The 106,497-nt window shown below is 40.1% G+C and overlaps 5 protein-coding genes and 1 pseudogene across 5 annotated transcripts; 3 read left to right on the forward strand and 3 right to left on the reverse strand.

Annotated features, from left to right (window-relative positions):
- Positions 1-2,873: 2,873 nt before the first annotated feature.
- Positions 2,874-17,155, reverse strand: unm_sa1261 (un-named sa1261). The gene is made up of 4 exons (XM_057347023.1): positions 16,942-17,155; positions 11,354-11,579; positions 6,741-6,943; positions 2,874-5,861 (listed from the first exon to the last, which is right to left on the reverse strand). The coding sequence occupies exons 2-4, from the start codon at positions 11,523-11,525 to the stop codon at positions 5,010-5,012; spliced, it is 1,227 nt and encodes a 408-aa protein (XP_057203006.1). The 5' UTR covers positions 11,526-11,579; positions 16,942-17,155; the 3' UTR covers positions 2,874-5,009.
- Positions 17,156-25,993: 8,838 nt separating this feature from the next.
- On the reverse strand, positions 25,994-40,520 carry LOC130561755 (splicing factor U2AF 65 kDa subunit-like; annotated as a pseudogene).
- Positions 40,521-41,478: 958 nt separating this feature from the next.
- Positions 41,479-45,659, forward strand: dhrs7ca (dehydrogenase/reductase (SDR family) member 7Ca). Its single transcript, XM_057346523.1, has 8 exons — positions 41,479-41,622; positions 42,622-42,678; positions 42,755-42,911; positions 43,450-43,562; positions 43,950-44,160; positions 44,247-44,339; positions 44,569-44,712; positions 45,032-45,659. Exons 2-8 carry the CDS (start codon positions 42,658-42,660, stop codon positions 45,241-45,243), a joined length of 951 nt encoding a protein of 316 aa, XP_057202506.1. The 5' UTR covers positions 41,479-41,622; positions 42,622-42,657; the 3' UTR covers positions 45,244-45,659.
- A 303-nt stretch (positions 45,660-45,962) lies between these two features.
- On the forward strand, positions 45,963-47,292 carry im:6904045 (protein NATD1). Its single transcript, XM_057346922.1, has 3 exons — positions 45,963-46,135; positions 46,336-46,445; positions 46,524-47,292. Exons 1-3 carry the CDS (start codon positions 45,967-45,969, stop codon positions 46,638-46,640), a joined length of 396 nt encoding a protein of 131 aa, XP_057202905.1. The 5' UTR covers positions 45,963-45,966; the 3' UTR covers positions 46,641-47,292.
- A 1,587-nt stretch (positions 47,293-48,879) lies between these two features.
- LOC130562226 (C-type lectin domain family 17, member A-like) lies at positions 48,880-53,079 on the forward strand. Its single transcript, XM_057347117.1, has 7 exons — positions 48,880-48,923; positions 49,026-49,095; positions 49,623-49,658; positions 50,454-50,548; positions 50,728-50,856; positions 50,943-51,051; positions 52,795-53,079. Exons 2-7 carry the CDS (start codon positions 49,038-49,040, stop codon positions 52,863-52,865), a joined length of 498 nt encoding a protein of 165 aa, XP_057203100.1. The 5' UTR covers positions 48,880-48,923; positions 49,026-49,037; the 3' UTR covers positions 52,866-53,079.
- An 11,975-nt stretch (positions 53,080-65,054) lies between these two features.
- On the reverse strand, positions 65,055-66,139 carry LOC130561774 (G-protein coupled receptor 183-A-like). Its single transcript, XM_057346346.1, has one exon. The coding sequence runs from the start codon at positions 66,003-66,005 to the stop codon at positions 65,055-65,057; it is 951 nt and encodes a 316-aa protein (XP_057202329.1). The 5' UTR covers positions 66,006-66,139.
- Between the last annotated feature and the right edge of the window lie 40,358 nt (positions 66,140-106,497).

The following is a 106,497-nucleotide window of genomic DNA, read 5'->3' on the forward strand; positions in this document are numbered from 1 at the left end:
CTTTAACTTGATTTCATAAGCTCTCTCATCCCTGCATTCATTCTCACATTAACTCATATCTGGTCATGGAGACCCAGAGTACTGCAGATTTTATGTCTTTCCTATCTGACACATTTAGCTGAACAGGCAACACAATCTTATGGCAATAGTGTGCTGCCATGTTGATTCCTAAATGAGTCTGTGAAGGTAAAATTCCAGAACGTGCACTGTCTGTAAGCATATTGTTTTGTACCGGGATGCCGGTTAAAACACAGAAAATATACATTGTGTGTGAAATTATGAAAATTATTTAACAGAAATCGAATCCTGCATATGTTTACGTTCTCTATGCAAAGATTTAGTTAATAATTAACATGCACTGTAAAAATGATTTGTTGTTTTAACTTTTTTTTTTTTACTTTAAGCCACAATATGGAAGAATTTTGTTATGAAATATCCAAAAATCACTTGCACAGTGTGATATATTTCATGCAGTTGTGCACTTACATTATCCCAAATGTTCCCAATAATGTGCAAATCCAGAGAAATTCCTATTTATAATAATGGCCCGTCCCTTGTCTCCCTTGTATTTGTCGCAAATCAGTGACTTAATATCCGCTGCTCCGCACTACCCTCAGTTTCCGGTTGTAGAAACTACGGCAACATGCAAATGCGGAAGTGGTTATACAGCATGTGGGACGCAGCATCTGTTGTTCTGTTATTATGGATCACGATTGCTCGTTGGCGAGTAAAGGAAACCCAAAAAAGTGTAAACGTTTCGAAAGTGCGCCATCTAGCGGTCCAAATATTCCATATTGTGGCTTTAATTCAACTTAAAAATATTAGTTATTAGTTAACATAACAATTTTACATCAAATTCATGTAATAACTAATATTTTAATTTTAAGGCAGCTTATTTTTTTTAAGTTGAAACAACAGATCAATTTTATAGCACCTTATCATGATGTTTTACACATCCAAGGCCTTTGATATTGGTTAAAGGTTTTGTCCCATGTTTTCGTGATTCTTTTCTGGTCATTTGTCAAATAAATGCAATTTTAAGATTGTGGAGATGAGATTTTGGACTAAATTGTTATAGAATGTTTTCTTGTTTTTATCTGTTTGTCAGTTATGCATTTGTTTCTCAAAAATGCCCATTGAGAGTTGGAAAGTATATGTGGGTGATATATAATATGATTCTTACCAACAAATGATCAGGGATAACTTGGAACAAGGCTTTTAGGATGCTTTATATCTTATTATTTCTGTATTATTTCATTTTTATAGTTAATTAAAGAGTTCGTCACCGGGGACAGCTCGTTCATCATAAATAGTGTAAAAGAGAAGAACATGAATTTTCTTCTGACAGCATGTTCTTTTGTGTTCAGTGGACAGTTATGTGGGTTTGAAACAACATGAGTAAATGATGATAGTCATTTTTGGAAGAAACTCAGAGGTTCAGAAGTACTTGTGTTGGTTAAAGCGACAACGAGCAACTTTTTGAACTTAAAATAATGTCTCTAAAATTATTTAAGTGGTAGGTCAACTTTTAACTGGATGAATTTTACTGCTGTTGCTACCTGAGCAGCCTCCTATCGGCTGAAATTGCACTTGTAACTTTAGTGTTCGGGCCGGTACAAGCCCCGCCTATCCCCTGCTTTACGGCATATGTCACATTTTACTCGTAGCCTGGGAGAAGTTAGCCAACAGCAGAGCTAACAGTAAGACGAAACTATCCAAAACATCACCATGGCAGAGCCAGCCAAAAAAACCAAAGAGGGTTTTGTCGGAGGAAGCAAAGAAAAGAAAGCGAGAGAGTGATCGGACACGAGGCCGGTCACGAATCAATATCGGACGGGCTTACACTTGGTGGCGCGGGCAGCAAGAGGCAATGGGTTGCCAAACGGATGGAGACCTAGCAGTCCTGCTCCTGGATTTGTAAGTGTTATTTGTACCTTTTTTGTTACTGTCCTGTACTTTTGAACGTATTTGTTATTAGTCTGTGTCATTGGCGCAACACCGGTTCACACTAGCTGAGAGATAATATAGAGATAAATAGCAGGGCAATGTTGGCTTGCTCACCGGGAGACTGCATTTATTCATTTAATTATTTATTAGATATTATTTATTAGAATGATCTTGCTTGGTCTAAACACCATGCACTGTGCTGTGTTTTACCTCTCTGTGATTTTCTTATTTTCTCCTGTAAAGCTGCTTTGGAACAATGCACATTGTGAAAAGTGCTATATAAATAAAATTGAATTGAAATAATATATGGTTGCCGGTGTTGATAGCTAGCATGTTGTCGTGTCTCGTCATGAATGTGTGTAGTGCTTGTAAATGAAGACTAAACAACCACAATAAATGTGTTGTGGTAAAAAGTAGCAGATTCTTTAGTTCAGACCAATAAACCACGTGAATGTTGAACAGTTCAGTCGTTGAGTAGGCTAATGTTGTCGTTATATATATGTACATGCTATGCGCTGTCCGCCGGGTCCATCGGCTGCCAGCGGGAAATCTTTGCGACAGTTTTTACGACACTGTAAACAGACAATTCCGCTTATCAACCACGTGGGGCAACAGTGAGCAGAAGTTGCTCGTTGTCGCTTTAATTTTTGATACAATACATTAGATATTCATCTAATTTAGATTCATTCGTGTAAGCTGTAGCAAGCCAGGGGTCATCAAGTGTCTTTGTACTGGGACCAGGAAGATACTAGTGACACCAAATCTTATCATTAAAATATTATTTTTATACCCAGAATCCTACTTCTGAACAATATACTAATGGCTCTAATATGAAAAACCTGTGAAATATGACCAATAAGAGAATCAAACGTGGAACAAATGTGCAAAGCAGCCAGTAAAATGCAATAGAAACAACACATGTAGCATTCAAAACTTTATTTCTACAATGTTTCTCCAGAGCAATATTGATTCATGCAACTTTTTTTCTGGAAAACACAACACACATTTTTTCTTTGCTTTGTCCACTTGAAGAAAGATTTTCATTGTTTCTTCATTCATTTCTGCAGAGTTAATATGTCTCTTTGTGTAACGCTGAACGTGAACCACGAGTTATTGTCTCTTCAGTAAGTTACGTACTGTTTGTCTGCAACATGAGATCCAGCAGATGAGCTATGTAAAAGCGACTGTTGCCTCCATTGTTGACATGTTGACTGTTTTTGACTACACTGAGAATTATATCAAATTGTACAAACTTGTGCTACTTTACAATATTACCACACAATAATTGTCACAACTCTAAAAAGTAGCATAGATACCATCTGCTTTATCATAAGTCTTGTTACATCCATGCCAACTTCAAGTGCACTTTTAAGCAATTGTCTGCACCATTTTCTGCTTCCCAATAACACAAGAACCAAACTATTCAAGAATTAAATTAAATTATTTTGCTACCTTCCTTTAAACAAACAGTAGAAGATTGAACAAATCTCAAAATTTCATAAAAGGTCATAAAAAATTTGGATGTAATTAAAGGCCCAAACAAAGGGATCTTGTGCAGATTTACTGGAGGAACCATCACTGTCTGGTCCAGTGCAGCACTTTCTTTAGACTTTCAATTTCTTTAGTTTTGGAAGATATCAACATGACATTTTCATTTATCTGCAAATCCACAAATTCGCCACATCTCAACTGAGCAATAAACTTGGTATATTAAAGTCAACATGGAATGCTCAACCCATTTGACTTTCATTACGTGATGCATTTTCAACAGTGAAACAGGGTCCGCAATGAGAGAAAAAACGTTGGAGTTGATTGGATCATAAAAAGGTCATGAAATCATTTTAAAATTACAATGAAGAAAATTTGGAGTAATGTGCACTGATACGTCGTGTGGCGTAAGACCAGGAATGTATATTAGCAAAGTAAATATGGTGAATTTTTACGTCAACATGACACAGTGACTGGTATACCTGAGAAATCTCCAAACTATGTCACCAAGACATCTGTTAAAGAGCAACATCTGGAAAGGACTATAATTTAAGAGTATCTAATAAACATCTTGATTTGGAGTGGATTAGTCTAAATTTTAGCCAAATCCTAGTCCAGTTGCAAACAGGAACATCTCAGTGATGATACAAATGAGCAAACACTCAAAATATGACAACTTATCTTTAAAATGAACACATACTGTAGACGTGTCTTACTGTACTTCTTATCAACACACAATGACAGAATGGTTTTTGAACTGTGCTTCTGGGAGCCATCATGATGAAATCGCTCTCATATTTAGCGCTACAACCACCTGCAAAGAGCTTTTTTCAAAGAGACACAGATGAGAGAATGATATGCATCTAGCATTCGAAACATACTAACAGTCCTTCTGGAATAAGGTGACGTGGTTTGGTTTTGTGAGTTTTGACAATGCAAAAGTTTTCTGCGAATGATAATTCCTTACAATGCTACAATATAAAATAAATAACAAAAAGTTCAGGGGTACGGGATAAAATAAATAACACAACACACTTGTCAAGTAACACAAGCTTCCAATTTCATATCCACTGACCATATGGATACACAAGCACAAAAAATACCAACACAGTTCACACTGCTTTCAAAACTGATCTCTACGTAAATTATTTTACACTATTTTATTGGCAAATAAATTAGCTGTTGCACATCTTAAAAACGTCCCTTGTTTTTGAAATCCCTTCCGGAGTTTAATCATTTTTGAGGAAACCTTCATACCACCTTCAACATATTGCTTGCTGTTTTCACAGAAGAGGTTGCTTTCCTAATTCCTAAGACTGATTTATTGTGGAAATAAAGTAGCCAAGACACAATCCGCAGACCTCAGCGATTGTCCTAGACATTTCCTCAGAAACACTCATCAACAGTTTCAACTCCACTGGGATGCTCCTGGAGCACTTGTGCCGAACACCAGCTACATCCTTTTTCTGATGCATTCGCTCCTAAAGGACTTGAGTACTTACTATCCTCACAAGTCCTTACTATCATCTAGTCATCCCAAGTATATGTGCAAGATAGATTAATGTCAGTGGCCTCTACACACATATTTCAATTGGCGTCGTAACTAGGATGCGACCACTGTTGCCGTTGTTGTCTCGGGACACACGCTCATAGCCGCCAGTGGAGGAAGGAGGGCTGTTTGTGGATGTTGAAGAGTAGTGCGCTGTCACCGGCTCCACGACGATACCCCCTTTAGCTACCCCGCAGACTGGCGACAAGCTCTGCTGCTTTAAACGGTCCACCAACTCGTCTTCTTCTGAGAATGAGGAGCTGAGCTCAGCCTGACGGCCATTCATTATCGTGCCGCTGTTGCCGTTGCTGCAGGAGGGATGAGGCATGTTTCCGTTTCCATCAAGCATCCAGCAGTGGTTAAAGTAGCTAAAGACCTCCTTGACTGAGCATCTGCGATCCTGCTCGATGGACAAAAGCCGCCGGAACATGCGAAGCGCATCATCCGTGAAACGCCGCCACTGTGACGGCACGGTGCTCGTCTGTCTCCGCCTTTGCTGCCAGCGCTCAAACTCCTCATAAAAGCCATCGGACGGCAATGCCTTTTCCCAGGGGAAGTTGCCGGTCAGCATGCAGAAAAGAAGCACACCGAAGGCCCAGACATCAGTGCTGTAGTCCACACACAGACCCTCTTGGCGACTGGGGTCGCACAGTTCTGGCGCCGTGTACGGGATGGTTCCGCTGACCCGCTTCACCAGTGAACCAGCACGCCGCGTCATACCAAAGTCTGACAGTTTTACCTTTCGGCACTCTTTGTCAAAGATAAGGACGTTCTCTGGCTTTATGTCACGGTGTACCAGCTTTTTGCAGTGCAGGTAATCCAATGCAATTGCCACCTGGTGCACACAACGTTTGGCCACGCTCTCAGGCAGACCAACCTACGTAGGAGAGAGGAAAGAATGTGAAATTAGATGCTAAACCAAACTTGCCCTGGTGTTACATAATGGACGTTATAAAAATTCACACAGACAGTCAAATCTGAAGCATTAAAAGCCCCCGCAGCAGAAAACCTGATCACAGCAACACGTTTGCAGGGAACATAAAGTCCTCAATAATATCCATGTGACACTAAGAATTGTCAAATGACAACTGTGAATTTCATTTTTAGCTGTGAACATTACAGTCAGAAGACTGTAAAAAGCTTCACAGAGATACAAAGTATTATTAGTACGTTAAGACAAGCATCCCTTAATATTGCTTACACTCAGGGCTAGAACATGCAGTTCACAGCTTAATGTAGCTATTGTGTGCCGTTACCTATTTCAATACAATTTCATAGCAATTTGTAGCTATTTAAGATTGTATGAATTTGTGCTATATGAACAGTGATGCTTAGGAATAAGGGTGAGGTTTTGTATGAGTCACATTGTACACATTTATTTATCAGAAACATTATGCTTATTCAGAAGCAGCATGGCGGTAAATTCTGCAAGTACCATTAAAATGGTTTAAAAACATTTTAATAAATACTATTAATCTCAATTCAAAAACTTTCTTCCATGTATGATTTAAAAAAATTATCAAAGGCACCCTTAGAAAAATGACCATTGTTTTTAGTACAGCAAAATGTATTACCATTTGCTTTTGCATACCATAGTTTTACTACAACATTTCATGGTTAAAATATAGTTAGTGTGATGAGACAATAGTAAACTTGTGGTAACTATGATTTTATAACAAATAAAACCAAGCCCTTGGTGTATCCACCATAAAATAGTTGAGCAGGTGTCAGTAAGAAAGAAAGCTCTTGTTCTCACCTGGGGAGGAATGATGTCGAAGAGATCACCTGCCAGCGCGTGCTCTTGAGCGAAGATGTAGTATTCGTCCGTTTCAAAGAATATGCCAAACATGTTGATGATGAAAGGACAGGGTGACAGGTAGAGTGAGATGCTGTACTCCCGAAGAAAACTCTTCAGCTTGGTAGTTTTTTTCCTCAGGAATTTTAGGGCCATTTTTGTGCCTGAGATGAACGGAGAGATAGAGGTCAACACCGCCTGACATTTAAAACATTATTCTGCTGCGGAGACAGAATTAACAGCCTGCTTGTCAAATCTGAACATGCTGTTGAAATGTCATGACAAGACAATGTTCCAGTCAGGTGACGTATTAATGATGGAACAGCTCTGTTTGGCTAAGAAATTAAAAGAAAGTTCAAGAATATTCAGAACAAATCTTTTTTTCCATTTATTAATAATGTAAAAACTTTTTTGCTCATTGAATTATGAGTTTGTATTACATCTTGTATTAGAGCTTTCTAGTAGCTGTGCAGTTTGGTTTATTACTATTCTGTGCAAGTGTTTCAGAATCTACAAATGTGAGAAGAAAGATTTGAGTTTACAACAGTTCCATTATTTATTGCCATTTTGTGCATTCAGTGCATTTAGAAGAACACAAGGGTATGAATTATGACTGATTTTGCATTTTTGGATGAATTACTACTTTAGAGTGTTTCAGTGAACATTCTGTATTTTGTATCTACAATAACAAGTTGATGAATAATTTATAGTGCAAAATAAAGTGAATAAAAAACATACTATGCTTTATCTATACTGTTTTATACTAATTTAATTATACTTTAATTCTACTTTTTTCACATTTCAATTTTGCATCCTGTTTGTTTCCTTAAAAACCACATTCGACTGGAGGATTCTCTCAGTGACCCACAGTGCACTGTAAATAACAACTAGTAAGATTTACTTAATTTTTTTTTAAATTTGCACAAAGTAAATTTTACTCAAGAAATTGTGTGCAAAACTTGACACAAAAAATAAGTAAAATTTACTTTAAAAAACTGTCAAACTTGTGCAAATTGAAACAAAAAAAATTAGATAAATCCTATAGTTGTATTTGCAGTGTGCTTTCACCTCTCATCTCCTCTCATTGGGACCGCTAATGTAATACCATTGCACCAAGGACACTCACATCTTAAATTTGCAAAAATTCACCACTAAAGTCTGCATCGTGTTAGCAGCATCTGCAAAGCATTCGCAAGGAAATCCAACAGCAAGAGGAACCCCCGCCCCCAGCTTTTTTATTACATAACACAAAAGTCATAGATCACAAAAGCAGCCTGTTCTCTGAGAAAAAGCCATCAAAAGATGCCATCAAAAGGTCAAACTGACAGCGCACCTGCTCAGGCAGATGATGAACAGACTGGGACTGGGGGGAACCCAGTGGGCATTTTAACATTATCATTTACAATTTATTACTAAAAAGGTCGAACTCAACCTAACATTAATTACATCATGTTAATACTGAAAAGTGCCAGATTTTCAGTGTGTAACATTAAAGACACCATGAAATTATTTGAAATGTTATGTTTTTATGGACAAATCAACTTTTATTTGAAATTAACCTATAGCCTTTGGTTGCATTATAGTCGTGAAAACCATAGTGAGTTGCAGATGGTAATATGCTGAATTTCATACAAAACTTCAAGAAGTAATAGTTTAAAACTTTCTGTTAAGAAAAGTGCAACAGAATGCCACTTTTGACTTTAAATTGAATGCATTGAGGTCATTCATTTGGACAATGACAATTTTATAGGCCGCACAACTTCTCATCGATATTTTCCTGACAGAGAAAATGTAAATAAACAAGCTAATAAATACTAAAACATTGAAATGTTTTATTAAACTCTAAAAGAAAACACTGAAAGAAGTACACCTGAAACAGAGTTGAATCACTCATGTTACTTGTAAACAAATTTTGATCCATTTTGAAATGTTGCCAAGTGAAAGCGATTTGAACAAGCTGTAACCTTCCGGTCTCTCTCGTGAAACCATCACGGAAGTGACTTAAACTGCAATTCATCGACTGGCCGCTAGAGACTGGAGACTTTTTTTATAACTCATCAGTTTAACTTATATTCAGCCTTGAAATTCTGCATAATTAAGGGCGTGGCCACTTGAGTGACAAGTGGTTTCAGCAACCAGGCACCTCAGCTCCAACCATGTCTCTTTGCCCATTTTCACGCACTGCTAAGATGGCGACGGCCGGCTTCTTTCACTTTAGGCTTCAAAAAAGCTCCTCAGAAACCTACGGGTGACGTCACGGACACTATGTCCATGTTTTATACAGTCTATGGATTTGAACCAGAAAAATGCAACATTGTAACAATTTAATGCCTCTTTCAGTACAAAGCCAACAGTATACAGGTCTGAAACCACCCTATCATTCAGTTTTGACATCTACTGTCATTTTGACATTCACATTCAATGACACTTAGATAAGTGTTTCCACATGCAGTATATCATGAATCCATCAAAACGACATTTTTTAAAGCAGAATAATCCAATGAAAACTGTTCTCTTCCTCCGCTACTCTACACTACTTCATATTCTGGCTCGTAAACACATTCTTGCTTTGAAAGACACCTCGTAATTTACATGCGATATCTGTCAGGTGCTGGACCAGATATTCTGATGTAAATGTTAGGATGGCATATGAAATGGGTTCTGCTGAGGCAAGCGGGACTGTGATTCCTGGAACTGCCTCCACAGTGCACTGCAGCGCCCATCCTGTGAGGACGGCCGGTACTTCATGTGAATAATAAATGAGGTGTAGAGTAATGGAGATTTGGATGACAGATGGTATGTTTGCATCTCTTTGAAAACGGGGGATGCACGAGCCAAACAGGGGCGGGGAGGTGCACTTTAGGCTGGAGAACACTAATACTCAGAAATCAGATTTTATGGATATACTGGATAAAGCTAAAATATTGTAGCAGAGAAAGAAGTGCATAATGTGATAAACAAAATAATTGATGTTAATGTCCCTTTTGAAACAAAGTTTTTTTTACTACATTTATATCCTAATGATCTTAAATCGAGAGAATATATTTTTATTTCTATGTGTATTTTGCAAGCTAAACGCCTTTCTCCACTTCATTGGAAAAAGCTACAAGCACCAAAAATACAGAGATGGTACTAAATATGTTAATGGAGATAATATTATTAAAGGAAAATATAAAGCTTTTGAAGACGCTTGGAACCCCTTTATATATTTTATAGAAAATGAGAATGAAGACATATTCACTGGGATAATGGAAGTTATGTAAGAATATGTATAATTTGCGTCCTGTAATAGGAGGCCTTTAAGATATGTGGTTTTTCTATATTTTATTATTTTTAATTTTATTATTATTTTTTGTTTGTTTGATGATTGAAATTATGGGAATGCTGTTTGTTATAATTTATTTATATAAGTTATGTTTGTTTAAAAAAAGCAATAAACATATTCAAAAAATATATATACAGTATATACTATATTGTAGCAGAGAGCATGGACCAAATTTCACCTATAGGCTTTCCTAAGTACCAAGTAATGCAATATGTGATGTCAAGCTCCCTGTTTCTCCTGTTAATGATGCTGATTTCCAAAACCGGGGGCACATGATAGTATTAGCTGTTTCACTCTTGTTTTTGCTGTGCTGGATTTGTCATTAATGTACTGTATTGATATATTTATCTTTTTGTATTTACCCCTCAAAGCTTATATGCTCAGACGGGCACATGTTTGTCTGCTGTGACTACATTGCAGATAGGAAGAACATTCAAAGGCAATTCAATCAGAGACAGCAGCTATGAGATGTGCTGCATACTATAAAAGTGTGATGAGATGCATGCAAAGCTGCAATTATACATACTGTATGTTATACTGCCGTTTGGAGTTTGGAAAAGAAACACACCGACCCAACAAACTGGCAAAAGGACACGAGCTACAATAATCCTTTGAAAATATGACAGAGGTCTCAAAAATGATGTATGATTTGGAGTGACGGATAAACACAAACATTCTTTGTCAGTTTAAATGTAAAAACATTGATATGGCCTACAGTGTGTTTCCACTGTAATATGTACATTATATCTTATATGTTTGAAATTAACACTCGCTAACCCATCGTCGGTTTTGGTAGGTTACTTATCACTGCTGTGCTTCTGAAACCTCGTACCCCCATATTTCATGTTTTTTATTTTTGGCCACAAATCATCATTATTAGTAACCCTGGGATTTGAAAATATCTACCCTGCTGAAAAACCTGCATATGCTGCATATTCAAAGCCTTTGAATGTAGTGTCACTCGCAACAAATAATGGCACGCTTTGCATTAAAGCAATAGCGAAAACTCACTATCTGTTTTGGTGAAAGAAATATAATAGTGATAGAGAAAGGGAGGAGATACAGGATGACTGTCCTTTTTGAATATGAAATACAGATTTTAAAATAAATATATTTATATGTGACTTTTTGTATTATAAGTAGCAGAAGAATGGCCAATAACCTAAAAATGTGGTAGCCAATTTTGCTGGTGAGCGAAAAAGTCAATTTCAAACTCTGATCTTATGGTTTTCCATTCTACTCTACCTACCTCTGATCTTGTGGACGACAAGGTCAACCTTGCCGTAGGTGCCTTTGCCGAGCTCCCTGATGACCTCATAGTATTTATTGATGTCCAGCTTCTCCAGGTTCTGGGCCGTGATGAGCTGCAGCTCATCCAGGATGTCAACAGAGGAACGGGACATGTGAGGGGAGGAGCTCATTATTCCAGAAGGGCGGGGCCAGTGACCACAAGGAAAACGTGACGATTAAGAAATCTGAAAGAAGAAAACGGATCAAATGTGTGATTCTTGTATTTAGATAACGTATACAGTATACTTTATATATTTGATATATTCTTATATCATCTGCATCTCACTGATCTTATTCTATTCTGTGGAGCTCTTTTCATGTGTTTAACATTACATGCTGTATCCGAAATGAGAACAAAAGATCAGAGAGCAAAGACCCGGATCAAACCCCTTTTGAAACATTATAATGAACACAGCTCTATAAAGCTATTCTGCACAACAAAACCACCTCCAAAGGTGTCAGAAGACACTCTTTATGTGTTGCATAACAACACTTCACTATTGGTTCAGCAGATGAACTGGAAATCCTAGCTTTGGTAACCTTCATAATACAAACAAACAAACAAAAAAAATAGCTTTGCATGCATTTAACTCCAAAACATCTGTGTGTGTGTGGCAAAACAATGAATGTAGCAGTGCGCAAATGAATTCACGGCAAATAAGAACACTGTCGGGTATTAAGTTTCATTACAGCCAGCTGAAGGAATGCTCAGTGGAGTCTGTGCTAATACAACAGACTGATAATTCTGAATGACTGAATGTATTTCACAGTCCTGATGGCACCTTAGTCCTGCCAGTGCTCATCAATAGAGAAGAACGATGTTAGTACTTCCTGTCCATCCACACCATCTGTGAAGATCTGGAAATGTGCGTGTGTCAGACAGACAGAGGGAGACAGAGAGAGAGAGAGAGAGACAGAGCATAGAGCTTCAGAAAACCTTGTTGTTTGGCTACTCATCAAACACTTTGGACCCCCTTATGTGAACACCGATCTAGCTTCTGAAAGACACACACACACCCTCACATACACAGCAGATGAAAGGGGAAGTGTGTCAGGTAATTAGGAAGTCCTGACATGAGAGGCTACATTAACAAAGCAGCAGACAAGGGCCGTTCAGATGCCAAATATGGTCAGTTTCATACACAAACCAGACAACTATACCAAAGTGACAAGACGAGTGCTGTCTGCTGACATGCTGTATGTCACTGGTTTTGTTCTAACCAGTGTTCAAGCTGTCAGTCTCTCGTGCTATAAAAAAGACAAAAATATGAATATATGCTGTATGGTAGTTAACTGGGACATACCCATAGTGTTTGGGTCGAGGGAATACATGACAACGTTTTTCTCAACTCAGAGGATGAAAGATTATGTTTGTAGCTCTCACTTGTTTAAGTAAGGGATAATGTACAGGCAGCCTGTTGTGGTCACAGATGTTATATTTCGTGATAACAGCCGGCTGCTTGTACACTATCCCGCTTATTACACGGCTGCTTGCCACGTAAGAAAAAACTGGACATGAAATGTGAATTTGAAATATTTTATTAGCTCGTTTTTACTGAATGCAGACCTTCCGCGAGGAAAAGCCGTTTACTTTCAGTTTTAAGGTAGGAAACGACGTTCAAATGTCACGAACAGGCAATTTGGTTCAATCATTTGTAAATATAATGTCATATATGTTATTAAAATACATATTTATAGTTAATTTGTCAAAATAGCCTGTCAAAATGATTCGCTGCATACCGTGTGTTAATAGTTTTGAGCATGTTATCTGGGAATAACGAACCTGCAAATGTCGAGAATGGCCAATCAGAATCAAGCATTCCAACGAGCCGTGTTATAAGCAAGAACAATGTTTTGATTTTGCCAACATAATTATGAGCAGTGGCTGGATGTCTTTGCAGTGGACATACACAGAACAGCCCACACAGTTTCTCCTCTCTTGAGTAAATGTGCCATCGTCTACCACAGCTTGCTTCATGCATCTCTCCGTTACAAATGTGCTGAGCCTGGTGCTTGTGATGACCTCTTCCTTATCTTCTCTTGACTGTTTATTTCTCTGGCTCTCCTCCGCCGACATCTAAGGGGAAAGCAGTTCTGCCGGAGGATGTAATGGTTCTGACTAGCAAAATCTTGCGTTTAGCCATTTAAAGGGGTCATATGGCACGAATATGTGGTTTTCTGTGTCTTTGGTGTGTTATAAGTTGCCCATGCATGTATTAGACACGTAAAATTGCAAAAATGTACGTGTCGAAACAAAAGATGCATTCTATCTAAAAGCGAATGCTCACCCAGACCTGCCTGAAACGCCTCGTGTAACCACACCCCCACAAATCTACGTCAGTTCGTGGTATGATTTGTCTAAGACCGGCCAAATGTATAAGCAAGTAAGGTGGTGTACCTGTCAGTACAATTGCTTTAGAACCAGATGTTCCAAATATGGTAAGAGGCGTTACATTTCCATCACACGCTTGCAGTATTCGTCCAATCACTACGCACTAGTTAACTGGCCAATCATAGCACACCTCGCTTATCAGAGCAATGAGCTTTGTAAAAAATCAGCGCGTTTCAGAGAGGCGGGACAAAGAGGAGATACAAACATGCACAGTATGTGGAAAATACAGCGTTTTTATTACTTTAAATGGTGTATACACATTGCATTACATCTAAAACAAACCATAATATTCCATTTAGCCGTGTCATATGACCCCTTTAAAGGTAATAATCGTTTGAAACAGCTTAATCAATGCTGGATGGACACTTGTAGCCGGCACACTTCACATTCTGACCATAAATACTGCTGTAATTTCTTTTAGAAGTGAGCACTTTATAATATTTAGAGCTAATATTTAAGTACGCTGGAAATAGGCTGAACATCTAGTTTCTATATATAGGGGCTTACGGACCGCAGGAACAATTTCGTAGAACCTTTTTAGAGGAACACTTTAGCTCCTTCTCAGAGGCAGGGTCTGAACCAGCAGGATAGGAACAATCCCAGACATAAGCAGACGCTGATTGGCCGAACTTCTGTTGTTTCGCTGTTTGTTGTGGTTCGACGGACGCGCGTGAATGACATTGCTGTCGACCGGCTTACGTCACTAAATAGTTCCTTTTGCCGGTGCGAATACGATCGGAGAAGTATCCTGAGAGAAAACTTAGTTCACAAACATCAGTCCTCTTTACTCATTCTGGAACTTTGTTCCTGAGCTTATCCGGTCAGAAAGCGTCTTATATAAAGGGTGTGAAAATGTTAAAATAAATGAGTGATAAACACTTAACAATGAATATGGTAGAGTTGTACGGTACTGATTACATTTTTTATAAAGTAATTTGTAACTGTACCGGAATACATTTTTTAAGTAACCCTCCCAACCCTGTCCATGACCTCTACAAGTGTCTGGTAAAACAACAGTTACTTTTGATTGGTATTAAGTAGAACACGTGTCAAATGTGAGATGTTGTTTTATACATCAGCACACATAGCCTAAAGATGCATTTTATTGACACTGAAACTGAAAATAGTCTCAAGACCTTTTGTACTTTCGCAAAACCTTTTGCCATCAGTCTCTGTAATGAAGAGGATTTGTCTCACCCCCAAAACAGAACAAGGAAGGGCTCAAAACAAGATTGAAATGGCCATTAGCGCTACGGTGTGGTCATCAGTGGATAAAGGTGAGATTTATAAGCCTGTCCAATGAGTTTGCAGCACAAATCCCATTACGATCAATCAAAGCACCAACCATGTGTACTAGGAGGCATGCAGGGGAAGTGCACAACATCAACACAGACTCTTATTCATTGTGTTACCCAATCGAAATTGATCAGATTTCCTTACTGAATACAATGTTATTGATAACCCATAGCCAAAAACCTGTTTTTTCCCATTGTTTGAGGATATTGTTTTAGGTAATGTGGTTGATTTAATGCAAATGTCAAAGAAATAAAGGGAGGAGGGCATACAACAGTAAATAGAAGAGGTGGGATGCACAAAGATGCCCTTCGATGTCCATGTCCTGGTCAAAATGCCACCTCAGAAGTGAATGCTAGCGGTTCATTAATTGACCTTTATTTGTTTCCCTAAACTGGCCCGTGAATGCCATTTCATGTATACTGCATATTCCGCTACAGTCCCCTAATACTTAACAATGAACATAAAATGTTGTTCTACCTCTGACTTTTAGTCAGTCTAAAACTGTGCACTTTACAAGCGGATGCTTTACTGTGTTCTGTGACTCTAGTGAGCTTTCTGAGACAGTAGTGAAAGTCCCATAAGCCCTGTTAATGCTGGTCTATTTGTCGGTTCTGTTCGACACAACACTCGCAGGGCTGTGAAGCACATCAAAGCCAGGGCGTTTGACTTGTCTTTGCATTTTGTGTGCACGCTTGGAGGCAGATCAGCAGAGAGACGCACAGCTCGAGCTTCTACCCTCGTCCACAACTCAACCCTCTGGCAAGACCACACAGGCAAATCACTAAGTGAGTAAGATCAAATTGACCCTAATTATAGTTTAATCAATGCATTTGTGTTTGTTACTTCAAATAAAACATATTTCTATAAGTAATATTTGAATACTGCTTTACCAAATCTCATCAATCCGTCCTATCCAAGCAACTGGCTTTATTTTGATCATGTGAGTTACATCAGATTTTCACAATCCAATCGATTTCAAAGCTGTATAGTTTAAGTTTACGTTTTGTTTATGTGACTTTAAGAGTTTGCAAATGCAAATGCAAATGCAAATGCAAATGAGGCATGTGCAATACAAGGTAAAGCCAGTTCTATGCAATGGCGAACTAACACAATTTAACAGTTGCACACATTCTTATTTCGAACACTGTACAATTAAACATCAATGAACATTTTTATTTTACTGAAACACATAATTCTGACATATTTCACTTGAATTATTCCATATCACATACAACATTATACGTATCTGCTCGCTATTAACCCCTACTCACATAAACACTGTTTGCTTTCAAGCTCTCAAGACACATCCTGTCAAGTACACAACACTAACTGTTGTATCATTCAATATAACAGGTACATACATAGTGATTCACCGTGGGTTTGTTTGTGTGCGCATGTGGGTATCTTTGTGACATTTGACTGCATGTAACTGTGACTTATAAATGAAAACCTACATTAATTACATTAATTTCATTTCTTTCTGTCTAACACCTGCCCAGATATGTGTGTGTGTGTGTGTGTGTGTTTGACTGCCTATTGTTCTTCAGTGGATTGCCTCCTCCTATGCAGATTACATAGTGATGGGCTCAGCTGCAATGAGACCTTTGTCAATAACACGTACAGGAATTGCATTCTGCTGTTTGTGTGCATGCATTACACAATGCAATGTACCGTTATAATGCACATAACAAAATATAATGCATATAAAGATTAGAAGTACTCGTTTGTTTAGAGTAAGACATGTAAAGTGCATGTAAATGTGTTATTCTTATTTGCATCAGTGCATGGCAAACGATGAAATACATTATAGCATCAATTTATACATGTGTTTCTTACAATCAAAATGAAATGTTTCCTACCTTTCAAGACGCAAGAGATGCGCAGACCCCCGCTGTCATGCCGATAAATTACCTGGACATCTTGAGCAATAACTGTATTTGTATCTTGCGTTTCTGTTATTTTATTACATAAAATGATTGATTTTTAACCGGTCGCACACCATCATCTAACGCATCCGACTGAGCGACCACTGCAGCCCTGTTGTGTTTTGTCTCTCCGCTGCTGGTGGATGTAGGTAATGACAGCGCTGGCCCAGCCCACCGGACTAATCAACCAATCGGAGAACACACTGCGACTGCATGGGCAAGCCCACTGGGTCATTCGTCCAATCAGAGTACAGAATAAGACAGCGCTGAACTAATCTATCGCCTCAAACACCAATCGGCGAGCAGTGCGGTGGAGCGCTGGATTCAGTACATTTTGTCTCCGTACAGATTTCTCACAGCGTGTCTCGAGTTGGCTCCTGTTGGGGAGCACGAGAGAGGTGCAGGACTGACAAATTAAACGATGGAAAACCGTTGTAGTGTACGGATTTTTTAACATTGTGATTACAGGTCTGAAAACAATGTAAATACGTAAATAAGAAATTAAAACGTTTAAATTCTAAATTAACAATTTGTATAAATTAGAAACTGTATAGTGAATATTCATCCTGTTAAACGCAGATAGGTACTATGATGACGCGTGTCTCTATAGTTTACACCATTCGTTTAATGGCTATATATTTTTTGCATTCTGTTTTTCCAACAAAGATTATCCTGACTGTTACAGTTTATTATTAAAGTAAAAATAAAACAGTCAATCTGTCTGCTAACATGTGGCATTTGCCATATTGAGATTATTATGGATACTCTCTTATCTATATAGTAGGCCTACTTCATTTATGATACTAAAATCCATGATTCCTAAAAACGGTAACAAAATATCACACCATTATTTTCACCAAAATGGGCCAATATAAAATTACAAAAATAAAACACACGATGACCTGCACCACCCTGACATTTAGGAAAAGCGGTCTGTCCTGAGAACTTTCTGGTACCGAAGAACTATCAGAAAATGTGATATTTCTGTTTGGAGCGAAGAATTCACCTAAATAAAAAACAATATCTTGAAATAGATGTTTGAAGCCAATATACAAAATCCTAACACAAAACATTTGTGTAACTAAAAACATTATAGTTACTGAGATAACTACATACCACATTACCAACAACATCTCCTCAACAGCTAGCTCCATGTGTAAACATACGTCTGACCTGTTCCTCTGTTTATTTGATTGATGTAAGTATAGCTTGACACACAAAGATTATGTGTCAAGTGTCATCCACTCCACCTTCTTCATACACACTCTGAACTGATAGGCCTATTAAAGCAAATTACGAGTTTTAGATTACTCAATAAAGAAAGCATACGGTTATCAAAGACAAAGCTTTGACATCTGAAATTAAGCACAGTGTTAGTTTTATTGATTTGTATTGCATGGCCATGAAGGAGATTGCTATAATGGCTTCGACAGAATGATTCTTATTTGTCTTGCAGCACTTAGCTATGTACTTAAATAACAGAAAACAACAAAACCATGACGTTATGGTTTGAAGTATGAAGCATGAAGTCTAGGACCTTCAATCCAACAATATTTACATGCCATTTATGAGTAGATTTACCTGAAAGAACTGATAAAAAAACAGCACAAAAAACTTAATTTAAGTAGAAATGAGTGGAAATGTGATCGAGACTTAAAGTGGACTGATGCTTCTAGACATTGCACAGTGCCAACCAATCTGGAACTGGTGATTTTTTTGGTGTTTTGTGAACAGGCAGATAACAGGGAACAGACTGTGGGAGGTCTGTGGGTGTACTGGCTCACATGAAAGGATGAAGACTGCATGCGTCTCTGTGCACATTCAATCAATACACACATGTAGCTCACATAATATGATATAGTCCATATTGTAGCATAGCTTTGGCTAAATGATGCAGGACTGAGAATGAACAAAAATCAATTCAACTTTTCAGAGGGAAAAATAAAAGTACAGTATACTTGAACTGATAGCTTATTTACGTCAAATGCATGACACTGTTGGATTAACTAAACTGTAAATTGAAAAGTAACTCCACTTCTTCTTCCAGCAGCTTTCACCAACGTATTATAAAATTACTATTTTACCTTAAAGGAGAAAATTATGAAAGCTTTAAACTATGGGTTTGAAACCAACCTACAAATCCACAGCTATGCAGTTTCACATTTACTGAAAGTCTTTTTTATTGTAAGTCTGTTATTATAACTAAGCAACCGATGGGTTCTGTCCTCTGTTTACCCAGATGGTTTTAACAAGCTTTTTCCAGAGACCATGCAGTAGTTTACCATAGAAGAATATTTGTTTCCAATTGTTGGAAATGGCTTTCATTACAATTGCATTATCGATGTGGCCTTTTAGACAGCGCAAATAAATTCCTCCAAAAATCTTTTAATGACCTCCCCAAGGCTCACTGCTCAGAACCTTACCTGCGTAACACCTGTAGCCATGGTGAGTCCGGAGTCACACACCGGCTCGTGCTGTTCGTACAAACAAAACGTGCTTTGGGAGCTCGCTCAACAAATCTCAGGGTTTCAGAGCGCTCGGATAGAGCGTCAGCCCATTGTCAGTTTTCCATTGGGAGATTCTGCTTAGAATGATGCAGCTTGTTAAATCACCTGTAAATGGGAACGTGACATGTCAACGTGCCATGGCTTGAAAAGTCATTGGATTTGCTCTTAAATCAGAGAAGGTCGTCTTGATGGCCTGTAAGTGTGCACTGTGTAGCTGTCACGTGGAGAGCGAGGTGAATGCACCATGACAAGATGGCATTGTTTAAAACACTTCAGAATCAATACGGTATTGTGCGTTTCAAAAAGATCCCAGACCGGTCTTTTATTCTTCATCATCTACAGTACATCTAAACATGCACTTTGAGTTTCCTTAAAGTCACCTTGAAATCAAACCTGACGACTCTTATTTTAACAATGCAATATTGAATGTTTTGATAATTATTTATCAGTGCTTATTGTCTGAATACACGATTCTGATTGGCTGGAAGGTGTGCATTAAAATCATTTAATGCACGGGTAGTTCCAGTCAGTTTGATCAATATTTGAAACTAACTGACAAAAAAAAGTTATTTTCACCCATCTGATCAAAAATGACACTGTAAACATCAATAACAGCTTTAATGGCAAATGACCATGGTATAAGCGGGATAATCCACATCTAGCCGTACATTACAGGATTTTAATGCATAAAGTGGAGGCCAAGAACCATGCAACGCAAAGCCTAATAAAAGGTTTAGCACTTATTTTTCACTATCTTCCAAAGCTCTATAGGAAAAATCCATAGGTTTTTACAAATACGTCATCCCTGCAGCAGTCTGTTTGGTGAAGAAATTACACACATCACTAAATGTTTAGAAAAGAGTCAGGAACCTTAAAGAGGATCCTTTGACTGTCATTTGAATGAATGATTATTAATGTGCTCATCGTGCGAGTCACTGGCTTTGACAGCCCATCCCAGAGCATCCCTGTCACACTAGTGTAACTCACTCCCTTCAAGGTGTCAGGACCAATCTCTCAAAATCCCTAACAGTTTATGACTGCATTCCTGATCTGTGAGACTTTCCATTGTGGCGTGTTCCAGTTTCACTGATCATCACATCTCTCAATGTCGCTCCCTCGTGTTCTCATGGTGAATAGATGCTTATAAAAAGCCGCACTGTGGGTTTCTCACTGCTGTTGTTTCCTGCCAGTGATAGATCTGATGAAGATAAATAATGTTACATAATTGTGCTTGGCAAATAAGCGTTCGCATTGTAGAGGGACACCCTGGGAGGGATTCAGACGGCCAGTATCTCGACTGTTATTTTGGGAGCTGTGATGCTGGCAGTCTGTTATTTGGCGCCCAGCAACAATGGAATCCAACACAGTAAGACGCTGTCTCCTCTCAGGCCCATGGGTTGAGAAACAGTCCCCAGATAACATCTATTCCCAACGGGATCAACCTTCACAACTTAACAGCCAAAGAACAATCAACATTCACAGTAGTGGAGCTACTTCCACTGAAAACAAAAGCCTGATAATAGCTTTGGGTAATAGTGACACCCCACCCATACAGAGCACAGGGGTCATGGCTGGGAAACGGTGCCATTTGTGCCTGAAAATCTGGATTTTTTTCATGTGACACTTTAAAGTGATACTTCACCCAAAAATGAAAATTCTGTCATCATTTACTCTCCTTCGAGTTGTTCCAAATCTGTATGAATTTCTTTGTTCTGATGAACACAGAGAAAGATATTTGGAAGAATGCTTATAATCAAACAGATCTCAACCCCCATTGAGACCCATAGTAGGAAAAATTACTTCATCTTTTTTTTGTTCTGTTGAACACAAAAGAAGACATTTTGAAGAATGTAGGACAGCGAACAGTTCTGGGGCACTTTTGACTACCATTGTTTTTTTCCTACTATGGGAGTCAATGGGGGGCAAAATCTGTCTGGTTATAAGCATTCTTCCAAATATCTTTCTCTGTGTTCAGTAGAACAAAGAAATTTATACAGATTTAGAACAACTCGAGGGTGAAGTATCCCTTTAAGGGATCCCACCTTAAACCTAGAAAGTAGTAATCAACAGCCCTTATGGAAATGAACTATGACTTAACCATGTTGGTTTAATTTCTAGTAAAGCCGTAGTAGCCATACATTTATCATGGTCTTACTATAGTTACCATATAGTACGGTGACTTCCCTGACCTTGGCGCACTTACTTCATATCTTACTTCAGTTGTTAAAGATCTTGGTTTCCACCTTGATAACAGTCTCAAACTAGGAAAGCAAATGAATACAATAGTCAGTACCAGCTTAGCCAAAGTCAACCCTTTCTTGAGCAGGGGAAGTTTGGAAACCGTTATTCACGCTTTTATTTCTACACGACTCGACTATTGTAACTCCTTGTATGCGGGGTTACCTCTTTCCTCCATCTCCCGCCTTCAAATGGTACAAAATGCTGCTGCCCGCCTACTCACGGGTAGCCGCAATCGAGAGCATATAGTATCACACCAATTTTACGCTCATTGCACTGGCTCCCAGTGCGTTACAGAATAAATTACAAAATCCTGTTCTTTGTCTATAAAGCTCTTAACAACTTAGCTCCCAGGTATTTCTCCGATTTACTCACCACCTACAATCCGGATAGGTCACTTAGATCCAAGATGGACTGCTTCTGCGAATACCACAATCTCGCCTGAAACGTAGGGAAGACAGAGCCTTCGCAGTAGCTGGTCCTAAGCTGTGGAACAGCCTGCCATTACCCGTAAGGACTGCCCTAGGCCCTAGCCCAATTCAAATCCAAGTTAAAAACGCATTTCTTTTCTTGTGCTTTTAATTCTTTGTAATGTACATGTGTTTTATGTGTTTTATTTTTTAATTTTTCTTCTTTCTACTCTTGTACAGCACTTCGGTCAACCAAGGTTGAACTGAAATGTGCTATAGAAATAAAGTGAAATTGAATTGAATATAATATATATTTTAATCAGGATAATTGTCATTAAACTATGGTAAAACAGATGAAAGAAACGTTTTTACTGTAGTACAACAAATCTTCATAAAGGAATATCTCCAATATTCAAATAGGGATTTTTTTGTATAATTGTTGATGGCTAAATACAACAAATTTGGACTTCATTATACTTGAATAAATAATACAGTTGATGTAAACCACACAACATATGTGACCCTGGACGACAAAACCTTAAGGGTCAATTTTTCGAAATTGAGGTTTTTACATCATCTGAAAGCTGAAGAAATAAGCTTTCTATTGATATATGGTTTGTTAGGATAGGACACTATTTGGCGGAACAACAACTATTTACAAAGCTGGAATCTGAGGGTGCAAAAAAATCTAAATATTGAGAAAATAGCCTTTGAAGTTGTTAATCTGAGGCACTGTAGCAGACCATCCACTCACAAAAATAAAGTTTTTATACATATACAGTAGGAAATTTATAAAATATCTTCATGGAACATGGTCTTTACTTAATATCCTAATGATTTTTGGCAAAAAGAAAAATCGTTAATTTTTACCCATACCATGTATTTTTGCCGATTACTAAAAATGTTCCTGTGCTACTTGTTTTGTTGTCCAGGGTCACATATATAAAAAATGACCAATTTCTCCTTCAAAACATGTTTTGTGCCAACTGTCTTATTCAAAATGTTTTATGGATTGAAGATAAATGTGAAAATAAGTAATACCAGCCTTAGCTAGCACGTAGCATTGCACTGCACCACATTATTTACAGTCAGTATTGTTGTGCTTTGTGCCAAGATCAATAATGTTTCTGTAACAAAATTTATCACTATGATTTCTTTCCATAAGAAAGCTGAACAGTATTGATCTTGACAAGAGCATTATAAGGGTAAACTTTATGAAATATTGACATTGACTGTAAGAAAAATCTATTTTGTTTCAACCAAAGTTTTTGAAAAAAAGTTCAGTTTTATTGTGTCACAGAACAATGGGATTGAACAAAAACAACTAGAAACAATGACCAAAGCCTATATTTAATGTTAACAATAGTGCACATCAAGTCCTGTACTAGGCTGGCTCGACTGTTGGGGGGGAGAGATGGGTGGTGGGGGGGTTCAATTACATATTCTGGTAGTGTCATGATTCTCGGGTGAGGTGAGACAAGGAGAGAGGACCCAAACGCAGACAGCGGGTAAGGGGTTAAACAAGACTTTTAATAAATAATAAAACACACAAAACAAAAACCCACGAGGGAGTAAAACAACAGTATAATAAGAACAAAGACTAACTACACTAAACAAGACTAAAATAACATCTACAACATATTACACAAGACTAAGCTACATTTAACAGGACAAGACCTCACCCACACGAAACACGACAGTGTACAATGATCCGACACAAGACAGAGAACACAGTGGCATTAAATAAGGGGACAAATCAAAGGGGAACAGGTGTGGGGCATGAACTAATTAACAACCAATAACGAGGGATACAAAAGGGCGGGAACACAGACAAGGACCAGAGAGAGTATCGAAGGCCGAAAGGGTCAAAATGACTCTCTCCACACATAACAAGGGATCCTGCCGTGATTCTGCCACAAGATCAAGAAAGACATGACAAGATGAGGCAGAATCACGTCAGGTAGGGCAGATATATAATAAAAGTTCATTCCATGTGTAATTTTGACATTTGTTTGCGATTAAATTGACAGATCATTTTTTAATAGATTATACAAATAAGTATTTAGCAAGTTTATTTCCTAAAATTAAAACTTTGAAAACTTTCCTGTCCATTGAAATCAAATAAAATATTGATCAAAAAATTATTGGAAAAACTTCACTAAAGGAAAAGTTGAAATGTTGACTGAAGTGAGTTTAAAGCACTTAAATTATAATAATAAACAAAACCAATAAATCATAAAATGACAAAAGCATGGACCAAAATTGCTAAAACTTTAACTAAAAATAACACAAAAAATAAAAGCTAATTTAAAATATTAATAAAACTAAATAAAACTAAAATCACAACTATAATAACTCTGGTATTTAGTAAGTATTTAATAATAAGTATTTCATTTCTAATTATTTTAATTGTCAGATGGATATATTGGGGGCCAAATCTGGGGGGGAATGCCCTCATAGACCCAGCCCTGGTACACATTGATGCAGCTCTAAAAAAAACTACAACACTACTGTATATTTACAATATATTTGTCAAACCGATTTTCATTAGATCAGTATGCCGATACACAATCTAATTTCCCAAGAACAGAGCTCTTTCATGTCACTGAATGGGATGATCAAATCTATGGCATACAGTGTATGAACTGCAATAATAAGACAGCACAGACAAAGGCACCTGAAGGCAGTTCTGTCACATGTGAGGCGAGGAGGTTACTCTTGAAAATGAAATCTGGCAGCACTTCAATCTACAGCTTCTTCCTTGTGCCGAATCCACGGACAGCACAGGAGGGATGGAACTGTGGGAGGAGCCATCCTCCAATGCATTTTTCTTTAGTCAAGTGTGTGAGATTTATCCTCACGTGTCGAGCCAAACACACTTTCTGGCACGTGAGAGGAAGGAAAGACGTGCTGCTAGTAACCTATTAAATTCAATACCTTCACTCTGAGGGCACCACTAGTTTGAGAGATCATTAAAACAGTATCTGGCTGTCATTCAAAGCACATTTCTTTAAACCATAAGCACAGGGTGCGGGTCGACATCACAAAATTTGCAAAAAGCAGATTTGTAAAATATTTTCTGGATGTCTTAGAAATGTATTTGGAATACAACAGTATGAGCTTTTTGTGTAGGAATGATTGAGTGTCCCGGTCTGGAAGGAATTCAGCAAGTTTGGCATCTCAAAAGTTCTCTCAATGTTTCAGAAAATCTCTGAATTTTTCAGTTAATGAAGAGAGAAATGAGTGCAGTAGAAAGGATGCTCAGCTCACGGTGACATGAAGGTAGAGACAACAGGCCGATGGGTTAGTGACAGCAGAACAACATTAGAATGAGTATTTGCAGTTGCCGTTTGAATTAATATAGATGGATCACAAGTCCAGTTCTTCATATAGCTGACCTTTTTTATAGTATTTTAAAGTTGGCTGCATATTTGAGGTGTCAGGACAAAAGAAGGGAAAAATATGAATTGCATTAAACAGAATTACTGCTTTGTCACCACATATTTTCACAGCAGACAGCAAGTGTTTCCTGTTGATATTTTCATTCGTCCACGACAGAGAAAAGGTTATTAAAATGTTATTTCTTGTGACATGTTTTGGAAGAAAGTCTTTCTGCAGTTTCTGCCAAATGTCTAAAATTAGGTACAGTATAAGCAGCTGTCCAAATTGTCCCATTTTCTTATAGAGAATCAACATTTGACATATCAGCAGAACATTCCTGTATCCTGTTGTTCATTGAAATGCATTTATTGATATTTAACTGTATACAGAAAGAAAACACATTTACAGTATGTGCAGCATTAATATCTCTTAGAATGCAACAAAGTGTTTATTGATAAATGTCAATTAGTCAAGAACATGTCCGGGGCAAAAAAAACCCATTAAATGACAAATTATATTTTGTCTGGAAAATGTCCTGTTCTCATGCCTCATTAATTATGAATATTACAATTCAATAATAAAAATCATCTTCAAATACTAAAAAAGGCAAATCTGAGAATGATCATTTGCTGTAGGATAATTACTGTTCAAAACATATAAAAATGGGAAGAAAACATATTGGATTGAACTTGAAAATGTATTATTCATAAATATTAATCAATAATTTTCTGTTGAATTTGGGGTGATATGAGACCCAGTCAAGTTTACAGGATATTCACCTTTATGGAAAAATAGTAACAAACTATCAACCATATGATGTAGAAGCCTTGTTTCTAATGATGTTTTATGTTATTTCATATCAAATATGAAAAAAAAACATGATCATTATCGTGAATTTATTTGGCCACGATAACTATGTGGTGAAAATGTGATATTTTGACAGCCCTGGTGTGAACGACTATTAAAATGGGAGAGAGGAGAGTGACTGATGTCTTGACACTTTGTTGTGTTGCCCAGTGTTAGCACTTTTTCCACATATAATGAAGCTTTTATCCTAAAAATGTCTACTTTTTTTGGTGTGAATAATGAAAAGAAATGAAGTAGAAAATAATATTTTTGCAGATGGTGCAAAGAGCACATTTAATGTCTCTCGCCTCAGAACTCATGTCTGTGATACATGTCGGGATCACAGTATTTTGTGACGACCACACGGTTGGCAAACTGGAGTCCTTGTCAGTGCCTTCATGGCCTTCTGGAATTCTGCAGCAGACACGTACTTCACGAAAATCTGCAACAGAGAGAAACTACAGATTAAAAAAGGATATATGGTCGGCTTGAAACCAACTAGACAGCAGTTTATAAGATGTGTTTACCTCACAACAAATATTCTGCCATTGTTTACACACCCTGATGTCATTCCAAACCCACATCTCAAATCAAACAAATATACACACACAAACACACTAAATATAAATAAAACACATTTTCTCTCATCTCTCCCGCTATAGTGACTGACCTTGCCACAGTCCGGCACCTCAACACCATCAACAGGCCTCGGGATCTCAATAGGCCGCATGGTGCCGTACTTGCAGCACTCCTCAGGGATGTCCTCCAGGATCTCCTCATAGTCGTCATCATCCAGAAGCTCTTCCGGCATGACCATGTTCAGCAGCCACAACACCTCCGTAGGCAAACATCTGCAGGCCTGGGACCTGAAGCGTGACCGGGGTCTCTACAACAGCGGCCTAAACAGAGAAGAAGCACTGCACCTGATATCTTAAAACATCTGAAGTTATGTAACTATGCCATTATGGCAAGACCATTAGTGACAAGGACTGTTGTTTCAGCACCACTCTGTAGTTAAGATGCATGCTGAAGGACGGGCACTTACAGGATTGCCATTCTTGGCGCCCACACTTGCCCGCTGGACGATGAGCTTTTTATCGCCGAGCTGCATTCCATTTAAACCAGCCACCGCCTAAATGCAACAGCACAGTGAATATCTAAAAACTATTTCATAAAACATCCAGTTTTCAATAGATTCTCATTTCTGCAATACTTATTACAATTAATATTACAAATTAAGAATATTATCCTTTATGATTTCGACTCAGTTAATGTTGTGTGATGTTATTCGTGCATTACCTAAAAATGATAAATGTATGGGTTATAAGATGTTGGGTTCCTCTGATATTTGAATACTGACCTGGGGTGCGTTTACCAAAAGCATCGTTAGCCAACTATGGTCGCAAGTTCCGTCGTTTCAACATAGTTCAACGATTTAAGTGTTTCCCAAAACCATCATTCCAACGATCAATCACAAGCAGCATCGCAAAGTTGCGTGGTTGGAACTACAGGTCCAGAGCTGTGGTTAGAAGCATCGTTCCTTATTATTATGACATGTAGACTAAAGCTCAGTTTATACTCGTGCGTAGGACCTACACCGTAGCCTACGCAGAGTCGCGTACCCTGCGCCGTAGCCTGACGCGCACCTCTCCAAAAATGTAACAACGCGTCAACTCAAGGTGGTCTACGTGGACCGCAAGCGCTGTGATTGGTCTGTTTGAACCCCTCCCTCAGGTAAAAAAACTCTGCGATAGCGTCATGTTTACTTAAATGCATTTCCGAATGAATTATTTAAGTAAATAGTTTGTTCTTCTGTATTTAACATCTCACGCTGCAACAAAAGTGACTGTTTACTTGCCGCTATCACTGCTAATGCTTCTCAAACGAGCTGCTTCTATTCGGCTCTTGTCTTGGTTACACAAGCAACACGTGCGTGGACATTGGCACCTAGTGGTCATGGCCTGTTGACGCGGACAACGACGCAGAAGTATAAATTAAAACCGACACATAGTCTACGGCGTAGGTCCAACGCACTGCAACAAAACCGCTGCATCTCGCTTATGAAATATGATGTATATAGTCAGTATGGATTAAATCTTCAGCAAATGTAAAACTGTGATATTGATCTTGTAATTATTGGACCTATGGTATGTTTATTAAGTATATACTGTATATTAATGTTTCATGTACTAGTGTAGTTTCATCTAGTTTCCCCCCTTAAAGCCGGCTCACACCAAGGACGATAATAACTATAAAGATACCTAACCTGATCATCCTTGATGTAATATGGTAGACCTCCGATGAAGAGTTTATGAGGGGAGTCTGGCACTTCTGTAGACACAACATCTGAAAAACAAAGACGTTACACAAGCTCACACTCACATGCTATCAAATATAATAAACACAAACACAAAAGAAGATATTTTGAAATTTCAAAAGGGGTCACTGTTGTTTACTCAGTTGTAATATGATTGAAACTAGGTAAAAAACCAACAGAACATTGACCTGGAACATGAAAAGCGGGTTGCTCAGAGATGCCTGGCAGAGGACGGTAGTCATGAGGACGTCTGATCTTCAGCAACTGTCCTTGAAAGATGATGCCGTCAAAAACCATGGCTTGAGTGTTTTCATCCACAGAGCGAAACTGAGAAAGAAGGAATACTTCAGAGGAATCCAGTCTCACGATGAAAAAGTTGCAAAAAAATGCAGTTTTTAAATGTTTTTTTCTCATGAGAATGAATATTCAATGCAAATATGAGATAATTTAATACATTGAAATTCCATTTCTATGAAAGGATTTACAGGGACAAAAATGGATACTTGGAGACAGAAATTTTAACTTCTGGGTTTTTCAGTTGCATACAGACATATGTAATTGTTGGTTGACGTAATGGTTGGTTGATGGTGGTATATGTCCCACCTCTCCTGCACTGTGATTGGATGGCTTAGTAAAAGATAACAAAGTTCCAAAGTTGAACATTTTTCAGCTCTTGGTGACCGGACAAAAACATCTTTGTTCGAAAGTATGTGTGTTTTTGGTGAATTAAACCCCTTTGCATTTCTACGGCAATGCTCTACCAATAAACTAAAGGAACACAATTGGTGTTTTCCTTTAAAGCTTTTAATTTTTTTCAATTACACTTTGTAGCAAAATTCTGTTTATTTAACACAATAATGCACTGGCTTTGAAATTTTTGAATGACAATATGATCGCAGGGTAGTGATGTGACATTTGAACCGAGGCTTCGGAGCTTGTGTCGAGCAAAAATGGGCATGCCAGATGAAGCCTCGATTCGAAGCTTGTGTTGTTAAAGGAGAAATCACGGGACCATCATGACAAACGAAGCTTCACTTTCTGCTCAGTCAAGTGCGCTTTTCGCTTTGCGTGTCAGAACGTTCGAAGCCCAGAGCTTTTTTTAATTAATCTAAATTTCATCTGCTGGTTGCTTCATCTGACGGAGATTCTTACAGAAGCGTCTGCTATATGTTTTATTAACCAACAGATGGCACTGTTTTCGACACTCTCGAAGCTTTGAATCTTATCTCGAAACAGGGGAAAAGTCCGGTGCTTCATTTGAGGCTTCATTTCCCATCATTATCGCAGGATCTATTTGTCACGATCGGTGTCAAGATGAAGAACCCAAGAGCAGGCGGCAGGTACAAAAACTCAAACTTTATTTAACCAAACAAAAGACCCACGATGGGGTAAAACGAGAACTGAACAAATATGAACTCGAAAACAAAGACTTCCCACTAGGGGGCAAAACCAAGAGAAAACAGGATTAACTAAATTTGACACTTTTCAGGAACACAGACAAGACTAGGGGCACTTGAATCAGGACACGAGGTAAGTATGGTCAAGACTAAGCAAACAACCAAACAAAACGAAACAGCACAGGACAGCAAACACAAGGGCACTAAATAGGGGAGCTAACAAGGGATAATTACACTAGGCAGGTGGAAGGGATAATTACAGGCGGGAAGCTAGACGAGGAAACACCAGTCCAGTGTATTACACCCTGCATGGCTTTGTACTGCATTGGAGTGATGTGCTCAAAGCCTGGAGGAGGAACATCTCAATATTTGACACCTTTTTCTTTCTTGATCGGCGTGGAGAATAGCTGAGAAAATAAATAAAAACGAGAACATGACGAAAGTGCCAACAATGTTATTAAAAGATCAGTGTAGTAGACATGTGCTTCACATTTTAAAGTTGAACAGGAAGCACACATCAGTCACCTGTGTTTTTAATGATCTCTAGAGCCACTCCTGCGATGGTCTCAACTATGGCTGCGCTTGCCTCGGCTGCGACTGCTTCTGTCTCTGCTCCAGCTGCGGCATTTCTTCTTGTGATTCTTTCTTCTTACAGCGCTTTCATTCTCTCTGCAGGACCGATATTGAAGAGAATTTTACTTAACACTATATATCATTCTTTTAATGCAGATGCCACAGTAAGTGTTCTAGGTGGTTGCAGTTGTAGTGACTGCTGTGACATTCTGGTCTGTAAATACAGTATTTCTCAGATTCCTTCATCAACATCAAACCAGTTTTCGGCCAACGACCCGGCATCAGTATGGACTGGTCTGAAGAACATCACCAAGTACAAGACACCACCCCCACAGTCTGTGGAGAATCAACAACTGGCTGATGATCTGAATGTGTTTTACTGCTGATTTGAAAAGACCAGACTCACACTCCACACCCACTCTGATCTGCATTTCACACATTCACCCACCCCCCGTGCAACCCCCCCTCCTGCCTCCCCCACCGTTCTACCTGCATTTAAGATATGTGTAGAGGATGTGAACCGGGTCTTCAAGAAGAAGAAGACCAAGTAAGCTCCACGGGACTTTAATAAGAAGAAGACCAAGAAAGCTCCAGGCCCAGACGATGTTTCACCTGCCTGTTTAAAAGTCTGTGCTAAGCAACTGGCCCCAATGTTCACACAGATCTTCAACAGATCTCTGGAGCTGTGCGAAGTTCCCCACTGCTTCAAACGCTCTACTATCATTCCGGTCCCCAAAAAATCCAAAATCACTGGACTTAACGACTATAGACCTGTCGCTCTCACGTCTGTGGTTATGAAGTCATTTGAGAGACTGGTCCTGGCCTACCTGAAGGACATCACTGGACCCTTGCTGGATCCTCTTCAGTTTGCCTACAGAGCAAACAGGTCTGTTGATGATGCAGTCAACATGGGGCTGCATTATGTTCTTCAACACCTTGATAGACCTGGGAATTACGCAAGGATCTTATTTGTGGACTTCAGTTCAGCCTTTAATACCATCATGCCTGACCTTCTCTCAGACAAACTGACCCAGCTCTCCGTGCCCACCCCAATCTGTCAATGGATCAATAACTTCCTAACAGACAGGCAGCTGTTATGATCCGGGTCTCTCGGGGCATGTGTCCTGCGGGGGGGGGTGTACTTTGTTTTGTCGAACACTTGGAGTGCCGTTTGACAGCTCTCCACGTGTCCGGTGTCTGCGTCATCTGCCCCGCCCTCGTGTTTCCCTGTCGGGCTTTCCTCACTCACTGGTATTAGTACTCTCCCCTGCTCTCTTATTTACCCCACACATGTAGCCAATCCTTAGTTTGCAGATTTCCCTATTTATTCCCTCTTGTCCTCTTGTCTATTGTCAGCTCGTTGTATTTGTTTCAGACCTGCCTGACGAACAGTGTCTAAGTCTTGTCATAGTTATTGCTCCAGTCTTAGTCATAGTCATAGTTATTCCTCAGTTTTTTCAGTCATAGTCCTAGTATTCTGTCTTGGTCCTAGTTCCTTAGTTTTCTCTTTTGTTTTGCTCCAGTGCCTTGGTTTTCTACACTTCCTCATTGTTTTGCCCCTCAGTCTTCACTGGAGCCCCGGACCTCTCTGCAACACACTTCCAGACTTCTCTACCCTCGGGACGGTACCCGGCAGCACTGAGCTCTCATCGGGTTTGGACCAACCATACATCTCACTCTTCTCCGGCAGAGGTGCGTCTCTCCTGTGGATACCGCCGGGCTGAGCCGGTTCCCCGCAGACTCTCGCGGCTCCCAGAGGACCGAGTGGGACTAGAAGGAATCTTGTGCTTACTGGACTGTGCTGCTGGTGCCTGGAAACTGATTTCTCCCTATTTTCCCTGTATTTAATATAGTGTTGTCACGATACTGGAATTTCTAACTTCAATTCAATACCTAAAAAAATATCGATATTCAATACCATTTTCGATACCACGGGGAATAAACTGCCATAGCAATAAGGCCCTAATAAGCAATAGCAATATAGACCTTTTTAAATTTTATTTGAAGTTAAATTGAACAAGACTAGACAATGAGGTATATATTATTACATTATTTATTAATTGTTAATCTAATGTTAATTTTACGAATACATTTACTATTTAAAATCAAAGTTGTATTTGTCAGTATTAATGGACCAGACCCTGTTGAAAAAACCAGCCCATGCTGGTTTGGTATGTTTTGATGCTGGTTTGCTGGTTTGTGCTGGTTTAAACTGTTCATATGCTGATTTAAGATGGTTCTTAGCTGGTTTAAGATCAAACCAGCATCGATCAAAACATACCTTACCCAGCATATACTGGATTTTTCAACAAGGGAGCTTACATAAATAGTTGTATTTTTTAACTAAAATTTAAAAGAGATTAATAAATACTTGAACAAATGTATTGCTCATTCATTGTTCGTTAATGTTAGTTAATAGCCTACATTTTTATTTGGCTACATTGGCTTTTATTCACATAGGCCCATACTGTAATCATTGATCAGCACACATATAGACAGAAACGCAAACTTAAACGCAAGAAGTGTTGCAGAGACTCCGCACTGGACATCTTTCTAACATTAACAACTTTTAACCGGAGCGAATGAGACGAGTGGATGAAATCATTGATGAGCGCACATAAAGACAGAAACGCGTGCATTAAACATGAGAACTGTTGCGGAGACTCTGTACTAACATAAACAACATATAACCAGGGCGAATAAAACGAGTGGATAAAATTATTGATCAGCGCACATACATGGATCGCTATGGTAAACACGGGAAGCGTAACGAGCGTGCACCACGCCAGATGTGTTACTGAGACTGGCCATCTTTTCTAACATAAACACGATTTAACTGCCACAAACGAGTCAAGTACTGTATGTGAGAGGAGGCGGGGCTCTGTTGTTATGCGTTCACGTGCAGTGTGTGTTAACTCACTGTCGGAAAAGAGAAAGAGAGCGGGAACGCGCAGCTGATATCGATACGTGGGACATGGGTATTGGAACCGTTTCAGATTCTTCAGTATCGATACTTATCGAAATATCGATATTTTTGACAACACTAATTTAATAAATTTCTCATTACCTGCAATTGAATCCCCGTCTCCTCTCTGACAGTCATGACTCATGACAGAACGAGCTGACCAATCTGGGGATTCAGCAGGGATGGACCACCTCCGTTTTGGCTCCCTACGCCAACAGGGAGCCGCTATCGGACAGCAGACATCTCGGATGAATTCGACTGCACAGGATGTAGAGATACTCGCTGGTCAGGTCGCAGGCCTTCTTAACCAGGTCACAGAACTACAACGAGAGGTCGCCGTCAGCCGTTCTGCTGCCAACTCCTCTCCACGAGCGCTTACCCTCAAGCCGGAGCCACACGTCAATAGTCCTCCCCCCTATGATGGGAATCCCAATGCCTGCCGGCCTTTTTTGTCTCAATGTGCTCTGGTTTTTTCCCTCCAGCCTCGCCGCTACGCTACTGAGGAAGCAAGGGTGGCGTACGTACTCACACTCTTAACTGGCCACGCCCGCGAGTGGGGCATGGCAGTGTGGGAAGCCCAGGCCCCTTGCTGTCTCTCGTTCACGGCTTTTCGGGCAGAGATGACAAGACTTTTTGATCGCTCGGCTCGAGAGGATCAAGCAGCTTCCCAGCTCTCCCGCCTGACCCAAGGCAGGAACTCTATCACCGACTACTCAATCCGTTTCCAAACATTAGCAGCCGCCTTCAACTGGAATGCGGAGGCTTATCACGCTCGCTTCCTGGAAGGGCTAAGCCCCCACATCGCAGATGAGATCGCCACTCTCGACCCTCCACGAGATCTAGAAGCCTTAACCAACCTCTGTCTCCGGATTGAAAACCGGTTAAGTAACCGGAGCAAACGTCGTCCTTCACCGTGATCCTGGCGAGCCTGAGACACCACCCGGGAAGTCAACAATCCCCTAACCATGTCTACGACCGGCACCGATGTAGAGCCCATGCAGCTGGGACGTTCCCAACTGTCTCCGCAACAGAAGCAGCAACGTTTACTGCAAGGACTTTGTTTTTACTGTGGTAAGCCGGACCATCAAGTCTCCCAGTGTGCGGTAAAAGCTCACGCCCATCCGTAGTACGGAGAGTCCGGGTGGGCGCCTGTTCTGTAACCTCTCCTCATTTTCGCACCCAACTACGGTTCCAACTCACCTGTTCCGGTCACAGTCACTCCGGCAAAGCCCTCCTCGATTCCGGTGCGGAGGGAAACTTCATCGACGAGACAACCGCCCGCTGATGGAGGATTCCTGCCATTCCACTCTCTCAGCCCATCGAGGTCATGACGCTAGCGGGACAACCTTTCTCTACCATAACTCATGTCACCCCTCACGTAAGACTTCACCTTTCTGGTAATCATTGTGAGAGTATTGCGCTGTACATCCTCGATTCCCCCAATACTCCCATCATATTAGCGCATCTGTGGTTGTCACAGCATAATCCTCACATTGATTTGATTGTACCACGGCCTTCGTACCGTGTTCTGCAAGTCGCGGGCCACCTCTCTACCCCCGCATCGCCCCTACGACTGTGCCATAGACCTCCTCCCAGGCACTTCTCCGTCCAAGGGTCGACTTTATTCCCTGTCTAGTCCTGAAAGAGAGGCCATGGACAAATATATCAATGAATCTTTCCAAGCTGGGCTCATTCGTCACTCCTCCTCACCAGCCGGGGCAGGTTTCTTCTTCATACAGAAGAAGGATGGCTCCCTGCGTACCTGTATTGACTATCGAGGCTTGAATGAGATTACGGTAAAGAACAAATACCCCTTACCACTCATGTCAACGGCCTTCGAACTCCTGCAGGGAGCCCGGGTCTTTACCAAGCTAGACCTCCGCAACGCCTACCACCTGGTCCATATCCATGAGGGGGACGAGTGGAAGACAGCCTTTAACACACCTACGGGACATTATGAGTATTTGGTTCTCCCATTTGGTTTGACCAATGCCCCGGCTGTTTTCCAGGGCCTCATTATCGCCGTGTTGAGTGACATGATCAACTGATTTGTCTTTGTTTATCTGGATGACATTCTGATTTTTTCCCCCTCTCCAGGAACATTCCCGACACGTGCGTGAGGTTCTTCAGCAATTGTTAGAGAATCAACTATTCATCAAGGCGGAGAAGTGCGAATTCCACGCCGATACAGTTTCATTCCTTGGCCATGTCATCTCCCCCAGGGGAATTGAACCTGATTTGTCTAAGATCAAAGCCGTCGCCGAGTGGCCCAGTCCCGACTTTCGCAAAACTCTTCAGCGATTCGCCAATTTTTATCGGCGATTCATCCGGGGTTTCGGCCAGATGGCCGCTCCGCTCACAGCGTTAACCTCCACCAAGGTTTTGTTCAGGTGGAATCCCCAAGCTCAGGTAGCCTTTGACAATCTCAAGTCCCGTTTTGTCTCTGCTCCTGTGCTTTGTTTTCCAGATCCTGAACGACAGTTCATTGTCGAAGTTGATGCTTCAGAGGTTGGGATAGAGCTTACGGCCGAAGCCATCCTTCCCAAAGGGGTGGTGGTCGGGGCTGTCTCCTGGGCCCTCGAACGGCAAGTAGAGGAGGCCGGACGAGGGAAGCAAGTACCGAGAAAGTGTCCTGCGGGCAGGTTGTTCATGCCGGTTGCGCTGCGTCCTGAAGTCCTTCGGTGAGGTCACTCGTCCAAGTTTTTCGGCCATCCAGGGGTACGGGGAACCATGGCGTCCGTACGTCAGCGGTTTTGGTGGCCTTCATTGGCCACAGATGTTGGACAGATCGTGTTGGCTTGCCCGGTTTGTGCTCAATGTAAGCCCTCCCACCGCCCACCTGCCGGTCTGCTTCGTCCCTTTCCCATCCCCTCCCGCCCTTGGTCAAACATCGCCTTGGATTTTGTCACTGGCCTTCCTCCCTCTGGCGGCAACACCGTTATCCTCATGGTGGTAGACCGCTTCTCCAAGGTGGCTCATTTTGTTCCCCTAGCCAAACTGCCCTCCGCCCGGGAGACCTCCCAACTGTTGGTGGACCATGTCTTTCGTCTCCATGGGTTGCCGGTCGACGTTGTGTCCGATAGGGGTCCTCAGTTCACCTCCCGGTTCTGGAAAGAGTTCTGTAGACAGATCGGGGCCTCAGCGAGTCTGTCTTCAGGTATTCACCCTCAGACCAATGGGCAGTGCGAGCGAGCCAACCAGGATCTCGGACGTAAGCTCCGCTGTCTAACATCTCACGACCTCTGCTCTTGGAGCCAGCAGCTCTCCTGGGTCGAGTATGCCCACAACTCCCTCCCGGTTTCCTCGTCAGGTATGTCTCCATTTGAGTGTTCAGTTGGTTATCAACCTCCTCTGTTTCCCTCCCAGGAACCCGAAGCTGCGGTCCCCTCTGCTCTGGCCTTTGTCCGGTGCTGTCGCCGCACCTGGACGAGAGCCAGAGGGGTTTTGGCCCGAACCTCTCAGAGAACCAAAGCAGCGGCCAATCGTCACCGGGTCTCTCCTCCGCCCTATGTTTGTGGTCAGCGGGTATGGCTTTCCACCAAGGACCTGCCTCTCCGGATGCCCTCTCGGAAGTTGGCCCCCAGGTTCATTGGGCCGTTCCGCATCACAAAGGTGGTTAATCCGGTGGCCGTCCGGCTCAAGCTCTCTCCTAATCTTGGTCGAGTTCACCCTGTTTTTCATGTTTCAAGGGTTAAACAAGCTATCACGTCCCATCTCAACCCTGCCAGCAGTCGCCCCGCCTCCCCCGCGGTTGGTGGACGGGTCTCCGGCGTATACCGTCAGGAAACTTCTTGACGTTCGTCGCCGTGGCAGGGACTTCCAGTACTTAGTGGACTGGGAGGGTTATGGCACAGAGGATAGGTGCTGGGTCCCGTCTCGCGACATTCTGGATAGGTCGTTGGTCATGGACTTCCACCGGAGGCGAGGTGAGTCCCCTCCCTAAGCGCTCAGGGGCGCTGTTGGGGAGGGGGTACTGTTATGATCCGGGTCTCTCGGAGCATGTGTCCTGCCATTTGACAGCTCTCCACGTGTCCGGTGTCTGCGTCATCTGCCCCGCCCTCGTGTTTCCCTGTCGGGCTTTCCTCACTCAATGGTTTTCATCACTCACACCTGTAGCTCCTTCTCCGATTAGTACTCTCCCCTGCTCTCTTATTTAACCCACACCTGTAGCCAATCCTTAGTTTGCAGATTTCCCTATTTATTCCCTCTTGTCCTCTTGTCTAGTGTCAGCTCGTTGTGTTTGTTTCAGACCTGCCTGACGAACAGTGTCTAAGTCTTGTCATAGTTATTGCTCCAGTCTTAGTCATAGTCATAATTATTCCCCAGTTTTTTCAGTCATAGTCCTAGTTTTCTGTCTTGGTCCTAGTTCCTTAGTTTTCTCTTTGTTTTGCTCCAGTGCCTTGGTTTTCTACACTTCCTCATTGTTTTGCACCTCAGTCTTCGCTGGCGCCCCGGACCTCTCTGCAACACACTTCCAGACTTCTCTCCCCTCGGGACGGTACCCGGCAGCACTGAGCTCTCATCGGGTTTGGACCAACCATACATCTCACTCTTCTCCGGCAGAGAGAAACCTCCGGGGCGGAGGTGCATCTCTCCCGTGGATACAGCAGGGCTGAGTCGGTTCCCCGCAGACTCTCGCGGCTCCCAGAGGACCGAGTGGGACTAGAAGGAATCTTGTGCTTACTGGACTGTGCTGCTGGTGCCTGGAAACTGATTTCTCCCTATTTTCCCTGTATTTAATAAAGTTCTCATTACCTGCAATTGAATCCCCGTCTCCTCTCTGACAGTCATGACAGGCAGCAACTAGTGAAGCTGGGTAAACTCACATCCGGGACTCACTCAGTCAGCACTGGTGCCCCTCAGGGATGCGTGCTCTCCCCACTGCTCTTCTCCCTGTATACAAACTATTGCACTGCAAAAGTCTCCTCTATCAAGCTCCTGAAATCTGCAGATGACACTACCATCATCGGCCTCATCCACAATGGAGACGAGTCTGCCTACAGACAGGAAGTTGCAGAGCTGGCTGTCTGGTGCAATCACAACAACCTGGAGCTCAACACGCTCAAACAGTGGAGATGATCGTGGACTTCAGAAGAACCTCCCCTGCACTCCCCCCACTCACCATCATGAACAACACTGTGGCTGCAGTAGAGTCATTCAGGTTCCTGGGCACTACCATCTCTCAGGACCTGAAGTGGGACACGCACATAGACTCCATCGCTAAAAAAGCCCTGCAGAGGTTCGCTGGTCCCTTCGCCAGCTTAGGAAATTCAACATGCCACAGGAGCTGCTCACACAGTTCTACTCGGCCATCATCGAGTCTGTCCTGTGCTCATCCATAACTGTCTGGTTTGGTTCAGCTACTAAATCAGACATTAAGAGACTAGAACGAACAGTCAGGACTGCTGAGAGGATTATTGGTTCCCCCCGCCCAACCTCCAAGATCATTTCACCTCCAGAAAGAGAAAAAGGGCTAAGAAAATCATTTTGGACCCCACTGACCCAGCTCACTCCCTCTTCCAACTGTTGCCATCTGGCCGGTGCTACAGAGCACTGACCACCAGAACAGCCAGACACAAGAACAGTTTTTTTCCCGCAGGCTATACTCAGCCTGAACAATTAAAAGCTCTTACTACCCACTGTCCATCACATTGCACACTTGCACATTGCATCTGGAAACTGTACATTGTAAGAAACAATAGGTTAAACCTGTAAATAACACATCTGTAAACTCTTAAAAAAAGGTATATGTTGTTTTTTGTCTATATTTCTTCACTTTTTGTATATAGTGCATTATTGTTTGTATTTAATTCAAATTTTTTCTATATTAATGTATATTTGCACTATGTTTGCACCATGTGTACACTTTCTTCTGCACTAAGCTCCTGCCGCCAAGTCAAATTCCTTGTGTGTGTAAACATACCTGGTAATAAAGCTCATTCTGATCAATATAAGCCTATGACAGACAATGTTTTTTAAACATGATGTCAATTGCACAAAAGGTTAGGTATAAGATGCTGGTACTAGGGATATGAGGATATATCAAAATACAACATATCACTGTAAGTATATGTTAATTATATTTTTGTTTTTATGTTATTTCATGTTTGATTCTTCTGAATTTACATGAAGAAAGTTATATAAAAAATATACTGAAAAATGTTTTGGAAATCTGTTGAATTTTTCATTTTACATTTTGTTCAAAATATTGTGATACTGTCGTGTTGGTAATGGTAAAATGGTACACCATTTTGTGTATGGCATTAAATTATGATCTGAATGTATTGTTAATAAATTAAATAAATACATTAGTCTAATATCAGTGTTAAATATTATAAATGCAGTATGTGCTATATGTTGAAAATTGTAGTGATGACTGACATATGGTAACAGTATAAATTAATATAATTTCTATCTTTGATATATATACTGTATATTTAAATATAATACATTATTAATAGTAGTATTGCAGACTGGCCTGTGGAAGCAAATTTCGACTTTTTTATTCAATGAATTTTGTATGTGGTTAGAAACAAATGTTTTCAATGCTATGGTAAATTGTTGCCCACTGTTCATGTTGGTTCATGCATGTTTGTGATCGGTCGAACAGACAGGCAGGTTAAATGCATCAGACAGACACACAGTGAAATCTGTACAGACTCAACACATCAGCACATGAATAACGAGATGTCGTTACCTTGTTTGTTTTCGCTCAGCTGTTTCTCGAACTCTTCGAAATCGGACATGATCTGATGAACTCGGATGCAAACCGCGCATATGAGCCTACACATATAAAACACTAACTGCACTGAAAATGTTATCGTGTAAACTGACACTGTCAGACCTCTGCTGTTCATCTGTTTACATACAGCTGTTGCGATTTCACCATGCGCAGAAAATCATGTCAAAGAAAAGACTGCTGCAGGTCGGCGTAGTGGGCGTGGGCGTGGCCGTGGCCAGGGGGCGGTAACACATGGCATGAAGGTGATTTCTAAATGGCCGAGAATGCTGTCGATTGTATTTAGTAGGCGGACTCACTTTGCAATTGGTTCATAATTTATGAGCAGGAAGTAACAACTTTTTGTAGTTGGCGAATTACACAGACTAGTGGTGGCGATACTTTAAATTTTGGTATCGATCCGATTCCAAGTAAATGCAGGGCCAGTATTGCCGATATCGATACCGATACCAACACTTTTTACTTTTAGAAGCATTCACTTGAATTTACAAAATCGGACAACGCAACTTTATTATTAAGAGCTCCACAAATGCAAGAATAATATTATTACATTTTATTATTTAATACAGTCAGTAAGCCTAGGCCTATATTTCATATATTTTACCTCTGTTATTATTACTTTATGTCCTGTATTCAAATAAATAATTTTAGTGGTTTGATTATGAGAACTAAAATCCACTGTGTGGATACGTTGATCATCAAAAATGTAAATATATGAATAACAATGAGTATGGTAAGGAGGTGAATTCTCCTACTTTAATATTAGCTCAGGCAGTCCCAAACCAGAATCTATTTGAGATATCATCCAAAATCATTTGTTTTCAGATTTATTGGTAAATGCAAACCTATAGTACTGCAAAACCTAGGGCCTACATCTTAAATTTTACCTAACCCAAACCCATCTATCAGTCTAATAATTCAGGTTTTTGTTGTCTAGTAATAAATTCCCCTAAAGAATATTCATGTTGTCTGTTCCTGGGGATCCCTTCAATCCAGTTAGAAAATGTGTTTGCTTCATTCTGTGTCTGTTCAAAGACTTGACTCTTTTATAGTTTTCCATCAGTTTCTCAAGCTGCTATGACAAACGGCCACTGCAGCTGTGTGCTATTAAAAGCTCTCAAACCCCACAGTATTGCCCATGGCTTCTGTTCAGAGCTGTGCTCAATGACACTGGAGGAGATTTCAACCGTTGTTCCTTAATCTTCACAAACAGACCAGCAGAGGTGCATGATTATGTATGTGGTAAGTCAAAGAACAATCCAAGTTTGTAACAGATATGCTTGTGATAGAGAGCATTAGTTGTGCCGACCGATCAGGCGCTTTTTGATCTTTTGTGTTTGAGACCTCACTGTTGTTTATAGTAACTGAAAAAGACTTAAAAAAGACTGACAACAGTTGTTAGTAAGGCATATCTCTTCTCGTGTGGTTATTCGGTCAGTTCTGCAGTAGTCTAAACTTAGGTTGGGCATTTTTAAGTCTAGTCTAGAATATATTTAGAGCTGTGTAAATGAAGTTAAAATATCAATGCAAATGTTTTCGAACAGACTTTGGCTAATGTAGTTTGTAAATTTTATATTTTTTGATAGTGTTCAATATAACTATGTATGCATTTAAAATGTATTTAAACACCTAACATTTATAAAAGTTAGAATAATATAAATTAATTGTTATTTACGTAAAAAATATTATTTCACAATGCAAAAAAAATCTGACATAGTTACACCAAATGACATTTAATGGTCAGATTTGTAAAATAATTATTTAAGGTAACAAATGCACTACAGTGTAGTTCTATTATAAACGACGATGACAAAGATCCAACTACTTGTGCACTGTATTTCTGACCGTTTCCTAAAATAGTTTTTGAAACCGGAGCGATTATTCCTTGATAACGTGTCAAGTGGTTGATGATCTATTTTAATTCATGTTTATTCATCACACTGCATACAGTATTTTGTTTAATTCCATTCACATTATGGCAAATAGTAGGTCAACCAAGTACAGTATTCTTTAAATACAGAAACGATCATGCTCAGTACATGCAATACTGCATAAAATGTATGGAATGTGGCCCTCTCGACCTCGAATTAAATACATCTGCCATAAATAGTAAGCATGTGTGTAGTGTGCTCTTCTGTGTTTCTTCTTGATTAATTACTTGGTACTAATGTCTTTTTTATGGTATTGTTTAATGTTTTTTTTGTTTAGAAATTATATTAATGTGTTTATTTTTTATTTCAGGTCTAGTTAAACGCAGGCCTCCAAAACTCTTTAACTATGGCTATAAGTGACATTATGGTGAGACATGTTTTTAAACTTGAAGTATAATGTTGAGAAATTTAGCACTGGCATTGTTCTTCTGTTTTTCTTTCAGGGGCTGGATGTGAGCACAGTTTGGCTTGTGCTCGCAGCGGTGCTGATCACAGCTGCTGTATTTCCTCTCTACCGTCTGATGCTTCGGCATTTAGCCAAGACAACTGTGAGGAATAAAGTGGTGCTGATCACTGACTCGCTGTCAGCACTTGGAAATGGTACTGCTGGTTTCTCAGCAACAGTGTCGGCCCTGCGGTGTCTTTCATACACATTGTATTTGCTTGTGTTGTAATTTAAGAAGGTGTTTTTTTATAAAGTGTCCCACTAAACTTCAGAAATTTCACACAGGCCCTTAAACACTATTCATTTATATAATATAATATTGCAGTGGTTGAGAGTTAGCATATGTGTCCAACTCTAATTAAATTTAGATCTTTTATAATGATGTCACTTCCTGGTGGATGCTATTACTAGGTTTAATGCAAAAGAATAACAAGATGGAAAAAGTAAAATAATAGCAGTTATAGAACAATATTTTTAGGAAAAAAGTTGTTTAAAACATTATTTTTTAATGTTGTCATTTTCAGCACATAACATTTTATTTTTAATATATATTAACATTGTAAGGGAAGAAAAACAACTTTCTTTGAAAATATTTTTTTGTATTTCATAATGTAACATGCAAATATGCAATATAGTAAAAATTATAAAGATGAAATGCAACTTTTTAAACCACGCATGTTGTGATTATTTTAGAATTTGCGAAACTCTTCCACAGCGGTGGAGCCAGACTGATCCTCTGTGGAAATAGCCTGGAGAGGTTAGAGACTTTAGCTGAGCAGCTGACAGATGAATCAGATCCAACAACTGTAAGTTCACAATGATCAAAAATTGTGCTTATATAACAAGCCTAACGTGCAATGAATAGCAAAAGTTTGGAGCTAGCAAAATTCAGTTACAAAAGTGTATTATTATTACTCTTTATGTCATTCCAACTCTATACTATATCTTTCTTTTGTTAAGAATAACAAATATTTAGCAGAATGTGTTTTAGTGTTTATACAATGAAAGTGAATGGGGACACTATTCTCCTTTATTCAATGTAAAAGGGCAGCTTGAACATTCTGCGAGATAACTTCTTTAATGTTCAACATTACATTAGAGAGAAAGTCATGCAGTTTGGTGAATTGCAGAAGTTTTGTGTGAACTAATCGTATATTGTGTTTAATATGAGGGTTACTCATTTTACTCTTCAGACATTTCCACCTAAACTGGTGGAGCTAGACTTCAGTGATATGGAAAGTGTTCCCGAGGTGATCTCTGAAATCCTGGAGTGTTATGGCTGTCTGGATATTCTGATCTTTAACAGCAGCATGAAGGTTAAAGCTCCCGTACAGTGTCTGTCTCTAGAGATGGACAGAACTGTCATGGATGTAAACTACTTTGGGCCCATCACATTGGCTAAGGGTAAAATCCAAACATTAACAGTGGCTGTCAACAAAAAATCTAAAATACAAAAATGTTTTTTCAAACTCTATTTTATATTGTCACAGGTGTTCTCCCATCGCTGATCTCCAGGAGGACAGGTCACATTCTTCTAGTCAACAGCATTCAGGGGAAGCTGACCGTGCCCTTCCGTGCCACCTGTGAGTTTTAAAGGAACACTTCACCAAAATTACAATTAAGTTCCCATTTACGCATGTCATTTAAAACACGTTAATCTGACACGTAAAACAAGTTAATTTCAAAGAATCTTTACTCAGCTGTTTTATCATGTGAATTATTCCTCAAAAGTTTATAAAAACGAATCTTTCTCTAATTGTGTCAATCTTGTAAGGCTATCGGGAGATGTATGAAATGTCTTGCTTTGTTCAGATGCCGCCTCTAAGCACGCAGTTCAGGCATTTTTTGACTGTCTGCGGGCTGAAGTTCAACAGTATGGTATCATTGTGAGCACTGTCAATCACACATTCATAAACACTCCCACCACAGAGGATGAGGCTAAATCCACAGGCACAAGTGAGTCAACGACTGTTAATAATGCTCATATATGTATTTATTTATATATAATGCCTGATGATAAACTGTTACTCAACCCAGAGGTCAAGGAAAAACACATTTTGTGACATGGGAACATATGATATTTACTGTATTAACCTACCTTGGAACATAAACTTTTGCTGTATGTTTGTAATTCTGTTTCCTAGTTTTGTGCCAGTACTCAAGAATTAATGGAAAAAAAAGATGGACATAATGATGTAAAGGTGATCATAACCTGTTTGTATATGTTTTCTCCTCTATAATCCTCTGGACTATGAATTTTGGTTGGAAATTACAGCCTTTACTAAACAGAAATCTCTTGGTGTGAATCCGGAGGAGATGGCAAGTGAACTTCTGAATACTTTGAGCAGTAAGAAGAAGGAGATTTTAATGGCCCGCTTCATCTCCAAAGCAGCGATCTACACCAGATCTCTCTTCCCTAACCTCTTCTTTGCCATCATGGCAGCAGGAGTCAAGACCACCACAGCTGAGGAGATGTCAGAAGATTGAAAGGTCACTTTAATGTGTTGTTGCGCCGCAGTTCTTAAATTACAAGAGTCAGATTTGCTTCACATTTAAATTGTTGATATTTAATGAATTGCTGATTTTGTTTGTGAATCTTGATCTGTTTTTGAAGCAACTGGTTGGCAGCAGATATAGTCCATGCGGTTTTAAAGAAGTATGAAGTAGATGAATACACTAAACGACTTCTTTGTTTATACATGAAAAATAAGATTCCAGGACATCTTAAAAAATACATTTTCAGATTGTCTTTCATGCCTGATAGAATATGAGGATCTCCTAGAGATGACTATTGTCTGTAATAGCCTGTTTGTAGGCCTATGCAATTTAATTTTAACTCATCAAAATGAACAAAAATGTAAATATGGCAATTATGTTGTGACTAAAACGTGTACAAAATAAATCAAAACTATTTGAAACTATGATTTTTCATCATTTTCAGTAAAGTTTGCAGAAACGTCCTCTTGTCATTGTAATAAGCCTATTCTTGAGGTCCCACAATGAGTTGCTTTTTAAACTGTATTGAAGGAGTTCACATCGATTCTATTGACTAATTTATCTACATTATTTTGTCAACGTCATCAATAAAAAAATATATATATTGAGCGCATTATGGAAGAAGTTGTACTTTTTGGGTGAACAGGTGGAAAATCAGTTTCGCAGCGCCCTCTTCTGTCACTGTTCAGCATCGCCGAGTGACGTCACACGAACATGGCGCGCTACATATTGTCACAAAAGTGTGTGTTTAGGTTCATTCAAGGATATAACAGCAGTCAGCGATTCACCCAAAACCATGTTTGTGCATTTACTAACGACTCCATTCCACATGTGATACACGACAGACAAAATCAGCGTTTCACTGTCGCCTGTGATTCAGAAGGTAAGAAATAATAACACTAATGTCAACCTGTCTGTCTAGTGCACCACAAGTAGACTAGTTACCTACCTAGACAGCATTTTGATCATCAAAGTTTAGCCGTCTCCTGACTGCACTACGGTGCTACAAAATGTTGTCTATTTAGGCATCTCATCATGCGGTTTTGAGTGACAGCTTTATGTCTATGTGTTATTTAATAATAGACAAATCAGTGTTGAAATACACCTCCAGGGGTGACGGACAGGTGGAGCTGATATCTACAGAAGTTCCTGAATCACACAGGGGTAAAGGTGTAGCAGCACACCTGGCCAAGGTGAATAAAGTTCACTTTATCATCTTAAACACTATTGTGTAACTGAATGCCAGTGATGAACTAGTTTATTTCCTTCAGGCTGCTCTGGACTTTGTCATTGAAGAAGATCTGAAAGCAAGAATATCCTGCTGGTACATCAGAAAATATGTGGATGAAAATCCACATCTTGGATACCAGGCTTACATTAAAGACTGATGCCACAAATAAACCCGAAACACCTCGACAGATTCTACCTCAATGTCATCAAACTACCAAACATGATGTCCCGAGGGCATTTGTGCAATATTTGCTTTTAGTGAGGGTAATATTAAACCATCCAAATAAAAGTAGTATGTTAGACAAATGCATGGTGCTAAACCTGGTTAAAGTATTTATTTATTTGAAAAAAGGCTAACAATAACGTATCAAGAATATTTCAGCATGGGCTTTATTCTTGTGCACAAAATATGCACAGAAAACAAAACACTCGATGAATATTGAATATGAATATTTTGTTAATCCTGTGTGGTTTCAGTCATTCCAACACGTGTTTGTATGTGTTATGTGTCATTTTTGCCAAGCCTCATTAAATTCTTCTCAAGCTTTACATCGCACTCCAAACACAACTAAGCATTTACATCAGTTTCAACATCTAGTGGGACCTAAATAACAGAAACCACTAGTGAAATTTTCTTATTTGATATTTTATTACAAAAATAAATCATTAGAAGAATAGTTTGACTAAAAACGGAGGAAGTGATACTGTTGCCGAAATAGTGGGTTTTGTGATGAGGCCTGGCAGACTGCCCCAGTTCCAGAGGTGTTGAATAGAGGTTCAGAAGCATGCCAATGAAATCTTAATAAAGACTTGCTAAACCTTTTTATTATGGACCTATGTCTATTATGAAATGGTCTCTGTCTCCATAGATGAAAGCAGTGAATTCTGTCATGTAGCATTATAGGATTTGTACTGTATGGTCCACACATCCACATTTATTTATTTTGTGTATCGCTTATACAATTTAGGAGGGGACTGAATAGTTCATGTAATGACTCTTGTTAACTGCCTATACAGTATGTTTGTTAAAACATTCTAAAAAAGTTACTTTATGCATTGTGTCAGATACTGAGTTTTAGATCCTTACTAACTACCTGAATCACTCCCACACCCAACTGTATGGAAGCCCGTTTCAGCCACGTGATAAAAAAATCAGGCTCTAAAAAGTCATAATTATGAGATAAAAAGTCATAATTATGAGATAAAAAGTCGACTTTTTATCTCATAATTATGACTTTTTATCTCATAATTTTGACTTTTTATCTCATAATTTTGACTTTTTATCTCATAATTATGACTTTTAATCTCATAATTTCGATTTTGTATCTCATAATTATGACTTTTTAGAGCCTGATTTTTTTTATCACGTGGCGGAATTGGGCTTCCATACTACTGTCTTCAAGAGAGAACATGAATCTACTCTTATGTAAGAATCTTTTAATTGATGTTTGTGAACTAATGATTAGGTCAACTCCTATTTATCTACTGGAATTACACAGAAAAATGAGACATACTAGGACATCAGGGAAAGTGACGCAAAGATCATGAAACAAACAAGTTTCAATTGCTCTTCAAATATAAGTACATAGTCAAATGTCAAGAATTCCACAAAGAAATCTTTTCACATAGATTTAAAACCTAACAGTGATAACAAAAACATGGATAATTAAGTTATCCTAAAGGGATCGTTCACCCAAAAATAAAGATTCTGTCGTCATTTGTTCACTCATGTGCAACACAAAAGAAGATATTTTGAGAAATGTCCTAGTGATTTTGTGTTCATACAATGGAAGTCAGTGGGGGTCAATGGTGTTTGGTTACCAACATTATGGAAAATATTTTTTTGTGTGTTCTACAAGAAAGTCATATGCAGGTTTTGAATGACATAAGGATGACTAAATGATGAAATAATTGTTGTAATTGAGTGAAATCTTCCTATATCAAGTCTAATTCAGTTCAGTTCTTTGGATGGTGTTTCTGGAGGATTACCTGCAGACTTCAGGTCCAGCCCTGCTCCAGCACACCTTCATCAACAGATACACAAGTAATCCAGAAGACCTTGTTCAGCTGGCTCAGGTGTGTTTGACAGACGTGAACTCTTCAGGAAGGATTTGGCTATGTCCATGTGATCTTTACATTTCTGATAACAAATACTCAAAATTCTGTTAACAGGGGGATACACAAGTCTGCTGTTGATTTGTTTTCAATTCTCAGTCGATCGATCAGTACATACATTGGTTGGTTGGTTGGTTGGTTGGTTAATAAATGCTGTTATATGATATTATATAATGGGAACCGTTATACCTGTAAAACCAGTATTAGACAGATTGCCCATCCTGTCTATTGTTGTGCAGATGATTGAAACAGTATAAAAGACATGATCCAGCTGTTAGTTTATACTGGACGTCTTCACTGAAATTCTCTCATCTGCTCCTTCTACTGTAAGTATCTGTCATTCTGTCTTGTGTTTTGGGCTTATAGGCAAAATAACAAACCAAATGATTTATATTATACTATAAGCTGAATGTGTTTGTATTGTTTAGTGGACGTTGGAGATGGCCGTTGTCAGCTTTATCATTCTCATGTGTGTTGCTTTGAGCAGCCCTACAGCAGGTAAGAGTCTTTCTCTCACACACAATGTCAATCTGACGATGATGACTTCAAAGATGTTTAGAAGTTGATTTGGAAACTTTGAGAGACGTTATGATCTCTTTTTTTATAGATTCGGGTTTTAAACTTTTCTCAAAGCTCTGCTGAAGAAGCATCTTAATGTGTTTGGGCTTCTCTGTTTGGATGGTTTCAGAATGGTTTATATTAACACTTGTCTGGCTGATCAGGCTGAGGACTTTTTAAGCTGGTTTAAGATCATTTTTACTAGAATTTTGCACTATAATACATAGAAAAATGTAATACTACACAAAAAATTAGTAATTGAAATGTATTATCAATAATCTTGCATCTTGTCCTGTATATTTGTATGTTTGTTTGAAAATGTATTTTGGCTTGAAAGTGCTCATTGTAAAGCTTGAAAGGCGCTAAATAAAAATAAACTTCTTCATCTGGTTTAATTGGTTGCAAAGGAGCTTTAGTGGACATATTTACATTTAATGACATTCCTAACATGCACTTTATCTTTCCAGGTCTTCGCCGTCCAGACATTCCTTTTCCTGAAATATGCAAGTCTTCCTACTCAACTTAAGCTAATACTACTTAGGCCTACTATGTTGTCACAATACCAAATTTTTGAATTCGATACAATACCCAAGAAAAGTATTTTGATACCAATACTAAATAGATACCAGAAAAGTAAACAGTTTAAACTTAAAAAAAAAAAATACTCGCTAAGACCTTAAAACATGGTTGAATTCATTAACATTACATGATGCATTAGCTGAGATGAACTAACAATAAACAATCTATTTTACAGCAGTTATTCATATTTATTAATGTTACTTAATACAAATCCAGTTATGGTAACAATGGTAATACAATTAACTATGGTAATACAACTGTTAATATTTTACATGGATTGAAATGGGCTATTTATTAAATAGTCTTTTGAAAAGAATCACTAAGATGAATAAATGCTGTAGATGTATTGCCCATTATTAGCTCATGTTAGCTAACTAATGTTAAGAAATGGAACCTTGAAGCGTTATCAAAGCTGGCAAGTCACAAAATAAATCAGGTAAATAAAATTTCATTTACAAAATAATGCTTTCATAATTCATGGCTTGGACCAAATAAAGAAGAAAAATCAGTCCAGAATTGATCCTCCTTTAATACCATTTGTTTCCTGCATGGTTATATTTAGCTTGCCGTATTCTTTTTAGAGGACAGTTGACGGGATGGCTCCCCCAAAAATGGAAATCCTGTCATCAGTTACTCACCCCCAAGTTGTTCCAAACCTGTATAAATTTCTGATTTATATAATGGGTCGGGATGCAGTTTAAGGACTTTCTTCCTTACAGATCCTGACTCTCTACCCTGTCCACTGGGCTGGATAGAGTCTGATGATCGCTGCTATAAGCTATTTACAACCCCCAAAACATGGCATCAGGCTCAGGTACAGACTCAAGTAACCACAACCATTTGACAGGATAATGATCTGTATAAGATATTGACCAAGCACAGGTTCAGTGACTCTTTCTTTCTTTCTTTCTTTCTTTCTTTCTTTCTTTCTTTCTTTCTTTCTTTCTTTCTTTCTTTCTTTCTTTCTTTCTTTCTTTCTCTCTCTGTCTGTAGGCAGACTGTAAGAAGAGGGGTAGTTATCTAACCTCTGTTCGTAACAGTGATGACCTCCTCATTGTACAGAAAATCATGGGCTTGCCACGCCAAAAAGTTGTTTGGGTAGGAGGCACTGATGCTGTTACTGTAAGTCAAAAGTGCTGTAAAATCACTCTCATCTTGTGTCAAATCAGACCTGTTGTTTAAGCCAGTCACTGTATCAATGTATATAGGAGGGACAGTGGCAGTGGAGTGATGGTGAACCATTTTCCTGGACGTTCTGGTCCCCAGGGCAGCCTGACAATCTTGGAGAGGAGGACTGCATGAGTGTTGTCATTGGGGGTATTTATTTTCTCTTCGTTTATACAGATAAAAATGTTTAAAGATACAGCTGTGAAATATTTACATGATTTAAGAAAGGGTTTAACATTTAAAATGAAATGTACTCTTAACAGTAATGTAATTCATAAAATGAGCTACAAAACATTTCATTGAAATTTAAATGTATTCCTGCTGACTGACTGTGAATATTGCATTTATGGCATTAATCAATGGGAAATAAAAACTTGCATAATTCTGCATGTGTCAAACTGTCAGCCAGCACAACATAAGCAAAAAACTACTGAATGCACTTGAAAGTACATTTACCATGTAAATGTAAATAATCATTGGTTATATTAAAGGGGTCATATGGCGCGAACACATGTTTTTATGTCTTTGGTGTGTTATAAGTTGCCCATGCATGTATTCGACACGTAATATTGCAAAAATGAAAGTGTGGGAACAAAAGATGCATTCTTCCTAAAAGCGAATGCTCACCAGACCTGCCTGAAACGCCTCGTGTAACCACACCCCCACAAATCCACATCAGTTCGTGGTATGAATTGACTAAGACCGCCCAAATGTATACGCAAGTAACGTGGTGTACCTGTCAGTACAATTGCTTTAGAACCTGATGTTCCAAATATGGTAAGAGGCGTTACATTTCCGTCACACGCTTGCAGTATTCGACCAATCACTACGCACTGGTAAACTGGCCAATCATAGCACACCTCGCTTTTCAGAGCGATTAACTTTATCAAAAATCAGCGCGTTTCAGAGAGGCGGGGCAAAGAGGAGATACAAACATGCACAGTATGTGGAAAATACAGCGTTTTTGAACCTTAAATCGTGTAGACACATTGCATTACATTTAAAACAAACGATAATATTCTTTTTAGCCGTGTCATATGACCCCTTTAAAGTCTATTTAAATGTAGGAAAAATTCACAGTGGCATATAGAAGGTTTCAAAGCAACAACATAAACAAACGGTACTGCGCATGTGCAGGTTGGTGGACTGTCCTTAACTTCCGGTACACATTTGCAAATATTAGAGTGCCTATATTTCTGATAACAATCAAAAGAAACGGTTCTTCTCGGTTTCTAAAGGCTAAACTTGCCTCTCCAATAATTTGTATTTAAACTGCGATACCAAGCTCAACCGCTAGATGTCAATGTACCATATGGTTTGTTTAAATGCGACAAAAACAACAGGACCCATTCAACAAACTGTATGAAAATAACAATATAAATGAATATTGAATGAAATAATAATGGTTATAATATTAGACACTAGCCAGACCGATAAACAAACAAGACCGGAAGTTAACAGCAGTCCATTCAAGTGCGTCCGATGAAACGTTCTGTAAAAGTGTTCACCGGTAATACCACTTTTGTTTTTTGGCTTCGTTGTTTGAAATATTGAAAAGATATGTCAATATTCTGATTACAGAAACTAGTTATGCGATAGTTGGTTATAAAAAAGATTTTTAGTATAGTTATCAACTTTTTCTTGTATATTGAGTGTACTCCATAGTCTAAGTGGCTTTACTGTAGGCTAGTTGAACCACAAACTGTTAGTTTTGTAATCTATTACAATCTAATTCGCTGTGACCGAGAGGTCTGTCAATGGCAGAAGTTCATGCACTTGTGTTTTATGCACTTGTAAAAAAACTATTGTTAAGATCAAACTGTAAATTGTAACTATGAAATTTAAATCTCTCTCTTTCTCTGTGTTTCTTTCTCTTCCGATCTCTCAATCTAGGAGGTGAATATGATGAGAAGTGTATTACAAAGCTGCCTTATATTTGCTATAAAAAAAATATTTTTTTTTAAAATAACATACTGCCACTGATACTATTACTGTTGTTTTGTGTTCATACAATGGAAGTCAATGAGTGGCATGATTTACATCTGGTCGATTCACTGCTGATGTTACCTGTTCTTTGGATATATTTTCATTATCACCTGTCATCTGTTCACCTGTTCCCTTGCATTAAAATCATCACCTGTTTACTTTAGCTCCACGAGTGTGGCATCGTCAATCTGTCAGTGTGTTACAATCTGCTTGACCCTTTGCACAATAGTAATGACCATTTAGTCGTTCTCATAAACTCGATCATTGTAATCATGAAGATTCACTGAATAAAGAACCATTTGTCGTGGAGTCGCAGATGGAGCAGCTCACTTAAGGGCTTGCGTTACACAAGGCCATAGACACAGTAGTAACAGAATTGGTCACAGAACACATATTGCCAACATCATTATATTACTCATATTGCGGAGGGTGATTTGAACCACTCCCAACTAGTAGTTGCAAAGATTGCCAAAATAATTTTGTCCTTTTCCAAGATTCCTCTGAATCTACTTATCAGTAGCAGAGGTGTAAAGAGTACCTGAAAACCATACTTAAGTAAAAGTACAGATACCTTGCAGTGAAAATTACTCCATTACAAGTTACAAGTCACCAATTCCAAAACGACTTCAGTAAAAGTCTTCGAGTATCTGATTTTAACAGTACTTGAGTATTTGACTCATACTGAATGTGGGCTCAAAGCAGCACTAGTCCTCAACACTTAAGAGACACGTCAGTGAAAAACAAGAAACAGTCGATTCGTGAGGAGAGCAATCGCATTTATTTTCTTAAATCATAATAAGACTGAACACCTTAAAATTGCAACAAATCATGGTCGACACCATAACCTACATCCATTACAAACACCCAAGGCTCATTTAAGCTCAAGTTCTCATAAGTAAGCCAACATTCTTCAAAAAGGTCTCTTCAATATAACGGATAAATAAAATAATGTTAGGTAAAATTAAAAAGTCAAAGCCAGCGATTGTCAACTACCTGATAATGCACGCGTATTCACATAAAGAAGTAAGGGCAAAATTCACAGGAAGTACCTTCAATGCCCTTTAAATGGCAATATTAATTCTTCTGTAGCAAAAATAAACTGCTGCAAAAAAAAAGATAGGTGCCATGCAAAATGTAACGTGTAATTGCATTAGTCATTACAAATGTAGTGGAGTAAAGAGTACATATACTTGTTCAAAAATGTAGTCAAGTAGAGAGTAAAAGTTGCTAATATCTTTAATACTCAGTACAACTACAAAGTAGCCAAAAAGATACTTAAGTACAGTAACTAATTACATTTACTCCACTTTACACCACTGATCAGTGGTCGGGCCTCCGTCGGTCTTACTGGCCAAAATGCAGTTGGTTCAAATAGGAAATGTCTCGACTCCGGTGTCTTCAGATATAGTAGCCACTGGTCTTGTATTGTTGATGGCACCACACGTTTCCACATTGATCTCCTGAGCGGTTGAGGTCACTAAAGGAGACACTATAGGGTAATTAAAACTTTAAGCTAACTACGTTCAGCCAGTGGGTGACCCCCGCCCTCACTAAAAGAGAGCAGTTCTTCCACTGACGCCGCCTCTGTGCTCCGCTCAACTCGTTCAGTTTACTAGATCCCCTTGTGTTCCATTCGATAGAAAGTTCATACTTATCTCACATTAACACTGTTGACTTTTAACACCACAACAACTAGGTTCTCAGAGTTTCAGACTGATATCACTAAAGTTTCCATCAAAGCAGGATAACTTATCCTAACAACAAAGAATGTTGCTGTCAAATAAGGTTCCTGTGTATTGAATGAGATAAAAAGAGAGCTGGGCCTCACTATGCACTAACCAATGCACTAACCACTGGGCTTATTATTTAAGGTCCATTTGAAGGTGGGGCCAGTTAAAGTATGCAAAAATGAAAAAATGCACCATGAGATATACAGTGTTGCTTGAGTGCATGCATCATACTAGTTGTTTTTGACCATATGTTCATCAATGCATACGTTTCAAAGGGGTGGAATCCTGACAATTTGGCAAAGTTTATTCTGTCATGTCTAACATGTTATGTATGTGCTCTTGAAATATTAAACTGTCTATGCCATTATGAGTAACTGCTTCATGAAACACGGTGTTGCTTGTGTGCATGCCACAAAATAATTATCATAAACCATATGTGCATTTTTGCATAAATTTGAAGGGGGTAGAGTCGTGGCAAGTGGGCAAAGCAGATTCTGCCCCAATATTACCCCCTTGAAATATTATGCTGTCATGTGTAACACGTAGTCTGTGTGGCCCTGAAATTTTAACATGCCTACATAGAACTAAGAATGTTGCTGTCAAATAAGATGCCCCTGTATTGAATGAGAAAAAAAGAGAGCTGGGGCTCAGTCAAACAATCTGCACCCCACAAAGCCAATGCAATAAACACTGGACATCTGGGTCTTTTGTCTTCTGGGTAGCTTGAATTTTGGAGCATTTGAATGTTAAAATTTGCCAATTAAGGCAGGGGGAACATTATCCGATGGCTGAGAAAGAACCAGTTCCCCTCTGGCAAAAACTGCAGCATCTCTATTAGCTCGACAGTGCTAGCACAACTAGGCTAAATAAAAAGAAAATAAACACAGTAAAAGGTTAATAGGGTTAATATTATCATTAATAATCTAATAGCAGTTGACATTTTTGTAGGACTCCCTCTTTCAGCTCTACCATCTCAGCTCTTGTCAGGTCGCAGCTTACCTCTCTCAGCTCTACCACCAAGTCTGAGCATGGACTGAATCCTGTTCAAAACGATAGCCTCGGAACAATGAGAAAAGACAGCTGAGAGTAGAGTACTGTTCTACACTCTTTAATGAAGCAAGTACATCAGATGTCATGGGAAGTGTTCCTGGTTCCGGTTGATCTAACTAATGCAGCCTAAACCCTCAGAGGATTTGTATTATGGAAGTGTAATGTATGCAAGGTTGAAAAGATGTGTCTTTAATATAGATTTAATTTATAGATTTAAACTGACAGAGTGTGCCTGCCTCCCGGACCGTAGAAGGTAGACTGTTCCAAAGTTTAGGCACTAGATAGGAAAATGATCTACCACCTGCACTTGATTTTGAAATTCTAGGTATTACCAACTGACCGGAGCCCTGAGAACATAGTGAACATGAAGGACTTTAATACAAGAGAAGATCAATCAGGTACTGAGGAGCTAAACCATGTAGGGCTTTACAGGTAATCAGTAAGATTTTAAAGTTAATTGTAGTAGGTAGTTTAGTAGGTAACCAGTGCAATGTTGATAGAAGTGGATTAATGTGCTCATACTTTTTAGTTTGTGTAAGAACTCGAGCTGCTGCGTTTTGAACTAGCTGGAGTTTTTGTACTAGGCCCACAGGCCAGCCACCTAATAGTGCGTTACAATAATCTAGTCTTGACATCATGAATGCATGAATTAGCTTCTCTGCATCTGATAGTGACAGCATATGACGTAGTTAAGATATATTCTTAAAATGGAAAAACACGGTTTTACAGGTGTTGGCGACATGGCTTTCAAATGACAGATTACTATCGAATAAAACGCCAAGATTAAAACGGCAAGACGCCAAGATGTGAAGCCTTTGAAGGCTAAAATTTGCCAGTTGTCACTACATTTCCATTAAAGCAGGGAACTTATCCTGACAACAAAGAATGTTACTGTCAGATAGGGTGACCCTTTATTGAATGAGAAAAAAAGGAAAGCCGGGCCTCAATCCTACAGCCCGCAACCCACAAACCCAATGCACTAACCACTGGACCTTTTGTTTGGGGGCAGATTGAATGTGGAGTCTTTGAAGGCTAAAATTTGCTAGCTACATTATGCAAATATGAAGAAATGCTCAATGAGATATACAGTGTTGCTTGAGTCCATGCATCAATCAGGGTTCAGCCCAACATTAAGTTGAACGCGTCTGTTCCTGAAGTCACTGATTAGCCTCTTAAGGTGTTTTATCAGAGTTGGGGCTAAATTCGTCAGGAAAGTGGATCTCGAGGGCCAGAGTTGAGAACCACTGCATTAGAAAGAGATGGAAGAAGAGATTTTGTCCTGGAAGAAGAGATTTTGTATCTCAATGGGACTATCCTGGTAAAATAAAGGATTAGAGCTTCCCTCCACTGGCTTCGGGTGAAGCAAAGAATTGATTTTAAGGTCTTAACATTTGTTTTTAAAGCTTTACATGGACTTGTGCCTTCTTATATATCAGAACTTCTATGTTTTTATTCTCCTCAGAGATATCTCAGATCATCAGACCAGCTATTGTTGAAAGTCCCGAAATCTCGTTTGAAATCAATGGGTGACAGGTCTTTTTCTTTTTCTCCTAAATCTGGAATACATTACCAGTAACGATCAGAGCCTCTCCTACATTTACTGTTTTTAAAACATCTATTAAGACATTTCTTTTTTCTCAGGCTTATTTCTAAGTAGGTTTTTATTTTGTATGTTTTGTATACCCCTGTACTAGATGGTTGTAGTTTGTGTTGTAGTATTTCTTTTTATGAAATATCATATAATATATGTTGTATGCTTGTTTTTACTTTAACTACTCGTTTGACATTATTTGTTCTTTTTAAGTATGCTGTTACTATTGCTATGTGAAGCACTTTGGTCAACACTCGTGTTGTTTTAAGGCGCTATACAAATAAACTTGACCTTGACAATCTGATAGGGTATTCTGCACTTTAAAATCATCCTACCTGTTTATTTTGTTTGGTTTTAATCACTAAAGGCGTCTTTAAGAGGTTTTATGTTACTGAAAATAACATTAACGCAATTTTGTGACCGATATATGGGACTTATGCTGCCTTTACGTGCTCTCGGAATTTTGACAATTCTCACTTCAACCCGGAAGATTTGGTTTTAGTAACATTAAAAGTATTTAGTAACATTAATTATTACAAGTATTAAGTACAAGTATTCTCTCGAAGAGCATGTGAAGGCAGCATTATACACCAGACTTTCTTGAAGAGGGCTTGCGTTGCACTCTGCCTAGTTGCCGCTTACGCAATGCGAACACGTGGCTCATGCATGCAGGAGCGGGTGAAACAGAATAACGATTTTTATATTTTTAATGCAAAATTCGTAAGTTATCTATTGGGGTTCTGTGTTTTTTTTTCAGCAGGATTATACATTTAAACTCGGATCTCTAGAGATCAATCTGTCATAAACAGGTCTTTTCTGCTTCTTTATTCATATAGGGGTTGCACAAACTAGTCAACTAGTCAATGCTCTGACGTGACATTTAAAGCCTGATGTCGGCTGGTCGAGGGTCATGTGATTTATACACTGCACCTTTAAGAAGACGGTCTACGGACGGATGTCATGAACCCGCTTCAGCGGGATTCTGTCACACTCCCGGCAATAATAGGCCTATATGTTATACTGTCCTTATTCCGCACGCATTTTGTGTCCTGTTTTCGTCCGCAACATTCAAGATGTGTTGACACACACATGAACACTTACGGTTAATTATAATAAATAGCCTATCAATTATCTAAAAGGTGTGCATTATAGCTGACATACACATGAACACATGAACACATGAACTGGTTTTGTGGCTGTTATTAATTTCCTTTAAATGCTATTGAGCTTTACAATTTGTATATTTGTGTATGAGCCCATACAACAGTGAAACACAGCAATATTTGCATACGATTTGACGGTTCATTATAATAAATATAAAAAATATAAAAGGTGTGCATTAGCTGACACATTCATGAACACCGTACAGTTAGTTTTGTGGCTATGAGTCATTCCCTTTAAATGCTATTGGGCTTTAAAAATTGAATATTTGTGTATGAGCCGATACAGTAGTGAAACACACAGCAACTTTTGCATACGATTTGACTGTTTATTATGATAAAAATGATCTAAAAGGTGTGCAATATAGCTGACACACACATGAACACTGTGGTTTTGTATCATACCTTTAATATTGAAGTTGGAAACATGTATTTTAATGTGTATGTAACTTTAGAGACGGTCCCTAAATTCAAGAATGTCGACGTCCAACGTCAAACCAACTTTATGCCAGTTCGGCAAGGTAAGTTTTAACAATAAGACGATCCAAATTGCTTTGCATAAAACATAAAGCATTTTATGGCATTATAAAAAGAAATAATGCCAAATATTCATATAAGTTCACTGTTGTTTGTTTGTTAAAATAAACTATTTTATTTGCTATTGATTTGTATTAGATTTATTATTTGAAGTTATTTAAAATTTTCGTTTGTCATTCTTTATATTTTGTATTATCTTAAGTTGTTTGACAATTTTCCACATTCTTATCAAAATCTTGTACTATTTAACTATATTGTATTTATAACATTTTCTTTTCCATAATATTATTTTGTATTTTTCTTTTCCAAGTTGTTAAATGTTTGTTTTCTTGTTTTGATTGTTGTTTTGATTCATAAAAAGAATTCTTTAGCCATTGTTTTGTTTTTTATTAGATGTATACGTTGTTTATTAGCTGTCTAATTCTTAGGTTATGGTTAGACGTCTATTAGATTTTCATTTTTATGCTTTATTTTTTTTTAATGGTTAAACGGTTTGTAAACTACAGTTTCAACATCTGTATACGAAAAATCTGTAGACTTCATGATTTGGTGGCAGGATGATCTTTTTGAGCTTATGACCATGACATTGACTTGCTGGTTTCTGTAGTTCCTCTCTGCTACCAATACATAATAAAAAAAAACATTATTTTATGTTGTCTTCATAATACTTCACTTCTTATTGTAAAGTTTGAAAACCTTTGCTTTTGTAAAACTGGCATTTGAGAACCCCTGCAATAAGCAAACTGTGATTGGCTGGTCCATTAAGTTCAACCAATGAGTAGCTCTGAAATGTAGCATATTATATTCATATTAAAGGAATTGTTCACCTTCAAAATGACAATTATGTCATCAGGTACTCACCCTGTTGTCATTTCAAACCTGTATGACTTTCTTTCTTCCGTAAAACACAAAAGAGGATATTTTGAAGAATGTTGTTAACAGCCCCCCTTTCACGTGCACTGGTTACAATAGAAGTGTATGAGGGGCTGTGCTGTTCTGTTACCAACATTTTTCAAAATATCTTCTTTTGTGTTCTGTGTTCTGCAGAAGAAAGAAAGCCATATAGGTTTAAAATGATAAGATGGTGTGTAAATGATGACAGAATTCTAATTTTGAAGGTGACCTACTCCTTTAAGAGTGCATGTCCTGCTGTTTAAAAGTGTACTAACTAAAATGTCCAACAGGTGTCACCAATTGCATTGCAGTGAAGGATTAATGGAAAGCATGATGCTCTCTTTCAGCTGTTACTCAGTGAAAAAATAATATCACAGACATCAGTCATTTTACAGTTATTATTACTCCAGAAAGTCTTTTATCACAGGTATTAAGAAATATTGTTGATGGCTAAATAAGTACTGTACCTTTAAAAAAACGAATTCTGTCTGAACCCCTATGTCTGAATGTAATATGTAATAGAAAAAGAAGTCGAAAAAAAGACACTGGCTGCCATCTTTTCTCACTGGTGTTTTGCAGGATCACGAATCACACATGGAGTACAGATCTGCATGGAGTACAGCTCTGAGGGAAAATATTGTTTTTACAATACACAAACAAACATTTTTAACAAAATTGTATTACATTTAAGCATTTGGCAGATGATTTTATCCAAAGCAACTAACATTGCATTATACTATACATTCATTCTAAATATGTGCAATCTCTGGGATCAAACCCATGACCTTGACATTGTTATCACCACTGAGCTACAGGAAAGCTCTGCAGACTGATATATTATATTCAACTTCAACTACATATTTATCCAATTAAGCACGTTTGTCACTAGCTCAATTAATTTGAAATCTAATTTATATGAATATTTGATTGTATATTAATTTCACTAAATTAGATTAAAACTACTCAACAGTTATTGATTCTTTGCCGGGGTCTACCGTAAATTAAGTTTGGGTCACATAGCGTTTGTTTATGTTGTTGTCTATTACTCTACTTTAATATTAATTTAATACATTTGCATAAAATAAATTTGAAGAAAAACAACTGTTATAGCCATTATGATATTTAACATTTTCTTTAATGTAATACATGAATAGATTATTGACCTGATAAATATACCTTCAAGTTCATTTTTCTTATCTAAGAATAAATCAATTACCACAAACAGATGAATCACTCCTGTGGATGTTATACCACTGCATATGCCCTCAAGAGGGCATAAAACACACCTGTGCAGCACATGCCAGGAGGGACTTACATCTACATCCAGACAAGACTTAAGACCCGTCCTCTTTCCTATATAAGAGCAGTTATACTTGTAACAATAATATTCACAATGTTCAACATGATAGTCATTTTCTCATGCATGTTAAATATTTAGTTCTGAATTATACATTATCGATAATAAACAGGACATTGAACTTTGTATGGTGCAATCATTTCTTATTACAATGCTTTATTTATTTATTGTAGCAAGATGTAAACCACACTGGTCACTTCTTGTTACAGATTTTTAACACTACACAATGATTCGAACAAAGTACAACCAACAGAACATTTACAACTTCATTAAATTTACATTTTGTAAAATGGTCTATAGGCTACTGCAAATGAAAATTAGTTGGTTCTCCTACAAACATATTTGTTACTGTAACACATGACAGGAAATGTGTTAAGGACTGAAGCACCTCTGAGGTTTTCAGACTCTTTTATAGCAGAGATGATGTGAAGCACCGCCCTATGAAGTCTAATGGGACAGTGAGCTTTATGAGTATGTGTTCTGTGTATCACCAGCGGGACCCTGAGCGTCTCCCTCTCCTCCTCTCTCTCTACCTCCAGGCTAAATCTCTCCACGTCTGCTGAAGAATAAGGAGTCTCTCTGGGACTGACACTGTTGATAAATTGTGTTTCTCTTCTTTAGCTCTGGGGACTTCAAACAGCTAAAGGTGGATAATTGACACTTGATTTTAAAATGTGTAAATGACAAAGTCTGAACTGTAAGCCTTCTACACGAGAACACAAATTCACATTGGTTTTGTTTTTTAAACGTAAAGGGATAGTTGGGATAGGAAAACCTGTATGACTTTCTTTCTTCTGCAGAACACAAAAGAAGATACTGTGAAGTAGGGGTGGGAGAAAAAGTTGATGCATCGATGCGTCGCGATTCATTATCTAAAGATTCAGAATCAATTCTCAAACATTCAGAATCGATTCTTTGTTCAATTCAAACTGCCACTGCACCACTGTGCGGCGCGCGGGCGTAGGCCAAACAGAATAACCCGTTGATAGACGAACGGCTTCGTTTTAGACAAAATGGACAAACTACGACCTGCTCCATCAAATTTGAAATCGACTGTGTGGCAACATTTTGGATTTTGTGAAGACAACGAAAAAGGTGTCGTTGATAAAAGCCAGACTGTGTGCAAAATCTGTGGCACCAAATTCAAATATTTCGGGAACATGACTAATATGAAGAAACATATTACGCGGTTCCACTCAGAGCTGGAGAAACAGCATTCTGTTCCAATCACGCACACTCCCGGTTACAGTCAAAGGACCCTCGAGCAAGTAGCAAAGCTTCCACCGAATTCTGAAAAGGCGAAGCGAATTACCTGGTCAGTGGCGGGTTTTATCGCCAAAGATTTGCACCCTTACTCCGTTGTGGACAACCAAGCTTTTCGCACGATGTTACAGTTACTTGAGCCACGATACAGTTTGCCCTCACATCGTTATTTCAGTGAGAAAAGCATATAACTCTAATTTTGGTTAAAATCTAAAGTGTAATGTATTTGCACAGCAGGATAATTAATTACCAAAAATGTATGTTAAGAATCATTTTGGGAATCGAATCGTTACTCCCAGAATCGGAATCGGATCGTTAAGTGCCTTAAGATTCCCACCCCTACTGTGAAGAATGTTGGTAACCAAACAACCCTCCATTGACTTCCATTGTATGAACACAACACCACTGAGACATTTCTCAAAATATCTTCTTTTGTGTTCCACTGCGAAAAAGAATCATATACAGATTTTAGGGGGGCAAACTATCCTTTTAACAATTTAACCAACAGGCCTTAAAGCGACAACGAGCAACTTTTTGACATTAAAATAATGTCTCTAAAATTATTTTAGTGGTAGGTCAACTTTTAACTGGCCGAATTTTACTGCCGTTGCTACCTGAGCAGCCTCCTATCGGCTGAAATTGCACTTGTAACTTTGGTGTTCGGGTCGGTACAAGCCCCGCCTATCCCCTGCTTTACGGCATACGTCACGTTTTACTCGTAGCCTGGGAGAAGTTAGCCAACAGCAGAGCTAACAGTAAGACGAAACTATCCAAAACATCATCATGGCAGAGCCAGCCAAAAAAAACAAAGAGGGTTTTGTCGGAGGAAGCAAAGAAAAGAAAGCGAGAGAGTGATCGGACACGAGGCCGGTCACGAATCAATATAGGACGGGCTTACACTTGGTGGCGCGAACAGCAAGAGGCAACGGGTTGCAAAACGGATGGAGACCTAGCGGTCCTGCTCCTGGATTTGTAAGTGTTATTTGTACATTTTTTGTTACTGTCCTGTACTTTTGAACGTATTTGTTATTAGTCTGTGTCATTGGCGCAACACCGGTTCGCACTTTATAAGCATAAGGTAGCTGAGAGATAATATATGGTTGCCGGTGTCGATAGCTAGCATGTTGTCGTGTCTCGTCATGAATGTGTGTAGTGCTTGTAAATAAAGACTAAACAACCACAATAAAAGTGTTGTGGTAAAAAGTAGCAGATTATTTTGTTCAGACCAGTAAACCACGTGAATGTTGAACAGTCTAGTGTCGATTAGGCTAATGTTGTCGTTATATATATGTACATGCAATGCGCTGTTTTCATACCGAGTTGACTGTAGTTATAACATATATTACACAAAACACAACGCCTGGTCGCGATTGTGTTTAGTGACTTCCGATATAATAACAAAAGAAAAGTACTATAGGTTACAAAACACATTCAAGTCCATGAGTTGTGTTTCGGGTAAATACAAATGTTCCATGTAGCTAGCATGCTCTGTGCTAACTTATAACAATCAGCTGCTACCCCCGAGTCTACTTTGAGGTTGTAGTATAGCCCTGTAGCACCCGTGTGGTATGCAATGAAGATAAAACGCTGATTTCAAAAACAGTACAGTTACATATACAGTTTATGAATAACATAATATAACATATTTTTTGCCAAAGTTACCAGAATAAGTTGGTAACCTTGCTTCGAACACGTAGGGTTGACTACTTACGATACATAAATATTTGTACTGATATACGAAGAACATATGGTAACACAAACTACTTTACCTGATCGGTGGACATAGTTTGAACGACGTATCTGGGTCCGTCGGCTTAGTAAACAAAAACGTGTATTGAGCTGCCAGCGGGAAATCTTTGCGACAGTTTTTACGACACTGCATACAGACAATTCCGCTAAACAACCACGTGGGGAAACAGTGAGCAAAAGTTGCTCGTTGCCGCTTTAACATGACCTTTTATCCATATTACCTAACATAACAGTATAGCTACAGAATCCATCCGATATCCACATCACATTCTGTGTCACTTGCATGTTATGTATTGCTCTGTCTTAGATAAAACATTCGTTTCAGCTGAGGTCAGGGCTATAATTCATGGGACTGTGATAAAATGATAAAGGTTGGGACGGATAAACTTACAGGTAACTTTTTAACAATAAGTATGAGCTCTACTCAACAGTGTAGTGCATTTCAGTGTCTGAAACCCAAGAACATCTGGATTAAGTGTATGTAACAAATATTGGTTTACAAATAATTTATTAAATAGCTTATCTTTTTAATTTCAACAATTTTTCATCTCAAGGTCATTTTCCAAATGTGTGTAACACATGGTGGCGCCACAACCCATCTCAGTATGAACATCCCAGTATAGACAAGATGGATAGACTTCTAATCAATACAATTCCTCAAAGGCATACCTGTAAAATATTTTAAAAACATCTAAAAATATATTATGTTTTATAACGAATGTGGAATCATTGTTCAATATTTATCCTATAAATTTAGTGCAAACTGAAGTGCTATGCAAATGATGCATGATTGGTATTTTTTAGACTGTATTTGATACATTGATATTATTTTATCATCATGCCTTTGATGGATTATCTTTCTTCTTGCAGCACAGCTTCTCCACGCAGGATTCGGGAAGGAATGGGACTTTCTCCAGTCGAGACAAGTAAGTCAGTGGCTGGATAGTGCTGCTGATGTTTACGAAGGCAAAGCCCACAGGCTGAACGTAACAGGCGAAGACCTTATGCGGATAATAGTCCTCAAAGGGGAACAGCGCAACTGGCGGCAAATAGTTAGAGATGATTATGAAAAGGATTGACAACACGATCTTGAACGCTTTCCTCTTCATAGGATGCATCTCATCTTTTCCAGACCCTCGAGAGCGTTTGAGGGCCAGGAGGATGGCCACGTTACACACCACCATCCAGGTGAAAGAGAACAAGACCTCACCTGTGAAGACTTTTTCGAAATTGGGAAGGCCGCCGACAGATTTGGCTGAAGCGTAGGCAAAGGTGAGCAGCAGGACCACGACGGTGAGGCCGACTCTGTATTTTGAGTCCTTCAGCTGTCCGAATGCAATGGGGAAAATAACAGCTATGAAACGATCAAGACAGACGCAGGAGAGGAAGAGCGGACCGCTGGTGTCCTTCACGCCGTAGGCGAACTTCAGAGCCCTCCAACCCATTGCACTCCTCCAATGGTAGAGATTGAGGAACGATATGATGGTCATAAAGCCGAAGTAGGCATCCATGAAGGCCAGGCAGCCCAGGAAGATGTCAGAAGTGGAAGGTTCCTTCCGGGTTTTTATGAGTTGTGCGATGACCAGGATGTTGGCCGGTATTCCGATGATCACATTGATGGATTGTAAAGCCAGGTCAAAAATGATACCGCTCACCATGTGCTCGCACCCATCAAACACACTGAAGGTGTGAGTGGCGTTGGTTGAGTTGGTCGTGAGGTTAGAGGAGGGCAGGCTGCTTCTGAGTGCGTAACTAAATCTTGCGTCGTGACGTAGTGGATGCTCCATGATGTCTGAGAGGAAATTGTGAATGAGATTCTAGAGGAGACAGTGAACATGACATACAGTGTGTTATTTTCTCAGTTGGTCATTTCTAAAAAGCCGAGCTCAAAAAATGTAATTGCAATGAATTTAAACTTAGATCAGGTGTAGATTGTTAGATTTTGTTCTGTCTTTTATGACAGTATAAGCTTGCTAAGATCTTGAATAAAAGCCAAGACAGTAAAGGACTGTTAAACATCAGCAGTCTGTTAGGTCAGACTGTACACGCCAGAAAAATACCGTGAAAGAACATTTTTTTCACATTAGATTTGATGTTTTTCTTGTTAATTTGCAGCCTTTTTCTGTAATTTGACAGTTTTTACTGTATTTCAAAAATATGTAATTTGTAAAAAAATCTGTAAAAACGGCAAAAATATATATGTAAAACAGTAAGATTCTGTAAAATTACTGTTTTTACATTATACGTAAAAAATCTGTAAAACAACTGTAAAATTGAATTTAGTTGTTACATTATAGCCTACATGAAAAACTGTACCAAATAACAGTTAGATTCTGTAAAGTACAGTTTTTTACAGTGTACTTTATTCATCTCACTTTAGTCATGATTGACGGTGTTGACTAGCCAATCAGTTGTGTCATCCTTATTGACACACAACACTGAAACCCAGATCCAAACTATCCCTTGTACGAATGTTTGAAAAGTTTTGTATAAAGTCTGAAGCCTGTCTTTCATTCTTCAGGGAGAACTTGAGGTCATTTTGATAGCACAACATGCAAAACACTAAATAAAAGTTTGCATATAATATAGACAAGCTATAAACATGTTTAGCACACAACTCTTTTTGGTTCTTTATTAGCTATCTGTAACATATAGTCAGCATATCTGGCAACCTAAAGTAACCTAAAGTTCAAATGAGTTTCAGGAACAGCAAGGGAAAATCACTAGTTTTCGCCACAATCTTAAAGGGATAGTTCATCCAAAAACGTGTTCTCGTGAACGCGCACCATACACTGACAAGACAGATGAGAATATATCGATTAAAGTTGGTATTTTGGTTTGTTTTTCGCACATAAAGCATTCTCATCGCTTCAAAGAAACTTAAACTGAGCCAATATGCACGGATGGACCAATTTAACGATGTCTTTAGTACTTTTCTGGACCTTGGCAAAAACTGACACCATGGTTTCAATCAGGAGGCCTGGAAAGCTCTCGGATGTCACCTAAATATCTTTATTTGTGCTCCGAAGACGCCGGGAGTTCTCTAAACATGTTTATCGTCATGTGGGTGAGTAAAAATCAAAAGTTGATTTTCCACTTTTCTCCTATATAGAGTTTCAAGAGAAATTTTGAGACAGATCATACTTGGATTCGCAAAACGCTTTAAAGATTCCTGAGCAGCCGTCTTACAGACTGAGGTATAGTGCATCATCTCACTTTTTCAAGAATACATAATTTACAAAAACAGGTGAGATCTCCCTCTGTGCATGTTTTCTTGTTACCCCATGTACCCACAGGAGTGCACCCACTGCACAAACACAGACTGCACAAAACACACCTGTCAGGAGGGACTTCAATCTATGTCCATATAAGACTTAAGACCCGCCCCTTTTCCTTGGCACTCATATATAAAGGCAGCTCACTTGTAGTTCACCTTCACTAATAGTTTTCACACTGTTCAACATGCAAATCGATTTGCAATGTAAATGTTCCATTGGATGATTAACATTTAAAATTTTAATTTCAAATGTTCATGAATTACAAAAATAAACGGGAAATTTGATACAGTAGGTGTGTTTCAATTACAGTATTTCTTATTGCAATGCTTAATTTCATTGATTTTATTTATACAGCACTTTAGTTCTTGAACAAATGTATTAAAACACATGACAGCTAATGCGTGAAGGACTGAAGCACCTCTGAGGTTTTTCAGACTCTTTTATAGCAGAGATGATGTGAAGCACCGCCCTGTGAAGTCTAATGGGACAGTGAGCTTTATGTGTATGTGTTCTGTGTATCACCAGCGGGACCCTGAGCGTCTCCCTCTCCTCCTCTCTCTCTACCTTCAGGCTAAATCTCTCCACGTCTGCTGAAGAATAAGGAGTCTCTCTGGGACTGACACTGTTGATAAATTGTGTTTCTCTTCTTTAGCTCTGGGGACTTCAAACAGCTAAAGGTGAATAATTGACACTTGATCTGATATATTGTGTCGGGAAAAGTTTGTTCTGCTATAAACAGATTCAAAATGTTTTGTCGAGTACAAATTATAAATCTATATCAGTGGTCACTTTTCAAGAGTCTGACTTGAAGACAAGTTAATTTTTTCTCAAGTTATTATTGATTTTTTACAAAATGAAGCTTAAAATGAATCCTGTCAATTTTACATTTGACAAATAGTCTCCATTAAAAATGTCAAAACAGTTTCACACGGTTCACCTGTAATTTCTTTGTTTTTTGTTACGTTGTTGCAAGTTGTTTTTATGGTTTCAACACAATTTTAGAAGAATGAACATATTTTGTTTAGAGTTTATAATTCTTAGTCATAGTGACAGACAAACTACTATCATTTCAAATCTTTAAAAATTCAACCCAAGAGTCTTCAGGAACAATTTCAGAGAAATCAAATAAATTCAGTACTAAATCATAGTACGCAGTAATGTTAGATTTATTTATTTACAATAGTTTGACATACTCTAAACACATAGTATAATCACAACCTAACTTTTTCATTCAGAATCTCTGATACTCATAGAAATCAATTTAAAAAGACATTCAGAAGTATGCAGGGCTATAAAAAATCATAATATGAATATTAATAAAAGAACAGAAAACACAAAGACAAACACTTCTTACCTGATGGTTTTAGCTGTGAAGATATGGAGTTAGATTGTGGCGTTGCCTTTATAACATCCTGCGACCTTGAGGAATTGGGAGGACCTTTTCAGATGCGTTCTGGACTAGGTCCCTATTGGTGAATTATTTGTGTTCTAGACTCTACTGTCCTCACAGGATCCAAGCCGTGTTTCTTAGTAAAATGTTATGAGTGTTGTTCCAGAGGTGACTGCTTAAGATCACTGTTGATCATTTGAATGAGTGAATGTCAATGGGAAAAGCAAAGTTAATGAAATAAATATGTAGAGGCCCACTTCTTACTACAGTTAAACTTGCCAAGCCTGTCATGTAAAATGAACTGTTTACAAAGGATGTGATTTTACACCATCGGCAAGATGGAGTATGGTGTACATAATAACACGATGACGAACACATCAGTCTTCACATAGATGAAGATTAAGAAATAATCATTTTGCGTGAACGTTCTCCTCAAAACAATTTCATTTGCATGCATTGACTATAGGCCAAAAAACATTTGTTCAATTCTTGATTTCTAAAGGAGTGTAATGTCTTTTATAACGTATAATACACAACATGATTTGATTAGTTTGATTTATTATTTTAATTTATTATTAGATATTATGTTCATTAAATTTTTTGTCATTAAGTAATTCGACTGTAATTTGCCACTCTACAGCCTGTTTTAAACGTGTTTCAATAAACAAACCATAAAACTACCATCTGTAATACATTCTACATGCTCAACATGAAATGGATCATTATACAGCATACATGAGTGTAGATTATTCAGGATTTGCATCATATCAGTGAATAAGAATAAACAATAAATACAAATAAATAAATGAATTGGCTCTTGCTGCACATGCTTCAAAACTCCTGGGATTAACTTGCATCTTGGGACTGGTTTTGATTTTGATCCCAGGGATCAGGGGCGTCATGCACCTATTTTTTTTAAGGGGGCACAGTGTGCACAACACACAAAAACATGTCCTGTACGTCCAAATACATACATTTAAAGCAATGTTATTGAGAACATCTCTTCAGCGTATTCAAAACATCGCACAAACCATCTGATTGTAAAAAAAAGTTATGTACATTTTAAGGTAAAGTCTGGTGTATTTTGAGAAAAATATCTTGTATGCAATTTTGTGCTAGTAGTAAAAGAGTTCCCTTTCTGTCGGTCTCTCGACATTGTGTCGAACCGACAGATGGGGTTCATCCCTGAGAACCAATCGCTTCCGACTTCTTAGAAAAGGCCAATGAAAATTGGCGAATGAAATTTGCATGCCGGACTCCGCCCCCGGATATCCGGGTATAAAAGGGAGACGGCGTGCCTCATTCATTCACCTTTTGTTCTTCGGAGCCTTCGCTCATGATCAACAGACTTCGCTACAAGACTGCCGGCTCTACGACGTGGTGCAGCAGACTGTCCCTTCCTGCAGCGACTTTCCCTGGGCGTCTCGGCGGTTCCAGAAGTGTTCGAGTTTTTTCTCTAAAAGAGCAAATTTCTCCAGCGTGGCATGTCCCGCTGTTCTTGTGGGTACAACACACTCATCGAGGAGGGGGACGGACACGATGGCTGCTTCCAGTATGCTGGGGCAGATGTTGTGGATACGTCCTGCCCGCACTGCGGGCGGTTGACTATTCAGACGTTGCGTCACGGGTGGCTGTGTTCCCACGGGACTCAGCCACCACCTCGTCTGCTTCCCGTTCCGTGACGGCAGGACTACGGCCCTGCCGCCCGCTACGACGAGCAGCGAGGGTGATATGAGGATTACTGTGAGCGCTAATCCGTCAGCCACTGGCTCGTGGACCCTTCGCACCTCGTCTTGCTTGTCTGACCGTTCCCATTAGACGGTCCGCCGTCTTATTCCTCAATCACGTATCGGACACGGTACGTGATGATGAGATGTCTGTTGCAGCATCGGAGGGTAACTTACTGGCATCAGACTCCGACGATTCCTTGAAGCTCCCTCCCTCGGAGGGTCGAGATCAGGAAGAAGCGGAAGTCGAAATGTCAGCCATGCTTTCCTGGGCTGCCGGCATTGGGTTCGGTGCACCGCACTGCCTCTCCCAACGCTCGCGGCTGGATACACGTACATCGGGCTTGAGAGCGGCTCCAAGCCGCACTTGCCCTCAGTGCCGTGTTCCCCCGGAAGTGCATGAGGAACCTAGTACGACCTGGAACGCCCCCTTCGGCGCGTACACGTCAACTAGTTCCATCACCCTTTCTTCCCTCGATGGTGGGGCAGCTAGAGGATACGTCAATGTCCCCCAGGGGCTCGACCTAGACTCCCGTCCAAAGCACATAGGCTTTTCGGCATCTGAGGTGTCGAGAGCTTACTCTGCTGCAGGCCAAGCTGTCCCCTCTCTCCACGCTATGGCCTTCCTGCAGGCCAATGCGCGGAGAGAGCTCCACGAGGGTAAGACCGACCCAGCGCTTATGCAGGAACTCCGCGGCTTCACCGACCTCGCTCTCGGGCGACCAAGGTGATCGCGCGGGCCCTGGGTTGGGCGATGTCCACACTTGTGGTCCAGAAGAGACACCTCTTGCTGAACCTTGCACAGGTGAGTAATACTGAGAAAATCCGCTTTCTCGATGCACCCATCTCGCAAGGGGGGGCTGTTTGGCGATACTGTCGAGTTCGACAGTTAGGGAGCAGACAGAGGATATCAAGTATGTCCTCCCCAGCCGCGACTCGACCGCCCTCTGGCCGCCGAGATCCCGTGCACCGTCTGCTTCCCAGCAGCCCTGGTCCTCTTCGAGACATCGAAGAGGAGACCACCACCCCGTCAGCAGCCGCGGCGAAAGCCAAAGCGGCCCTCATGGGAAGACCCCAGGGAGATCGAGAATACCTTTCTAAAAGTTTTCTCCCTCTCTGGGCGTTTATCACAGCCGCTCTCACCCTCTACATGATGGTGTTTGGCAACTTGACGTTGCGGCAAGACCCAATGTTGAGGATAATCATCAGCCTAAGCACTCTCATTCGATGGTGCGTTGTGCTACATCATCGCCAGACAGGTAAAACTGCAGAGCCGATCTCCTCCCCGGGGGTCCCCCCCCACGGCGAGGGATCCGTACTGCCAGCCATCGAACCACCCCCGGGAGGTCGATGAAGCAGAACGTACCCCTAGCCTCCCTGTCGGTCCCTGGGAGCCTGACAGGAGCTTCCCATGCCGTCACGGTGACTACGGGATACGGTCCATCTCGGCTACGCGATCCAACTCCCCGGACGCCCGCCCAAGTTTCGGGGCATCCTCTTAACCTCAGCTGAGGCAAGGATGCCCCGTGCTTCGGGCAGAGGTCGCCACCCCTCTGGCGAGGAAGCGATCGTGCTCGTCCCTCTAGCCGAGATGTTCAACGGGTTTTACAGCCCGTACTTCATCGTCCACAAAAGAGAGGGGGTCGCTAGAACTGCGTACCCTGAACAGGCACCTACTCAAGCTGCCGTTCAGGATGCTCACGCAGAATCGCATCCTGGCATCTATCAGATGTCAAGATGGATTCATGGCAATCAACCTGAAGGACGCTTACTCTCATGTCTCATTCTCCCTCATCATCGCCCGTTCCTACGGTTCGCTTTCGAGGGTCAGGCAAATTAGTACAGAGTCCTCCCCTTCGGTCTGTCCCTGTCCCCATGAGTCTTCACGAAGATCATGGAAGCCGCCCTCACTCCCATCGGGGAGAGAGATGTGCGGGTACTAAACTATCTCGACGACTGGCTCATTTGACACACTTGTGAGATCTGTTATGTACACACAGGGACCTAGTCCTTCGGCACCTAGATCGATTGGGACCACAGGTCAACCGAAAAAGAGCAAGCTCTCCTCTGTGCAGAGCATACTCTTTTTTGGTATGGAACTCAACTCTGTCTCCATTACAGCGCGACTGCGCTCAGTCAGTGTTGAACTGCCTGGGATTTTTCAAGCAGTCAGCGGGAGGAGGGTCCTGGGCACATGGCATCCTCGACGGTGATGATACCCCTCAGGTTGATGCACATGAGACCGCTCCAACACTGGCTACAGAGTCGAGTTCCCTGGAGAGCGTGGCACACCGGCAGCAGGCGGATGGTGATTATGCTTTTCTGCCGACGCACCCTAATCCCTTGCTCTTCAATGACCTTTCTACGGACGGGGGTCCCTCTCGGGCAGGCGAGACGCATCAGGGTCGACAGGCGCCTCCCTGCAGGGTTGGGGTGCCGTGTGCAACGGGCACGCAGTGTCGGGGCGATGGACGGGCCCCCGCCTGCGCAGGTATATCAAATTGCCTAGAGTTGTTGGATGTGCTACCCGCACTGAAGGGGTTACAACCTCTCATGCAGAACAAGCACGTGCTGGTCCGGTCAGACAGCACAACTGCCGTAGCGTTTTTAACCGCCAGGGTGGCGTTCGCTTACGGCAGCTAACACGACTCGCCCGACGCCTCCTCCTGTGGAGTCCGCAGGTGAGCAGATCCCTGCGAGCCACACATATCCCAGGCGACCTGAACCAGACAGCCAATGTGCTCTCTCGTCAGTTGACGCCTCGCGGAGAGTGGCGACTCCACCCCCGCGCAGCCAGCTCATTGGGTACAGTCCGGGCGGGCTCAGGTAGACCCCTTCGCCTCCCTGGACACCACCCATTTCCCGCTAAGGTACTCCCTGCCTCGGCACGGATGCTCTAGCGCACAGCTGGCCGTGGGACAAGCGGAAGTACGTCTTTCCCCCAGTGAGCCTCATTGCACAGACCCTGTGCAAGGTCAGGGAAGAGGAGCATCAAGTGTACTAGTTGCGCCATACTGGCCCAACCGGACTTGGTTCTCGGAGCTAATGCTCTTGACGACAGCTCCCCCCTGGCCGATTCCCCTGACGAAGGACCTGCTTTCCCAGGGGAAGGGCACGTTATGGCATCACGGGCTAGACCTCTGGAACCTCCATGTCTGGCCCCTGGACGGAACGAGGAGATCCTGAGTGGCCTAACCCCTGCGGCGGTTAAGACCACTACTCAGGCTAGGGCCCTGGCCACTAGGCGACTATACGCCTATAGTGGTGCCTCTTCTCATCCTGGTGCTCTTCTCGAAGAGAAGACCCGCGGAGTTGCTTGATCAAGTGGGTGCGGTCCTTCCAGAGACTCGAGAATAATCTCTCCCCTTCCACACTGAACGTGTATGTAGCCGCTGTTGCCGCTCATCACGACCCAGTTGCTGGTAGTCTCTAGGACAGCACAACCTGATCATTTGGTTCCTAGGGGCGCGGGAAGGACATCACCCGCGCTCCGTACCCTCTTACGACCTTGATGCGGTCCTGGAGCCCCTCGGAGATGCCGCTCTTTCTCACTTCACGATGAAGACGGCTCTCGGGAGGACGCTCAAGAGGGTAGCGGACCTACAAGCATTCTCCGTGTCCACAGATTGCCTAGAACTCGGGCCCGGTTATTCTCACGCTATCCTGAGACCCCGGCCCGGCTACGTGCCCAAAGTTCCCACCACTCCCCCGAGACACCAGGTGGTGAACTTACAGGCGCTCCCCACCGGGGAGGAAGACCCAACCCCATCCGTGTTGTGTCCAGTACGCGCATTGCGCCTCTGCTTGGACCGCACGCAGAGCCACAGTAGCTCTGAGCAGCTCTTTGTCTGTTTTGGAGATCAGCAGGGAGGGCTGTCTCAAACAGAGATTGACGCACTGGATCATGGGCGTCGTCGATGGCGTACCTGTCCTAAGATCGCCTACGCCCACTGGGTGAGAGCTCTCTCCACACGGAGTACAGCCTCCTCGTGGGCACTGGCTCGAGGCGCCTCTCTGGCAGACATCTGCAGAGCTGCGGGTTGGGCTACACCCATCACCTTCGCGAGGTCCTACAGCCTCCGCGTAAAACCGGTATCGGCTCGAGTCTTGCAGGCATCAGGCAAGACCGGCGGCCGGTAGGGTGTACGCCTATGACAGTACCCCCCCTTTCTCCTAAGGGGGTCAGCGTACTACTAGCCTCCCTTCTTCCCCCACTGGGTGAAGAACAGGCACTCCATCCATCACTAGCAAGCACCTCCTGCGGGCGGGCTGGGCAGAGCAGCCCTGCCCCTTAGGCCGGGTATCTCCGGAGTTATTCGCAACATAGCTCTAACCGGACCTAGTGCTACCAGACGTTGCAACCCCCCAGTAGGGCGGTTCCGTCTGATGTATCCTCATGCTGGTTCCCACCTTGGTAACCCATGACCTCCCCAGGTGGACCTCCACCTCGCGGTTTACTCTTCATCCGCACTTTCTTCCCATGAGTTCTCCCCCATCGGTGAGACCATGTTGGTATCTCCACTAGACTCCTCCCTGCGGTAGGAAGTTGTCTCTGTAGCGCATCCCCCACTTGAGGAAGTAGCGCTTACCCAGTGGCCTTACGGTTCCGGGCGGCTTCTCGCTGTTAGAGAAACAAGGCCGCCGCCTGTGAGGCCGAAGGTAGGGGCCTTCCCACCTTTCTAGAAAGCTCTGGGACCCCCTACCTACCCACTGGTAGGTTACAATTTCGCGGTAGCGCTCACGGCTGACACGCCCAGGCCAGTCACCGTCGCTTCGTTGAGATTGTGACAGGGCACAGTGTTATGGCGTTTTCCATTGGAACCCCATCTGTCGGTTCGACACAACGTCGAGAGACCGACAGAAAGGGAACGTCTCGGTTACGGTTGTAACCTCAGTTCCCTGATGGAGGGAACGAGACGTTGTGTCCTCCTTGCCACAACACGTGCTGTCCACTGCAGCAGTCGTGAGAGGTCTCAGGCTCCTCAGAACTAAGGTGAATGAATGAGGCACGCCGTCTCCCTTGTATACCCGGATATCCGGGGGCGGAGTCCGGCATGCAAATTTCATTCGCCAATTTTCATTGGCCTTTTCTAAGAAGTCGGAAGCGATTGGTTCTCAGGGACGAACCCCATCTGTCGGTTCGACACAACGTCTCGTTCCCTCCATCAGGGAACTGAGGTTACAACCGTAACCGAGACGTTATTGTTTGCATACAAATGAACTTAGAGCACAAAAGTAAAAGGAAATCCTGTAGTCATAACTGCGAAAATATCCAAAAGATGATGAGGGTGCACATAACTGATACAGTATCTTTCTATAGAATCGCGCAATTAATTAATAGATGCCTAACTCATCATTTGGATGTTGCATGCAAAACTGACTATTCAAAAATCAGAGGGGGAACATGCCCCCTCTGTTTGAATGGGCATGACGCCTCTGCCAGGGATTGCACTGTCACGTCTCAGGTCTAGCACTCTCCAATTTGTCTGTCCTGTCCTGTGGCATTGTAGTGTCGAGCACGTGGCTCTGTTTTGACAGCTCGCCACGTGCTCGGAGTCCACGTGCTCTACCCCGCCCCTCTCTTTACCTTATCAATTAATTCACTTGGGTTTCCTCTTTTCACCTGGTTCTCCTTACTGTCTTCCCCTTTCCCGGCTGGTTCCTTGTTTACGCCTAATTTACCTCCCTTTATATTCTGTGTGTTTTCACTTGTCCCGTGTCAGACCATTAGAGTTTATACCATTTAGACTGTTCGAACTTTAGATTCTTGCCTAGTCTTGTCTTGCTTAAAGTAACCTTGTTGTGTTTGCTCACCTAGTCTTGTCCTGTCTTGGCTCCAGAGTTTAGAACACTCCCAGGTGTCTGCCTCTCTTTTACCATTGTCTACCCAGCGACCGCCTCCCCGGCTGCCGGCTTCAATCAATCTACCGCTGGCAACGCACATTACCGAGTCTGCTTTCAGTTGCGGGTGGAAGGAATTCGCCAGGCGAATTCCTGGTAGTTTGAGTGGTTTCACCTGCCTTGTGGATTTATTCCAGTTTCGAGTGACTTCATCTGCCGTGTGGATTTATTCCCGTTTCGAGTGACTTCTCTGCCTTGTGGATTTACCCCTGTTTCATGTGGCTCTCTGCCTTTTGGATCACCCTTTTGCTCGGGAGTTTCGCCGTGTGGATTTCGGGGTTTTGTGAACTATCTGCCCCACAGACTGTGTTTTCGATCTGCCGATCGTCCGTGCTGTTTGCCGGCTCTCAGTACAGGCTGGTCATGGACTCTTAAGACTGTGGATTGTTCCCTGTTTATCACCTCGGGGTTCTGGCCTCTCACGGGCCAACAGACTCTGCTTGCTCTCCCCCTGGACCATCTTCCACCACCGGCAGAGCGCTCGAGCCATCTCCCCCCCTCATTCTCCCCTGGACAGAACTCTAGTTTTCCGCTCCGGCGGCTAAGTTTCTGATGATCCCTGCTCCGGCGGGTTGTTTGGGGTAAATAAACATGTATTTGTACCCTGCACTTGACTCCTAAGTAATCCCTGACATTGCACATATTTAGAAACAAATGAATAGTATGATGCAATGTATAGTATAATGCAATGTAAGTCGCTTTGGATAAAAGCGTCTGCCAAATGCATTAATGTAAATGTAAATCCTCATTTATTTCAGATTCATGGTTGGTATTACCTTTGGATTCTCATTAAACCTGCCAGTGTACAAGCAAATGCTGTTTTTCCATTACAGAGTATGGGATATTTTTATATGTTGCTTTAGAAACTGCTACTCTGTCATTATTTACGCATGTTTTGGCTAACCCCTTCGCTGTTGCTTCTTTTTGTGGAATACAATAGGAGACATTTCACACTCTGTACTCATATGCTAACATATGTGTGAAACCTTTGGGCGTAAGAGAGGTAAGACAAATTAGGAAACAATGCATCATGAGGACAATAATGAGTCTCTTTTCAAGTCACACGCTAACACGTCATCTCAAACTTCATAATAGCTCTGGTCAGATCTATTAAAACGATTCCGCATGACGTCTATCAGCCAAATGATTCTGATACATGACAGTTTAAAAGAGTTCATGAGATATGTGTTCTTTGTTCTGTCTCCTGTCTTTACGTCCATCCATTTGATTCGACACACAAAGAACAATTAAGAGAACAATTATATGTCTGAATCATAAAATGTGACAATAACCTTCATAAAACCCTTCTTACATAACTCGTTGCATTCAATTCTCAATTGACAAGAACAGAACAGAAACTCAGTTGAGTACAACAGAAACATGAAACACATGTCATCTACTGTATCTTTCAAAGTCACCACACATTGTTTAAAAATTCATTTGCATCAGAAAAAGTCAGCAATTGCAGGTTATTTAGCCATTAAGCAGGACAGTACAGAAACTAGCCAAAAAGCAGACAGAGGAAAGCAGACATGTACTGAATTTAGTTCAGTTTTGTAAAGTTTATTAATCAGTGTATTTACTGTATAATACTTGTTTTACATAAATGTACAGTACTTAAGCACAGAGTAGGTAGTCATTTTATATAATCCAGGTGTTAGATGATGATTGGCTAGGTCTATACGTAATGAGTGAAGTAGCATTGAGTCTTCCTGGAAGAACTTGCGCTAAAGCTTACATTTTCCCATTGTCACCTGGAATATAATAACCTGGTCCTTCTGAAAGCTTGTATGTCCAAATTGGCTGTTTTTCAGGAAATTGAAAAAAACACTGTAGATTTTAAATAATTAAATACTATGTTGTCAAAGCAGAAAGCACTTTTTAATCCTTTTTATTGGTTAAATATTTGCAGAACCTTGTGACAAACAAAGGATTCATGTCAAAAAAATAAAAACCACGAAAAACGACGATACAAGGTTTCAGAAGAACAACATTAATGTACGGCCTGATCTAACAGGAACTAACAACCATTTTATGAGTTGGCTAATTTATATGAATTTGTATGATGTGAAAAACGTATTTTAAGAGAAAAAAAACAATGAAGCTTAAAGTCACCATGAAACGGAAAGTTGCGATTGACTTCTTTTCAGTATAGTGATATATATCCGAATGAAACGGCTTCTGTAATGAGAAAAAAAAAAAAGGAAGGGAATTAATTAAACCATACCTTCTTGATTGGTTTGTTGTAAATTGGGCCTGGAGGGGAGAGCTAAAATGCCTGGCCATTGGACAGTGAGTATAATCCTACCTCTTTTTTGTTGCTTAGGTCATGTGGTGAAAAGTTGTTGTTGAGAGGGGAAAGGGAGCTTAATGTTTAGATGTTAAAGATTACAAGTGCATATGAATAAAAAAAATAATGCTGTGCACGGATAAATCATTTATAATAATCACTGCAACACGGTGTACAACACAATTTTCCTGATTGATTTCATGGTGACTTTAACCTAACGGCACAATGTTAGATTTTTTGGTAACACTTTATTCTACATCCCTAATGCTTACTATTACATAATAGGCAACAAATAATGAGTTTATTGAGACAAAAGTCATAGTTAATGGTTTGTTAATAGCGAGAACTGGACCTTAAAATAAAGTGTGACCAATCTTTTCATTAAAAAATGCAAAAACAACTTGCACAGTGTTATATATTTTGTTCACTTGTGTACAACCCAAATGTTTCCAACAGTGTTTCTGTTTAATGAGGTTAAAATACTGAATCTACCACAAATTCCAGAATATTCTCATGACCTCAAAGCGAAATCTGTGTAGGTGTCAGGGTTCTGGTAGACGTAGAGCACACCACGGAGGTAGATAAGAAAAAGGAGTTTATTTCAAAAACAGGAATATCCAAAAACAGGTAAGTATTCAAAAACAGGAATATCCAAAAACAGGCAAGTATTCAAAAACAGGAATATCCAAACACAGGCAAGTATTCAAAAACAGGTATATCCAAAAACAGGCAAGTATCCAAAAACAGGTAAGTATTCAAAAACAGGAATATCCAAAAACAGGCAAGTATCCAAAAACAGGAATATCCAAAAACAGGTAAGTATTCAAAAACAGGTAAGTATACTTATCGGGGTAAAGAATTGCAGTGAAGACAACAAGACTGAACAGGGAAGAACAAAAAGGTGCAAACTTAAATAGAATCCTGATGATGTGATGCAGGTGTGGACTAATCAAAAATGGTGGATGTGCGGTGCATGCTGGGAACCTGAGTTCAGAACTCCGGGGAGAGGGAACGGGTGAAGCGAGCTGGCGGTGACGACATGGGGGGCGTGGCCGGTGGTGCTGAAACCGTTACAGTAGGCCTTACATTTCAGCTTTCCTCAACTTTTTACAGCTTTCATGTTTACTCTGCTAACAGATCTGTCTCTGTGGAGCTGAACATTTACCATTAGAATTCGCCCAAAATGTGGAATATGTCTGATTACAGAAAACAACGAAACAGCCTACAACGAGGAGGTTCAGCCAGGGGCGCAGATGGGATTTTTTAACTGGGGGGGTCAAGCTGTTAGCAAATGATTTCATCTCAGTTAGTTATTTTACATAATTTGGGCTTTAACTAGTGCTCAATAAGTTACTTTGCGTCATTTGGGCTAATAGTTTGCACTAAAAATAACTGTGTTAATTCGCTATTTGCCTCTGTCCACTCACCTAATAGTCATGCTCTCCACGTTTTGCTGTGTTTGCTAAGTGCAAGACTAGCTATACAAATAAATAACAAAACTGATCTGCCACATCTGGGAAAAGTCAACAGGCATAGGATACTTAAATTGTTTGATTTTTGAAAAAAACTAGGTGATTGTTTTTTGTCTCTTCATTACCTTGTGTGGCAGTTATGCAGTCCATTTATTTCAGTTCACCAACTCATCAAAATCACCAGCTAAGTCATAGACGATGGCATTTGATCACTATGGTTACCGTTACTATAGGCACTAAATCCTTGGTGTTTCGAGTCAGATCCGTGGGCGTGGCTTGTTGGTTTTGACTAAATCTTTGGTGTTTCAAGTCTTACGAAACCTTTACCCTAACCCTAACCTTACTCTAACCATCTAAACTACCTATGATTGTTAAAATTGACGAAAAAACACGTTTGGGTGATGACGTCAGACTCGAAACACCAAGGATTTAGTGAGAGTTGAGGCAGCTAATTGAGGCAGCTAATAGCTAGTCATAGGACCCCGGGGGCGGGATCAGGTGTCGTAGCAGGCTAGCAGCAGCACTCACAAACTGTGTCTAAATTTGGGGGCAGCAACCTTCTAAGGTCGCAGACTTAAAAATGAGGACTTTGTCTTCAAAGCACACAGCCTCAAAAGTCCAAGAACCGAACTGAAATGAGACGGTCCAGCCTCGCGAAGGATTTCCTAATTGCGTCACCTGCTGCTCATGTTGCGTGGCGACAGCAGCAGGACACAGCAGTGACGTTTCTGACTTTTTTAAACAAATACGGAGCCAGAAAAATTATATTTTATTTTAGAGAATATGACACGTTTATGTAGATTAAAACAGCCCAACAGTATATTAAATTAACCAACCTTAGAATTTTAAAACACAATAATGCACCAATAATGTTAATGAACAACATATATATAATATTAAAACACTGAAATGGACCATTTTTGTGAATTACATACGAATGATTATTAAAAAATTTCAAGCCATTACAGGCACGCAATGAATCTCGGGATAGCAAAAGCTGTGCAGGATACATTCGTTCTATCCTTAAAACCCTGCGGATATAAGGTCGCATTTTGGGGCTGCTTTTGAAGCAACCTTTGAATCGGGACAGCCTTACCAGCCTTCAGTCGTGACTCGTGCTGCTGTGACACAATCGGTCTTAAAATGCAGCCTTTGCAGCCCCCGAATTGGGACACAGCTACAGAGAGTACAGAGAACGTAAACGTCGGTGGCAGCACCATCGTGTGTGTTTATTGACAACAGAACAGCGTGTATTGAGAACGTGGGAACAAAGTAATGGTGACCGGTAGATTATTATTGAGCGTCAGCCCCGACCCGATTAATAAATAATTAAGACCCGCAAAATAATTAAGAGGCTATAGCGGAAACCCGGATTATTCCTCAGATTTACTGGTTTTTGTCGCCTTTCGTAGGGAGACTGAGGGGGACGTGTTAAAGTATTGCACTCTTATTCATTGTATTACGGCATCAGCCGAATTACCTATTCCTTTCATTTAAGAGGTATTACGATTTCAATGTGACGTCATCACGTTGTTACGTGACCGTTGTTGCTGCGTCTGTGTTCAACTAAGCAGATGCTGCCATTATGAGACAAGCTTGAATAAAAGTGGATAAAAGAGTAACGACCCATTTGTTTCTGAATACGTGAGTGATGGTGAACTGCGCACTCAAAGTCCAACAGGTTATGGGCCCAGGAAGGAAACAAGCGAACGTCTTGAGTAAGTCTTACTATTACGCGGTTTAGCGTAATAGTCTAAGTATTACGCGGTTTAGCTTAGAAAAAGAAGCATATTAGCACAAAAGTCAGCGGCTTTACAAAATGGCGAGCAGAATGACAGGAATACAGACACCACAACTTTTGTTTGACGGATCAGAAGAGAGATATGATCTTTGGGAAACAAGATTCCTAGGCTACTTGCATACTTTAAAGCTAAAAGAGACTATTTTGCATGACCTCACTGATGCTAAAGCAGAAGCGCTAGCCAAAGACGGACGGAAAAATGCTGATTGCTATGCCGAATTAATAAGATTGATAGATGATAAAAGCCTATCACTAGTAAGACATGAAGCTGCTGATGATGGAAGAAAAGCTCTGAGAATTCTGAAAGAACATTACTCGGGAAAAAGTAAGCCAAGGATAATAAACATGTACACATCGCTAACCCAGCTACGTATGGCGGACAACAAGAGTGTTACCGACTACCTAATAAAGGCAGAATACATCATTACGGCACTGAGAGATGCAGGAGAAACCATGAGTGACGGCCTGACCATAGCTATGATTCTCCGCGGATTACCAGATACTTTCAAGCCGCTAGCTGTTCACATAATGCAAAATGAGGACAACATCTCTTTCACGGACTTTAAAAGAAGGCTACAGATTTACGAGGAAGCAGAGAAAATGAAAACAACAGAATCTACAGATAATGTGATGAAAGCACAGACAAGACAGGGACGAGTCTTTTCCAAGTCGTACCGTAAAGACAGAAAAAATGAAGATACCAGTGTAACATGTTACAAATGTGGAGTAAAAGGACACAAAGCAAGAAAATGCTACAAAAGAGTATGATGTAATCATTGCAAAAATAGTACACATGCAGAGTTCCTGTGCAAGAAAAAGGGAGACAGAGATGGCGCTAGAAAAGTTACGGATGAACAAGACTTTGACCAAGATCATCTATTCAAAGCTGAACATTCAGAGTTCGGGAGACCATCGGACAACGTAAAGAAGAAAGGCATCATGGTAGATGCTGGAGCAACATCACACATAGTGAACGACATACACAAGTTTAAAAACTTTGACAGCTCTTTTCGACCTGAGACTCAGTGGATTCAGTGGATTCAGTGGAATTAGCCGACGGGACAACGTGTAGCGGAATGGCACAACAAAGAGGAACAGCAGACATTTACTTCCTAGATGACACTGGACGACATCACAGAGCACAACTGCGAGACGCATTGTACATGCCTTCGTACCCGTGCGACATTTTCTCAGTATAGAGAGCAACCAAAGGAGGAGCAACAATCACTTTCAAAAGAGATAACAGTCGCATGGTTACAAAAGACGGAAGCAGGTTTGACATCCACGAAAGTGGAAATTTGTATTATTTGCCAACTATTGAAGAGAGTGTTGACAAGTGCAAAGTGAGTCATGATTTACAAACCTGGCATGAGATTTTGAGCCATTGTAACTGAAGATGTGCAAAAATTACAAGGTGCAGTGAGAGGTATGGAGATAAAAGGAAGCACAGTCAAACAAAATCAATTTTGTGAAGTATGTACAAGAGGGAAATTCACTCAGACAAGAAACAGGGAGCCAGACAGAAAGGCAAAGAAACCCTTGGAACTGATTCATACTGATCTGGCTGGTCCCATGCCGACACAAAGCAAAGAAGGACACAGATATGCACAGTCCTTCACAGATGACTATTCTGGTACTATGTACATGTATTTTCTTAAGTCTAAAGCTGACACAGTACAAGCCACAGAAAAGTTGTTGGCCGACATAGCACATTACGGAGAAGTCAAGTGTATCCGTTCGGCTAACGGCACTGAATTTACAAGTCAAAACTTTCAGACAGTATTGACAAAGAACAAGATTAGACATGAAACCTCTGCGCCTTATTCGCCTCACCAGAACGGTACAGCAGAGAGAGGCTGGAGAAAACTCTACGAAATGAGCAGATGCTTACTGATCGAAAGCAAGTTACCTGACGAGTTATGGAACTACGCTATGCAAACGGTGGCTTATGTGAGAAACAGGTGCTACAGCAGGCGTACAAAGAAAACGGCATATGAGTTATTCACAGGGAGAAAGCCAGATGTTTCCAAAATGCAAAAATTTGGAGCAACATGTTTTGCTTACCAACAAGAGAAAGGAAAACTAGCCTCTAGATGTGAGCAGGGCATTTTCATTGGCTATGACAAAAACAGTCCGGCCTACCTAGTGTACTATCCTAACACCGAGAAAGTCCAAAAGCATAGACTGGTGAAGTTCACAAATAAGACAACCAAAGAAAGAGAAACCCAAACAGCGGAGTCATACACAGAATATGATGATATAGTTCCGAAAACCGTTAACAGTGAGGAAAACATTGATGAAAATGTGAAAAATGTATCAAGTCAAGGCATTCAAAATGATGTTTCCATTAGTTTATCTGAACAGATTGAACCTACAGAGCCAGGTAAAGATACCGAGACTGTAATCAAAAGGAACCCACCAAGAGTTAGGAGGAAACCAGCTCCCTTACATGATTTTGAGACAGAGAATATTGAGGACAAACTGCAAACATGCATATATTTTTGTTACAGGGCAGTGTGTGACATACCACAAATCTACCAGGACGCCACAGCATCAACAAAATCAGGGCAATGGAAAAATGCCATGGATAAAGAAATGCAATCGATGGAAGAAAACAAGACCTTCACACTCACACAGTTGCCACCAGGAAAACAACTAATCGGCGGTAGATGGGTTTACACACTGAAAAGAGACACTGATGGATCTGAGAAATACAAAGCAAGATTCGTTGCAAAAGGATATAGTCAGAAACAAGGGACTGACTATGATGAAACATTCTCACCCACACCTGATATGACATGTGAGAGTGATTATGCAAAAGGCAGCGCAAGAGAATCTAATTCTGCACCAGATGGACGTTGAGACTGCTTATCTGCATGCACCAATTGATCACGAAATTTACATGGAACAGCCAGAGGGCTATGAGCAAAAATCTAAAAAGGGAAAAAAGCTAGTATGTAAGTTAGAAAAATCTCTTTACGGTCTTAAACAATCTGGCAGAAATTGGAATGCTATGTTACATGTATGTTTGATTGAGAATGGTTTTACACAAAACTCAACTGATAACTGTGTGTATACAAGGGAAAAACATGATGAGAAAGTAATCCTGATAGTGTGGGTAGATGACCTGATCATAGCAGCTAACAGCAAAAGTGTTTTGGAAAGTGTGAAGAGAATGCTAACTGAGAGATTCTAAATGAAAGACATGGGGAGATTGAAATACTTCCTAGGCATTGATTTTGAACAAGCAGAGGGTCTAGTCAAAATGTCACAGGAGAGATATGTAATGAAGATTCTAGATCGTTTTGGTATGCAAGAATGTAAAGCTAGAGAAACTCCATGTGAGTCAAAGCTTGATTACTCAGATGATGCTGAAAAAATGAAAGAACCAAGGAAATACAGAGAAGCAGTGGGAAGTTTAATTTACTTGTCCACTTGCACACGACCCGATATAAGTTTTGTGGTCAGTAAACTATCTCAGCATTATGCTGAACCAACAGAACAACACTGGAACACAGTAAAACATGTGTTCAGGTACCTTAAAGGTACAGCAAAACAAGGATTGTGTTTCAGAAAAGATCACAGAGGGAGACTAGGTCTAAGAGTCTATAGTGATGCTGACTGGGCATCAGATACAAAAGACAGACGCAGTACTTCAGGATATTGTGTCAATCTAAGTGAAGGAAGTTCTCTAATTTCATGGAAAACCAGAAAACAGCCAACAGTGGCATTGTCGACTTGTGAGTCAGAGTACATGTCCTTAGCATCAGCTATGCAAGAATGTGTTTACTTGGAACAGCTACTAAAAGGTATGGATGCATATGCATATGCACAAACAAAGGTGTTTGAAGACAACCAAGGTACTATAGAACTAGCCAGAAACCCAATCTGTAGGCAAAGGTGTAAACATATTGATGTCAAATATCATTTCATAAGGGAAATTGTAAATGATGGCAAGGTAATTTTGGAATATTGTCCCACTGAGGAAATGATTGCTGACATTTTGACAAAGCCAACCACCAAGCAAAAATTGAGGATGTTTGCTTAAGACATTTTTGGCACTTAAGAGTGTATCTGTAAGATGTAAAAGGTATTTTACATTGTTGGTGTTTATATTATGTTCTATATATACATTTGTGTATTTGTATATATATATAGTTGTTGTTGTTGTTGTAACACAATAAGCTAAGAGCGAGTGGGGGTGTTAAAGTATTGCACTCTTATTCATTGTATTACGGCATCAGCCGAATTACCTATTCCTTTCATTTAAGAGGTATAACAATTTCAATGTGACGTCATCACATTGTTACGTGAACGTTGTTGCTGCGTCTGTGTTGAACTAAGCAGATGCTGCCGTTATGAGACAAGCTTGAATAAAAGTGGATAAAAGAGTAACGTCCCGTTTGTTTCTGAATACGTGAGTGATGGTGAACTGCGCACTCAAAGTCCAACAGGACGGATCGGAATCTGAGGGGGTCATGTCCCACCCGTCCCTAGCGCCATCTGCGCGCCTGGGTTCAGCATCTAACAAAATGGTGTCCCCTCAATAATCTGGATTTAAACATCTCCAAAACCAACGAACTCATAATTGACTTCAGAAGATCAAAGCGTACTGAGTGCTCTGCCTCTTTGAAAAGGTAGAGAGCTTTAAGTTCCTTGGTGTGCATATCTCAGCCGACCTCCCCTGGTCCGCACACATCTCCCATCAGGTGGGGAAGGCAGACTGTACTAAAACAGGCACACCTTCCTCATCAACTGCTGACCAATTTCTATCGGTCAACAGTGGAGAGCCTTCTGACCTACTGCATCACAGAGTGGTACAGCAGATGCGCAGAAAAAAAAGACCGGGGGATGAAGGTGGCAGAGCGCATCATCGGCACAACACTACTTCCTCTCAAAGACATTTATACTGGCCGTCTCAGAAAGAAAGCTAGCTGTATCATTATGGACCCCACCCACACTGGATATCACCTGTTTTCCCCTCTGTCCTCGTGGAAAAGATACAGAACATTCAAGACGAGGACTAACAGATCAAAGAACAGTTTCTTCCCACAGGCAGTCAAATGTATAAATCCTCCTCCTTCCCTCCTTCCCTCCTTCGGCTCCCAAGCATTATCGAACAATCTTCAATGTCTCAGGTCTACAAGTGCAATAGTACACACACACACATGTTGGGTTTCCATGTTTTATGGGCACATTCCATAGACGCAATGGTTTTTATACTGTACAAACTGTATATCATATTCCCTACCCCTAACCCTAACAATCACACACAACTGTCTGCTCTTTTAGATTTTCACAAAAGTTAATTCTGTATGATTTATAAGCTTGTTTCCTCATGGGGACCAAAAAATGACCCCACAAGGACAAGGGTTTTGGATATTGCCATCTTTGTGGGGACATTTTGTCCCCATACCGTAGGGTTTACCCTTCCCACGCACACACCTACACACTCACAATGCATATTTGCACTAACTGTAAACACCTCTCATATGTTTACACAATCTTATACTGTTACACTGTATACTGACTGTTCAGTATTCATATCCTGTTATCCATTCCAATACAACAACACTATGTATACTGCATTCTGCACTGTTGTTCTTGTTTACCATAATTTGCTCCATGTGCACTGCAATATTTGTAACTATTGTATATATTAGCTTTTAGAATACCTATCTTTTGTCTATTTATCTATTTATGTTTGTCTATTATGCCAACCTTGTGAGCTGCTAAACAGTCTTTCCATACCATTCTATTGTCCAAGTGCAGCTGTTTGAAAATGTGTTTTGGATTGATTCTGTGTTGTGAGAAAAGAGGCTATGATGAATATAAAAGTGTCATAATGATTTATGTATCTACACTGACAGAGAATGACATATCCATCACATTCTCAGTGGGAATAATAACGTAATAAACATAGTAGACACACGTTGTGAGGGAATTAAGCATTTAGAAAAACACAGATTGCTCTAATTTCAGACATTTAGCAGGATTAGGTGTTTAATATCTGACTTTTTTAACCATTCGATTTGATAACTTTAATCTGAAAATAAAAAGAGGAATGTAATATAATTTGCAGAAAATAATGCTGTGTAGGGTTTGCTGTCTAATGCACTATCACAGTCATAATGGAGATGCCAGCGAGTCTTTGTCAGTTGACAGCTTATATTCATAGGCCCGGTTTCACAGACACGGATTAGCTTAAACCAGGACTAAGCCTTAGTTGAATTAAGATATTTATGTCGCTTTTATAAAAATACCTTAGAAGAATACATTAATGGTGTGCATCTTGAGACAAAACAATGGCACTGATATATTTTAAGATATTTCTGGGCATGTTGTATTGAGTTAAGACCGGTCAAACCTTCATTTTAGTCTAGGACTAGCCTTAAGCCTTGTCTGTGAAACCGGGCCATGGTGTTAATGTGTACATGACTTTGTCAGTGACCGAAAACAACAGGTTTGGGGAAAACAAACAGACAGATAGTTGATTTTACATTTTTAGTATTCCTCAGCATTTGCCTCAACACTTTGTAAAAAACAAACAAATGATTTGTTAAATGTCTGTTTGTTGTCTCTTTTATTTTGAAATTCTGTGGCATTTCAACTTCCTGGTGTAGTTTTTTACAGTTCCTTTTTCCCTGCCCTAATTGTTTTTACTGGTGTCTTGTTATTGCTGGTTAATTTGTCTATTTAAATGCGATGCTACATCTGAAATCACCTACTTTCATACTCTATAGTAATGTATGTAATATATGAAATATCCCTTTAAGGTCAAAGAGAAAAGACTGTGCTGGTAAATCTAACCTGCCGTTATAGATCACATTTATCAGAGATGAAGACTGTCTGTGTATTCTGTGTTTCAGGTTTCCTGGAGGTATTTTATTTGAACACTAAACTAATGTTTCTTTGAAATTACAGTTACAAGTGAATTAAGAAGCTCTACTGTAATCATTTTTTTTTCATGGAGATTAATTTAATTTTAATATGCCACAATTTGTGTTATAAAAAACATTTTATCTTTAAAGGTTAACTTTAGCATACATTATTATAACCATAACATCATGGAAATAAAAATGCTAAACATCTAGGAAAAATGTACGATTGTTTTTTGTCAGGTTTCTAGTGTAACTGAATCACTTCACGTGGCATCTGTTAATTTCCCAAGCTTCTAAATATTTTGTGTGAGAGGACAGATGATTAATTGCATAAGAGTCACGTCTTTGCGTGCTCCCATGACCAAGTCAGACTCAAGAGATGGAAGAAAAACAGCATGAAATGTGTGTACGTGTTTAGGTTGGCATGCACATCAGTCCTCTCATCAGTCAGAATGATGCCACGGCACGCACTGCTAAACTCTACCGATTGAATTGTGTTGTATTTTTTTATGGTGGCTGTTTACAGATGTCTTTGTAAATGTCCAAGTTGGCATGAATTAATGCAGTACCCGATATGGAAAAATCAGAGCTCTTACACACAAGCTGCCAAGTTGGAAGTCTGTCTTTAAGAGACATTCAATTCAACTCGTCCAGATAGGAAGTTGGAAATTTTCACTTGACAAGTTCAATGGAACACAGAATGCACTTTCGCTGTTCCAGCAGCATCTGCAACTTTCAGTACATTTCCCAAATTTCACTGCATTAATAAATGACCTTCAACTATGAATCAGAACATGCTAAGGCTCTGATCCAGTGCCTGAGACATAAAATTACAAAAAAAGTGTGTCACCAAAAATGTCAGTTCTTGTTCTTGCAACAAAAAAAAACATCTGAAAGAGGATGGTGAAGCATCACAGACTTGGACTTGTATGTAACAGCGGTTTTAAAATCTATTCCTAATGATGCATTTTGTGTGCTAACTCTTGGCCTGAGATGACCTCCCAGGTCATGCCTCAGAATTATTCAGAAGGGTGCATGGCCTTTACCTATGAGAATACAATCTCATAATTACTCATGACAAGTGTGACCTTTCCCTAAGACAAGCCCCTCAAACAATTTCATACCATGATAAAACATGGTAATCAAACATTTTTGTTTGGATGACGTTTCATCATAACTTCACCCAAAATGCTGTCAGAATGACCAGCCTTAAATCAATATAAAACAAGTTTGTGTGCAACAGATCTTCACTGCTTTCCCAACCTAAAGCGCCAGGGAGCTTATGGATTGCTGGACTGATACACAAATGCCATCTATACTGAATGTTTGTGAACTGCATACCCTGATTTCACCCTGATTGGGTGATAATGAGCAAAGGTCTTATCTAGTGAAACAATAAGGGCTGGTTTCTCAATATGCATTCTTCAGCAATCTTGTGTCCTTGTGTTCGCACTCTGCGTCATCTGCGTGTCTGGTTCCAATACTCAAGAACACAAGAACAGAGAACATGTTCTTGATGGATGCATCGTATGCAGACTTGCGTGTACCGAACACGTCTGAAGTCCCAGAAGTCATTGCGGCGTATCCATATAAGCATGTCTTCCGAGGTTGCCTCGCAAGACCGGTCTTCACAAGAACACAAGTCGGTTGCGTTCTTGGAAATGAGAAACGGCCAAGTTCTACCAAGTTGGGAGAGTAAGTGAGGTTGTAACGGAAAGGAGACATGCTAAAACACTAGTCTGTTTAGATGACACCATTTTAACCTCTTGGATGTAAAACATGTAAACTTCAGTTTAGACATGCTCTTATCATTAAACTGATTAAATGGTTATCTAAGAAAGTATTCAGATGTGAATGTAACAATCCATTAATTCATTAGAGAAAACTGTTTTAATAGCAAAATTACTGTTGACTTAAAATGCATTTATCCAGTTGTCTTGTTGTTTATATTGATTTTACTGAATTTTATTTCAGGCTTTTAAATGATATGACCTTTTTTCTGTTGAGATCCAGCAATTGGGAGAAAGCCTTTATTCAAAATCTGCAAAGGAAAAGATGTAAAAAATATTTCTGACCTTTCACACTCATCTAATACTACGCTAAGCACTCAGAGAAACTTCACAGGCACAGCACTCTTTAACATCACATCCAACAACTTTCCACATAAACAATTTAATGCCTTTCAAATTTGAATAATGGATAAATTATGATGTATAATTAGAACACATTAACATATTAAAAATAGAATAGCTGTCATGCTTCTGATGAACTTACATTTACTCATTATTACCTTAATAGCTTCACAATGCATTAAAGAACAAAGTTCTTTTCTTTTGCAAAGAAAAGGCAAAAAAGGCAAATGTGAGATAAATTAACCAATTCCATTAACATTTAAGAAAGCAGTTTTGAGGAAAAAAGCACAGAATTTAAATAAATAAAAATATGTTATAGAAATGTTGCTATATGACTATTGGTTGGACTATGAGTGCTTTTTCACCATCGCGCCGAACCGTTCTAAGCACAGTTTGAAACGGTTACAGTTATGTTTCCATGTGAGCCTGGTTCAACACGGCACGATTACAAACTGTTCTCGGCTCGGAATGAATAGTGCAAATGAATGCGCGCAGAGGCGTTATAGCTCAGTCTCTTGTGTTACCAAGGCAGCGCGTGGTGCATTTGTGTTTACATTCTAAACATTTCCGTTATCAGCCCTGCGGTGGAAAATGAAACCATTTACGTACCGGCTGGCATGGATTAGCAGGGAGTGGTACGATTAAGCAACGAGAACGATTCGGCGCAATGGTGGAAAAGCGCTCCAAGTGTCACCATACTGAAGGAGAATGTTTGGAAAAGCTTGGTCTTAGCATTAGTTCACTCATAACTGAAGATAAAGATTGCCATACCGGTTTCTTATGACATGATCAATAAATGATGACACACGTTTTGTTTGTGCATGGATACATTTAGCCTAAATTTGATTGGTTGATAGACAGGGATAAATAAACCAAACCTACTTAAAGCAAAATTTGACCCTTTGTCACCAAATCCCTGTTTGTATGCATGCGTGACTTTGTTTGTGTATGTGCTTACTTATATGGAGAGTTTGACGGGGTCTAAGATGAAAAAGGCAAATAAGATGGAGTCACAGAGTGTGAACATTAGACCTTTCCCTCAGGCTCAGCGCCTGAGCCCTCCACTCGTTCCAAACGCTTGTTTCATTACCCCCTCACAAGGCCGTCGCTGTCAGACTTAAATTCTCATCTGAGATGTAACGAGCGCTCAGCGAGCACAATAAAGAAGTCAGCGCTCTCCAGCTGTTCAAAGCTGCCTGCTCAGAGATGTAGCTGTCACTCACTATTAAATTCATTAACATAAACAACACAGACAGATCTCGCAACTGAAGTCCTTGTTAGGGAGATCTATGATGATATTTCTGAAAGTGGTTCTCAACTGGTGGCTTGTGACCCAAAAATTGGTCTGTTTTAGGTCACAGACTGCAGAGAAGCGCTGCTTCTGATTATATAAACATGCATAGATTAGCAAAATAAATAGCTTAGTTAGTAGATGAGGAGAAAATACTTATTTTGTTGTTCATGTCAGAAGCTGTCACAACATTTGAAGTGTGTTGGTGCAAATAAATCGATATCTGATGAAAGGATCTGGTTAGTGATTAGTACAAATTGTCCTAAAACATTCCTGGCTTTTCTTGTTCCTTCATTCTCTGTCTTTCTAATGCTTCTTCAATTTAGAAAGAGATTAATTCAATTGAGGTATTTAATTGAATTAGATGTCAAACCTAAATGGACAAACTGCTCTACAAGAGCGTGTTTTGTAAATATGTTATCTCCTTCGTCAAAGAAGCAAAAACGTGACGACATGTGAGCCGTTGGTTGCAACCTCACCGCTAGATGCCACTAAAATTCACATGCGGTAACAGTATTAGTCTTAGTTCATGCTAATTTCAGCATTTACTAGTACATTTTTTAAATCAAACGTTGTATCTGTTTACATTAGGCAATGCACAGTGAACTAACATGAATCATTTATTGACATTACCAAATAAATATAGTTTATTAGCATTTATTATTATTAACATTGTTAGTTCGTGTTAGCTACTGCATTTATTAATGTTAGCAAATGTTAACAATGAATGTTAATGTTAACAATTCCATGAACATGTCAACCTTACCATGAGAAAAATCTAGTTTTTAACAAAGTTCACTATAGTAATAGCACAGATGTCAACCTTTGGATGTCAGATGTCAGGTTTCTCTTCAAGTTTTTTACACATTTGTTTTATTTTAAGTGCATGATTTTCCATAGTCAGGTACAGTAAGTTACATTTTCAGGATTGTCACATCCATACTGGTCCATATTCCTCATGAATGGACACGTGAAAACTAAAATAAAGTAACTATTTTATTTTCTATGACGAGGCATCACTTCGTCATATCGTTTGTTGAGTATTATTGCTTCTGGTTTGTGCATTTTAATTTACAGAAATCCTACAAAGTATGCAGTCTCTCTGTCTTTTTTGTCACATCCATGACGCATGCTTATTTCCCCTTTTTTTAAATAGAAACCTCGTGCACGGATGGATATTTTTCCGGATGATTAGACTATCAACAAGGTTTAGTAAATATAAACAGATGATTCAATATATCTGTAACAAATACATTCTCTGAGCAATTATGTGTCACATACACTCCTAAAAAAGGTGCTTCAAAAGGTTCATGTCATGAATCTTGGGTGAGGTGAGACACAGTGACAAGGAGAGTGGACCCAAATGCAGACAGTGGTTAAGGGGTTAACATGACATTTAATAACAAAGACAAAATACAAAACAAAGACCCACGTGGGGGTAAACAACAAAACAGAGGAACAAGAACAAGACTAACTAAACTGACAAGACTAAACTAATAACACATCACATAGGGCCACAATAAACTAGACTAACATGACCAGAACTCACCCACACGACACAGTGCAACATAACAGTACAATGATCCGACACCAGACAGAGAACACAGGGGCATTAAATAGAGGGACAAATCAAAGGGGAACAGGTGTGGGGCATGAACTAATAAACAACCAATAACGAGAGATACAAAAGGGCGGGAACACAGACAAGGACCGGAGAGAGTATCGAAGGCCGACAGGGTCAAAATGACTCTCTCCACACATAACAAGGGATCCTGCCGTGATTCTACCACAAGATCAAGAAAGACATGACACGACGAGGCAGAATCACGACAGAACCCCCGCCTTAAGGAGCGATATCCTGATGCTCCAAAAGGCACAAACAAGACAAGACAATGACAAAAACCATAACAATACAAGACATGACAAAAACATGATACATAAAAAACCAAACACTGACATGGCGCCCGCTGGAATGCCGGCTGGACAGTACATTGCGCCGGCTGGATGGCAGGCTGGACAGTACATGGTGCCGGCTAGATGGCCGGCTGGACAGTACATAGCGCCGGCTGGAAGGCCGGCTGGACAGGACATGGCGCCGGCTGGAAGGCCGGCTGGACAGGACATGGCGCCGGCTGGATGGCCGGCTGGACAGTACATAGCGCCGGCTGGATGGCCGGCTAGACAGTACATGGCACCGGCTGGAAGGCCGGCTGGACGGTACATGGCGCCGGCTGGAAGGCCGGCTGGACGGTACATGGCGCCGGCTGGAAGGCCGGCTGGACGGTACATGGCGCCGGCTGGAAGGCCGGCTGGACAGGACATGGCACCGGCTCGACTGGACAGGGCGCCGGCTGGATGGCCGGCTGGACAACATGGAGCCGGCTGGACAACATGGAGCCGGCTGGACAACACGTGGCGCCTGCTGGGAGGCCGGCTGGACAGGACATGGCGCCGGCTCGACGGCCGGCTCGACTGGACAGGGCGCTGGCTGGATGGCCGGCTGGACAACACGTGGCGCCAGCTGGATGGCCGGCTGGGAGACCGGCTATCACCGACTGGGCAGGCCTGGATGTCAACACGATAGGACAGGATGTCGGCGGCTGGGCAGCGCTCTCTGGCAGCTGGGCAGCAAACAAGGACAAAACAACACACAAACAGAGTCGACTCGACAGGCCTGGGCACCAGCTGGGAGGCTGGCAGGGATCTGCAGCGAGAACAGGACACCGGCGGCCTCAACCCTGGAGGGGAATCCAATGACCTCAACCCTGGAAGGAAGCCCGGCAGTCTCGATCCTGGACGGGGTTCCGGCAGTCTCGACCCCGGAAGGGAGTCCGGCGGTCCCGACTCTGGACCGGAGCCCGGCGGCCTCTACCCTCGAAGGGAGTCCGGCGGATTCAACCCTGGAAGGGAGTCCGGCGGCATCGACCCCTCCCGCTGAGATCCCTCTGTCTGCTGGGTCCAAAATGGTCGGATCATTCTGTCATGAATCTTGGGTGAGGTTAGACACAGTGACAAGGAGAGTGGACCCAAATGCAGACAGTGGTTAAGGGGTTATTAACATGACATTTAATAACAAAGACAAAATACAAAACAAAGACCCACGTGGGGGTAAACAACAAAACAGAGGAACAAGAACAAGACTAACTAAACTGACAAGACTAAACTAATAACACATCACATAGGGACACAATAAACTAAACTAGACTAACTAACTAACTAACTAACTAACTAACATGACCAGAACTCACCCACACGACACAGTGCAACATAACAGTACAATGATCCGACACCAGACAGAGAACACAGGGGCATTAAATAGAGGGACAAATCAAAGGGGAACAGGTGTGGGGCATGAACTAATAAACAACCAATAACGAGAGATACAAAAGGGCGGGAACACAGACAAGGACCGGAGAGAGTATCGAAGGCCGACAGGGTCAAAATGACTCTCTCCACACATAACAAGGGATCCTGCCGTGATTCTACCACAAGATCAAGAAAGACATGACACGACGAGGCAGAATCACGACAGTTCATCAATGCCATAGAAGAACCTTTTGGTCCCATGAAGGACCTTTAACATCTGATGAACCTTTGTGTTTCACAAAAGGTTCTTTGTGGGGAAAAAAGGTTCTTCAGATTATAAAAAGGTAAGAAAGAGATGGTTCTTTAAAGAACCTTTGACTAAATGGTTCTTTGTGGAACCAAAAATGGTTCTTCAATGGCATCGCTGTGAAGAACCTTTGAAGCACATTTATATGTAAAAGTGTGCTGCACATAACGCAAAATGTCACATCCACAATGCTTGAATTGCCCAAATTACAACTGTAAGGTGTTACCCTTCTGTTTATTAGAAAACAAAATAGGTTGTTTTTGTAATACTGGTGTTGATTTGTTTTGGTCATTGCAATGAAAAGAAATAGAAAAAATGGCCTGCAGCATTTAGCTGAGAACAATGTAAACCAAAGACAACCTATTTCAAAAGTCTACCAAGAAGTAATGAATGTTACGTTCTCTTTGAAACAATCATAAGGTGGCTCAAACACAGATTGTCACCCATCAGCGCCCCCTATCATTCATTCATTGTTTTGACATTGAGAGCCTGTCCTACAGAGAAGCCATCCAGGGTCATTGAAAACTCTTTAGATGTTGTATTGCAAACACCACCTGTAAAAAAGATGAAAAAAAGTGAAATTGTTGTGTAAGTGCACATGTAAGTATGTTTATTGAACTTGTGTTTGACAGATGTTTCTGCTGTCGCTAATCCCTAAGCGTGGGACTAAAATCATCCAGTGTGTCATAATCTGATTTGAATTGATTCGGTGGTCAAGCACATCGACAAGCAATTCAAAGAGATATGAGCATGTTGTGTGTCCTGTTTTTAAAGATTATACAGCAGTGCTGAGGTCACTACCATAAAATAGAAAACGAAGCTTTGCATGGCGTACGTGACAAACAAGCAGGAGTGATAAGTGTGGTGGAACGGATGGATTGTGTTTACACTGTTGTATTTGTATTATGGCAGCTGTTGATATGGAGCGGAGTGTCTGAGAGAAGCCGTTGGAGGGCGGGATCGCCCTCACACGTCCTCTCCACCCCGCGGGCTGTAACACGGAGTACGGCAGGAAGGAAGCGCTTGAAGCACGAATGAATGCCTTGTAATTGTGCGAATCCGCTGTGGAATCATTTGTCATGCTTTTTGAATGTAAAGTGAGCGGACCATTGTGAGGGCTGTTACACCGCACACACGTATTTATTTCATTGCCCAGGTCAACAGGTTACAGGATTTATGCTGTGCATGTTATGAGCGTGGCTCTCTGATCATAGGTGTCACAGCAGCAGCAGCAGCACTGACACAGAATCATTTCCATAGCGACTATTAGAAAGCAGTGGAACTACTAATTGTGGAACCAGTGTTGCCAAGTATTTTCAATGGAAAGTAGCTGAAGCCTGCCCGAAAAGTCGCTAAATGTCTCCACGCCCTAATTTGCATATCAGTGACATCATCACGTAGTATCTGACAAGCTAAGCACTTCAGGTCTGCTTCATATCGCTACTCTCTGAGCTTTCCTATACAGTATTATATTAAAACAATACACCCAAATGCACAATAAATACGTTCTTAATTACTTTTTTCTGTTTCTGTTGGCACACAACAAAAACTATGTAATAGTGAGTGAACTCGACCACTTAAAACTACACACCACATTTTGTTGAACAGCTAAATTCCGTCTGTGTTCATGTTTATGTGTCCATACAGTCATCGCGTTTTAAATCATAAATGCTCAAACAAGGTCAATAAGTGATTAGTTCTTGGAAACACTGTTTGTACATGCCTCTCTCATTCACGCGTCAGTGCGGTCTGAACTGATGTCCTGCTTCTCCTTGCCGCTCACTGAACGGAGTAGACAGAGAGAGGCGGTGCTGCGCAGGGAAAGCAAAAACTCGCTCTCGCGGGGCAGTAGAAGTGAAGCAGAATGTTTTGCTAGTCGCAAAGGGTTATTTAGAAAGTAGCTAGATTTATAAGTCGCTAAAGGGGTCTGAAAAGTCACTAAATCTAGCGACAAAGTCGCTAAGTTGGCAACACTGTGTGGAACTACTCAACTATTGCTTGAGAACAATTGGTTGATGTAAGGGACAGTCATTCAGAATTTCTAAACGAATCCAAAATGGCTTCAGTGTAAATTGATTATCGTTTAGATGTAAATTGCCTTTTGTATCATGTTTATGCTGTCATTTCCTGTTGTAGTCATGTGCATGTGCTGTTTTCCCACCCTTAAAGACTTGATATAACTTACTTTAAGTGAATTTTGTTTTCGTTCTTCCCTAGGAAGAAAAAAGAATTTCAAAAAGACATGCGATGGTACACCCTTTTTGAACATTAAACACAGTTGGAGGCATGAAATGGAACAATCGTATTCTTGTCCAGGTGAAATGGCTTCTGAAAGGAGAGAAAATGTAGGGCGGGACTTGGTTTTCCACAAAATCGAAAACTGTTTGGGACATTGGAAGATAGGCGTTGCTAACAAAATGGAGGCAGATTTGAATGCGAGTTTGCAGTCAATCAATTGTGTGATTTCCCCACCGAACTCACCATCGGCACCCTCCCATGAAGAAAGCTCCACCCTCCCGCCATTCCTTGTGACACAAAGTGATGAGAAATCGTTTCAAGGGAGGAGAAGGTCAACATTTTCAGGGGCAGTCATGGCCTAATGGTTAGAGAGTAGGTCTTGTAACCAGAAGGTTGCCGGTTCAATTCTCAGGGCCGGCAGGTAGCGACTGAGGAGACCTTGAGCAAGGCACCTTACCCCTGCTTGGGCTAACTTGCGCTAAAGCTTTCATTTACACACTAATGTCTAATATAAATGAATTTTGGCGTTTTTGCCCAAAAGTCATTATTTCCAGAGTCTTTATCACTGTGATCTCTGGTTGGTTCACCTGTCTTGTAGTTGCAAAGTAATAAAATTATTACTGCAAAGTAAATTATGTAATTCAGTCTCTCTTGGATAAAAGTAATGTTGTGGAGACTATTAACAACTTTTCTCTCAATGAAAAAAAGAAGAGTGAAATGTCTGAACATTTTTGTTCACCTTCTGTCCTTAATGCCACTCCTTGCCCTTGCAGTCATCCTCAGAATCCACACTTTGGTGATGTAATACTGTATTGATTGTTGGGTAGTAGTCCAGACTCATCAAAAGGGCATTGAGGAGGTATGTAAAGACAGGTACACTTTATCCCAACATCATGGGTGCCGTGTTGGATTACGTAATGTTTGCCAAATAACTTTGGTTACCCACCTGTTTTTCGACACTTTTGGTTGCGAAACAAATGAAGCATGGGTGACAAGCATGCCTTGTATTTCTACAATTTCACAGTATGTCTTAGACTGGATTTACGACCTCTAGGGGTTGGCCGTAACAGAAAGAGAGAAAAAACAGAGTCTCAACACCAGAGAGATGCCAAATAAACAAGTTTTTATTTTTATCTTATTTTTAAATGAGAATCTCTTCAGGGGCAGACAAGGCCAAAATAATAAACAAAAACACGTAATTTTACCCACTAATTAACCTAAAAAAATACAGGTTACCTTACCTAACTCCCTCAAACATGAACAAAGTTAAAAAGGCATATAAACCAAAATGGCATCTACCCCCTACTTCTCTTGATTTGGCAACAAGTGTATTTACAGGAATATTTACAAGAGTACACGGCAACCACAATGAAAATCAGAATCCAACTCATAGTTTTCTGAAGCTCATGTCATATGAAGAACTGAGACGATGTCAGAATTGTCATTTTTGGGTGTACTGTGCCTTTAAGTGTGCTTAGGAGAAACACAGCACACTGCTGTCTCTGCTCTTTTATTCTTTCTTGACTCTGTTTGTGTCTCACACTCCTTCTCTATTTCTCCAGCTGAGTAACTCTTGAGTTTCTGAACATCTTCCCTCAGGCTCCACTCACCCACACTGTCCAGATGAGAGAAATGCATCACAACAAACTCTGTAGAATGAGCTTCAGAAACAGATGGGACATAGAAATGAGATAATGAGAGCATCTTCCAGGCATTTTTTAAGTTTTTTCCAAAGCTGATGCGTGGCCTCAAATGTGCTTTCCATCTCAACTCCTGTCGCAAGCTCACAGCTGCTGTCTGTCAACAGCTATGAGTAACAAAACCATAGAGTACCTCGATGCTGATCCGTGTGAGCCCGAGGAGGAAACTCACAAACAATTAAAGAGTTTGGTTCCAAAATGAGATAACTCCTTTTTTTAACATTTTTCAAAAATAATGTTTTTTATTATGTTATCATGTTTTTATTGTGTTAGTTAGCTGTATTTTTTGAGTTATTATGGTTTAAATCAAAACAAACCAACGGCAGTTTGATTGATATTAATTGGAATACACAATAAAAAAAACATGATTTCTAAAAAATTCTAAAAACGGAGTTATCTCATTTTGGAACCAAACTCTTCAAATATAACTTCAAGTAGGCAAAAACTGAAATGATGATGTTGTCTCTGTATGAAGCTTAGATATGTAATTAGGGGGTGAACCTGATTTTTATAATAACATTTCACAAGTTTGCATTAACATGTAATCAGATATGTTAACAAAAGCATATTTGCTGTTGTGTCCGAGGGGAGGGCACCAAGCTCTAAATTCTAGCCTGAACCCAGAGTTCTCGCCCCTGCTTGATATTAGCTGAGAATGAGGTGATGGGGTCGAAGAGGAATGCTGCAAAACTGATTGGTTGGATACATGACCATGCTTCTCCTGAACTTAGTTTAAAAAAACTCGTTAAAAAAGAGAATAACAGATTCTTTATAGCGTAATTTAGATATGTGGTGTTAAAGTCTGAATGGCATTCACATTGTGACTTATATTTCCGAGTGAAATGGAATATTGAATAAAAAAATTCAAGGTGTGGCTTGTTTTCCTGTGAATTTTTGGCTCTAGAAAAGTTTCATTCTGTAAAGGAATTCGCAACAGACTGGCAATCGATCGATAATACACATCAATTTTCAGCACAATTACTTCATCAGAGAAAACACACAAGTACATTTTCAGAATTTGGGTAAAGATTACAAAGACATTTTGTTAATGCAAAAATTGTTCACCACAAAACTACTAATGTATGCCAACAAAGTAAATAGGGTACATTTTGATTTCTTGAGGAGTTATCAAGTTTTAATACACAGTAAAAAAATCCCGTAAAAAACAGAATTCTTCTGGCAGCTGGGGCACAAGAAATAAACCATTATTCCCCTGTAAAATTACATGCTTTCCCCGTTTATCTTGTAGTTGCAGCATTTTTCTGTAATTTTATGTTTTTTGACCGTATTTCAAAAATACATAAAAAACAGTAACATTTTGTAAAATGTATTTTTTTACAGTAAAGTTTCGTTGCAAAGATGTTGCGTTAATTCCTTTTTAGAGTTGAAGCAGTTAACTTGAAAATTCCATCCGGTCATTTCTTTGCTGTCTACTCTAGCAATGATCATGACCTATTTTGATCAGTTTTGGATCAGATTTGAATTTGATAGAATGATTACTGTAAATAATTATTCACAGTAAAATTTAAAATGATGACTAATACACTAGAGTTTAAGTAGTCAAACAAAGAGTGATCCAATGAAAAAAATATATTTAGGCCAATGAATAAAGTATGAGTTGAGAAAAGTGACTTTCTGAACTAATGGGGTACTGGAAACCTATTTCTGCCCACTGTGAATGGGAAATTGTTAATAGGACCTTGGTGATCGACCCCTTGATGAACTGCACCTGATAATCAAATTTATTCTTAAGCGCTATCTGTGTGGTTTTAGCACTAAACAAACTAAAGGAATTATACAAATCAGACTAAATTATTGGCGAATGCAATTTGCAAAGAGTAATTTCCCATTTTTGTTAGCCAGTGTTAAGTGCTGGCAGCAATCTGGTATACTGTTCTGAGACTATTATCCAGGTGTCTGGTACACCTGTGACCAGCCAGCGATCCCCACACTTTTAAATAATTATTAAACAAACTAAATGATGCTTATTTGAAAATGCAAAAATGTGTGAGGGTTTGGTTAGGGGATAGAAGATAAAATATGTGGAGTCTAAAAATCATTATGTGTGTGTGCGTGTGTTGTAAAGCACAGATTCATTCATCAATTTCCTCAAAGTCGTCCAGTCACTTCCGGTGTGAGCAGCTCATGGCACAGCCTGCACGTGGTGCACAGTTTTGTCACAGATGGTCTTGGAGTGGAGGTTAACATATTTCTGTCTGTCAATGTATTCTCTTAGAACCACACATTTAGACAACAGAGATGATGTCAGGTTGGCATTTGATCTGCTTTTTTCCTGTGATATTTGGGGGCTGGAAATCTGTAAAACAATAACCGCTAAAAACAATAAGACAATACGCTGTTTGCCGCAAACTGGTTATAGCCAAAAATAATTGTGTAAGCGTCTCTGTGAAACGATGTAAAGACTGTTTAAATGATATTAGAGTCTCGTGTGCCTGTCTGACATACAGTGGATCTGAGGGGATCTCGTCCATGCCATCGAATCATAAATACACCGGAGACACCAGACTGGTGCTTGTTAAAGTTTATTGCTGAACGTAGCAGATGGTCTGGAAGGGGTAGTTTTAATGAACATATTTGGTTTGTGTAAATCCATTTCACACACTGACTCATTATGCACATTTTAGTTAATCACGTTTTACAAGTAATCATAAATGTGGGATCTACATGTTTAAAGATCACATAAAAATTTTGTCAGAGTGTAATGTAGGTTTTACAAACTTTCTCATTCTCATATTGCAGCATATGTATCATAATTAAAGAAAATATCAGCACACAAAATACAATGTTAATTTAACAAAGCTTTCTAAAAAATGTGACATGTTTGTTCATCTCAACCGTAGATTTATTTTTCCTGATTGACTGATCTGCACATGATTTGGTTGGTAATGTACTGTAGAGTCTGTACATATTTTGTACTTTATTATGCGCTTTCTTTACAAATATTTGCAAAAATGACAATAATATAGTCATGTTGGTTGCTCCTGCACACTAGTGTGTTAAAAATACAAACTAAAAATGACCACAGACTCTTGGTTACTATTGCTGTCTTAAAATAATTAACTTTAAATGTCATGTTTTTTACACTGTGGTCATGTAATCATACCTTGGTAATAATTCAAATGGATATTTATCTTTTGTAGGCTGGAAAGAAGTGTGAAGTTGCAAAAAACATTTTTGCAAATATTTGTATTATATTTATTATATCTGTTTTTATCTGTAGCTATACGTTTTTAACGAATTTGTTAATGAAACAGTTACAGCATCAGGGACGAACTACAGTCATCTTGAAAAGAAAACACTAAATGCTTGTCTGATAATATGTCAGTTTATAACAGTTGTTCTGTTCATTAGAGTCATCAAACCTGCTTTTCGTTATTCTTTTATTTTATTTTGTCTATCTATTGTAATGCACACATACTGATGCAGTCTGTGATCCATCTGTTCTTTTACCACAACTGTTTTTCATAAGAAGCTTTTGTTGATCTTTGTGTTTGTCATTCAGTTAATGTAAGAGGCGTAATTTCACTTGAGATGCTCATTGGTTTTGCATCGGAGTCTGATTGCAAAGAAATAAATGTATGAATAAGTAATTATTTCCTTTTAAATAGCTTCAATGTTATTGGTGTTTTTGTTAGCACATTTCCTGAGGAAAATGTTATTGCTCTCATAGAGATAAGAGATCTGGATATTTTTTATATTTCTCTCAAGAGAAATATCTGAGACTTTGGAGACACAAAAGTTCCTATTTGCTCTCCATTTAATCTCATTGAGGTCTATGAACAATAATCTAAATGTTAAAGACAGTGTTGACAATGTGAAAGATCTCATGTGTTATTTTTCTTTCTAATGGCTTGTAATAACGTTTACTACCTTTTTCCAATGTAGCCTGACAACTTAATTGTTATTTTAAAGTGGCTTGTAACTTGGGAATATATTGGTATAATAATATTACCAATATTTTTAAAGAACTCATTTGAGATCTCATCCCTGTGTTTGTTTGCCTAATTGCATTATAGAATATGATGGAAAAAAAGTGCAGTAATGGATTGAAAGTACATTCCCAGAGTATAAAATTGAAGGCGACTGAGTGCACCGCTGCAGGGTACACTCTTAAAAAAGGTGCTTCAAAAGGCTCTTCGATGCATAGAAGAATCTTTTGGTTCCATAAAGAACCTATAACATCTGAAGAACCTTTCTGTTTCACAAAAAGTTCTTTGTGGTGAAAAAAGGTTCTTCGGATTATAAAAAGAAAGAAAGAGATGGTTCTTTAAAGAACCTTTGAAATGGTTCTTCTATGCCGACATCGCTGTGAAGAACCTTTTAAGCACCTTTACTTTTAAGAGTCTACTTGTGAACTGAAAAGATTAGGCAGATGTAGAAAGAGTGAGAGACGGATGAGTCTTGCAGTTGAAAACACCCAGATGGGTCATAGAGAGGTTACGCCCCATGACACAATGACATAACTACCACAGATCAATGCTCCCAGTTTGAGAGGAAAGGTTTTGTAAGGCATGTTTGCATGTGAGAATGCAGGCCCCTTTTGGAGTTTTTTTGTTTTGTTTTGTTTTTTTGGAGAAACCAAAACAAAACATTACCAGTTATCATTGTATCACCCAAATCCATCATCACAGTCACATTTAGATGACAGTCAGGACTTCATTAGCTCAGGTCTATCAGAATGCTTATCACACCCACTGGATGAGTCCAAGTGAAACATGATGTCATCAGTCACTGAATAAACTGTAGTGATAATAGTAATGCATTCAACCCAGCATGTCAAAGCATTCACAGTATTACCTCACATTGTCAGCAGGCACTGACATTTCTCTAGAGAACCCAAGAGCCAGTAAAAATAAAAAAATTATCAACAAACACAACAGACTGATAAAGTGAGCTTAGTTTGTTCTAAGACAGTTGAACTGAGAGAGAGAGAGAGAGAGAGAGAGAGAGAGAGAGAGAGAGAGAGAGAGGAGAGAGAGAGAGAGAGAGAGAGAGAGAGAGAGAGAGAGCTGTGTGTGTAAGGAGCGCCCCCATAATCACATCATGAATGAGTCCATTAAGCTCTAATGGAACTGATAACAACCTGAGAGGAAGCAATGGTCCCATTATGAGAAATATTTATAGCAGGTATAAAATTGCTCCTTTACCATTTGGCATTATGACTTTTGACAATTATGTCTGTACGTCATGAACATGAAATAAGGGACGGAAATTGCACAGCACCCCTCCATTTTCAATATCATTTGATGGAAGACAAGGTCCGGTCAAATTTATGCTATTTTCATCTGGTGTAAACAAGCGCTCTGAGTGTGCCACAGGTTACTGAAGACAAAGGTTACTGAGATTAAACTGAAAATGACCAACACGCGTAACACAAGCGGCCTTGAAGTTCATTTCTCCTTTATTTGTTGTCTCTAATGGGTTAAAATTGGTTAAGTAGCATGGTTCCTCTTGGTAGCATGGCCTTGTAAACTAGCGGTACTGTTTAGCGTGTTGACAAACTGCTTTTATGCTCTCCTACTTGTAAGTCACTTTGGATAAAACCGTCTGCCAAATGAATAAATGTAAATGTAAATGTAAGTATTAATAAATGATTTCAAGTAATGCCTCAAAGTGAACTTAAAGGTCATATGTGTCTTTTTTTTTTTAAGGATCTATTGATAGAAATTTAATATAATATGCATAACTATGTGTTCAGAGGTGTATAAAGACCTTACATAAGGAAACATTGTGATTTTATTACCTTAGAATGAGCCATTTCTATCTACATACACCGCGGGTCCCCTTGCATGGAATTCACCATATTGTTTCTACAGTAGCCCTAAAGAGACAAACTGCTCTAAAGAGCGCATTTCGAAAATACGTTATCTCCTTCGGCAAAGAAGCGAAAACGTGACGACATCTTAGTCCTGTGTCAGCCACCGTAGTGCTTCGAAAGGGAGGGGCAGAGTGTGCTGTTGGTTGCAATTCACAACCTCACCACTAGATGCTGTGGAAATGATGTGGAGTCATTTAGATGACAGCACTCTCACAGTTGCCAGGATAGAAGTAAACAAACTGTGTGGTCTGAAAACACAGGAAAGACCAAGAGGTTATGACACAAGATCTCCCCGGCTGCACTGCTACAGACCGCTGTGTGCTTTTGATTGGGTTTGTTTAGCGCTAACAGTGATTCATGAATCTCGACACACAACATGAGGCAGACCGCTGCGGTGAGATAATAAGTAATGATTCATGTTAACATTTAAAACAGTATGTGATAACAATGCCCTTATCAGGTCATATTCCAGTGTCAGTCTCACACAGTGCACAACACCAGAGCATCAACACATCTACACATCTGTCTTTCATGGTAGCAACCACCTAAAAAGTGAAGTGTATCATCTCTCTTGGTCACCTTAGCAACCAATCAGACCTCTATAGCAACTGCCTAGCAGTGACATACACCACCTTGTAACCTCCTAGTCCAAATAATTAAACTAAAGACCTTTTAAATTCAGATTTATTTTCTAACTGCCAAAGTATTTTAACTATACAAGGCTTA

Source organism: Triplophysa rosa, linkage group LG11, assembly GCF_024868665.1.
Source record: "Triplophysa rosa linkage group LG11, Trosa_1v2, whole genome shotgun sequence".
Lineage (NCBI taxonomy): Eukaryota > Metazoa > Chordata > Actinopteri > Cypriniformes > Nemacheilidae > Triplophysa > Triplophysa rosa.

Coding starts and splice junctions, on each gene's coding strand:
- unm_sa1261 (XM_057347023.1), bottom strand. CDS start 11,525: ATGAGCTCCTCCCCTCACATGTCCCGTTCCTCTGTTGACATCCTGGAT. Junction 6,944..11,353: donor TGTCGTCCACAAGATCAGAG/GTAGGTAGAGTA, acceptor CGTTCATCTCAG/GCACAAAAATGGCCCTAAAA. Junction 5,862..6,740: donor TCGACATCATTCCTCCCCAG/GTGAGAACAAGA, acceptor TCTCCTACGTAG/GTTGGTCTGCCTGAGAGCGT.
- dhrs7ca (XM_057346523.1), top strand. CDS start 42,658: ATGGCTATAAGTGACATTATG. Junction 44,161..44,246: donor GCCCATCACATTGGCTAAGG/GTAAAATCCAAA, acceptor ATATTGTCACAG/GTGTTCTCCCATCGCTGATC. Junction 44,340..44,568: donor CGTGCCCTTCCGTGCCACCT/GTGAGTTTTAAA, acceptor TGCTTTGTTCAG/ATGCCGCCTCTAAGCACGCA.
- im:6904045 (XM_057346922.1), top strand. CDS start 45,967: ATGGCGCGCTACATATTGTCACAAAAGTGTGTGTTTAGGTTCATTCAA. Junction 46,136..46,335: donor TGTCGCCTGTGATTCAGAAG/GTAAGAAATAAT, acceptor ATTTAATAATAG/ACAAATCAGTGTTGAAATAC. Junction 46,446..46,523: donor TAGCAGCACACCTGGCCAAG/GTGAATAAAGTT, acceptor TATTTCCTTCAG/GCTGCTCTGGACTTTGTCAT.
- LOC130562226 (XM_057347117.1), top strand. CDS start 49,038: ATGGCCGTTGTCAGCTTTATCATTCTCATGTGTGTTGCTTTGAGCAGC. Junction 49,659..50,453: donor CATTCCTTTTCCTGAAATAT/GCAAGTCTTCCT, acceptor TCTTCCTTACAG/ATCCTGACTCTCTACCCTGT. Junction 50,857..50,942: donor GAGGCACTGATGCTGTTACT/GTAAGTCAAAAG, acceptor CAATGTATATAG/GAGGGACAGTGGCAGTGGAG.
- LOC130561774 (XM_057346346.1), bottom strand. CDS start 66,005: ATGGAGCATCCACTACGTCACGACGCAAGATTTAGTTACGCACTCAGA.